Source organism: Diceros bicornis (assembly GCF_020826845.1).
Source record: "Diceros bicornis minor isolate mBicDic1 chromosome 21 unlocalized genomic scaffold, mDicBic1.mat.cur SUPER_21_unloc_1, whole genome shotgun sequence".
Taxonomy (NCBI): domain Eukaryota; kingdom Metazoa; phylum Chordata; class Mammalia; order Perissodactyla; family Rhinocerotidae; genus Diceros; species Diceros bicornis.
The window spans coordinates 916,191-1,060,369 of NW_026690885.1; the positions used below are offsets into that span (position 1 = coordinate 916,191).

Sequence of the window (144,179 nt, forward strand, 5' to 3'; positions counted from 1 at the left end):
CAATAAAAGTTGACTGTTCAGAGCAACTCCTGCTTGTAGGTGTTTAGGATCATCTTGAGAAGAGTCTTTTAATTACTGCAGTTCAATCTGCATTCGCGGTCTGAGTAGCATATTATGATGAACACTATTGATTAACACAAGTGGTCAATATCATAGGTTACATCTTCATATGAGAGGTTTATCAGTTTCACTGCAGCTAGAGGAGAGTATCTATAACATCCATAAAATGAAAGTCAAGTGTGGAGAAAATCTCATCCTTGCATCTATATAGAATCTTCTTGCAAATTGCCTTTTCCCTCTTTGCAGTTAACGACTTTCACTCAGGCTCTCTCTCCCAAGACATGCAAGAAAATGTTTGCTGAACTCAGTATGCAAGTATCTCTGAGGAGGTTTTTCCTCTGAGATCTATTAAACAATTCACTGCATCTGGGAGAGAATATCTCCGACATCCATTCCGGGAACATACTCTGTGCATAAAAAGTCCTCCTTTTAGGTATTAGGATCATATGTTAAATTGCCTTTTCCTCTTTGCTGTTCATTGCCTGCAATGATGTTTCCTTCACTATATAGAGACAAAACACCACTGCTCAACCAATTTTGCCAGTAGCTGTAAGGACAGGTTCGTATGAGAGCTTTCAAAGTATTACTAAAGGTTTTGTTGATTATATTTAACATCCATTCCATTCAAGTTGAATCTTCAGAAAAACTCCTGATAGTAGCTGTTTAGGATCATCTTGAGAAGAGATATTTAATACACTACAGTTCAATCCACTTTCAGGCTCTCATGAACATATCATGACAAACATTATAGCTTAACACATGTGGCCTATATCTGTAAGTAACATCTTCATCTGAGATGTTTTAAAATTTCGGTACAGCTGGGAGAGGGTATCTATAACATCCATAAAATGAAAGTGAAATATGCAGAAAATCTGTGGCTTGTCTCTTTATGGGATCAGCCTGCATATTGCCTTTAGATCACTGCAGTTAACGACCTTCGCTCAGGCTCTCTATCCCATGTAACGCAAGAAAGTGTTTCTTAACTCGCCTTGCAGGAATCTTTAAGGATGATCTTCCTCTGAGAGCTTGTAATCTTTTCACTGCAGCTAGGAGAACCTATTCATTACATCCATTCCATGTAAGTACTCTGTGGAGGAAAACACTTGCTTTTAGCTTCTTTGGATCATATTGTCAATTGCCTTCTCATCTTTGAATTTCATTGCCTGCCCTCAGGCTTCCTCCCTGATGTAAAGAAAAAACACCACTGCTAAACCTACTCTGCCAGTAGCGATTAGGAATACCTTCCCATGAGAGTTTACACTTTTCACCACAGCTCAGAATAAAGCTCTATCACATCCATTTAATGAAAGTACACCGTGAGGATAACTTCTGCTTATAACTGTTTAGGGTCATCTTCATAAGTGACTTCAAATACACTGCAGTTCAATCTGCGTTCAGGGTCTCACTAGCATGTCATGACGAACACTATTGCTTAACACAGGTGACGAATATCTGGTAGTGACATCCTCATTGGAGAGGTTTTAAAATTTCAGTACGGCTGGGAGACAGTATATGTAACATCCATAAAATGAAATTTCACTTTGGAGACAATCTCTTGTTTATATCTGTATAGGATTATCCTGAAAATTGCCATTTACATCATTGCTGTTAATGACCTACACATAGGAATTCTCTCCTTGTAATGCCAGAAAGTTCTTGCTCAACTTGCTTGCAAGTATCTTTAAAGACCACCTTCCCCTGAGATCTTTTAAACTTTCCATTGTAGCTGGGAGAGAATATCTATAACATCCATTCCATGAACATACTCTGTGGTGGAAAAGTCTTCCTTTTAGTATTTTGGATCACATAGTAAAGTGCCTTTTCCTCTTTGTAGTTCATGTCCTGCACTGTGGCTTCCTTCCCACAGGCAAGACAAAATACCACTGCTCAACGACGTTTACCAGTAACTCTTTGAAACACTCCTAGGAGAGCTTTTCAAACTATCACCACATGTGGTGCAGATTATCATTACCCTACATTCAATGAAAGCGGACTCTTCAGAGAAACTCTGCTTACAGCTGTTAGGGATGATCTTGAGACGAGACTTTGACTACACTGCAGTTCAGTCTGCCTTCAGGTTCTCAGTAACATATCATGATGAACACTATTGCTTATCACAGTTGGCCAATATCTGTAAGTAACATCTTCATATGAGTGGTTTTCAAGTGTCAGTACAGCTGGCAAAGGGTATCTATAACATCCATCAATTGAAATTCCGGTGTAGAGAAAATCTTTTGCGTGTATCTGTATAGGACTATTCTGAAAATTGCCTTTTCCAACGTTGCAATAAATAACCTTTATCCGTGCTCTTTCTCCCAAGTCAGGTAAAAAATGTTTGCTGAACTCAGTTTGGAAGTATCTTTAAGGAGGCTCTCCCTCTGAGAGCTTTTAAACTTTTCACTGCAGTGGGGAGCAAATATCAATAACATCCATTTTAGAAATGTACCCTGTGGAGAAAAATTCTTCCTTTTAGCTTTTTAGGATCATATTGTAAAGTGCCTTTTCCTCTTTGTCGTTCATTGCCTGCACTGAGCCTCCCTTCCCAATGGAAATACAAAACACTCCTGCTCAATGACCTTTGCCAGTAGCCATCAGAGCGTCTTCTTAGGAGAGCATTTGAACGATCACTACAGGTGGTGCAGATTATTGTTATGATCAACTCAAAGAAAGTTGACGCTTCAGAGAAACTCCAGCTTGTGGCTGTTAATGGTCACCTTGAGAAGAGACTTTTAATAGACTCAGTTCAAACTCTAGTCCGAGTCGCACTAGCATATCATGATGAACTATATTGTTTAAGACAGGTGGCCAATATCTGAAAGCAACATCTTTATCTTAGAGGTTTTAAAACTTCAGTCCTGCTGGGAGAGAGTATCTATAACATCCATAATATGAAAGACAAGTTTGGTAAAAATCTCATTCGTGTATATGTAGGTTCATCATGCAAATTGCCTTTTCCCTCATTGCATTTAATGGCCTTCACTCAGCTCTCTTTCCAAAGTAAAGCAAGAAAACATTTGTTGAACTCAGCTTGCAAGGTCCCTTAAGAATGATCTGCCTCTGATAGCTTTTAAAATTTCCACTGCAGCTGGGAGAACTTATCTATAATATCCATTCCATGTAAGTACCTTGTGGAGGAAAACACTTGCTTTTAGCTTCTTCAGATCATATTGTCAATTGCATTTTCATCTTTGCATTTCATTGCCTGCACTCACGTTTCCTCCCTGATTTAAAGAGAAAACACTACTGCTAAACCTACTCTGCCAGTAGCTGTTAGGAACACCTTCCTAGGAGAGTTTCAACTTATCAACACACCTCGGAAAGAAGATCTATTAAATCCATTCAATGAAAGTATACCGTGAAGATAACCTCTTCTACTACCTGCTTAGGATTATCTTCATGAATGACTTTAAACGCACTGCAGTTCAGCCTGCATTTAGGGTATCATTAACATATCATGATGAACACTATTGCTTAACACAGGTTGCCAATATCTGTTAGTAACATCTTCATATGAGAGATTTTAAATTTTCAGTACAGCTGGAGAGAGTATCTATAACATCCATGAAATGAGAGTTCAGTGTGGAGAAAATCTCTTGGTTGTATCTGTATAGGATTATCCTGAAAATTGCCTTTTCCACCATTGCAGTTACTGACCTGCACTTAGGAATTCGCTCCCAGGTAAGGCAAGAAAGATCTTGCTGAACTCAGATGGCAAGTGGCTTTCAGCAGATCTGCCTTTGCGAGCTTTTAAACTTTCCACTGCAGCTGGGACAGAATATCTATACCATACATTCCATGTAAGTACTCTGTGGAGGAACATACATCATTTTAGCTTTTTAAGATCATCTTGCAAAGTGGCTTTTATCTCTGCAGTTCATTGCTTGCACTCAGGCCTCCTCCCCAAAGTAAAGACAAAACACCACTGTAAACCTATATTGCCAGTTGCTGCTAGGAGCACATTCCTATGAGATGTTAAAATTGTCACCAAAACCGGGGAAGAAACTCTATCACATCCAGTCAACGAAGGTACCGTGTGAAGAATATCTTTACTTCTCGCTGTTTAGAATCATATCCATGAGTGACATTAAAAACATTGTAGTTCAGTCTACCTTCAGGGTCTCAATAGCATATCATTATCAACATTATTGTTTAACACAGGTTGCAAATATCTGTTAGGAATACCTTCATATGAGAGGTTTTAAAGTTTCAGTACAGATGGGAGTATCTATAACATCCATAAAATGACAGTTCATTGTAGAGAAAATTTCTTGCTAATATCTGTATAGCACTATCCTGAAAATTTCCTTTGCATCCTTGCAGTTAACAACATTCACTTAGTAATTCTTTCCCCATTTAATGAAAGAAAGACCTTGCTGAACTCAGATTGCAAGTAGCTTTCCCCAGGATCTGCCTCTGAGAACTTTTAAACTTTCCACCGCAGCTGGGACACAATATCCATAACATCCAGTACATGAATGTATCCTGTGCAAAAAAACTCTTCCATGCAGATTTTTGGATGATGTGGTTCAGTACCTTTTCCTCTTTGCCGTTCATTGCCTGCGCTGAGGCTGTCTTCCCAATGGAATGACAAAACACCACTAAGCAACCAAGTTTGCCAGTAGTTTTCAGGATCATCTTACTAGGAGAGCTATCACTACAGGTGATGCAGATGATCCTTACCATCCATTCGATGACAGTTGACTCTTCAGAGAAACTCCTCCTTGTAGCTGTTTAGGATCATCTTGAGAATTTGAATACACTGCAGTTCAAACTACATTCAGGGTCTCACTAGCATATCATGACGAACACTTTTGTTTAACACAAGTACCAAATAAGTGTAAGTAACATCTTCATATGAGAGGTTTTAAAATTTCAGTACACCTGGGAGATAGTATATATAGCATCTGTAAAAGGTAAGGCCAGTCTGGAGCAAAATTCTTGCTTGCATCTGTAGAGGACTATCCTGAATATTGCCTCTCCCAACATTGCTGTTAACGACATTTACTTAAGAATTTTCTCCCTGGGGCCTGCCTGGTGGCACAAACAGTTTGGTGTGCACACTCCACTTTGGTGGCCTGGGGTTTTCAGTTTCCCAACCCTGGTCATGCACCAATGCACTGTTTGTCAAGACATGCTGTGGTGGCGTCTCATATAAAGTAGAGGAAGATGGGCACAGATGTTATCTCAGGGCCAATCTTCCTCAGCAAAAAAGAGGAGGATCAGCATCGGATGTTACCTCAGGGCTTATCTTCCTCACAAAAAAAAAAAGAGAATTCTCTCCCATGTAATGCCAGCAAGTCCTTGATTAACTCTGCTTGCAAGTACGTTTAAGAAACATCTACCCCTGAGAGCTTTTAAACTTTCCACTGTAGCTGGGATAGAATATCTATTGTATCCATCTAATGAACATACTCTGTGGAGAAAAACATTTCCATTTAGTTTTTGAGGATCATAATGGAAAGTGCCTTTTCTTCCTTTTGGTTCGTTGCCTGCACTGAGGCTGCCTTCTCAATGGAAAGACAAAATACCACTGCTCAGGCACTTTTGCCGGTAACAACTAAGGAAATAACTTCGTGCCCTGTCTCTCTTCCCTCCAGCAAATGAGGTCCACCTTCCTTAACCAGGTTGGGGACATATTGCCATTTCAGGTCTTGAGAAGGAATATCACATTCCTTTGAGAAGGCAATTTCTGATCCCGGGTTCTAAGTAGAGCACTAGGAACAAGTTAGTAATTGAATTTTAATGATTACTGGAACTTCACTGAACTATGTATAACACCGATTGTTGGAAATAACTTCATGCCCACTATCTCTTCCTTACATCTAGTAAAGATCAAAAACCTAAAATAGGGGCCGGCACCTTGGCTTAGAGGTTAAGTGCACGCATTCCGCTGCTGGCGGCCCGGGTTCGGATCCCGGCGCGCATCGACACACCGCTTCTCCGGCCATGCTGAGGCCGCGTCCCACATACGGCAACTAGAAAGATGTGCAACTATGACGTACAGCTATCTACTGGGGCTTTGGGGGGAAAAATAAATAAATAAAATCTTTAAAAAAAAAAAAAACCTAAAATAGGTATATAACAGAATGCAGTTTCAGGCCTTGAGATTGAATCTCATATTCCTTTGAGAGGGCACTTTCTGACCCAGGCTTGTAAGCAAATGTCTAGAAACGACTTTGTATATGAGCGGCAATCATTAATACAGCTGAGCTAACCTATGGCTAACACCCATTTCTGGAAATACCTTCATGCCCAATCTCTCTTCCTTCCAGCTCTGAAGGTTTACTATCCTAAAAGAGGTTTTGAATATATTGCTGTTTCGAGGCTTAGGAGGGAATATCACATTCCTTTGAGAAGGCATTTCTCGTCCCAGCATGTAAGTAGATGTCCAGGAACAAGTTAGTATATGAGTGGCAGTCATCACTACAGCTGAGCTCATCTGTATAAAATACCCATCCCGGGAAGTATCTTTGTGCTCACTCACCCTTCCTTTCAGCTCGTGAGAATCACCTTCCTAAACCAGGTTTAGAACATAATGCTATTTTAGTCGTTGAGAGCAAATCTCACATTCCTCTGTGAAGACACTTACTGATAACTTCTTGTAAGTAGATGTCTAGGAACAAGTTTATATTGGAGCATCAATCAGTACTACAGCTGAATAAAATGATTTATAATACATATTCCTCGAAATAACTTCATGTAAAAACTCTCTTCCTTCTAGCACTAAGCATCACTAAACTAAACCAGTTTTGGACCATATTGCCTTGTTGGGCCCTGAGAAGGATTCTCGCATTCCTTTGAGAAGGCACTTTCTGATCCCAGAGTGGAAGTAGATGTCTAGGAACAATTTGTATATGAGTGGCAAGCTTTACGACAGCTGAGCTAAGCTGTGTATAATACCCATTCCTGAAAATAACTTTGTGCCTCATCTCTCTTCCTTCCAACTCATAAGGATCACAAAGCTAAACCAGGTTTGGAACATATTGCCATGTCACTCCTTGAGATGGAATCTCATATTCCTTTGAGAAGGCACATTCTGATCCTGTCCAGAATGTTGAAGTCTAGGAATAAGTATGTATATGAGTGTTAATCCTTACTAGATCTGAGCTCAACTGTCTATAACAACCATTCCAGGTAATACTTTTTGCCTCATCTCTCCTCCTTCAATCTCATAAGGATCACAAATATAAACCAAGTTTCATGCATCATGCCATTTCAGGCCTTGAGAATGAATCTCACACTACTTTGAAGGCACTTTCTGATCCCTGCTTTTAAGTAGATGTCCAGGACAAGATTCTATATAAGTGGCAATCGTTACTACAACTGAACTATTCTTTGAATAACACCCGATCCTGAAAATAACTTCATGCCCAATCTAGCTTCCTTCCAGCTCGTAGTGAAGACCTTCCTCAAGCAAGTTGGGAACATATTGCCATTTCAGACCCTGAGAAGAAATCTCACATTCCTTTGAGACAGCAGTTTCTGATCACAGCATGTATGTAGACGTCTAGGTTCAAGTTTGCATGTGAGTGGCAATCACTAATACAGCTGTGCTTCTCTCTTCCTTCCATCTCGTAAGGATCACAAACCTAAATCAGGTTTGGAACATAATGCCATTTCAGGCCCTTGAGAACAAATCTCACACTTCTTTGAGAAAGCACTTTCTGATCTCGGCTTGGAAGTAAATGTCTAGTAACGAGTTTCTAAATGAGTGGCAATCATTACTACAGCTGAGCTAAACTATGTATAAGAACCATCCCTCAAAATAACTTCCTACCCCATCTCCCTTCCTTCCAGCTCTAAAGGATTACAATCCTAAGCAAGGTTTTGAATGTAATACCATGTCGGGCCTTGAGAATGAATCTCACGTTACCTTGAGAAGGAACTTTCTGACCCCAGCTTCTAAGTAGATCCCTAGAAACAAGTTTGTATATGAGTGGAATCATTACTACAACTGAGCTGAACTATGAATAACATCTATTCCTGAAAATAACTTCGTGCCGGTCTCTCTTCCTTCCAGATCATAAGGCCCAGCTTCCTCAACCACGTTTGGAACATATTGCCATTTCCAGCCTTGAGAAGGAATCGCATATTCCTTTAAGAAGGCACTTTCTGATCACTGCTTCTAAGTATATGTCCAGGAACAAGATTCTATATAAGTGGAAATCGTTAGTACAACTGATCTATTCTATGAGTAACATCAATTCCTGGAAAAAAACTTCATGCTCAATCTCTCTTACTTCCAGCTCGTAAGTACCACCTTCGTCGACCAAGTTTGGAACATATTGCTGTTTCAGGCCTTCAGAAGGAATATGACATTCCTTTGAGAAGTCGCTTTCTGATCCTGGGGTTATGTAGTTGTCTAGGAACAAGTTTGTATATGAGTGGCAATCATTACTACCCCTGAGTTAATCTATGTAGAAAACTCATTCATGGAAATGTCATTGTGCCCAATCTCTCTTCATTTCATCCAGTAAGGATCACAAACCTAAGCCAGCTTGGGGACATATTGTGGTTTGGGGCCCTGAGAAGGAATTTCACATTCCTTTGTGAAGGCCCTTTGTGTTCCCGACCTGTATGTAGATTTCTATGAACATGTTTGCATATGAGTGACAATCATGATGACAGGAGCTAAAGTATGTATAACAGCCATTCCTGGAAATCACTTTGTGCCTAATCTCTCTTCCTTTATCTCATCAGGATCAGCTTGCTTAACCATTTTTTGAACATCATGCTATTTTGGGCCTTGAGAAGGAACCTCATAGGGTCCACCCCCATGGCGTAGTGGTTAAGTGTGCACCCTCTGTTGCTGGTGGCCAGTGTTCAGATACCGGACACACACCGACACCCCGCTTGTCAGGCCATGCTGTGGTGGCATCCCACATAAAGTGGAGGAAGATTGGGACGGATGTTAGGCCTGGGCCAGTCTTCCTCAGCAAATAGAGGAGGATTGGCACGGACGTTAGCTCACGGCTGATCTTCCTCACAAGGAAAAAAGAGAAGGAACCTCATATTCCTTTCAGAAGGAACATTCTTATCCCAGCTTCTAAGTAGAAGTCTAGGAACAAGTTTGTATATGTTTGGCAATCATTAGTACAGCTGAGCTAAACTGTGACTAACAGCCATTCCTGGAAATAACTTCATGCCCAAACTCTCTTCATTCTGGCTCGTAAGGACCACCTTCGTCAACCAGGTTTGGAACATAGTGTCCTCTCAGACCTTTAGAAGGAATCTACATTCTTTTGCGAACACACTCTCTGATACCAGCTTCTAAGTAGACATCCAGGAACAAGTTTGTATAGGCGTGACTGTCATTACTACAGCTGACAAACTTGGTATAACACCCAATCCTGGAAATCACTTTGTGCCTAATTTCTCTTCCTTCCATATCGTAAGGATCACAGACCTAAACCAGATTTGAACGATAATGCCATTTCAGTCCCTAAGAAGGAGTCTCACATTGCTTTCAGAAGGAATGTTCTGATCCTGGCTTTTACGTAGATGTCTAGGAACAAGTTTGTATATGATTGGCAATCATCCCTACAGTTGAGGTGAACTTCACATAACACCCATTCCTGGAAGTAACTTTGTGCCTAATCTCTCTTCCTTCCATCTCATAAAGATCAGAAACCTAAACCAGATTTCGAACATACTGTCATTTCGCACCTGGACAACAAAATTCACATTCCTTTGAGAAGGCTCTTTCTAATGTTGACTTCTAAGTAGATGTCTAGGAAAACGTTGCTATATGAGTTTCAATCATTAGTAGAGGTGAGTTTCATTTTGTATAACACCCTTTCCCGGAAATAACTTTGTGCCTTATCTCGCTTCCTTCAATCACGTAAGGATCACAACCCAAAACGAGGTTTGGTAAATAATGCCAATTCGGCCATTGAGAACGAATCTCACATTTCTTTGAGAAGGCAATTTCTGATCCTGGCTTGTAAGTAAATGTCTAGGAGCAAGTTTGAATATGAGTGGCAATCATTACTACAGCAGAGATGAAATATATATCACCTATTCTTGAAAATAACTTGGTGCCCAATCTCTCTTCCTTCCAGCTCGTAAGCATCACCAACCTAAATGTTTTGGAACATATTGGCATTCGGACCCTGAGAAGGTATCTCACTTTCCTATGAGAAGGCACTTTCTAATCCTAGCCTATATGTAGATATGCAGGAACAAGTTTGTAAATGAGTGACAATCATTATTAAAGCGGATTTAAAGGTGTATAACACCTAATCCCTGAAATAACTTTGTGCATAATCTCTCTTCCTCCCATGTTGTAAGGATCACTTTGCTCACCCAGGAACATAATTTGGAAAATAATGCCATTTCTGGACCTGAGAATTAATCTCACATTCCTTTGAGAAGGAAATTTCTGATGCAGGCTTCTAAGTAGAAGTCCATGAACAAGTTTGTATATGAGTGGCAATCATTCCTACAGCTTAGCAAAAGTATGTGTAACACCCATTCCTGGAAATAAATTTGTGCCTAACCTCTCTTCTTTCCATCTTGTAATGGTGAAAAACCTGAACCCGGTCTGGAGCATAATGCCATTTTGTGCCCTGAGAACGAATCTCATACTCCTTTGATAAGGTACTTTCTGAACCACCTTGTAAGTAACAGTCTAGGAACGAGTAGCTATATGAGTGGTAATCGTTAGTACAACTGAGTTAACCTATGTATAGCACCTGTTTCTGGACATGACTTCATGCCCAATCTCCCTTCCTTCCAGCTGCTACAGATCTCCTTCCAAAAGCAGGCTTGTAAACAGCGCCATGTAGGGCCTTGAGGCAGGATCACTCTCAAATGCCTTGGAGAACACAATTTCTTTTCCAGGTTTGAATGTAGACGGTATGAAACAGCTTGGTATCTGAGAGGCATTCATTACTACAGCTGAATTGAACTATGTATTACAACCATTCCTGATAGTAACTTCATGCCCAATCTGTCTTCCTTCCATCTCCCAAGGATCGCCTTCCCAAAACAGGTTTTGCACAGGGCCATGTAGGGCCTTGAGAGAGAATCTCACGCACATGCCTTAGAGAAGGCTCTTTCTTATCCCGGTTTGTAAGTAGATGGTAAGAAACCTCTTTCTATCTGAGTGGCATCACTACTACAGCTGAGTTAAACTATGGATAACGCCAGTTCCTGGAACGAAGTTCAGGCCCAATATCCCTTCCTTCCAGTACATGAGGATCGCCTTCCCAAGGAAGGTATGGAACGAGGACCATCTAGTGCCTTGAGACAATCTCACTCAAAAGCCATAGAGACCACACTTAATGATAGCGGATTCTAAGTAGATGGTTAAGAACATGTTTGTATCTGAGTGGCAAGAATTGCTACAGCTGAGCTAAACTAAGTATAACACCCATTCCTGGAAATGACTTAGTACCCAATCTCCCTTCCTTCCAGCTCCTAAGGATCGCCTTTGCAAAGCAGGTTTGGAAACAGGACTGTGTATTGTGTTGTGACAGCATCTCACTCATAAGCCATTGAGAGCGTGTTTTCTCATACTACATTCTAAGTAGATGGCTAGAAGCATGTTTGTATCTGAGTGACAGGCATTACTACAGCTGAGCTAAACTAAGTATAACTCCCATTTCTGGAAATTACTATGTGCCCAATCTCCCTCCTTCCATCTCCAAAGGATCACTTTCCCAAAGCAGGTATGGAAACAGGGCCGTGTAGGGCCTTGACACAGGATCACTCTCAAATGCCTTAGAGAACGGAATTTCTTATCCTGGGTTGGAAGTAGATGGCTAGAAACATCTTTGTTTGTGAGTGGCAATCATTACTACAGCTGAGTTAAACTATGTATAAGACCCATTCCTGGAAACAACTTGGTGCCCAATCTCCCTTTCTCCCAGCTCTTAAAGATCGCCATCCAAAACCAGGTTGTGCACAAGGCCATGGAGGGCCTTGAGAGAGGATTTCACACACATGCCTTAGGGAAGGCACTTTCTTATCTTGGCTTGTAAGTAGATGGAAAGAAACATCTTTCTATCTGAGCGGCAATCACTACTGAAGCTGAGTTAAAGTATATATAACACCTATTCCTGGAAAAAACACCTTGCCAGATCTCCCTTCCTTCCAGCGCATAAGGACCGCCTTGCCAAAGCAGGTTTACACAGGTTCATGAAGGGCCTTGAGAGACAATCTCACTCACATGATTTAGAGATTTAGGTTTAGGGTTAGGGTTAGGGCTAGGTTTAGGGTTAGGGTTATGGTCAGGCTTAGGTTTAGGGTTAGCTTTCGGATTCGGGTTAGGGTTAGGGTTACTGTTAGGGTTAGTGTTAGGGTTATGGTTTGGTTCCGCTTACGGTTAGGGTCAGGGTACGGGTTAGAGTTCAGGCTGGTTCATGGTTAGGGTTACATTTAGGATTGGGATTAAGGTTAAGTTTTGGATTCTGGTTAGTGTTCGGGTCGGGTTAGGCTTTGGGTGAGGGTTAGAGTTAGGGTTCAGGATTGAGTTATGGTTAGGCTTAGGGTAAGTGTTACTGGTTGCTAAGAATTAGGGTTAGCGTTGCCTTCCCATTAGGGTTAACGTTCGGGTTATTGTTAGGGTTCAGGTTAGGGTTAGGGTTATGGTTCAGGTTAGGGCTTAGTTTAGGGTTAGTGTTAGGGTTAGGGTTGGGCTTAGGATTAGGGTTAGTGTTCTGGTTAGGTTGGAGTTAGGGTTCGTGTACTGTTTTGGTTTAGGTTTAGGGTTAGAGTTAGCCTTCAGGTCAGTGGTCAGGTTAGCTTTAGTTTAAGCTTTGTGTTATGGTTCAGGTTAGGGTTAGGTTTAGTGGTCTGGTTAGTGTTAGAGTTACAGTTAGTGTTAGTGTTAGGGTTAGGGTTGGGTCGGTCTTCAGGTTAGGGTTAGAGTTAGGGATCGGTTTACGTTACGAGTTAGGGTTAGGGTTCGAGTTAGGTTTAGGGGTATGGTTGGGTTCGTGTTCGGGTTAGCGATAGGGTTCGGGATACGGTTAGGAGTCTGGTTTGTGTTCGGATTAGATTTAGCTTTAGTGTTCACGTTAGGGCTAGGGTTCGGGTTCGGGTTAGTGTTAGCATTAGGGTTAGGTTTCAGGTTAGGATTATGGTTAGGGTTAGGGTTAATGTTAATTTTAGGATTAAGGTTAGTATTATGGTTCGATTTCGGGTTAGAGTTAGGGTTAGTATTCATGTTAGGGTAAGGGCTATGGTTTGGGTTAGCATTAAGTTTAGTTTTAGTGTTAGTATTTGGATTAGGGTTATGATGTGGTTTAGGGTTAGCTTTAGCCTTAGGGTTCGCGTTAGGGTTAGGATTACGGTTCGTTTCATTTTAGGGTTAGGAGTTGGGTTATGTATAGGGTTATGTTTAGTGTTCGGATTAATGTTACAATTAGGTTTCACTTTCGGTTTAGGGTTAGCCTTAGCTTTAGGGTTCGGGTTAGGTTAGGGTTAGGGTTGGATTTAGGGTTATGGTTCGGAGTAGTGTTAGGTTTAAGGTTAGGTTAAGAATTGGGGTTAGGGTTAGGATTGGGTTAGTGTTAGAGTTAGTGTTCAGGTTAGTGTTAGGGTTAGGGTTCAGCTTCAAGTTCATCTTAGGGTTGGGTTAGTGTCAGACTAGGAGTCGAGTTAGTGTTAGGGTTACAGTTCAGGTTAGGGTTTCTGATAGTGTTAGGGTTAATATTCGTGCTCGGATAATTGTTAGCTCTAGGGTTAAGGTTGGGTTCTGGTTAGGGTTACATCTGGGGTTCAGGTTAGGTTTAGGGTTCAAGTTCTTGTTCGGGTTAGTGTTAGTGCTACGTTTCGGGTTACACTTAGTGTTAGGATTAGGCTTACAGTTATTGTTAGTGTTACACTTAGGGAGAGGTTAGTGTTCGGATTAGGGTTAGGGTTAGGGTTCGGGTTCTGCATTGTGTTAGGTTTTCAGTTATTGTTGGGTTTGGCTTCGTGTCAGGGTTAGGTTTTGGGTTCGGTTTAGTTAACGATTAGGGTGAAGGTTAGGGCTAGAGTATGGTTTCAGGTTACTGTTAGGGTTGGGGTTGGGGTTAGGATTAGGCTTCGGTTTAGTGCTAGGGTTAGGGTTATGGTTGGTTTGGGTTAGGGTTAGAGTTTTTTAGGATTAGGGGTAGGGCTGGGTTAGGGTTAGGGTTCAGGTTTGGGTTAGGATTAGGGTTAGTGTTAGGGTTTGGGTTACGGTTAGGCTTCGGGTTAGCGCTAGGGTTAGGGTTAAGGTTGGGTTGGGTTACGGATAGCATTAGGGTTCAAGTTTTGGTTAGAGTTAGGGTTCGTGTTAGGGTTATGGTTTGGGTTAGTGTTTGGGTTGCTGTTAGAGTTAGAGTTAGGGTTAGGCTTAGGGTTAGGGCTAGGTTGACTCTTAGGGTTTGGTTGGGTTAGGGTTAGGGTTTGAGTTAGTGTTTGAGTCATGGTTAGGTTCCAGTTTCTGGTTAGGGTTAGGGATAGCGATAGTGTTCAGGTTAGTGTTAGGGCTAGAGTTCGGTTTAGGCTTGGTTTTGGGTTAGGGTTAGAGTTCAGATTAGGTTTATGTTTAGCGTTAAGTTTAGGTTTCAGGTGAGGATTAATGTTAGGGTTAAGGTTACAGTTAGGGTTTGTGTTAGGGTTAGGGTACAGGTTAGGTTTAGAGTTAGAGTAAGAGTTAGAGTTAGTTTTATGATTCAACTTCAGGTTAGGCTTTGGATTAGGTTTCGTGTTAGGGTAAGCGTTACAGTTTGGGTTAGGGTTAGGTATATGGTTAAGTTTAGTTTTAGGGTTAGTGTTTGGATTAGCGTGAAGGTTAGGTTTCAGGTTAGGGATTGGTTATAGTTAGGGTTAGGGTCGGGTTAGGCTTCAGGTTAGGATTAGGGTAAGGGTACGGGTTAAGTTTAGGATTAGGGTTAGTGTTCCGGTACGAGTTAGTGTTAGGGTTAGGCCTAGGGTTAGTGTTCGAGTTGGCTGCGGGTGTGGGTTAGGGTTAGGGATATGGTTACTCTTAGGGTTAGGTTTATGTTTATGGTTGGGTTCCGGTTAGGTTTAGGGTTAGGGTTCAGGTTAGGGTTAGGGTTAGGTTTAGGTTTAGGATTAGTGTTAGGTTTCAGGACAGGGTTAGGGTTAGGGTTACTGTTAGGGTTACGCCTAGGCTCTGTTTGGGTTACAGTTAGTTTTAAGGTTAGGGTTCAGGTTAGGGTTCGGGTTAGTGTTAGTGTTAGAGTTCAGGTTAGGGTCTGGGTTAGGGTTCAAGTTAGGGTTTAGGGTTGGGGTTGTGGTTAAAGCTAGGGTTAGGGCTCTGGTCAGTGTTAGGGTTAGGGCCAGCACCGGTTTTCTTTAGGCTTAAACTTAGTCTTAGGGTTTAGGGTTAGGTTTATGATTAGTGTTCGGGTTAGTGCTTGGGCTAGGGTTGGGGTTAGGCTTCGTTTTGGGGATCTAGGAAGTTTTAGGGTTAGGGTTGGGGTTCGAATTAGTGATAGTGTTACTGCTATGGTTTGGGTTATGGTTAGGCTAAGGTTTATGGCTAGGTTTAGGGTTGGGTTAGATTAGGTTTAGGGTTAGGGTTAGGGTTATGTTTCGGGTTAGGTTTAGTGTTAGTTTTCAGGCTAGGGTTAGGGTTAGGGTTAGTTTTAGGGTTACTGTTAAGGTTAGGGTTAGTGCAAGGGTAGGGTTCGGTTTTGGCTTAGGGTTATGGTTAGATGTAGGGTTAGAGTTAGTGGTCTGATTGCAGTTCAGGTTCCAGTTCGGGCTCATGATTCGGGTTAGGGTTAGAGTTAGGGTAGGATTAGGCTTCGGATTAGGGTTAGGGTTAGGGTTCGTGTTAGGATTAGGATTAGTGTTAGGGTTAGAGTTGGGGTTCGGGTTTGGGTTACATTTAACAGTAGGATGGGTTCATGCTTTGGGTTAAGGTTATCATTTGGTTCAGGTTAGGGTTTGGGTTAGCATTATGCTTAGGGTTAGTATTCTGGTTACATTAGGGTTAGTGTTCGGGTTAGAGTATAGTTGCGTTAGAGCTAGTGTTTGCTTTATGTTTATGGTTAGGTTTAGGGTTAAGCTAGGGTTCAGGTTAGAGTTATGTTAGGGTTAGGGTTCGAGTTCTGGTTAGTAATTGTGCTCGTATGCAGTTTAGGGTTATGTTGTTTAGGGTGTGGGTTAGATTTAGATTACCGGTTATGGTTAGGTTTATGGTGTGGGTTAGTGTTAGGGTTAGGGTTCCATTTAGGGTTTGGGTTAGGGTTATCTTTATTGTTAGTGTTCAGGTGGTTTAGGGTTAGAGTTCCTGTTGTGGTTTAGGTTAGGTTTAAGGATAGGGTTAGGGTTAAGGTTAGGGTTTGGTCTCAGGTTACGTTTAGTGTTAGATTCTGGGTTTGGGTTCAGGGTTAGGGCTAGGGTTGGGTTTGCATTAGGGTTCTGGTTAAGCTTATGGTTTGGGTTAGGTATAGGTTTAGTGTTATAGTTAGTGTTCAGATTAGGGTTAGGGTTAGGGTTAGGGTTCGGGTTCGGGATCTGGTTAGGTTTAGGGTTAGGGTTAGGCTTCTTGTTAGGGTTAGAACTAGGATTCAGGTTAGGTTTAGCATTATGGTCAGGTTTAGGGTTAGACTTATGGTTAGGTTTACAGCTCAGGTTATGGATAGGTTAATGATTCGCGTTAATGTTATGGTTAGGGTTAGTGTTAGGGTTAGGATTGGTATTAAGGTTAGGTTTATTGTTGGTGTCAGGGTTCTGGTTAGGGTTAGGGTTAGGATTCAGCTACATTTTAAGTTAGTGTTCGGATTCAGTTTAAGTTTAGTGATATGATCTGTTTAGGGTGAGGGTTAGTGTTACTGTTGGGGTTAGAGTTAGCATTAGGGTTCTGTTTAGGGCAAAGCATAGTATTCGTGTTAGTGTTACTGTTAGGGTTAGGATTCAGTTTCAGTTTACAGTTAGGATTGCACTCGGGTTAGGTATTAGGGACAGGCTTATTTTTCAGATTAGCTTTATGGTTTGGGTTAGGGTTCTGTTTCAGTTTAGAGTTAGCATTCAGGCTCTAGTTATGCTTAGGGTTAGGTTTTCGGTACCATTTGGAATTAGCATGCAGACATGGGTTAGTGTTACTGTTCTGTTTACACTAATGGTGGGGGTTCTGGTAAGGGTTAGGGTTATCGTTAGAGTTCGGTTCACTTTGGAGTTATGGGTAGTTCAGGTCAGTGTTAGGTTTAGGCTATGATTTGGGCTTCTTTAGTGTTAGGGTTAGGTTTCAGGTTCAGTTTAGATTTAGGGTTTTGTTTCAGTTAGGGTTGTAGTTAGGGTTAGGGTTCAGTTTAGGCTTAGTATTAGCATGCAGGTTAGTGTTAGTGTTAGGTTTAGAGTTAAGGTTAGGGTTTGAGTTATGGATAGGGTTTGGGTTTGGAGTTCGGTTATGGTTAAGGTTAGGGTTAACCCAACTTTGGGCACTTGGAGGACAAGGGCTTCACTACTCCAGAGAAGAGGCTGGGATCTGTCGCCTGAAGGGCACACCAAGGGTGGCCCCAGATCCTTAGGTCTCCTTCCTGCTGTGGCCAAACTCACTGCCTTGCCATATGCCTCCCTCCGCACTTGTGACTCTACATTGGCTTTCTTCTACCTGGCTGGAGTTGAAAAGTACAGGCGTGGGGTGAGGCCATTAGTTTGGTCATTCCAGGAAGAAATGAGGCCCAGGACGAAGAAGCTGGCTGAGGCAAAGCCTTGACCTCGCACCCCAGTCCGCCTTGGCAGCCAGGGCCAGACTACCACTTCCAAAGAAGGGAAGTGGCTGGCGAGCTGAGTGGGTGTGGGGGGATAGGAGGGAGACAACAGCTGAAACCAAGTCAAGAAGGGCAGCGTTCCTTCTTCACCTGCACGTGGCAGGTGCGAGAGAGCGCCCCAGTTGGTCAGAGACCAGCAGGCTGGTGAAGCGTTCAATGAGGACCCCTGACGCCTGGTGGCCGTGCTTGCGCCTTTGGCCTGACACGTTGAACCCAAGCCCGCAGGGGTCCCTGAGCAGCCAGAGAAAGATGGGCCCATGAGAGAGGTAGGCAAGGTGGGCAGGTTGAGTCCACATCTCTCCTCAGGTCCCTGAAGGAGAAAGAGAGAGACACAGAGAAACAGAGAGAGAGAGAGAGATCTCTGAACTATGAGTCACTGCCTCCACCACTGGTGTCAACTCACACACCATCCCACTTCCCCCCGCCACCCCCATGTCTGCCCCTGGGCCAGCCCCACCACAGAGAAGTTGGTTCCTTGTCACTTCCATGCTGTCCCTTCAGGACCTGATGCCAGGGCAGGGGAAAACTTTCAAAGGTTTCCATGTCCCTATCCATGAGAATGGTCTTCTTCCCCTCTCAAATCTGAAAACCTCACCCCCAACATCCTCCTTTGTCTTGAACTGAAGATAGTATTGAAGAGGAGAACTCTGTCATTGTGTTGAGAGACTCAGTTTCCCTTGTTTCTCCCATCTACACATGTTATTAAGCTTGAGATTATTTTCTCCAGCTAACCTGTCCTGTTAATGATTAGGCCAACCATAAGAAATATAACGGAAAGGGCGGAAGGAAGTTCTCTCTCTGCCACTGAAATCCCTGAGCTGGGTCCCTCCCTCAGACCTGGCCATGGACAGCCCTTACCCAGAGGCCATCTGCCAAGGCATCCCAGGAAATGCTTACTGCCAGCCCCCACACTCTCGCCACTGCCAAGTCCATCATCCTCCCTTGGGAGGCCCAGGCAGTTCAGGGACCCGGGTGTGGGAGGCAGCCAATTCCCAGGTCTGGCACACCAGTTGCAAGGCCGCTTCCATCGCTGACAGTGTCTAGCACACACCCCAGAAAACTTGGCAGCAGGCCCCAGGGCTCTTTCCTCCAGAACTTGTCCCCTTGGAAGGGGCCTGGCCGAGGAGTATGGGCTGGCCAGCCAGCCGGTCGACTTGGGACAAAGGAGGTGAGCCGAGCCATCCTTCCAGTTGCCCTGGGCTTGACACTGGCCACCTCAGGGAGAGGGCCTCACTGGTGCCCTTCATGGTGGATTTCTCCCCAGAGCCATGGCCTGGGCACTAGGAAGTCCAGGCCCTCCTGACTCCAGAGAAGAGGTTGGGACCTGTTGCCAGAAGGGCTTTCCCAGTGTGGCCCCGGCTCCCTGGGCCTGCAGCCTGCTGGGGCCACACTCACTGCTTTGCCATATGCCTGTTTCACTCCTTCTGACTCCACAGAGCCTCTCCTGCACCTGGCTGGAGTCTACAAGTGCAGGCGTGGAGTGAGGCCATGGTTTTGTCTTTCCAGGAAGAAATAAGGCTTGGCATGAAGCAGCTGGCCCAGGCAGAGCCTTGACCTCGCACCTCAGTCCGCCTTTGGCTACCAGGGCCAGACCACCACTTCCAAAGAAGGGAAGCATCCAGCGAGCTGAGTGAAAGTGGTCGGATGGGAGGGAGACAACAGCTGAAGTTAAGTCAAGAAGGGTGGTGTTCCTTCTTCACCTTCAACTGGCCGGCGCAAGAGAGCGCCCCACCTGGTCTGAGCCTCACTGGCTGACAGGACCTTCACTGTGGACCCCTGAGGCCCAACTTCTGTGCATGCGCCCTTGGCCTGAGTGGTTGAACTCAAGCCGCAGGGCTCCGGGAGAGGCCAAAGAATGGTCCACAGGAGAGGTAGGCGAGGTGGGCAGGGTGCGCCTCCCCTCCTCGCCTGAGGGCCCCGAGAAAGGGAGACACAGTGACAGCCAGAGAGATGGAGAGAGAGAGAGATCCCTGACCTCTCTAGATTTCAGGTTAGAGTTATGGTTCCGTTTAGCTTTGGGGTATGATCAGGTTATTTTTAGGGTTAGTATTACCGTTGGGGTTAGGGTTAGGGTTAGCGTTAGGATTAGGGTTCTGGGTAGGGTTAGGGTTTGGGCTTGGTACGGGTTTGTTTTACATGTAGGGTTTGGTTTAGAATTTAGGGTTACTGTTAGGGTTAGGATTAGGGTCAGTGGTCGGGTTCAGTTTAGTGTTAGAGTTAGTATTAGGTTTCGAGTTAGAGTTAGAGTTAGCGTTAGTGTTAGTTTTCGAGTTAGGGTCAGGGTTATTGTTTGGTTTCAGTATCGGTTTAGGCTCAGGGTTATGGTCGGGTTAGGCTTTAGGTTAGTGTTAGGGTTCTTGTTATGGTTAGGATTCAGGTTAGGGTTCGGGTTAGGTTTAAGTTTAGGGTTAGTATTAGGATTAGGGTTATGATTAGGTTTCGGGTTCGGGAAAGTCTTAGCTTTAGCATTAGGTTTCTTGTTAGGGTTAGGTTTAGAGTTAGGGCTAGGTTTAGGTTTAGGGTTGAGTTCAGATTATGGTTAGGATTAGTGTTAGGTTTTAGTTTCGGATTAGGGTTAGGGTTAACATTAGGGTTCAACTGAGGGTTAGAGTTAGGGTTAGGGTTATGGCTGGGTTTGGATTAGTGTTTCTGTTAGGGTTAATGTTAACATTAGGGTTAGAATTATTGTTAGAGTTCGGGTTAGGGTTAGGGTTAGCAATAGGGTTCAAGTTAGGTTAATGTTATTTTTAGTGTTAGGGCTAGTGTTCGAGTTAGGGTTAGGGTTAGGGTTCGGTTTCAGGATCAGGTGAGAGTTAGGGTTAGAGTCGGGCTAGGATTAGGGTTATATTTAGGGTTACGGTTCGGGTTAGGGCTGCTGGTAGGGTTAGGGTTAATTTTCCTGCTATGTTTAGAGTTAGGTAAAGTTAGGGTTGTTTTTGGGTTAGAGTTAGGACTAGGTTTCGGGTTCATGTTCCAGATAGGGTTAGGGTTATGTTTTTTTTTTTTGTTATGGTTAGGATTAGGGTTACTGTTAGGGTTATGTTAACGCTTAGGGTGAGATTAGTGTTTGGTTTAGGGTTAGGGTTAGGCTTTGGGTTCTCGATGGAGTTAGGGTTATGGTCGCATTAGACTTTGAGTTTGTGTTAGTTTTAGGGAAAGGGTTAGAGTGGGGTTAGAGTCAAGTTTAAGGTTAGGTTAGGGTTATGGTTAGGATTAGGGTTAGGGTTAGTGTTCACATTAGGGTTAGGGTTAGTTTTAGGGGTAGGGTTGGGTTCTGGTTCGGTTAAGGGCTAGGTTTCGGTTTAGGGTTAGCTTTCCGGTTCATGTTCATGTTAGAATTAAGGTTAGGATTAGGGTTACTTTGAGATTTAGGCTTAGGTTTATTGTGAGGTTTGCCTTTGGATTAAGGTTAGGTTTTGGTTTTGTGTTGGGATAATTTAGGTTCAAGCTTAGCTTCGGATTAGGCTTCGGGTTAGAGTTACTTTTGTGGTCCGGTTTAGGGTTTGGGTTAGGGTTAGTCTTATGCTTAGGGCTAGGTTTAGGGTTAGGGTTGGGTTGGGTTAGGGTTACTGTTAGGGTTCATGTTAGCCTTAGGGTTATGTTTAGTCTTAGAGTTAGTGTTCAGATTAGGGTTAGGATTAGCTTTCAGGTTCGGGTTAGGGTTAGGATTAGCTGTAGGGTTTGGGTTAGGGTTAGGACCTGGGTTCGGGTTAGTGTCGGTTTTAGGTTATGTTTAGTGTTAGGGATAGGGTTAGGGTTGCGGTTATGGTTAGTATTAGGGTTAGGGTATGGTTTCGGGTTCAAACATGAATTAAAGTTAGGGTTAGGGTCGGGTTAATTTTAGGGTTAGGGTTTGGGTTAAGCTTAGTTTTAAGGGTAGTGTTAGGTTTAGGGTCAGTTTTGGGTTAGGGTTACGGTTATCGTTAAGGTTTGGGTTAGGGTTAAGATTAGGTTGGCTTATGGTTAGGGTTAGGGTTCATGTTAGCGTTAGTGTTAGTGTTAGGTTTAGGTTTAGAATTATTGTTCATATTAGGGTCAGGGTTAGTTTTCGGGTTCAGGTTAGGGTTAGGATTAGCGGTAGGGTTCGTGTTAGGGTAATGGCTAGGTTTCAAGTTAGGGTTGCGTTTTGGTTAGGGTTAGGATTCGGTTGAGTGTTAGGGTTAGTGTTAGAGTTAGAGTTAGAGTTGGGTTTATGCTTAGGATTAGGTTTAGGATTCGGGTTAGGGTTAGGCGTAGGGTTAGGGCTAGGGTTAGGGTTCAGCTTAGGGTTAAGTTTAGAGTGCGGCTTAGTGTTAAGGCTAGTGTTCTAGTTAAATTATGTTTAGTATCATGGTTAGGGTTCAGGTACGGGTTACAGTTAGCTTTAGGTTTCATGTTAGTGTACAGTTTAATGTTAGAATTAGGGTTAGGGCTAAGGTTAGGGTTAGGATTGGGTTGAATTAGTGTTAGCATTAGGGGTAGGGTTAGGTTTTGCTTTCGGGTTAGGTTAGATTTAGGGTTCGGGTTCGGGTTAGGGTTAGGGTTACTGCTGGGGTTTGGGTTATGGTTAGGCTTAGAGTTAAGGCTAGGTTTAGGGTTACGATTCGGTTGGGTTAGGGTTTTGGTTAGGATTAGTGTTAGTGTTAGGGTTAGGATTGGGATTATGCTTAGGATTAGATTCTGGATTCGGGTTAGGGGTAGGCTTAGGGTTAGAGCTAGGGTTAGGGTTCTGCTCAGGGTTAAGTTTAGAGTGCGGCTTAGTGTTACGCCTAGTGTTCTAGTTAGTTTAATGTTAGTAACATGGTTAGGGTTCAGGTTACGGGTTATGGTTAACGACAGGTTTCATGTTAGTGTACAGTTTAGGGTTAGAATTTGGGTTAGGGCTAAGGTTAGCGTTAGGATTGGGTTGGATTAGTGTTAGCATTAGGGTTAGGGTTAAGTTTTGGGTTAGGTTTAGGGTTCAGGTTAGGTTTAGAGTTAGTCAGGGTTTGGGTTCGGGTTAGGGTTAGGGTTACTGCTAGGGTTTGGTTTATGATTAGGCTTAGAGTTAAGTCTAGGTTTAGGGTTACAGGTGGGTTGGGTTAGGGTAAGGGTTAGGGTTCTGGTTAGGCTTATGGTTAGGATTAGTGTTAGGTTTCAGGATAGTGTTAGGGTGAAAGTTCATGTTAGGGTTAGGGCTAGTGGTCGGGTTAGGGGTTGGTTGGGTTAGGTCTAGGGTTTGGATTAGGTTTAGGCTTAGTTCTAGGGTTAGAGTAAGTGTTCGGGTTAGGGTTAGATTAGGATTGGAGTTCGGCTTAGTGTTAGTATTGGGTTTGGGTTCAGTTTAGGCTTAGCATTCAGGTTAGTGTTCGGGTTAGGGTTAGGGTACATGTTAGGCTTAGGGTTATAGTGTGGGTTAGTATTGTGGTTCGGGTTAGTGTTAGGGTTCATGTTTGGGTTAGAGTTAAGGTTCATGTTCGGGTCAGGGATACATTTCTGGTTAGGGTTTGGGTTAGGTTTAGAATTGGGTTTTGTGTTAGGCTTAGGGTGTGTGTTAATGTTAGTTTTAGGGTTTGTGTTAAGGTTAGGGACAGATTTAGTGTGATGTTTAGGGTTAGGGCCATTGCTAGTGTTAGTGCTAAGGTTAGGATTAGTTCTAGGGCTTGGTGAATTTTTATGGTTCGTTCTAGAGCCAGGGTTAAGGTCAGGTCTAGGACTGATTTTGGGTTATGTCCAGGGCAAGCAGTAGGCTTGGTGTTACAATTAGGGTTAGGGTTATTGTTGGTTAGGGCTAAGGTTAGGGTTAGGGTAAATGTTAGAGTTATGGCCATTGCTAGTGTTAATGTTAAGGTAAGGGTTAGATCTAGCGCTTGGTGAAGGTTTACATTTCCTTCTAGATCCAGGGTTAGGGTCAGGTCTAGGACTGGTTTAGGGTTAGGTCCAGGGCAAAGAGTAGGCTTGGTGTTACAATTAGGGTTAGGCTTATTGTTGGTTACGGCTAAGGTTAGTGTTAGGGTTAGTGTAAGGGTTAGGGCCATTGCTAGGGTTAATGTTAAGGTTAGGGTTATGTTTAAGGCTTGGTCAAGCATTAAGGTGTGGGCTAGGGCTAGCATTAGCATCAGGTCTAGGACAATGTGAGGGTTAAGTTTAGGGTTAAGGTTAGGTTTAGGGTGAGGTTTACCATTTGAGTCAGGGTTAGTGCTGCTTAGGGCTAGGGTAGGGTTACTCTTAAGGTTAGGGGTGGGTTATGATTAGCTAATTCTGGGTTATGACTAGATAGGGCTAGTATTAGTGTTATGGTTATTATTAGTGATAGGGGAGGTGGTTTAAGTTTCGGTTAAGGTTAGGTTTAACGGTAGGTATAGGATTAGAAATAGGGCTAGATTTTGCGTTAGGACTGGTTTAGGGCTACAGCAATGGTTAGGGTTAGGGTTACGCTTGGGTTACGTGTAGGGTTAAGGTGAAGGTTAGGTGTGGGGGTAGTGTTAGGGTTAGTGTTATGGCAAGAGTTATCCTTAGGGCTGGGATTAAGGCTAGGTTTCATTATTATATTTAGGGTTAGGTTTCTCTTTAAGTTTATGGCTAGATTTATTTTTAGGGTTAGGATGAACACAACTTTAGCTAGGATGATCCCAACTTTAGCTCTAGGCCTAAGCTTATCACAAACCCGAACACTAGCACTAGCACTAACCCTAATCGTATGCCTACCCCTAACACTCAGTGTAACTGTAACCCTAAGCCAACTCTAACCCTAACTTTAACCCTAGTCCTAACCCTAGCCCTAACAGTAACCCTAACACTAGCATAACACTAACTCTAACCCTCCTCCTAATCCAAACCAAAGCCCTATGCCTACTACTACACTTTCCATTGTCCCAACCCTAAGGCACACCCAACACTAACATCAGACACAATCCTAATCCTACCCCTAGCCATAACCTCAAAACCAGCCCCATCCCTGCCTCAAACAACCTCGCCTAACACTAATAATAACACTAATCTTAGCCCTATGTAATCATAACCCATCCCTAGCTAATCATAACCCAGCCTTAGCCCTAAGAGTAACCCTACCCTAGCCCTAAACAACACTAACCCTAACCCAAACGGTAAACCTCACCCTAAAGCTAACCTTAACCCTAATCCTAACCCTCATATTGTCTTAGACCTGACACTAACGTTAGCCCTAGCCCACACCTTAATGCTTGACCAAGGCTTAGACATAACCTTACCTTAACATTAACCCTAGCAATGGCCATAAACCTAACATTTACCCTAACCCTAACCTTAGCCCTAACCAACAATAACCCTAACCATAATTGTAACACCAAGTCTACTCCTTGCTCTGGACCTAACCCTAAACCAGTCCTAGACCTGACCGTAACCCTAGCTCTAGAGCGAACCGTAAACATTCACCAAGCTCTAGAATTAACCCTAGCCTTAGCACTAACATTAGCAATGGCCCTAACCCTAAACATAACACTAAATCTATCCCTAACCCTAACACAAACCCTAAAACTAACAGTAACCCGCACCCTAAACCCAACCCAAAACCAAACACTAAACCTAACCCAAACCCTAACCAGAACTGTATCCCTGACGCAAACACGAACCATAACTCAAACCCGAACATGAACCCTAACACTAACAAGAGCCACAACACTAACCCACATCATAACCCTAAGCCTAACACGTACCCTAACCCTAACCCGAACACTAACCTGAATGCTAAGCCTAAACTGAACCCAAACCCAAATACTAACCCTAACCAGAACTCTAATCCTAATCTAACCCTAACCCGAACACTTACTCTAACCCTAGAACTAAGCCTAAACCTAATCCAAACCCTAGATCTAACCCAACCAACCCCTAACCCGACCACTAGCCCTAACCTTAACATGAACCCTATCCCTAAGCTTAACCCTAACCCAAACCAAATCGTAACCATAACCGAAAGCATAACCCCACCTTAACGCTAAACGTAACCTGAACCCGAACCATAAGCATAACCTTAACACTAACCCTAATCCTACTCTAACCCTAAACACTAACACCAACACTAACCCTAAATAAAACCTGTGCCCATACCCTAACCCTAACATTAACCATACCCATAACCCTAGCCCTAACCCCAACCCCAACCTGAAACCTAAACCTAACTGTAACCTGAACTCTAACCCTAACACTAACACTAACCCTCAAACAAACCCTAACCCGAACACAAACCTTGGATCTAACTGGAATCCAAACATAAGCCTAACCCTAACCCTAACAGTAACCCTCAGTCTAACACTATCCTGAAACCTAACACTAATACTAACCATAAACCTAACCAGAACCTTAACCCTTACCCTAACCCAACCCAACCCTAAAACTAAACCTAGCCTTAACTCTAAGCCTAACCATAACCTCAACCCTAGCAGTAACCCTCAGCCTAAACCCTAAACTGAACCCTAAACCTAACCCTAACCCTAATGCTAACCCTAAGCGAACCCAAACCTAACACTAACCTTAGCCCTAACCCTAATTCTAACCCTAAACTTTACACTAACATGAAACCTAATGTTAACCACAAACTGTACCTGAACCCTCACCATGATCCTAAACCTAAACCTAACCAGAACACTAGCCCTAACACTAAGCCACACTCTAACCTTAACCCTAAGCTGAACCCTAACTCTAGCCCTAACCCGAATCCTAAACCTAATCCTAAGCATAATCATAACCCTAACCCTAACACTAACACTAACCATAACGCTCAACCGAACCCTAAGCCTAACCCAAACCCAACCCTAACATGAAACCTAGCCATTACCCTAACACGAACCCTACCGCTAATCCGACCCTAACCTGAACCCGAAACCTAACCTTAAACCTAACCCTAATCTGAACACTAATTCTAAACCTAAACCTAAACATAACACTAACGCTAACATGAACCCTCACCCTAATCATAAGCCAACCAATCCTAAGCCTAACCCAAACCTTAACGATAACCCTAACCTTAACACTACCCCTAAACCAATCCTTAACCCAAACCCTAATCCTAAAATTAACCCGACCCTAAACCTAACTTTAATCCAATCTTGAATCCGTAACCATACCCTGACCCTAATCCTAACCATAAAATCAACCTTAACACTAACACTAACACTAACACTAACCCTAATCTTCACCCGAACCCTAACCCTAACCCTAACCTGAAACCAATTCTAACCTGAATCCTAGTCCTAACCCTAACCAGAACCCTACCACTAATCTTAACCCTAACGCGAACCTGAAAGCTAACTCTAACCCTAATATGAACACTAACTCTAAGACTAAACATAACCCTAACTCTAACATGAACCCTAACAGTAACCCTAACTCAACCCAACCCTAACCCTAAACCTAACCTTAAGCATAAACCTAACCCTAACCAGGATCACAAAAGTAATCCTAACCCAAAGCCTAATTCGATGCTAACCTTAAACCTAATCTTATCCCCACCCAAAACCTAAACCTAACCCTAATCCGAAGACAAACCTCACCGTAAACCTAAGCCTAAACCTCACAGTAACCCTAATCCTAACCCTAACCCTAGATGAACATGAACTGGAACCGTAACCCTAAACCGAACCTTGCATCTAAACCGAACCAGAACCCAACCCTACCCCTAAAACTAAAACTAACCCTAAGGTGAACACTAACCCTAACCCGAAACCTAACCCGAAACCTAACCCTAACTCAAACGCTAACATGAACCATAACAGTAAACCTAACCTGATACTGACACCAAACACTAACCATAACCATAAACCAAACACTAACCCTAACACTAAACATAATGCTAACCCTAACCCGAACCCGAACCCAACCCTAACCCTCAATCTAACTGTGATCCTAAACCGAACACTAACTCTAACCATAACCCTAACCTGAACCCTAAGCCTAAACCTAGCCCTAACCCTAACGTTAACCACAAAATGAACCCTAACTGTAACCATAATGCTAACTCTAACATGAACTAACCTTAACCCTAACCCGAACCCGAATCCTAAACCTAACACTAACTCAAACTCAAATTCAACCTGAACCCAGCCCTATCCCTAATCCAAAACTAACTCTAAACCTAGCCCTAAATCTAAGCTTAAACCTAACCCAAACTCTAACAATAACCCTAACTCGAACCCGAACCCCAAACCTAACTTTGTCTCTAAACCCAACCTTAACCCTTTCCCTAAAACTAACACAAACCCAAAGCCTAATCCAACCGTAACGCTAACCCTATTGAGAAACCAAACCCTGACCCTAACCCTAAGCCAAACACTAATCTCACACTAAACATTAACATAACCCTAACAGTAACTCTAATCCCAACCATGACAAAAAAGCAAAACATAACCCTAACTCTATCTGGAACATGAAACCGAAACCCAGTCCTAACACTAACACGAAAACAACCCTCACGTTACCTAACCCTAAACATAACGCGAACATTAAACCTAACCCTACCAGCAGCCCTAACCCTAAACGTAATCCTAACTATAACCATAATCCTAGCCCGAATCTAACCCTAACTCTAACCAGATCCTGAAACCGAACGCTAACCCTAAACCTAATTTGAACACTAGCCCTAACACTAAAACTAAACCTTACCCTAACCTGAACCCTATTGCTAACCCTAACCCTAACCAGAACTCTAACGATAATTCTAACCCTAATGCTAACACTAACCCTAACCCGAACCCTAATCCAAACCCAACCATAACCCTAACCGTAGCCCTAACTCTAACCCTGAATTGAACCCTAAAGTTAACCCTAACCCTAATCCGAAACTAAAACCTAACCCTAAATCTAACCAAAATCTGAACCCAACTTGAACCCTAAACCTAAACCTATCCCTAACTCTAACCCTAACCCTAACAATAAACCTAACACTAGGCTAAGACTTTCCCGAACCCGAAACCTAATCATAACCCTAATCTAAATACTAACTCTAAACATAAACCTAACCCGAACCCTAACCTGAAGCCTAACCCGACAATAACCCTGAGCCTAAACCGATACCGAAACAAAACACTAACTCTGATGCTAACCTGAAAACTAATACTAACACTAAACCTAACACTAACCCTAACTCTACTTGAAACCTAATAATAACTCTAATACTAAACAGAACCCAACCACTGACCCTAATCCTAACCCTAATTGTAACCCTAAACTCTAAACCTAACCCTACATGTAAAACAAACCTGTACCAAGCCCAAACCCTAACCCTACCCAGAACCCTAATCATAACGCTAACCCTAACCCCAACCCCAAAGGTAACGCTAACCCTAACAATAACCTGATCACACCCCGAAGCTAAAGTGAACTCTAACTCTAACCTGAAAACTAGAGAGGTCAGGGATCTCGCTCTCTCTCCATCTCTCTGGCTCTCTCTGTGTCTCCCTTTGTCGAGGACCTGAGGGGGGTGGAGGCGCAACCTGCCCACCTCACCTACCTCTCCCGTGGGCCATTCTTTGTCTGGCCACTCCGGGAGCCTTGCAGCTTGAGTTCAACCACTCAGGCCAAGGGCGCATGCACAGCCGTCGGGCCTTAGGGGTCCACAGTGAAGGCCCCACACACCCGTGAGGCTCAGACCAGGTGGGGCAATCTTTTGTGCCAGCCAGGTGAAGGGGAAGAAGGAACACCGCCCTCCTTGACTTTGTTTCAGCTGTTGTCTCCCTCCCATCCGACCACTTTCACTCAGCTCGCTGGATGCTTCCCTTCTTTAGAAGTGGTGGTCTGGCCTTGTTAGCGAAAGGTGGACTGGGGTGCGAGGTCAAGGCTCTGCCTGGCCCAGATGCTTCATGCGGGGCCTCATTTCTTCCTGGAAAAACAAAACCATGACCTCACCCCACGCCTGCACTTGTCGACTCCAGCCAGGTGGAGGAGAGGCTCTGTGAAGTCAGAAGGACTGAAACAGGAATATGGCAAAGCAGTGAGTGTGGCCCCAGCAGGCTGCAGGCCCAGGGAGCCGGGGCCACACTGGGAAAGCCCTTCTGGCAACAGGTCCCAGCCTCTTCTCTGGAGTCAGGAGGGCCTGGCCTTACTAGTGCCCAGGACATGGCTCTGGGGAGAAATCCACAATGAAGGGAACCAGCGAGGCCCTCTTCCTGAGGTTGCCAGTGCCAAGCCTAGGGCCACTGGAAGGATGGCTCGGCTCACCTGCTTTGTCCTAAATCAGCCGGCTGGCCGGCCGGCGCATACTTCTTGGCCAAGCCCCTTCCAAGGGGACTTGTTCTGGAAGAAAGAGCCCTGGGGCCTGCTTCCAAGTTTTCTGGGGTGTGTGCTGGACACTGTCAGAGGTGGAAGCTGCCTTGCAACCAGTGTGTCAGACCTGGGATCTATCTGCCTCCCACACCCGGGTCCCTGAACTGCCCAGGCATCCCGAGGGAGGATGATGGACTTGACAGTGGTGAGAGGGTGGGGGCTGGCAGTTAGCCTTTCCTGGGACGCCCCGGGAGATGGCCTCTGGGTATGGGCTGTCCCTGGCCAAGTCTGAGGGAGGGACCCAGCTCAGGGCTCTCAGCGGCAGAGAGAGAACCCCCTTCCACCCTTTCCCTTAAATTTCTTTTGGCTGGCCAAATCATTAACAGGACAGGTTAGCTGGAGAAAATAACCTCAAGCTTAATAACATGTGTAGATGGGAGAAACAGGGGAAACTGAGTCTCTCAACACAATGGCAGAGTTCTCCTCTTCAATACTATCTTCAGATCAAGACAAAGGAGGATGTTGGGGGTGAGGTTATCAGATTTGAGAGGGGAAGAAGACCATTCTCATGGATAGGGACATGGAAACATTTGTCTGAAAGTTTTCCCTTGCTCTGGCATCAGGTGCCAAAGGGACAGCATGGAAGTGACAAGGAACCAACCTCTCTGTGGTGGGGCTGGCCCAGGGGCAGACATGGGGGTGGCGGGGGGAAGTGGGATGGTGTGTGAGTTGGCACCAGTGGTGGAGGCAGTGACTCATAGTTCAGAGATCTCTCTCTCTCTCTCTCTGTTTCTCTGTGTCTCTCTTTTTCTCCCTTAGGGACCTGAGGAGAGATGTGGACTCAACCTGCCCACCTTGCCTACCTCTCTCAAGGGCCCATCTTTCTCTGGCTGCTCAGGGACCCCTGCGGGCTTGGGTTCAATGTGTCAGGCCAATGGCGCAGGAAGGGCCACCAGGCGTCGGGGGTCCTCATTGAACGCTTCACCAGCCTGCTGGTCTCTGACCAACTGGGGCGCTCTCTCGCACCTGCCACGTGCAGGTGAAGAAGGAACGCTGCCCTTCTTGACTTGGTTTCAGCTGTTGTCTCCCTCCTATCCCCCCACACCCACTCAGCTCGCCAGCCACTTCCTTTCTTTGGAAGTGGTAGTCTGGCCCTGGCTGCCAAGGCGGACTGGGGTGCGAGGTCAAGGCTCTGCCTCAGCCAGCTTTTTCGTCCCAAGCCTCATTTCTTCCTGGAATGACCAAACCATGTAATCACCTCCCCCCCCGCACTTTTCAATTCCAGCCAGGTAGTGGAAAGCATCTGTAGAGTCACAATTGCGGAGACAAGCATATGGCAATGCAGTGAGTTTGGCCCCAGCAGGACGGAGGCCTAAGGATCTGGGGCCACCCTTGGTGTGCCCTTCAGGCGACAGGTCCCAGCCTCCTCTCTGGAGTAGTGAAGCCCTGGCCGTCTAAGTGCCCAAGGTTAGGGTTAACCCTAACCTTAACCATAACCGAACCCCGAACCCAAACCCTATCCATAACTCAAACCCTAACCTTAACTCTAAACCTAACACTAACACTAACCCGCATGCTAATACTAAGCCTAAACTGAACCCTAACCCTAAATACAACACTAACTGAAAAAAACCCTAAATCTAAACTGAACCTGAAACCTAACCCTAACCCTAAACAGAACCCAAAACATAGCCTAAATCTAACACTGACCCGGCCTACCTGTAACCGCAAACTGAACCGACCTCTAGTGATAACCCTAACCTTTACCAGAACCCTCACCCTTAGCGTAAACAGAACAGTAACCCTAACCCGTGCCTGAATGCTAAGTCTAAACGGTACCGAAAACCTAACGGTAACCTTAACTAGAGCCTGAATGCCAGCTCTAAACTGAAACGGAAACCTAACCCAAACCATAAAGCTAACCCGAATACTAAGCCTGTCCCTAATACCTAACCCGAATGCAATCCTAACTGTTAACTGAAACTGAATCCTAACCCTAACCCTAACACTAACCAGAATAGTAATGCCTCGCCCTAAACAGAACCCTAATGCTAACTCTAACCCCAACAGTAACACTAACCTTAACCCTAACCTGATCATAACCCTAACCCTAAACTGAATCCGAACACTAACATAACATGTAGCTGAATCCTAACCCTAACCCTAACCAGAAACCTAACACCAACAATAAACCTAACCTTAATCTCAACCCTAACCCTAACCCTAACACTAACCATAACATTAACACGAATCATTAACCTATCCATAACCTGAGGCATAAACCTAACCATAACCTTAACCCTAAACTTAATCCTAATGCTAAACCTAACCTGAACCCTAGTGCTAACGCTAACAAGAAGCCTAACCCTAACCCTAACCCTAACTGGATCCCGAACCCGAATCGAACCCTAACCCAAATCTGAACACTAACTATAACACTAAACCTAAACCTAAGGAAAACCATAAGCCTAACCAGAACCCTAACGTGAACTCAACCCTAGCCCTAACCTGAAACCAAACCCTGAATCTAACACTAAACATAACCTGAAACTGAAGCCTAACCTTAACACTCACCCTATCCCTAAACCTAACCTAAACCATAACCCTAATCCTAACCATTAATCTAACTTAACCCTAATCCTAACGTGAAAGCTAACCCTAATCCTAACAGTATACTTAACATGAACCCTAACCCTAACCCCAAACCTAACCCTAAAACTCTACCTACCAATAACCCTAACAAGAATGCTAACCCTAACCCACCTGAACCCTAACACTAAAGTTAACCTTAACTCAAACCCCAACCCGAACCCTAACCCTAACACTAACCCGCACCATAACCGTAACCGGTACCCTAAATCTAACCCAAACCCTAACCCAAAACCTAACCCTAAACCACATTTGAACCCAATTACTAACGCGAATCTGAACCCTAACCCTAACATAACTCTAAACTGAACCCTTAGCCTAACCCTAAAACTAACCCTAAACCTAAAGCAAACACTAGCTCCAACCCAACTAAACCCTAACCCGAACATTAACCCTAAACCTAACCAGAACTCTAACCCTAAGCATAATCCTAACTCAAACCCTAACCTGAACCAAATGGTAACTGTAACCCAAAGCATGACGCCATCCTAACATTAAATGTAACCCAAACCCGAACCCGAACTCTAACCCTAACACTAACCCTAATCCTAACGCGAACCCTAACCCTAACCCTAACCCGAAGCCTAAACCTACCCTAACTCTAACCCTAACCCAAATCCCGAACCCGAACTGGAACCAGAACCCCAATCAGACCACTAACTATAATCATACACCTAACCATAACCCTAAGCCAAAACTGAAGCCTAACTCTTGCACTAACCCTAACCTTAAGAGTAACCCTGAACCTAACCCTAACCCTAACCCTAGCCTGAAAACTAACACTAACCCTAACCCGAACCCTAACCGTAACCCTTACCCGAACCCTAACCCTAACCCTAATCTAACCCTACCCTAAACCTAGCCATAAACCTTAGCCTAACCATAACCCAAACCATAGCAGTAACCCTATCACTAATCCGAACGGCAACCCTAACCCTAAAACTTCCTAGATCCCCAAAACGAAGCCTAACGCCAACCCTAGCCCAACAATAACCCTACCACTAATCATAAACCTAACCTTAAACCCTAAGACTAACTTTAAGCCTAAAGAAAACCGGTGCTGGCCCTGGCCCAAACACTGACCAGACCCCTAACCCTAGCTTTAACCACAACCCCAACCCTAAACCCTAACCTTAACCCTAACCCAGACCCTAACCTGAACCCTAACACTAACACTAACCGGAACCCTAACCTTAAAACTAACTGTAACCCAAACAAAGCCTAAGCGTAACCCTAACAATAACCTTAACCATAACCCTGTCCTGAAACCTAACACTAATCCTAACCCTAACCCTAACCTGAACCCTAACCTGAACCCTAACCCTAAACCTAACCGGAACCCAACCATAACCATAAACCTAACCCTAAGAGTAACCATATCCCTAACCCTAACCCGAATCTGAACCCAACTCTAACACTAACCCTAGGCCTAACCCTAACACTAACTCCTACCAGAACACTAACCCTAGCCCTAAACTTAATCCGTACCCTAACCCTAATCCTAACCTGAAGCCTAACCCGAGCCTAACCCTAACCATAACCAATCCCTAACCTGAAATGGAATCCTCACACTAATCCAAACACTAACCCTAAAACTAAACTTAACCTTATATCTAACCCTAACCCAAACTGTAAGGCTTACCCTAACACGAAACCTAATCAAAACCCTAACCTGAAGTCGAATCATAAAACTAACCTTAACTCTTACTCTAACTCTTACTCTGACTCTAAACCTAACCTGTACCCTAACCCTAACACTAACCTTAACCCTAACCTTAATCCTCACCTGAAACCTAAACTTAACACTAAACATGAACCTAATCTGAACCCTAACCTGAACCCAAAACCAAACATAAATCGAACTCTAGCGTTAACACTAACCTGAACACTATTGCTATCCCTAACCCTAACCAGAAACTGAAAACTAACCATGACACAAACACTAACCCAAACGCTAACCCTAACCCTAACCCAACCAAAGCCTAAGAGTAAACCTAGCCCTAACACTAAGCCTAACCATAACTCGAACTCTAACAGCAACCCTAACCCTAACCATAACCATAACCCTAAATGTACCCTAACCCTAACCTAAACTTGAACCCTAATGCTATCTGTAACCCAACCCAACCCTAACCCTAACCCTAGCGCTAACCCGAAGCCTAACCCTAACCAAAACCCTAACACTAACCTCAATCCTAACCCAAACCCGAACCCTAACCCTAACCCAGTCCTAGCCCTAACCCTAACAATCTCTAACCCTAACCCAAACCAACCCTACCCCTAACCCTAGCACTAAACCGAAGCCTAATCCTAACCTCAACCCCAACCCTAATAGTAACCTGAAACCAAACTCTAACCCTAACCCTCACCCTAACCGTTAACTAAACTGAACTCAAAACCTAACCCTGACACGAAGCCGACCCGACAATAACCAAAACCCTAACACAATCCAGAACCCGAACCCTAACCCTAACCCTAATCCGAACACTAACCTCTCCCTAAATGTAACACTAACAATAACTGTAACCCTAATCCTAACCCTAAACATAACCCGAAACGTAACACTAACACTAACCCGAACAAGAACTTGAAACCTAAACCCAACCTGAACCCCAGATCTAACCCTATAGCTAACCATTATCCTAACACGAATATTAACCCTAACATTATCAGAAACCCTAACCTGAACCGTAACCCTAACCCTAACCCGACTCCTAGCTCGACACTAACCCTAACCCTAACATGATCTTGAAGCTGAACCCTAACCCTAACACTAACCTGAACACTAACTCTAACACTAAACCCAATCCTAACCCTAACCCCAACCCTTAAACTAACCTTAAACCTAACACTACACCGAACCATAACCCTAAATCCAGCCCTAATTCTAACCATAACCCTAACCCGAATCCAACCCTAACCCTAACCCTAGCACTAACCCGAACACTAAAGCTAAGGCTAACCCTAAACCGAAACTGAAACCTAGCATAACATTAATCGGAACACTAAACATAACCCTATACATAACCCAACTCCAACCCTAAACTGAAGGCAACCGTAATCCTAACCCTAACGTGAACCCTAATGCTAAAGCTAACCCTAAACCAAACCTGAAACATAACCATAATCCTAATCCAAATACTAACACTAAAACTAAACTTAATGCTAACCCAAACCATAGCCCTTACCCTAACATGAATCTTAACCCTAACTCTAACCCGAAATCTAACCATAATACTAAACCTAAGCCTAAACTTAACATTAACCCTAAGCCTAACCCTAATCCTAATCTGAAACCTAACCCTAATGTTAACATTTACCAGAACCCGAACCCTAGCCGTAACGTGAACACTAATGCTAAATCTAATCCGAACCCGAACCTGACCCCTAACCATAACCCGAACCCTATCCCTAACACGAACACGAACCCAACCATAGCCCTAAACCTAACCCTAATCCTAACACGAACCCAAACCCTAACTCGTACCCTAAACCGATCCCTAACACTAACCCTTACCTGAAGACGGACCCGACCGTAACCCTAACCCTAACCCTAACCCTAACACTAACCCTAACACTAACACTAACTCTAACTCTAACACTAACCAGACCACTAAACCTAACCCTAACCCTAACCTGAACCCTAGCACGAACCTTAAACTAAAGCTAACCTGACCACTGACCTGAGGGCTAACTCTAACCCTAAACCTAAACCAAAAAAGTACACGAACCCTAACTCCAACCCTAACCAGAACCCTAACCCTAACCCTAACCCCAACCCTAACCCTAACACTAACCCTAAACTAAACCCTAACCGGAACCATAACCCTAACCATAACAATAACCCGAACGTTAACCCTAATGGGAAGGCAACGATAGCCTTAATTCTAAGCAAACAGTAACACTTACCCTAAGCCTAACCATAACTCAATCCCGAACCCTAACTCTAACCCTCGCCCAAAGCCTAACCCGACCGTAACACTAACCAGAATCCTAAGCCTAACCTTAACCCCAATCCTAAATATAACCCTAGCCATAAACCAGCCTGAACTGTAACCTGCACCCTGACCCTAACCCTAAGCGGAACCCAACCATAACCCTAACACTAACCCTAACCCTAATCTGAACCCGAAAGCTAACCCTAAACCTAAACCTGACCCTAACCCTAACCCTAGCCCTAACCCCAACCCTAACCCTAAACCTAAACCAAACCAGTACACAAACCCTAACCTGAACCCTAAGCCAAACCTTAACCCTAACCCGAACCCGAACCCGAACCCTAATCCTAACCCTAAACCTAACCCGATCCCTAACCCAAACTCTAACACGAACCTTAACCCGAAAGCTAGTAATGATTCACACTTGGATACAAAGATGTTTCTTTCTGTCAACTTACAAACCGAGAGAAGAAAGTGTGTTCTCTAAGGAATTTGAGAGTGTTCCTGTCTCTAGGAACTCCACGGCCTTGTTTCCAAACCTCCTTTCGGATGGTGATCATTAGCAGGTGGAAGGAAGGGAGATAGGGCATGAAGGTACTTCCAGGAATGGATGTTATGCATAGTTTAACTCAGCTGTAGTAGTGATTGCCCCTCAGATACCAAGATGTTTCTTACCATCTTCTCACAAAGCCAGGATAAGAAAGTGCCTTCTCTAAGGAATTTGACTGAGATTCTGTCTCAAGGCCCTACATGGTGCTGTGCACAACTTTCTTTGGGAAGGCCATCCTTAGGAGCTGGAAGGAAAGGAGATTGGGCATGAAGTTACTTCCAGGAATGGCTGGTATCCATCGTTTCACTCAGCTCTAGTAGTGATTGCCACAAAGATAGAAAGATGTTTGATAACATATACTTACTGTCCAGATTAAGAAAATGCCCGGTCTAAGGCAAGTGAGCGAGATTCTCTCTGAAGGCCCTATGTGGGCCTGTGTAAAACCTTTTTGGGAAGGCGATTTTTAGGATTGGGAAGGAAAAGAGATGGGGCATGAAGTTACTTCCAGGAATGGGTGCTGTACATAGTTTATCCGAGTTGTAGTAGTGATTGCCACTCAGATACAAAGATGTCTCTTACCATCTAAATACAAGCCAGGATAAGAAAGTGCTTTCTCTAAATCATGTGAGTGAGATTGTCTCTCAAGGCCCTTCATGGGCCTGTGTAAACCTGCTTTGGCAAGGCGATACTTTGCACTGGAAGGAAGGGAGATCTGGCAAGAAGTTTTTTCCAGGAATGGGTGTTATACATAGTTTAACTCAGCATCAGTAGTGATTGTCACTCAGATAGGAAGATGTTTCTTTCCATCTACTTACAAGCCGAGATAAGAAAGTGCCTTCCCTAAGACATGTGTGTGAAATCCTCTCTCAAGGCCCTCCATGGCCCTGTGCACAACCTGGTTTTGGATGGCGATCTTTAGGAGCTGGGAGAAAGGGAGATTGGGCACCAAGTTGTTTCCAGGAATGGGTCTTACACATAGTTTAACTCAGCTGTAGTAATGATTGCCACTCACAAACAAAGATGTTTCTAGCCATCTACTTCCAACCCAGGATAAGAAATTCCATTCTCTAAGGCATTTGAGAGTGATCCTGTGTCAAGGCACTACATGGCCCTGTTTCCATACCTGCTTTGGGAAAGTGATCCTTTGGACCTGGAAGGAGGGAGATTGGGCACATAGTAATTTCCAGGAATGGGAGTTATACTTAGTTTAGCTCAGCTGTAGTAATGCCTGCCACTCAGATACAAACATGCTTCTAGCCATCTACTTAGAATGTAGTATGAGAAAACACACTCTCAATGGCTTATGAGTGAGATGCTGTTGCAAGACAATACACAGTCCTGTTTCCAAACTTGCTTTGAGAAGGCAATCCTTAGGAGTTGGAAGGAAGGGAGATTGGGTACTAAGTCATTTCCAGGAATGGGTGTTATACTTAGTTTAGCTCAGCTGTAGCAATTCTTGCCACTCAGATACAAACATGTTCTTAACCATCTACTTAGAATCCGCTATCATTAAGTGTGGTCTCTATGGCTTGTGAGTGAGATTGTCTCAAGGCACTACATGGTCCTCGTTCCATACCTTCCCTAGGAAGGTGATCCTTATGTAACGGAAGGAAGTGATATTGGGCCTGAACTTCGTTCCAGGAACTGGCGTTATCCATAGTTCAACTCAGCTGTAGTAGTGATGCCACTCAGATAGAAAGATGTTTCTTACCATCTACTTACAAACCGGGATAAGAAAGATCCTTCTCTAAGACATGTGCGTGAGATTCTCTCTCAAGGCCCTACATTGCCCTATGCAAAACCTGTTTTGGGAAGGCAATCCTTGGGAGCTGGAAGGAAGAAAGATTGGGCATGAAGTTACTATCAGGAATGGTTGTAATACATAGTTCAATTCAGCTGTAGTAATGAATGCCTCTCAGATACCAAGCTGTTTCATACCATCTACATTCAAACCCGGAAAAGAAATTGTGTTCTCCAAGGCATTTGAGAGTGATCCTGCCTCAAGGCCCTACATGGCCCTGTTTACAAGCCTGCTTTTGGAAGGAGATCTGTAGCAGCTGGAAGGGAGATTGGGCATGAAGTCATGTCTAGAAACAGGTGCTATACATAGGTTAGCTCAGTTGTACTAACGATTACCACTCATATAGCTACTCGTTCCTAGACTGTTACTTACAAGATGGTTCAGAAAGTGCCTCATCAAAGGAGTATGAGATTCGTTCTCAGGGCACAAAATGGCATTATGCTCCAAAACGGGTTCAGGTTTTTCACCATTACAAGATGGAAAGAAGAGAGGTTAGCCACAAATTTATTTCCAGGAATGGGCGTTACACATACTTTTGCTAAGCTGTCGGAAGATTGCCACTCATATACAAACTTGCTCATGGACTTCTACTTAGAAGCCTGCATCAGAAATTTCCTTCTCAAAGGAATGTAAGATTAATTCTCAGGTCCAGAAATGGCATTATTTTCCAAATTATGTTCCTGGGTGAGCAAAGCGATCCTTACAACATGGGAGGAAGAGAGATTATGCACAAAGTTGTTTCAGGGATTAGGTGTTATACACGTTTTAAATCCGCTTTAATAATGATTGTCACTCATTTACAAACTTGTTCCTGCATATCTGCATATAGGTTGGGATCAGAAATTGCCTTCTCAAAGAAATGTGAGATTCGTTCTCAACGGCCGAATTGGCATTATTTACCAAACCTTGTTTTGGGTTGTGATCCTTACGTGATTGAAGGAAGCGAGATAAGGCACAAAGTTATTTCCTGGAATGGGTGTTATACAAAATAAAGCTCACCTCTACTAATAATTGAAACTCATATAGCAACGTTTTGCTAGACATCTACTTAGAGCCTTCTCAAAGGAATGTGAGTTTTGTTGTCCAGGTGCGAAATGACAGTATGTTCGAAATCTGGTTTAGGTTTCTGATCTTTATGAGATGGAAGGAAGAGAGATTAGGCACAAAGTTACTTCCAGGAATGGGTGTTATGTGAAGTTCACCTCAACTGTAGTAATGATTGCCAATCATATACAAACTTGTTCCTAGACATCTACGTAAAAGCCAGGATCAGAACATTCTTTCTGAAAGCAATGTGAGACTCCTTCTTAAGGACTGAAATGGCATTATGGTCCAAATCAGGTTTAGGTTTGTGATCCTTACGAGATGGAAAGAAGAGAGACTAAGCACAAAGTGATGTCCAGGAATGGGTGTTACACCAAGTTTGTCAGCTGTAGTAATGACAGTCACGCCTATATAAACTTGTTCCTAGATATCTACTTAAAAGCTGATATCAGAGAGTGTGTTCGCAAAAGAATATGAGATTCCTTCTAAAGGCCTGAGAGGGCACTATGTTCCAAACCTGGTTGACGAAGGTGGTCCTTACGAGCCGGAATGAAGAGAGTTTGGGCATGAAGTTATTTCCAGGAATGGCTGTTAGTCACAGTTTAGCTCAGCTGTACTAATGATTGCCAAACAAAACTTGTTCCTACATTTCTACTTAGAAGCCGGGTTAAGAAGGTTCCTTCTGAAAGAAATATGAGGTTCCTTCTCTTTTTTCTTTGTGAGGAAGATCAGCCCTGAGCTAACGTCCATGCCAATCCTCCTCTATTTGCTGAGGAAGACTGGCCCAGACCTAACATCCGTCATAATCTTCCTTCACTTTATGTGGGATGCCACCACAGCATGGCCAGACAAACTATGTGTCGGTGTGTGCCCGGTATCCAAAAGCGGGCCACCAGCAACAGAGGGTGCACACTTAACCACTACACCATTGCGCTGGACTCTATGAGGTTCCTTCTCAAGGCCCGAAATACCGTGATATTCCAAAAATGGTTGAGCAAGCTGATCCTGATGAGATAAAGGAAGAGAGATTAGGCACAAAGTGATTTCCAGGAATGGCTGTTATACATACTTTAGCTCCTGTCGTCATGATTGCCACTCATATGCAAAATTGTTCACAGAACAAGTTCCCTACATACAGGTCGGGAACACAAAGGGCCTTCGCAAAGGAATGTGACTTTCCTTCTCAGGGCCCAAAATCGCAATATGTCCCAAACCTGGCTTAGGTTTGTGATCCTTACTGGATGGAAGGAAGAGAGATTGGGCACAATGACATTTTCATGAATGAGTTTTCTACATAGATTAACTCAGGTGTAGTAATGATTGCCACTCATATACAAACTTGTTCCTAGAAATCTACATAACCCCAGGATCAGAAAGCAACTTCTCAAAGGAATGTGATATTCCTTCTGAAGGTCTGAAACAGCAATATGTTCCAAACTTGGTCGAGGAAGGTGGTACTTACGAGCTGGAAGTAAGAGAGATTGAGCATGAAGTTTTTTTCCAGGAATTGATGTTATTCATAGAATAGCTCAGTTGTACTAACGATTGCCACTTATATAGAATCTTGTTCCTGGACATATACTTAGAAGCAGTGATCAGAAAGTGTCTTCTTAAAGGAATATGAGATTCTTTCTCAAGGCCGGAAATGGCAATATGTTACAAACGTGGTTGAGGAAGCTGGGCCTTATGATCTGGAAGGAAGAGAGACCGGCACAAAGTTATTTGCAGGAATAGGTGTTATTCATAGTTCATCTCAGTTGTAGTAATGATTCCACTCATATACAAACTTGTTTCTAGGGATCTACTTAGAAGCTGGGATCAGAAAGTTCCATCTCAAGGTAATGTGAGATTCCTTCTCAAGGCCCGACATGGTATTACATTCAAAACCTTGCTTAGAAATGTAATCCTTCAGAGCTGGAAGGAAGAGAGATGGGGTAGGAAGTTATTTTGAGGAATGGTTCTTATATATAGTTTAGCTCAGCTGTAGTAATGATTGCCACTCATTTAGAAACTCGTTACTAGACATTTACTTCCAAGCCGAGATCAGAAAGTGCTTTCTCAAAGGAGTGTGAGATTTGTTCTCAAGGGCCTGAAATGGCATTATGTTCCAAATCTGATTTAGGTTTCTGATCCTTACGAGATGGAAGGAAGAGAGAAGCACAGCTCTATTAGTGATTGCCACTCACATACAAACTTGAACCTAGATGTCTACATACATGCTGTGATCAGAAACTGCTGTCTCAAAGGAATGTGAGATTTCTTCTCAGGGTCTGAAATGGCAATATGTTCCCAACTTGCTTGAGGAAGGTCTTCATTACGAGCTGGAAGGAAGCTAGATTGGGCATGAAGTTATTTTCAGGATCGGGTGTTATTCAAAGAATAGTTCAGTTGTAGTAACGATTGCCACTTATATAGAATCTTGTCCTGGACATCTACTTAAAAGCAGGGATCAGAAAGTGCCTTCAAAGTAGTGTGAGATTCATTCTCAAGGCCTGAAATGGCATGATGCATGAAACTTGGTTTATATTTGTGATCCTTATGAGATTGAAGGAGGAGAGATGAGGCCAAAAGTATTACCTGGAATGGTTGTTATAGACAGTTGAGCTCAGATCTAGTAATGATTAACACTCATATACATACTTATTCCTAGACTTCAACATTCTGGACAGGATCAGAATGTGTCTTCTCAAAGGAATATGAGATTCCATCTCAAGGAGTGACATGGCAATATGTTCCAAACCTGGTTTAGCTTTGTGATCCTTATGAGTTGGAAGGAAGAGAGATGAGGCACAAAGTTATTTTCAGGAATGGGTATTATACACAGCTTAGCTCAGTTGTAGTAACACCTGCCACTCATATACAAACTTGTTCCTAGACATCTACTTCCATTCTGGGATCAGAAATTGCCTTCTCAAAGGAATGTGAGAATCCTTCTCAGGGCCCAACAAGGCAATATGGTCCAAAACTGGCTTAGTTTAGTGATGCTTAGTGCTAGAAGGAAGAGAGTTTTTACATGAAGTTATTTCGTGGAATGGGTATTATAAATCATTTTACTCAGTTGTAGTACTGATTGATGCTCCAACTTGTTCCTAGACATCTACTTACAAGAAGTTATCAGTAAGTGTCTTCACAGAGGAATGTGAGATTTGCTCTCAACGACCAAAATAGCATGATGTTCTAAACCTGGTTTAGGAAGGTGATTCTCACTAGCTGAAATGAAGAGCGAGTGAGCACAAAGATACTTCCCGGGATGGGTATTTTATACAGGTGAGCACAGCTGTAGTGATGATTGCCACTCATATACAAAGTCGTTTCTAGACATTTGCTAACAAGCCTGGGTCAGAAAGTTCCCTCTCAAAGGAATATGAGATTCAGTCTCAAGGCCTGAAGCTGCATTCTGTTATATACCTGTTTTAGGTTTCTGATCTTTATGAAATGGAAGGAAGAGATAGTGGGCATGAAGTTATTTCCAACAATCGGTGTTATAAATAGTTCAGCTAAGTTCCAGTAATCTTTGAATCTCATTTACTAACTTGTCCCTAGAGCTCTACTTAGAACCCGGGATCAGAAATTGCCTTCTCAAAGGAATGTGATATTCCTTCTCAAGGCCTGAAATGGCAATATGTCCCCAACCTGGTTAAGGAAGGTGGACCTCATTTGCTGGAAGGAAGAGAGACAGGGGACGAAGTTATTTCCTTAGTTGTTACTGGCAAAAGTGCCTGAGCAGTGGTATTTTGTCTTTGCATTGAGAAGGCAGCCTCAGTGCAGGCAACGAACCAAAAGGAAGAAAAGGCACTTTCCATTATGATCCTCAAAAACTAAATGGAAATGTTTTTCTCCACAGAGTATGTTCATTAGATGGATACAATAGATATTCTATCCCAGCTACAGTGGAAAGTTTAAAAGCTCTCGGGGGTAGATGTTCCTTAAACGTACTTGTAAGCAGAGTTAATCAAGAACTTGCTGGCATTACATGGGAGAGAATTCTCTTTTTTTTTTGTGAGGAAGATAAGCCCTGAGGTAACATCCGATGCTGATCCTCTTTTTTGCTGAGGAAGATTGGCCCTGAGATAACATCTGTGCCCATCTTCCTCTACTTTATATGAGACGCCACCACAGCATGTCTTGGCAAACAGTGCATTGGTGCGTGCCCAGGGTTGGGAAACTGAAAACCCCAGGCCACCAAAGTGGAGTGTGCACACGAAACCGTTTGCACCACCAGGCAGGCCCCAGGGAGAAAATTCTTAAGTAAAAGTCATTAACAGCAATTTTGGGAGAGGCAATTTTCAGGATAGTCTTCTACAGATGCAAGCAAGAATTTTGCTCCAGACTGACCTTTCCTTTTACAGATGCTATAGATAATATCTCCCAAGTGTACTGAAATTTTAAAACCTCTCATATGAAGATGTTACTTACAATTATTGGGTACCTGTGTTAAACAAAAATGTTCGTCATGATATGCTAGTGAGACCCTGAATGTAGTTTGAACTGCAGTGTATTCAAATTCTCAAGATGATCCTAAACAGCTACAAGGAGGAGTTTCTCTGAAGAGTCAACTGTCATCGAATGGATGGTAAGGATCATCTGCATCACCTGTAGTGATAGCTCTCCTAGTAAGATGATCCTGAAAACTACTGGCAAACTTGGTTGCTTAGTGGTGTTTTGTCATTCCATTGGGAAGACAGCCTCAGTGCAGGCAATGAACCGCAAAGAGGAAAAGGTACTGAACCACATCATCCAAAAATCTACAAGGAAGAGTTTTTCTGCACAGCGTACGTTCATGTACTGGATGTTATGGATATTGTGTCCCAGCTGCGGTGGAAAGTTTAAAAGCTCTCAGAGGCAGATCCTGCGGAAAGCTACTTGCAATCTGAGTTCAGCAAGGTCTTTCTTTCATTAAATAGGGAGAGAATTACTAAGTGAATGTTGTTAACTGCAAGGATGCAAAGGAAATTTTCAGGATAGTCCTATACTGATATTAGCAAGAAATTTTCTCTACAATGATCTTTCATTTTATAGATGCTATAGATACTCCCATCTGTACTGAAATTTTAAACCCTCTCATATGAAGGTATTCCTAACAGATATTTGCAACCTGTGTTAAACAATAGTGTTGATAATGATATGCTAGTGAAACCATGAAGGTAGACTGAACCACAATGTTTTTAATGTCACTCATGAATATGATTCTAAACAGCGACACGTAAAGATATTCTTCACACGGTACTTTCGTTGAATGGATGTGATAGAGTTTCTTCCCCGGTTGTGGTGACAATTTTAACATCTCATAGGAATTTGTTCCTAGCAGCAACTGGCAAAATAGGTTTACAGTGGTGTTTTGTCTTTATGTTGTGGAAGAGACCTGAGTGCAGGCAATGAACTGCAGAGATGAAAAGGCACTTTGTAAGATGATCTTAAAAAGCTAAAAGGACGTATGTTCCTCCACAGAGTACTTACATGGAATGTATGGTGTAGATATTCTGTCCCAGCTGCAGTGGAAAGTTTAAAAGCTCGCAGAGGCAGATCTGCTGAAAGCTACTTGCCATCTGAGTTCAGCAAGATCTTTCTTGCCTTACCTGTGAGTGAATTCCTAAGTGCAGGTCGGGAACTGCAATGGTGGAAAAGGCAATTTTCAGGATACTCCTATACAGATACAACCAAGAGATTTCCTCCACACTGAACTCTCATTTCATGGATGTTATAGATACTCTCTCCAGCTGTACTGAAAATTTAAAACCTCTCATATGAAGATGTTGCTAACAGATATTGGCAACCTGTGTTAAGCAATAGTGTTCATCATGATATGTTAATGATACCCTAAATGCAGGCTGAATTGCAGTGCCTTTAAAGTCATTCATGAACATAATCCTAAGCAAGTACAAGAAGAGGTTTTCTTCACGGTATATTTTCATTGAATGGATTTGGTAAAGCTTCTTTACGAGGTGTGTTGAAATGTTGAAACTCTCAAAGGAAGGTGTTCCTAACAGCTACTGGCAGAGTAGGTTTAGCAGTAGTGTTTTCTCTTTAAATCAGGGAGGAAACGTGAGTGCAGGCAATGAAATGCAAAGATGAAAATGCAATTGACAATATGATCTGAAGAAGCTAAAAGCAAGTGTTTTCCTCCACATGGTACTTACATGGAATGGATATTATAGATAAGTTCTCCCAGCTGCAGTGAAAAATTTAAAAGCTCTCAGAAGATCATTCTTAAAGGATCCTGCAAGCTGAGTTCGACAAACGCTTTCTTGCTTTACTTTGGAGAGAGAGCTGAGTGAAGGCCATTAAATGCAATGAGGGAAAAGGCAATTTGCATGATGAACGTACACAGTTACACGAACGAGATTTTCACCAAACTTGTCTTTCATGTTATGGATGTTATAGATACTCTCTCCCAGCACTACTGAAATTTAAAACCCCTAAGATGAAGATGTTGCTTTCAGATATTGGCCACCTGTCTTAAGCAATATAATTCATCATGAGATGCTAGTGGGAACCTGACTAGAGTTTGAACTGCAGTCCATTAAAAGTCTCTTCTGAAGATGACCCTTAACAGCCACAAGCTGGAGTTTCTGTGAAGTGTCAACTTTCTTTGAGTTGATCATAACAATAATCTGCACCACCTGTAGTGATCGTTCGAAAGCTCTCCTAAGAAGATGCTTTGATGGTTACTAGCAAAGGTGATTGAGCAGGAGTGTTTTGTATTTCCATTGGGAAGGGAGGCTCAGTGCAGACAATGAACGACAAAGAGGAAAAGGCACTTTAAAATATGATCCTAAAAAGCTAAAAGGAAGAATTTTTCTCCACAAGATACATTCCTGAAATGGATGTTATAGATATTCGCTCCCCACTGCAGTGAAAAGTTTAAAAGCTCTCAGAGGGAGAGCCTCCTTAAAGATACTTCCAAGCTGAGTTCAGCAAATATTTTTTACCTGACTTGGGAGAAAGAGCACGGATGAAGGTTATTTATTGCAACGTTGGAAAAGGCAATTTTCAGAATAGTCTTATACACATACACACAAAAGATTTTCTCTACACCTGAATTTCAGTTGATGGATGTTATAGATACCCTTTGCCAGCTGTACTGACATTTGAAAACCACTCATATGAAGATGTTACTTACAGATATTGGCCAACTGTGATAAGCAACATTGTTCATCATGATACGTTACTGAGAACCTGAAGGCAGACTGAACTGCAGTGTAGTCAAAGTCTCTTCTCAAGATCATCCCAAACAGCTACAAGCAGAGTTTCTCTGAAGAGTCCACTTTCCTGGAATGTAGGGTAATGACAATCTGCACCACATGTAGTGATAGTTTGAAAGCTCTCCTAGGAGTGTTTCAAAGAGTTACTGGTAAACGTTGTTGAGCAGTGGTATTTTGTCTTTCCTGTGGGAAGGAAGACTCAGTGCAGGACATGAACTACAAAGAGGAAAAGGCACTTTACTATGTGATCCAAAATACTAAAAGGAAGACTTTTCCACCACACAGAATGTTCATGGAATGGATGTAATAGATATTCTCTCCCAGGTACAATGGAAAGTTTAAAAGATCTCAGAAGAAGGTGCTCCTTAAAGATACTTGCAAGCAAGTTCAGCAAGAACTTTCTGGCATTACAAGGAGAGAATTCCTATGTGTAGGTTGTTAACAGCAATGATGTAAAAGGCAATTTTCAGGATAATCCTGTACAGATATAAACAAGAGATTGTCTCCAAAGTGAAATTTCATTTTATGGATGTTATATATACTGTCTCCCAGCCGTACTGAAATTTTAAAACCTCTCCAATGAGGATGTCACTACCAGATATTCGTCACCTGTGTTAAGCAATAGTGTTCGTCATGACATGCTAGTGAGACCCTGAACGCAGATTGAACTGCAGTGTATTTGAAGTGACTTATGAAGATGACCCTAAACATTTATAAACAGAAGTTATCTTCACGGTGTACTTTAATTAAATGGATGTGATAGAGCTTTTTTCTGAGCTGTGGTGAAAAGTGTAAACTCTCATGGGAAGGTATTCCTAATCGCTACTGGCAGAGTAGGTTTAGCAGTGGTGTTTTTTCTTTACATCAGGGAGGAAGCCTGAGGTCAGGCAATGAAATTCAAAGATGAGAATGCAATTGACAATATGATCCAAAGAAGCTAAAAGCAAGTGTTTTCCTCCACAGAGTACTTACATGGAATGGATGTAATGAATAGATTCTCCTAGCTGCAGTGAAAAGATTACAAGCTCTCAGAGGATGATCGTCCTTAAAGATTCCTGCAAGGCGAGTTAAGAAACACTTTCTTGCATTACATGGGATAGAGAGCCTGAGCGAAGGTCGTTAACTGCAGTGATCTAAAGGCAATATGCAGGCTGATCCCATAAAGAGACACGCCTCAGATTTTCTGCATATTTCACTTTCATCTTATGGATGTTATAGATACCCTCTCCCAGCTGTACCGAAATTTTAAAACATCTCAGATGAAGATGTTACTTATAGATATAGGCCACATGTGTTAAGCTATAATGTTTGTCATGATATGTTCATGAGAGCCTGAAAGTGGATTGAACTCTAGTGTATTAAATATCTCTCCTCAAGATGATCCTAAACAGCTACTATCAGGAGTTTTTCTGAAGATTCAACTTGAATGGAATGGATGTTAAATATAATCAGCAAAACCTTTAATAATACTTTGAAAGCTCTCATACAAACCTGTCCTTACAGCTACTGGCAAAATTGGTTGAGCAGTGGTGTTTTGTCTCTATATAGTGAAGGAAACATCATTGCAGGCAATGAACAGCAAAGAGGAAAAGGCAATTTAACATATGATCCTAATACCTAAAAGGAGGACTTTTTTTTGCACAGAGTATGTTCCCGGAATGGATGTTGGAGATATTCTCTCCCAGATGCAGTGAATTGTTTAATAGATCTCAGAGGAAAAACCTCCTCAGAGATACTTGCATACTGAGTTCAGCAAACATTTTCTTGCATGTCTTGGGAGAGAGAGCCTGAGTGAAAGTCGTTAACTGCAAAGAGGGAAAAGGCAATTTGCAAGAAGATTCTATATAGATGCAAGGATGAGATTTTCTCCACACTTGACTTTCATTTTATGGATGTTATAGATACTCTCCTCTAGCTGCAGTGAAACTGATAAACCTCTCATATGAAGATGTAACCTATGATATTGACCACTTGTGTTAATCAATAGTGTTCATCATAATATGCTTCTCAGACCGCGAATGCAGATTGAACTGCAGTAATTAAAAGACTCTTCTCAAGATGATCCTAAACACCTACAAGCAGGAGTTGCTCTGAACAGTCAACTTTTATTGAATGGATGGTAATTATCATCTGCACCACCTGTAGTGATAGTTGGAAAGCTGTCATAGGACGTTGTTCCTAACAGCTACTTTCAAACTTGTTTGAGCAGTGGTGAGTTGTCTTTCAGTTGGGAAGGGAGCCTCAGTGCAGGCAATGAGCGGCAAAGAGGAAAAGGCACTTGAACATATCCTAAAATGGTAACTTTAAGAGTTGCTCACCACAGAGTAGGTTCATGGAATGGATGTTAGAATAATACTTGCCCCACTGCAGTGGAAAGTTTAAAAGCCCTCAGAGGCAGATCCTCCTGTAAAGTACTTGGAAGCAGAGGTCAGCAAGAACGTTCTTGCTTTACATGGGGAAGAATTCCTGATTGAAGGTAGTTAACTGCAATGTTGATAAAGGCAATTATCAGGATAGTCGTATACAGATAGAAGCAAGAAATTTTATACATACTAGACTTTCGTTTTATGGATGTTATAGATACACTCTCCCAGTGTTACTGAAATTTTAAATCCTCTCATATGAAGATGTTACTATCAGATACTGGCAACCTGTGATAAGCAGTAATGGTCATCATGATATGCTAGTGAGACTCTGAATATAGATTGAACTGCAGTGTAGTTAAAGCCACTTAAGAACATGGTCATAAACGCTTACAAGAGGAGGTTTTCTTCATGGTGTCCTTTCATTGAATGGATGTGATACAGCTTCTTTCCGTGCTGTGGTGAAAAGTGGAAACTATCCTAAGAAGGTGTTCCCAACAGCCACTGGCAAAGTAGGTTTAGCAGAGGTGTTTTCTTTTATATCAGGAGGGAAGCCTGAGTGCATGCAATCAATTGCAAAGATGAAAGGCACTTTACAATATGATCCTAAAAAGCTAAAAGGAAGTGTTTTCCTCCACAGAGAACTTACATGGGATGGATGTTACAGATATTCTCTTGCAGCTGCAGTGCAAGTTTACAAGCTCTCAAAGGAGGATCCTGCTTAAAGCTCCTTGCAAGCTGAGTACAGCAATTAGTTTCTTGCCTTACATAGGAGAGAGAGCTTGAGTGACGGTCGTTAACTACAATGATGGAAAAGGCAATTTGCAGGAGGATCCTATAGACATACCAGCCAGAGATTTTCTGCACACTTGACTTTCATTTTATGAATGTTACAGATACTCTCTCCCAGCTGTAGAGATAAGTTTAAAAGCCCTCCAAGGTAGAGTTGACTTACAGCTACAGGGTTGTTGGGTTCAGAACGGGTGTTCTTTCATTATATTTGAGGGAAAGCCTGAGTGCAGGCCATGAAGATCAATGATTGAAAAGTTCACTCATCAAGATGATCTTCAACAACTAAAATGAGTTTTTTTCCACCGTGTATGGTATTTCAATGGATGTTATAGATACTTTCTCCCAGCAGTAGTGAAAAGCTTAAAAGCTCTCATGGGAAGATCTTACTTACAGCTAATGGCAACCTTTGCTCAGTAAGAACATTCTCTCCTATGCTGTGAGAGAGAGCCTGAGTAAATGTTGTGAGCTGCAATGTTTGAAAAAGTACTTTCCAGTGCAAATGCTAAATAGGTACAAGCAAGAGTTTTTATCCACACTGTGTTTTTCATAAATGGATATTATAGATATTCTCTTCCTTGTGTAGTGAAAAATTTAAGCCCTCTCATAGGAAGATATTCCCAACAGCTACTGGCAAACTGAAATCAACGATCGCATTCTTTCGTTCCATGTAAGAGAAAGCCTGAATGAAAGACGCCAACTGCAACCTTTGAAAAGGGACTTTTCAAGACGATCATAAACAGATTTAAAAAAGGAGTTTTTCTTCACACTGTACTTTCATTGAATGGATGTTACAGATAATCTGTACCAGTTGTAGTGAAAAGTATAAAAAGTCTCATTAGAGTATGTTCCCTAGAGCTACTGGCAAGCTGAGTTCAGCAGAAATGCTCTTTCAATACATTAGATAGAAACCTGAGTGTAGACTATTAACAGGTTATGTGTGATATCAGTCGTGTGTCCTTTGTAAGATTACTCATATATTTATGTGTGAAATCACACCCATTGTTAAGAGTAACATCACATCAATAGTGACATCACTCCCACTGCTCTCTGAGATAAGTGACATGTAAATTGTGACATCACTCCCATTGTGTGAATGTGATATCACACCCAATGTTATGTGTGATGTGATACACTTGTTTATGGGTGACATCACAGCCCTTTGTGTGTGCCAACATCCTCATTGCGTGTCACATCCCATCAATTGTGAGTGACATCAACCTTAATTGTCATATGATATCAAACCATTATTATGTGCGGTGTTACTCCCAGTATTATGTATGACATCACACCACTTGATTGTGACATCACTTTGATAGTGTGTTTGACATCACTCCAACAGTGTGTGACATCGCTCACATTTTGTATGTGATATCATTCCAATCGTTATGTGTGATATCATTCCAATCGTTATGTGTGACATCACACCCATTTTGAGACATCACACACTTTGAGCAGGATAAAACTAGGTTAGCCTTTCACATCTCTCAAATTGTGTGATATCACTCCCGTTGTGTGAGGGCAGTCATATTGTTAACTTTGATATGACATCCAGAGTTTGTATGAAATCACTCCCAGGTTTCTGTGAAGTCTTTCATATTTTACTCTGACTTATATCCCTATCGTGTGTTTTATGTAACTCTCATTGTTATGTATGAATTCGCACTCATTTTCCTTAGAGATACCACTCCAAATGTCCATGACAGCACCAGGTGGGTGTGTGCTTTCACACACTTTGTGTGTCTGACCTCACTCAATGTCTGTATGACATCACACCAATGGTGTATGTGTGATAGTGCTCACATTTGTGTGTGAAAACACACACATTGATATGTCTGACACCATTCACATTTTTGTGACATAATTCACATTTTTATGTATGACATCACACCTATTGTGTGTGTGTGACAACATTCACATATGTTGACATCACTCCAATTGTGTGTGACATCATTCGAATTTACCATATGAAATGGCTATTGTTAAGTGTCATGTCACTCCCAATATTCTGTGTGATGTCACATTAATTCTCGAGGACATCGCTCTACTAGTGTTGTGACATCACTCCCATGGTGTTTCTGTGACTTCACTCATATATTTTGGGTGACATCTTTCTGTTATGTGTGATATCACGCCTGTTGTGTTGTATGACATCAGACCAATAGTGTGACATCACTCCCACATATGTGTGACATCAGTCACATGTCCTTTGTGATATTACTCACGTTTATGTGTGAACTCAGTCTCATTATGTGTGACATCACATCAATAGTGTGACATTACATCCGCTACGTGTGACATCAGTGACATGTTCCTAGTGACATAATTCACATTTTAAAGGGTGACATCACTCCCAATGTGTGCATGTGATATCACTCCCACTATTTTGCGTGGCGTGACCACATGCTTGGTGACATCACATCAATTGTTTGAGTGTGACAACATCCTCGTTGTGTGTCACACCACAACATTTGTGTGTGACATTAACCTTAATCCCCGTATGATATATCAACCATTATTATGTGTAGTGTCACTCCCAGTATTATGTATGATATCACACCAATTGAGTGTGGCATCACTCTGATAGTGTTTGACATCCTTCCAATGGATTGTGACGTGGTTCACATTTTGTGTCTGACATCACTCCAATCGTTATGTGGGACATCACACCCATTTTGGGACATCACACAACATGAGTGTGCTAACAATAGGATAGACGGTCGCATCTCTCAAATTGTGTAATATCATGCCCATTGTGTATGATGGGAGTCATATTCTTAACTGTGATGTGACACCCACTGTTATGTATGACGTCACTTCCAGGTTTCCGTGAAATCGCTCACATTTTACTCTGACATATCGCACTGGTGTGTTTTGTGTAACTCTCATTGCTATGTGTGAATATTCACTCATTTTCCTTAGAGACACCACTCCCGTTGTCTGTGACATCCCAAGGTTGGTGTGAGCCTTCACACACATTGTGTGTCTGACATCACACCAATGGTGTACTTGTGACAGGGCTCACATTTGTGATTGAAAACATACCCAATGATATGTGTGACACCTTTTACCTTTTTTTGTGACATAATTCACATTTTTATGTATGACATCACACCTATTGTGTGTGACAACTTTCACATGTGTTGAAATCAAACCAATTGTGTGTGGGTTAGGGTTAGTGTTAGCATTAGGTTTAGAGTTTTGGTTAGGGTTAAGGTTAGGGATAGGGCTAGGGTTAGGGTTAGGGCTAGGGCTGGGTCTAAGGCTAGGGTTAGGTTTAGCATTAGGCTTATGGCTAGGGATAGGCTTAGGGTTATGGCTAGGGTTAGGTTTGCAGGTAGGTTTAGGTCTAGGGCTATGTTTAGGTTTAGGGCTAAGGCTAGGGTGAGGGCTAGGTTTAGGGTTATTGCCAGGGTTACGGATAGGTCTAGGGTGTGTGTTAGGGCTATGATTAGGGTTAGGTTTAGTGTTAAGTTTAGGGCTAGGTTTAGTGTTAGGTTTAGGGCTAGGGTTAGTGTTAGAGTTAGGGCTAGGGTGAGGGTGAGGTTTAGAGTTAGGATTACTGCTAGGGTTAGGCTTATGGCTTAGTTTATTGTTATGGTTAGGGTTAGTGTTAGGGTTAGGGTAAATGTTATGGCTGGGGTTATGTCCAGGGCTAGGATTAGGATTAGGTTTAGTGTTAGGTTTAGGGCTAGGGCTACTGTTAGCTCTAGACTTAGAGTTAGGGCTAGTCTCGGGCTAGTGTTAGGTCTAGAGCTAAGTCTAGGCCTAGTGTTCTGGCTAGGGTTAGCCTTAAGTTTACAGTTATGGTTAGGGCTTGGTCTAGGTCTAGGTCTAGGGCTAGCATTAGGGCTAGGGTTAGAGTTAGGTTGAGGGTTATGGTTAGGTTAAGTTTATGTTCAGGGTTAGTCCTAGTGTTGGTGTCAAGGTTAGGGTTCTTGGTAGTGTTCAGATTCAGGTTTGTGTTCGGGTAAGGGTTTGGGTTGGTGTTTGGGTTCTGGTTCTGTGAGGTTTAGGGTTAGGATTATGGCCTAGAGTCAGTTTTAGGGTTAGAGTGAGGGTTAAAGTCAGGATTAGGATTAAGTCTGTGCTATGGTTAGGGTTAGGTTACAGATTAGGGTTAGGATTAGTGTTAGCTTTAAGGTTATGTTAGTGATAGCGCTAGGGCTAGGCTTAGGGTTAGGTTTATGGATAGGATTTGGGTTAGCGTTAGGATTAATACTCCGTTTAGGGTTAGGGTTACACATAGTGGTAGGTGTTGGTTTTGGGCTACAGTTCGGTTTAGTGTTAGTGTTATGGCTAGGGCTAGATTGAGCATTAGGGTTAGTGCCATGGTACAGGTTAGGGCTAGGCTTAGGGTTAGAGTTAGGTCTAGGTCTAGAGTTATGGTTAGGGCTATGGCTAGGATCATGGTTCGGTTTAGGGTCATGGTTTGTGTTAGTCTTAGTGGCAGGGGTACTGTTAGGTTTAGGATTAACTGTTGGGCTATTGGTTGGGAATGGGAGAGATCGGTTTAGGGTCATGGTTAGGGTTAGGATTAGCATTAGTGTTGTGGCTACGGTTAGGGATAAGGTTAGGGTTTGGGCCAGGGTTCGGGTTAGGACTGGGGTTAGACTTAGGGCTAGGGATAGGTCTGTGGTTAGGGTTAGTGTTAGGGCTAGTGTAAGGGTCCGGTTTAGGGCTGGGTTAGAATTAGGTCTAGGACAAGTGTTAAGGTTAACGTTACACTTAATGTTAGGATTTGGCATAGGCCTAGGTTTAGGCTTAGGGTTGTTTTAGGCTTAAGATTGGGATTTGGGTAGCGGTTTTGGTTGGGGTTGGGGATAGGGTTACTGTTAGGGCTTGGGGTTGGGTTAAGAACAGAGTTCTGGTTAGTCTTAGGGCTAGGCTTAGGGCTAGGGCTAGGGTTAGGGTTAGGGTTACGCTTGGGGTAGGTTTAGTGTTTGGATGATGGTCAGGTGTATGGTTAGCATTACGATTAGGTTTTGGGAAAGGCTTAGGTTTAGGTCTAGGGTTTGAGCTAAGGTTAGGTTTAAGGTTAGAGTTCAGTTAGATTTATGGCTATGGTTAGTGTTAGAGCTAGGCTTAGTGCTAGGATGCTGGTTAGGGCTAGGGCTGCGGCTGGCTTTAGGCTTATGGCTATGGCTAGGATTAGGGTTAGTGTTAGGGTTAATGTTGTGTGCGTTAGAGTTTGGGTTATGGGTAGGGTCAGGGTTAACTTTAGGGTTATGTGTAAGGTTAGCTTTATATTTAGGGTAAGCATGGGGCAGGCCCCATGGCTTAGCAGTTAAGTGCGTGGGATCCGATGTTGGTGACCCAGCTTTGTATCCCAGGTGCACACCCACACCGCATTTCCAGCCATGCTGAGGCCGCGTCCCACATACAGCAACTAGAAGGATGTGCAGCTATAACATACAACTATCTACTGTGGCTTTGGGGGAAAAAAATAGGGTAAGCGTTAAGGTGAAGGGTAGGAGTAGTGGTAGAGTTAGGGGTAAGGTTAGAGTTGGGTTAGAGTTAGGGTTATGCTTGGGGTAGGGTTAGGGCTTGGGTTAGGGTTAATGTTAGTGTTAGCATTAAGGTTAAGGCTAGGGCTAGGGTTAGGACTATGGTTAGGGCTAGAGTTAGGCTTAGGGTTAGGGTTAGCATTAGTCTTAAGGCTAGTGTTAGGCATAGGGTTAAGGGTAGTGTTAAGGTTAGCACTAGGTCTAGGGATAAGGCTAGGGCTAGTGTTAGTTCTAGGGCTAGGTCTAGGGTTACTGTTAGGGTTACAGTATGGGTTAGGGCTAGGCTTAGGGTTAGGGTTAAGGCTATGTTTAGGATTAGGCTTAGGTTTAGAGCTAGATTTATATCCGTGGTTAGGGTTAGGGTTAGGACTAGGGCTTGTGTTGGGGTTAGGGCTAGGGCTATGATTAGGTCATGGTTAGCATTAGGGTTAAGGCTACTGTTGAGTTAGAGTTATGGTTAGGGTCAGGTCTACAGCTAGGGTAGAAGTTAAGCTTATGGCTAGGGTTATGGTTAGTTTTATGGTTACAGTTACGGTTATGGTTACAGGTAGGTCTCGGGTTAGGCTCAGGTCTCTGTCTAGGGTTTGGCTTAGCCCTAGGTCTATGGCTAGGTTTAGGGTCAGGGTTAGGTTTAGGGTTAGTACTAGAGCTACGTTTAGGTTTACATTTAGGGGAAGGGTTAGAGTTACAGCTAGGTTTAGGGTAGGGTTAGAGTTAGGGCTAGGCTTAGGGTTCGATCTATGGTTATGGTTAAGGTTATGGTTAGATTTAGTGCTAGATTTATGGGGAGGTCTAGCGTTAGGGTTACTATTATGACAAGGGTTAGGGTTAGGACTAGGTTTAGGCCTTGGATTAGCCTTAGGTTTAAGCTTAGGGTTTGAGTTAAGTTTATAGCTACAGTTAGTGTTAGGTCTAGAGTTAGTGCTACAGTTAGGATTAGGGCTAGGGCTGGTCTTCGGTTTAGGGTTAGGGTTAGGGCTAGGGTTCGGATTACAGTAGGGTTAGGGTTAGTTTTGGGCTAGGGTTAGGACTAGAGCTAGAGCTAAGGCTATCATTAGGGTTACGACTAAGTTAGGGATAGTGTTAGGGCTAGGGCTATGCTTAGGATAAAGGCCAGGGTTAGGATTAATGTTATGGTTATGGTTAGGGATTGTTTAGGTTTTCAGTTAAGGGTAGGTGTAGGGGTAGGTGTAGGTTAAGGGTTAGGTTAGGTTTAGGGATAGTGTAGTGGTAAGAGTTGGGTTAGGGTTAGAGTTAGAGGAGTGGTAGGCTTAGGGGTAGGGTGAGGGTTGGGTTCGGGTTAACGTTACGATGAGTGTTAGGGCTGGTGGTAGCATGAGAGTTAGCGTTAGGGCTCGAGTTAGGCTTAGGGCTAGGATTATGCTGATGGCTAGGCTTCAGCCTAGCATTAGGAGTAGGGTTAAGAGTAGGGCTAGGATTAGGGTTATGGTTAGCATTATGGGTAGGGGCAATTTTAGGGCTACAGCTAGGGTTAATGGTAAGTTAGGGTTACATTTAGAGTTAGGGTTTGGGTTATGTATAGACTTAGGGTTAGTGTCAGGTTTAGGGCTAGTATCATCTTTAGGAGTAGGATTAGGACTAGGGTTAGGGTTAGGGTTTGGACTTGGGCTAGTGTTGGCATTAGGGTTAGGGCTTGGATTAGGGCAGAGTTAACATTAGGGTTAGGGTTAGTGTTGGGTTATGATTAGTGTTGGGTGATGGTTAGTGTTAACATTAGGGTCACCTCTAGGCTAGGGTTGGGGTTAGACCTAGAGCTAGAGTTAGAGTTAGGATAAGTTTTAGGTTTAGGGTTAGTCCTAGAGTTAGGGTTAGGTTTACTTTTAGTGGTAGAGTTATTGTTAGAGGTAAGTTTAGTTTAGGGGCAGGGCTAGGGCAATTGCTGGGGCTCGGTTTTTGTTAGAGACAGAGTTACCTTTAGTATTAGTGATCAAACTAAGGTTAGGGCTGTGGCTTAGACTAGGTTAAGTGTTAGGGTCAAGGTTAGCCTAGGGCTGAGTTAGAGTTAGGGTTAATGTTAGGCTTAGGGGAATGGGTAAGGTTGGGGTTAGACATGATTTAGGATTTGGTTTAGGGGTATTTTTAGGGTTAGGGTTAGTGATAGGGCTAGTTATAGGGTTATGGTTAGAGCCAGGGCTATGGACAAGGTTAGGGTTAGCGTTAGTGCTAGGACTAGGTCTAGATTTATGATTAGGGTTAGGGTTAGGGTTAGAGGTAGGGTTAGTGTTAGGGTTCGAGTTATGGCTAGGGCTAGGGCTAAGTTAAGGTCACATCTAGGGCTAGGATTTGTGTTGGGTTAGGGTTAGCATTGAGGGTTAGGGTTAGGGATATGGTTAGGGTTAGAGTCAGGTGTAAGGGTAGAGTTTGGCATAGGGTAGTGTGAGGGTTTGTGTTAGGGTTAGGACTAGTGTTAGGCTAAAGGTAGGGCTAGGGCTAGGGCTAGAGTTAGGGTTAGTGTTAGGGTTAGTGTTAGGTCTAGCACTATGGTGAGGGTATGGCTAGGGCTAGAATTAAGGTAAGATTAGGAGTTATGGTAGGGTAAGGATTTGCTTTAGGGTTAGGTGTAGTGCAGGGTCACGGTTAGGGCTAGGTTTAGGGTTAAGGGTAGGGTTAGTGATATGGGTATGGGGATAGGTTTATAGTGGGAAATGGGGATGGCTTTTTACTGTTTGGTTAGGTTCAGGGTTAGCATTAATGTTTTTGCTAGGGTTATGGATAGTGTTAATGTTAGGGTTAAGGTCAGGGCCTTGACTAGGGTTAAGGATAGGTCTAGATTTAGGGCTAGGGCTAGACCTGGGTTTATGGTTAGGACTAGGACTATGGTTAATTTCATGTGTAGGGCTGCGTTAGTGTTAGGTCTAGGGCAATGGTTAACGTTAACCTTACAGATGGGGTTAGTGCTAGGTTTAGGGTTACGGCTAGGGTTGTGGTTACTGTGAGCGATAGTGCTAGGGTTAGGGTTAGGTTTAGGGTAGAGGTTGGGTTGGGGTTGGTTTAGGGTGAGAGTTAGGGCTCAGGGTGGCGATGGAGTATTAGTGCAATGGTTAGGGTAGGACTATAGTTAGTGCTAGGTTTAGTGTTAGGCTTAGGGCTAGGGTTAGTGCTAGGTCAGGTTAAGGGCTAGGGCTGTTGTTGGTTTTATGTTTAGGGCTATGGCTAGGATTAAAGTTGGGGTATGAATGGGTTAGGGTTAACGGTAGGGGTAGCGTTATGTGTAGAGCTGGGTTAGAGTTCGTGTTAGGTTTAGGGGTAAGGGTGGGGGGGGTTAGGGATCTGTTTGGATTAGGGTTAGGTCTAGAGTTAATAGTAGGTGTAGGTGCAGGACTTGGATTAGTGTTAGGGTAAGGTTTATGGTTAAGGTTAAGTTTGGTACAGAGTTAATGTTAGTTTTATGGTTAACGTTAGGGTTATGTTTGGGGTTAAGCTTGCATTAGGGTTAGGTTTAAGCTTAGGGTTTGGATTAGGGTTAGGGGAGGTGTAGGTGTAGGGATAGATTTAGGCTTAGGGTTAGGGTTTGTGTTAGTGCTAGGACTGGGGTTAAGGTTAGTGTTAGGCTTGGCTTAAGGTTAGGTTTAACAGAGCGGTACGTGTAGGGATAGTTTTAGGGTTAATGTTAGCGTTAGGGTTAGGGGTAAGTTTAGGGCTAGGGCTAGGTTTAGGGTTAGGGCTGGGGCGAAGGTTAGGATTATGGCTAGTGTTAGGAATAGTGTTATTATTAGGGATGGAGTTGGGGTTAAGTTTGGGTTAGGGTTAGTTTTATGGTTAGTAGTAGGGTTGGGTTTAGGGTTGCATTCGAGTCTGGCCTATGGTTATGGAGGGGCTAGGGTTTTGATTAGGATTATTGTTTAGGGAAGGAGTAGGTGTAGGAATAGGTTTAGGGTTAGTGTTCGGGTTAAGGTCAGTGGTAGTTGTAGGGTTTGGGTTAGGGTTAGTTATAAGGTTAGGGTTAGATTTAGGTTTACGGCTAGTGATAGAGTTGGCATTAGGGTCTAGAGCCATGGTTAGGGTTAAGCGTAGGTTTATTGTTAGGGGTAGGTCTGGGGTACAATTAGGGTTAGGGTTTGGGTTTGTCTTAGGTTTAGGGTTAGGGTTAAGTCTGGGTATAGGGCTGGTTTTAGAGTTAGGGCTAGGGTTAGGGTTAGGGTTAGTGCTAGGTTTAGGGCAAGGGTTTGGTTTAGGGTTAATGCTAGGATTAATGTTGGGGTTAGTTTTGTGGTTGGGTTAAAGAGTTAATGTTAAGGTTCCGGGTAGTATTAGGGGTAGGCGTATGGTTAGTGTTAGGGTTAGCATTAGAGTTAGGGTTAGGGTTAGACTTAGGGGTAGGGGTTAGCTAAGATTTAGGGTTATGGTTACAGTTAGGCATAGGGTTAGGGTTAGGTGTAGGAGTAAGTTTAGGGTTATGATTATGCTTAAGATTAGTGTTAGTGTTATCACTAGGGATTGGGTTATTGTTAGGCTTAATGTTAGGGTTAGTGTTATGGTTAGGTTTGGGTTTAGGGTTGGGTTAGTGTTAGGGTTCGTGTTACCTTAAGTCTTAGGGTCTGGGTAAAGAGTGTTTTAGGGATAGAGGTAGGGTTACAGTTAAGGTTAGGGGTAGTGATACGGTTAGCTGTGGGAATTGCATTAAGTTTAACATTAGGGCCAGGGCTAGAGTTAGGTCTAGGGTTAAGTTTATGACTAGGGCTTGGTCTAGGGCTTAGACTAGGGATAGGTTCAGTTTTACTGTTAGGTTTAGTGTCAGATTTAGGACTAGGCATAGGGCTGCGTTAGTGTTAGTGTTCGGGGTTGGGCTACGTTTTCGGCTTAGTTTTAGGGTTAGGGTTACAGTTAAGGTTAGGTTTAGGGCTGGGGCTCGTTTTAGGATTATGGATAACATTAGGGTTAGTGTTAAGGCAAGGGATAGTGTTAGGGGTCAGGTGGGGACAAAGATTAGGGTTAGGGTTGTGACTGGGTTTACGGCTAGGGTTAGTTCAAGACTTGGGTCAAGGTTAGAGTTAGCGTTATGGTTAGAAGTAGATTTAGGTTTAGGGTAAGGGTTATGGTTAGGGTTAGGGTTAGTGCTAGGGTTAGGTTTATGGCTATGGCGAGGGTTAGGGCTAGGTTTAGTGTTAGTTTTAGGTTTATGGCTATGGTTAGGTTTAGAGCTAGGCATTTGTTTAGGGTTAGGCACAGAGGTAGGGTTATTAGGTTTAGGGTTACGTAAAAGGTACAGTTACAGTTAGCATAAGTTTTAAGATTAGAGGTAGGCGTAAGGATAGGGGTGGGGTTGGATTAGGTTTATGGTTATGGTTAGGTTTTGGGTTAGGGTTAGTGTTCGTGTAATGGTTAAGGTTAGGGCTAAGGACAGGGCTAGATTTAGAGTTATGACTAGTGTTATGGTTAGTGTTAGAACTAGGGCTAGGGTTAAGGATTAGAACTTGGGCTAAGATTAGTGTTAGAGTTAACATTAGGGTTGGGTTATGCTTGGGGTTATGGATATTGTTAGAGGTAAGGGTAGGTGTTTGGCTAGGTTTAGGTTTAGGTGAGGGGTTGGTGTAGGGGTAGTGTTAGGGTTAGGATTGCATTAGGGTTAGGGTTAAAGATAAAGTTAAGCCTAGAGCTAGGGTGAGAATTAAGGTTCAGGTTAGGGTTAGGGTTAAAGTTAGAGTTAGGTTTGGTTAGGTTAGGGGTAGGGTTAGGGTTAATGTTGGGTTAAGTTTAGGGGTGGGTTAGTAGTAGGGGTAGGTGTTGGGTTAGTGTTTGGCTTAGGGTTAGGGTCAGGGTTAGGGTTAGGGTTATGGTGAGAGTTAGGGGTAGGTTTAGTGTTAGAGTTAGCATTAGGGCTAGAGTTCAGGTGAGGGCAAGGGTTAGGGTTAGGGCTGATAATAGGCCTAGATTTATGGATAGGTTTAGGACTAGGGTTAGGGTGGGTTATTATAAGGGTTTGTGTTAGGGTAGTTTTAGATCTACGGTTAAGGTTAGTGCTGCGTTAGAGTTATAGTTAAGCTTAGTGTTTGGTTTATGGCTAGGGTTAGGGTTAAGGCTAGTCTTATGTCTAGGCTTAGTGTTAGGGTTAGGACTAGGGCTAGTGTTGGGTTTAAGGCTATGGTTAAGGTTAGCCTTAGTGTTAGTACTAAGTTTAGGGATAGTGCTATTTTTAGAGTTAGCGTTAGGGCTAGGACTATGGAAAGGGCTAGGGTTATCATTAGGGCTAAACCTAGGTCTATAGTTATGGTTAGGTTTAGAATTTGGCCTAGAGCTAGGGTTAGGGTTAGGGATATGGTCATGTCTGGGGCTTGGATTTGTGTTAGGGTTAGGGCTTGTGTGGAGTGCTATGGTTAGGTGTAGGCTTAAGTCTAGTGCTAGGGTTAGGGTTATGGTTAGTGCTAGCTTTAGGGTTAGTGTTATGTGTAGTGCTAGCATTTTGGTTAAGCCTAGTGTTAGACTTAGCAATTGGGTTAGGCTTAGGGCTGATATTAGGGTTAGGGTTAGGTTTAAGAGTAGGTTTAGTGTTCAGGCTACCATTATGTTTAGTGTTTAGGTTTGGCTTAGGGTTAGGAATAGGCTTAGGGTTAGGGCAAGAGTTTGTGTTAGGAGTCTGTCCAGGATTAGGGTTAGAGTTACGGTTGGGTTAGACTAAGTTTTAGTGTTAGGGTTAGGTTTAGTGCTATGACTAGTGTCTGGGGTAGTGGTAAGTGTTGGCTTAGGGCTAGGGTTAGGGTTTGGGCTAGGGTTTGTGTTAGGTTTAGGGTTAAGTTTAGGGATAAGGTTTGGGCTAGAGCCAGGTTTAGGATTAGGGCTAGCATTAGGTCTAGGTTAAGCGTTATTTTAAGGCTATGGGTAACATTAGAGTAGGACTAGGGTTAGGGTTATGGGTAGGGGTAGGCTAAGTGTTTGGGTTAAGAGTATGGGTAGGGATAAGGTCACAGTTAGGGTTAGGTTTAGGGTTAAAGTTGAGGTAATGTTAAGGGTGGGTAATGTCTAGTCTTAGTGTTATGGTTAATATTAGCGTTTGTGTTAGCATTAGGGTTCTGCATATGATTAGTGTTAGGGGTAGAGTTAGGCTTAGGCTTCGGATTGGATTAAGGTTAGGGTTAGAGTTTGGGTAGGGTTAGAGTTAGTTTATGGAGAGAAGGAGGGGTAGGGTTGGGGTTAAGGTTGCATTCGGTTTAGGGTTAGGATTAGGGTTCGGGTTCCGGTTAGGGTTAGGGTTAATGTTAGGCTTAGGGTTTGGATTAGGGTTTGTGTACTAGTTTGGTTTAGGATTCCAAATGGCAATCTGTGCCAAATGTTTTTTAGGTATTATGTGATCCTTACTAGCTGAAAGGAAGGGAGATGGGGTATGAATTTATTTCCAGGAATGGGTGCTAGACATGATTTGGCTCAGCTCTACTCTGGATTCCCTGTCCTATACAAACCTGTTCCCAGGTTTAAGGATAGGGTTAGGGTTAGGTTTTGGTTACGGTTAGAGTTAGTTTTATAGAGAGAAGGAGGGGTAGAGTTGGGGTTAGGGTTGCGTTAGGCTTGGATTTAAGATTAGGGATAAGGATAAGGTTTCGGTTAGAGTTACAGTGAGGGTTAGGGTTAGGGTTAGGGCTAGGGTTGTATTAGTGTTAGGGTTATTGTTAGGATTAAATTTAAGTTTAGTGTTAGCCTTAGTGTTTAGAGTTAGTGTACTAGAGTTAGCATAGTGTTAGGGTTAGGGTTAAGGTTTGGGCAAGGGCTAGGTTTAGACATAGAGTTAGAGTTATGGCTAGTGTAAGGTCTGGGTTTTAGGGCTAGGGCTAGGGCTAGGATTAGTTTCAGCTGTAGGTTGGGTTAGGGCTAGATCTAGGGCAAGGGTTAGGGTTAGGGTTACAGTTAGGGTTAGGGTTAGGGCTAGGGCTAGTGTCAGGGTTAGGGTTAAGTCTAGGACTAGGGTTAGTGTTAGGGATAGGGCTAGGCTTAGGCTTAGTGCTAATTCTTGAATTATTGTTATTGTTAATGTTAGTGTTTGGGTTGGAGTTGTGTTGCGGTAAGGGTCAGGTATAGGGTTAGTGGTAACCGTAGGTTTAGTGTAGGGGTAATTGTAGGTTTAGATTTAGGGTTAAGGTTAGGGATAAAGGTTACGTCTAGAGCAATGGTTAGGGTTAGGGTTAGGGCTATGGTGAGAATTAGGCTTCATGTTCGGATTAATGTTAACATTAGTTTTAGGGCTAGGGTTGGGGTTTATATCATGAATCCTAACCCAACTTTAGCTCTAACCCTAAACCTACCCCAAGCCCTAAAACTCCCCCAGCCCTAACCAAATCATATGCACACTCACTGTAACTGTAACCCTAAGCCAACTCTAACCCTAACTTAAAACCTAGTCCTAGCCCTAGCCCTAACAGTAACCCTAACCCTAGCATAACCCTAACTCTAACCCTAGTCTTAACCCAAACCCAAACCCTATGCCTGTTCCTACACTTTCCATTGTCCCCACCCTAAGGCACACACAACACTAATGGCAGACCTAACCCTAATCATACCCCTAGCCCTAACCTCAAAACCCGCCCCGTACCAAACCATAAAAATGAATCTAGTTATAAACCTAAAGAGAATCCTAACCCTAAATGTAATAACTAAACTTAGCCCTAAGCCCAGCCCTAACGATAACTCTTGCCATAACACTAACACTATCACTACACATACTCCTAACTCTCACCATAACCCTACATGTAATCCAACCCTAATCCTATCCCTAGCCCTTGCTGTAGCCCTAAACCAGTCCTAACACAAACACTAGCTCTATTCCTAATCATATCCCTACTGTTAAACCTAACCTTAACTGAAACACAAACCACCTCATGTAACTCTAAGAATAACCATAACATTAATCCTAGCCCTAGCCCTAAACATAACCCAGCCCTAGCCCTAAGCCTAACACTAACCCTACCCAAACCCAACCCTAACCCTAACCATAATCTGAACACTAACTCTAAGACTAAACATAACCCTAACCCTAACATGAACACTAACAGTAAACCTAACCCAACCCAACCCTAACCTTAAAGCTAGCCCTAAGCATAAGCCGAACCCTAACCCAAACCCTAAACCGGGCCCCAAATTTAACCCTAACCCGAAACCTAATCCGACACTAAACATAAACCTAATCTTATCCTGACCCGAAACCTAAACCTTACCCTAATCCGAAGGCAAACCTCAAAATAAAGCTAAGCCTAAACCTCACAATAACCCTAATCCTAACCCTAACATGAACACGAATCGGAACCCTAACCCTAAACAGAACCCTAGATCTAAACCGAACCAGAACCCAACCCTACCCCTAAAACTAACCCTAACCTTAAGGTGAACACTAACCCTAACCCGAACCTGAATCCAAACCCTAACACTAACTCAAACGCTAACCTGAACCCTAACAATAAACCTAACCTGATACCGACACCAAACACCAACCATAACCCTAAACCAAACACTAACCCTAACACTAAAACTAACGCTAACCCCAACCCTAACCCGAACCAAAACATAACCCTAACTTGAACTCTAAGCCAAAACCTAACCCTAACCCTAACAATAACCCTAACCCAAACCCTAACCGTAACCATAACGTTAAGTCTAACACGAAAAATAACCCTAACCGTAACCCGAATCTGAATCCTAAACCTAACCCTAACTCGAACCCAAACCCAACCTGAACCCAGCCCTATCCCTTATCCAAAACTAACCCGAACCCCAGCCCTAACCCTAAGCCTAAAGCTAACCCGAACTCTAACAATAACCTGAACCCCAAACTTAACCCAGACTCTAACCCGAACTTTAACCCTAACCCTAAAACTATCACAAACACAAAGCCTAATCCGACCCTAACACTAACACCATCGAGAACCCAAACCTTAACTCTAATCCTAATCCAAACACTAACCTCACCCTAAACCTTAACATAACTCTAACAGTAACCCTAATCCTAACCGTCCCAACAAAGCAAAACATAACCCTAACCCTAACCAGAAAATAAACTTGAACCCTAGCCATAATCCTAACCCAAAAATAACCCTGACCTTAAACCTAACCCTAAACTTAACATGAAAATTAACCCTAACCATATCAACAATCCTAGCCTGAACTGTAACCCTAACCCAAAACCTAATCTTAGCCCGACTCTAACCTTAACCCTAACCAGAACATGAACCTGAACCCTAAGCCTAACCCTGACTCGAACACTAGCCCTAAACATTACCCTAACCTGAACCCTATTGCTAAGCCTAACCATAACCTGAACTCTATACATATTTCTAACCCTAATGTTAACCCTAACCCTAATACAAACCCAACGCTAACCCTAAACCTAACCCTAATCCTAGACCTAAATCGAACCCTAACGCTAACCATAACCCTAATCAGAAACCAAAACGTAAACCTAACCCTAAACATAACCCAAACCCAACCCTAACCCTAACCCTAACCCTAGCCCTAACCCTAACCCTAACCCTAACAAGAAACCTAAAGGTAAAGCTCAGCATTTTTCGAACCCGAAACCTAATAATAACTCTAATCCGAATACTAACCCTAACCTCAGCATAACTCAAATCCTAACACTAACCCGAACGCTAACCTGAATCCTAACCCTAACAAGAACCCAAACCCAAACCCGAACCCTAACACTAAACCGAAGCCTAACCCAACCAGAACCCTAAGCCTAAACTGATATCAAAACCAAGCCCTGACCCTGACATTAATCTGAAAACTAACACTAACACTACACCTAACCCTAACCCTAAATCTAACTCGAACTCTAACACTAACCCCAACGCTAAACTGAACCTGACCACTGACCCTAACCCTAAGCCTAACCCTAAACTCTAAAACTAACCCTACACGTAAAACAAATCTGTACCAAACCCAAACCCTAACACTAACCAGAACCATAACCCTAATGCTAACCATAACCCTAACCCCAAAAGTAACAGAAACCCTAACACTTACACTAACCAGATGATAACTCTATGCTAACTGAACCCTAAGCCTAACCTGAAATCTAACCCAAACCTGGCAATCAACCATAACACTAACCTCAACCCTAACCCTAAGACTAACCTAAACTCAAACATACCATTAACGCGAATCATAACCCTATCCCTAGATAGGGATATGATATCCCTAGAACCATAAACCTAACCCTAACCAGAAACATATACCTAAATATAAACCTAACACAAACCTGAAAACTAAACCAAACCCTAAAACTGACAGTAACTGGAAACCAAACACAACACTAAAGTAACACTAAGAGTACCCCAGGAAATGGCTCTGGGGAGAAAAGCATGATGAAGGGCACGTGTGACGCCTTCTGTTTGAGTGCAGAGGTGCCAGGCAGAGGGCGACAGGATGGCTGGATCGGCTCACTTGCTTTCTCCAAAGGAGGCTGGACAACCAGCCAAACATCCTACCTGGGCCAGGCCACTTCCAGAAGGAACAAGGTCAAGAGGACATAGCCCTGGGGATGGCTGCCAAGTCTCCTGGGGTGTGTGCTGGGCCCCGTCAGAGGAGGAAGCAGCCTGGCAACGGGTGTGCCAGACGTGAGATCAGAAGGCCTCCCACACCCGGGTCCCTGTCCTGCCCAGGCCTCACGAGGGAGGACGATGGTCATGGCAATGGCGAGTGGGGTGGGGCTGCCGGCTAGCCTGCCCCGGGATGTCCCGAGAGAGGGCACCTGGGGATGGGCTGCCCCTGGAGAAGTCTGAGGGACCGACCCAGCTCGAGGCAGTCGGGGGCAGAGAGAGAATCCCACTCCACCCTTTCCCTTAAGTTTCTTATGGCTTGCCAAACCGTTAACAAGACAGGTTCGCAAGAGAAAATCATACCCAACTGAAGAATATGAGTGCATGGCAGAAACCTGGGAAAATAAGTCTCTCCACACAAAGGCAGAGATTCTCATCTTGCATCCTCTCCTGAGCTTATGAGAAAGGAGGATGTTGGGGGTGGGCATGTGGAAGTCAAGACTGGAAGAAGACAATTGTCATGCAGAGGGACATGTAATGTCTTGTCTGAACCATTTCCCCTGCACCGGGGTCAGGTCCAGAAGGGACAGCACGGAGGTGACCAGCAACCCGCCTCTCTGTGGTGGGGCTGGCCACGGGGCGGGTGTGGGGGTGGTAGGTGGAAGTGGGATGGCGTGTGAGTTGGTACCAGCGGTGGAGGCAGCAATTCAGAGGTCAGGGATCTCTCTTTCTATCTCTCTCACTCTCTCTGTGTCTCTCTCTCTCTTCTCTCCCTCGGAGACCTGAGGAGAGAAAGGTGGGGCGCCCTACCCACCTCGCCTACCTATCCCATGGTCCCTTCTTTCTCTGGCAGCTCTCGGAACCATGTGGGCTTGGGTTCAACCCCCTCAGGCCAAGGGTGCATGCTCGGCCACCCAGGACTAGGTCTGGCCTTGGGGGTCCTCAGTGAAGGCCCCATCCTCCCGCCAGAATCTGACCGGCTGGGGCATCCCTCGGCGACTACCAGCTGCAGCTGAAGGAACCCCACCCTTCTTGACTTGGCTTCAGCTTCTGTCTCCCTCACCTCCCACAATTCCTCACAGATCGCAGGCCTCAGCACTTCCTTGGAAGGGTGGGTCTGCCCAGAGTGGCCACAGTCAGACTGGGGTTCGAGCTCAAGGTTCTTCCTAGGCCAGTTGCTTTGTCCTGGGGCTCATTTTTTTCTGGAAAGACAAAGCCATGGCCTCACCCCATGCCTAGACTTGGCGACTGCAGCCAGGTGGAGGAAAGGCTTTATGGAGACAAAAGAGCTGAGACAGGCATATGGCAAAGCAGGAAGTGCGGTGCCAGCAACCCGTAGGCATTTGGGAGCCTATGCCACACTGGGCAAGCCCTTCCGGGGTCAGTTCCCAGCCTCCTCTCTGGCGTCGGGAAAGCCTGGCCTTCCTAGGGCCCAGGCCATGGTTCTGGGGAGAAATCTGTGATGGAGGGCACCCGTGAGGCCCTCTGCCTGAGGTCGCAGGTGTCACGCCCAGGGCAACTGCAAGCCTGGCTCTGCTTGCCAGCTTTATCAAAAGGAGTCTGGCCAAAAAGCCGAACCTGGCACCTGGGCCAAGCCCCTTCCGAGGGGACAAGTTACGGAGGACATAGCCCTGGGGACGTCTGCCAAGTCTCCTGGGGCGTGTGCTGGGCCCTGTCAGAGGAGGAAGCAGCCCAGCAAGCGGTGTGCCAGACCAGAGATCAGGCGGCCTCCCACACCAAGGTCTCTGTCCTCCCTAGGAATACCAAGGGAGGACGATGGTCTTGGCAGCGGCAAGAGGGGTGGGGTGGGCGCTGAGCATGCACTTGGATGCCCCAGGAGAGGGCGCTGGGGGATGGGCTGCCCCTGGCCAGTTCTGAGGGACCCACGCAGATAGGGGTTGTTGGGGGCAGAGAGAGAATCCCCCTCCGCCATTTCCCTTCAGGTTCTCTTGGCTGGCCAAATCATTAACAAGACAGGTTCAATGGCGCAAATCAGACCCAGCTGAGGAACATATGCCCATGGGAGAAACCCGGGAAACAGTCTCTCCACACAATGGCAGAGACTCTCATCTTGCATCCTCTCCTGAGCTAATGACAAAGGTGGATGTCGTGGGTGGACCTGTGGGATGAGAGAAGGGAGGGAGATGATTATCATGCAGAGGGACATGTAAAGGCTTGTCTGAACAGTTTCCCCTGCAATAGGGTCAGGTCTGGAAGAGAAGGCATGGAGGTGACCAGGAACCGGCCTCTCTGTGGTGGGGACGGCCCCGGGGCGGGCGTGGGGGTGGTGGGTGCAAGTGGGATGGTGTGTGAGTTGGCACCAGCCAGCAGAGGAGACAGCGACCCAGAGGTCATGGATCTCTCTCTCTCTCCCCCTCGGGGAGCTGAGGAGAGGAAGGTGGCGCGCCCTGCCCACCTCGCCTACCTCCCCCATGGGCCCTTCTTTGGCCGCTCTGGGAGCCCTGCGGGCTTGGGTTCAACCCCTCACACCCCCGCACAGGTCAAGTGTGCATGCACGACCGCCGGGGCCTAGGGCTGGCAGCGGGGGTCCTCAATGAAGGCCCCGGCTCCCGCCAGGCTCGGACCGGCAGGGGCAGACCTCTGGCGCCACCCTGCTGCAGCTGTTCCATCGCCGCCCTTCTGGACTTGGCTTCAGCTGTTGTCTCCCTCCCCTTCCCCACTCCCACTCAACTTGAAGGCCGCTTCCCTTCCTTGTAAGCATTGCTCTGGCCCTGATGGCCACAGGCATGCTGGGCTTCAAGCTTAAGGCTCTGCCTGGGCCAGCTGCTTCATCCAGCGGCTCATTTCTTCCTGGAAAGACAAAGCCATGGCCTCACCCCATGCCTGAACTTTGCGACTGCAGCCAGGCCAGGTGTAGGAAAGGTTCTGTGGAGTCAGAAGGGCCGAGACAGGCAGATGGCACCACAGGGCTAGGGAGCCAGGGCCAAACTGGGCATGCCCTTCCGGCGACAGGTCCCAGCCTCCTCCCTGGAGTCGGGAAGGCCTGGCCTTCTTGGTGTCCAGGCCACGGCTCTGGGGAGAAATCTGCCATGGAGGGCACGTGTGAGGTCCTCTGCCTGAGGTCGCAGGTGTCACACCCAGGGCACTGTAAGTCTGGCTCGGCTTGCCTGCTTTCTCTCAAGGAGGCTGGCCAGCCAGCTGAACCTGGCACCTGGGCCAGGCCTCTTCCAAGGGGACGAGTTCCGGAGGAGATGGCCCTGGGGATGGCTGCCAAATCTCCTGGGGCGTGTGCTGGGCCCCTGTCAGAGGAGAATCAGCCTGGCAAGCGGTGTGCCAGACCTGACATCTGGCAGCCTCCCACACCTGGGTCCCTGTCCTTCCCAGGCCTCCCGAGGGAGGACGATGGTCGTGGCAGTGGCGAGTGTGGTGGGGCTGGCGCCGAGCCTGTCCTTTGATTCTCCGGGAGAGGCACCGGGGGATGGACTGCCCCTGGCCACGTCTGAGGGACCGACCCAGCTCGGGGCTGCCAGGGGCCAACCACAGCATGTCCACAGCCCTCTCTGCAGATCGAAGCACCAGGCAAGCACCTGCCATGGCTGATCCCATTAGTCCCTACAAGATCACCATGAAATTTATCCTCCCCCCCAACATTTCAGAAGAGCAAACTGAGGCTCAGAGAGATGTGGGGATTTGCCCAAGGTACACAGCTGGCAGTGGGCAGAGTCACCACTGTGCTGAGGGGTGAGTGGCTACTCACCTAGTAAACAGCTGGTCCAGGACCCGGTGGGATGTGTCTGAGGCTGAGTAGTTGACCATGAAGGTGGTGAAGCTGGAGATGTTCCTACTCAGGAAAGCTGGTGCAATGGACTCTGTCAGCTTCTCCATCATGCCTGCCTGGAGGCCACGCATCCTGCAGGCCTCATTTAAATTCACAGTAGACTCATCCTCACACTGGGGGAGAGGAGGAGGAACATACAGTCAGTGACATCATGGTGAACTACCAGGAGGAATGACGTGTCTCTCTACCCTCCTGTGTAGCTTCTGGAGAGGAGTGGAGGTCCAGATTCCTTTGGGAGTGGGACTGTGGGGCACTGTAGCGAGAAAATTCTGGGACAGCGGGTCCCAGGGGAATCTCATATTTGAGTCTGGATTCTACTACTGCCTTGATCATCTCAGGGTCCTGGGTGTGAAGACCCCTCTGCACCCACACTCACCTCAGAGCAGCCCTGGTCATTGATGGACTGGTGCACCTGTGTCCACTCCAGGGAGATGGCGAACTGGAAACCATCCACCAGCTCCTCGACCATCTCCTGGGTGCAGCTCTGCAGCGACAGTGCCCAGCAGTCAAGCCAGGAGGGATCAGGGGCCTGCCTGGACTTTGCCACAGTGGGAAACCCCACCACAGATCAGGCACAGAGGGGAATCTGCATAGATTCCACCAGGGAAGGAATGTGAGAACACCTTGAGAGCCCGGCATTCACATGCAGATAGAGGAGCTTGGTCCCCAGCACTCACCTTCCTCTCCTGCAGCCAAGATCTTGAGCATGAACATGACACACTGCACGACTCCCACCATCTAGCTTCCTGCTCCTGCCCAGGCTGGGTCCTCCTCATCCCCAGCTTCCCTAACTCCGCCTCACACACAAACACACACAATGAGGGTCAAGTGGTGTGGGGCTGTTCTTGTGGGATCACAGTTCTGGCATGACCTAGAGTGGTCTGCCCTGGCCTACACTGTTACCTCATGGTTCCTCCTGCCAAAAGGCCACACACATTCGCGGTGAGGGCTGAGCCAATGTCTAAAGAGACTTAACACGCCGCTCTCTTCCTTGGCTTTCAGGGGGCCAGAGCCTCCGAAAGTCACGGGACAACACGAGAACATCCTGCTGTGTCGAGTGTCTCCACTCAAATGAACTGGACAGGAGGCTGTGATTACAATGTGGGTGCCTGGTAACCAGAGTTCTAAGTTCTGTTGGGTGCTGTCACCAAGGAAGTGAGGTCACTTCTTCAAGGTTTTTTTACTTAGCCCCTTCCTTCAATGAGACTCACCCAAAGCCCCTGCTAGGCTGTTGGCTGCTCTCCCTCCTTGCCCATGTCATCTCCATCACTGTACACAAATACCCATCACCACCCTCCCCACAGCTCCTTGGGAGTGGATCCAGGCCCCAGCTTTGAGGAGACAGAGCTGAGGTCAGACCTCTTTTTTCCTACCAGTTATGTGTCCTGGAAAAGCTGCTGTGTCTCTCAAGATATCCCCAGTCTCCCAAGCTGCACAATGAGGATTGGGCTAAAAACAGCTTCCTAGGGACCTCATCAGGTGTATATGTAATAATACGTACAACACCTGTGGGCTGGTGTCACATGTGTCTAATGCACACACTTAGAGATGGAGGAAGTACAAGGAGTAGGACATCACATAGAATACCAGTCAGAACTTCTCTAAGTCCCAGATGTGTGATCTTTGGTAAGTCACTGCTGCTCTGGGCCTCATTTTCAGGTCTGGATCCTGAAGGGGTTGAAATTAGAGGATATTCAGACATTGTGATCCACTGGCATTAACCCTTCCACGGTCCCCTGTTTTACTCAGAATCAGTCCCAAGAGGCTCATGTTGGCCTATGTGGTGGGAGCCTCCACAATGTTCCCAATGCTCCCTGCCTCCTGGAGTGCACATCCTTGTGTCACCACTAAGTGGTCAGTATCTGGCTTCTGAACAACAGAACACAGCCAAGGTGATGGGATGTCACTTCCAAGTTTTAATTACAAAACCTCTGTCACTTCCCTATTACTGGCTTACTTAGGTTCCCTACTTACCTCCCTCCTTCTGTTTCCATCTCTCTCTCTCTCTCTCTCTCTCTCTCTCTCTCTCTCTCTCACTCGCTCTTACTCTCGCTCTCACTCTCTATCAAATCACCAGAACTGGGAGAGCAAGTGCTGATGTTTTCAGTTGCACTATGTAGAGGCTCCATAGGAGAGAACTGAGGGAGTGTCCAGCCAACAGACAGACAGGAGCTCAGACTCTCAGTCCAAATGGACCCTGACAAAACCCATGTGAGTGATCTTGGGTGGGAATCCTCCCCCATTTGAGCCCTGTTGAGACCACAGCCTCTTCTTCACAGAGACTTTGAGACAGAGGCACCCAGCTAAGCCATGCTTGATGCTTGGCTAACAGAAATTGTGAGATGTTAAATATTTGTACTTTATAGGTGGCAGGATTTGGAGTAATGTTGTCACAGAGGAACAGAAAGTAACAGTCTACCATGTCCCAGGATCCAGCCTGATCACCCTCCTCTCTCCACTCCTCTCTCTTCTCAGGCTCCCTCCAGCCACACTGGCCACATTTCTGACCTTCCCTGGTCAAACTCGCTTCTTCCTGTGAGTCTCTGCACGAGGGAGCCTTCTCCTTGACACACTAACTATTCCCAGACATAGGCAGGGGTGCTTACACGTGTCATTCTGGTCACAGCAAAGGTCTGAAATGCCTCAAGGCAGCCTTTCAGAAGCTCCTAGCACAGTCTCTACCATCACAGATCTCACATCCAGAAGAGCATTACATGATTTCCTCCTCCTTCCTCCCATTGAGATAAAATGAGTGCATGAGGAAGGGCAGTCTGTTTTGGCTGAAGAAAAGGCAACTCCCTCTGGTTATAGCAGGCACACGACTATCTCTTCCAGGCCAAATTTTTCCCACCACGAGTCCATTGTTTAAGGAAATCATCATTCCCTCTCTTTCATGGGTCTGGTTTCCCCAAGAACACAGTGAACCATCCCCTCTCCCTGTGCTGCATCACCATAAACCCACAGCCAGAAGATAAGCACCAGGTTAAAACACCACCAGATCCTGAATTCAGTCACTGCTGAGACCCTCCCATCAATGTTGTCATTCAATCGTGACTCCTGAGGACAGCTTTCCCCTGAGACCCACTCCCAGCCTGTCCTCAGCTTCTTATAGCAACACTGAGATTTCCTCAGAGTCCTCCCAACCTGGGCAAGAAACATTCTGAAATGTTCTCTTTATTAATTTTCAGGGACTGGGGACATAGGTAGATGTAATTTGAGTGTGTATGTGCAGTAGTTTCTACGCACGTATTCTGTTTTTCAGACAGATAAAATAGCGTGGCTACTCAATGCACCAAGAAAATGGATAACTGATCAAATTTTTTCATGATGTGAAGTCTTTAGAGAGTAAATGTCAGGGTTAAGAGCACAGACTATGGAGCTAACACCTCACGTCCAAATTCCATCTCAATCTCTTATTAGATATTTGTATTGACTGAGTTATTTACCTGATTGGTGCCTCAGTTTCTTCATCTCTCAGTTGGCAATAATGATCAGCATACCTATTTTGTAGGTTTATGGAGAGTATTAAAGGAGTTAATGTTTGAAAAATGCTTGGAACACCTAGTGTATTACCAGTGCTGTGCCTATATATTAGAAATAAAATTTAGAAATTCTTCTGACACTGCCTGTGAGCCCCAGAGGGTGAGACTGTTGCCTGGATGTATGTAGAATGCACTCCATGACATACGATGAATAAATGAGTGAACAACATTGGCGAATGCATTACCAATGTCACCTATGTCACCCTACAGGCATTCCCAAGCCGAACCACACACAGACATTCCTGCTCTGTCCTGCATCACAGTTCTTGGAGGAATGACTGCAGTTTCTTGGACCCTGGGAACCGTGCCCACTAAAGGTTCTTTTCTGTCAGCAAGCACCAGTCTTTGTCCAATTGCTGCAGCTCACACGGTCTGCGCTCTGATCCTTGTCTTCACTCGAGGGAGAAGTGCCATCCCCAGAGCTGGGCACACGCAGAGCCTGAGCCTTAGAGAAAATGATTCCCTGGCCCTGGGGCAGGTAGAAGAGCGCAGGGACAGAGTGGGACTTGGAGAAAATCCTCCAGGTGTTGTCAGAAGGGATGGAGGCAGGGGATGTGTCAGCAAGGACTGGTCTGGTTGGTGGGCCTTGGTGGTTAAATAGTAGGGGGCTGGGAAGTTTCATAGCTTCTAGCATAATACAATCAATATGACGGTCATGAAATCAGAATCAGCCTAATTAAGGCCAAATTAACCCAATGTCAGCTGTTCCCTGACTCTCTAATCCAGTAGTGACTTATAATAAGGGTATTCGTGTTCTATCATCTCCTTTTCATTGATTGGCTAGAGTAATTATTCTTTACATAGCCTGTCTATTTTTACATAGTAAAGAAAAAGTGAGTTTTAAAACAACCCTTCTTGGAAAAGTCTCCCTAACATATTGAATTAATAACAGAAGCCACGACAGGAAATTCACCACTTATTTTGAGCTTTAGTCTCTGGTTTTAGATCTTCCTAACTGGTAATTTACCTAGACTTCTGTCTTCTTTCTTGAGATTAGTCCACATAGGACTAAGTAAGAGTGCAACCTCATACCATGTGAGAAGTGGTGGGACTCTAGGAAGAGGTTTGTTTCATTCTATCAGTGTGCGTGTGTGCGTGTGTGTGTGTGTGTGTGTGTGTGTGTGTATGAGACTTTTTGCTGCATCTGGCAGTGTGGGCCAGTTTAGACTCCTTTTCTAGGGAAAAAATTTCCCTAATCACTTTCTCTGGACTTTCTTTTCACTGATGGCTTCACCAGCACTGTCCAATAGTAACATTAAACACTCTATATTATGGAATTTAAATATTTTTTAGTAGCCACATTTTAAAAAATGAAAACAAACAGGTGAAACTAATTTTAATAGTATATTTTAACCCACTATAACCAAGATATTATCAATGTGGGTGCAGTCTATACAAAACTTAATAATGAGAGAGTTTACATTTTTTTCCTGAGTTTCATAAATCTAGTGTGTACTTCCCACTTACAGTACAATCTCCATTTGTAAGTTGAGTTTTTTCAGACATACATTCTCTGCACTGAGATTTAATGTTCACAGTTGTCAAATAAGAGTCACTAGGAGTGGGGTGGATGATAATTTCACTACTGATTTAAGCTCTAAGGGAGCTATGAACACCAACTGGTCAATGGGTTAATCAAATGAATAGTCATATAGTATAGAAGAATGGTATGATTTGGGATTTAGAAAAAGACTGGGGACCGTGTGTCCTGACAGGGAGCTCCAAGGATTTTGTTGTTGAGAGTGACAAGGACAAAAAGAGAATAAAGTCATACACATAAGTGTCTAACAACATGGGGGGGAAGAAATGACCTGCCGTAGTCCTGAGTTTTGACCTCGTGGTTTTTTTTCTTGACCCAAATCTCTTTGATGATGTCCCAGGACACAGGTCAGATTAATCCCCACAGGGAGAGAGGGAGAGTAGAAGTACAAGGCATCTGACATAATTGTCCTGGGAAGGCAGGCTTCATTTACAACTCTGATCCACTTTCACAATTTATTTTTATAGGGTAAGAGGAAAAGAAGTATGATGGTCCAATCATCACAGAGGAAGTGAAATGATTGTGGAAAGCAATCTAAACCAAAGCCTGGTTTGAGCATCTCCATCCCTTTGAGGATGTCCAGTTACATATTCAAGAGGCCAGTTACTAGAATCACATTCTATCCTGGCAATGATGTCAGATGCCAGCAAAGGGAGGAAACCTTGGAGCAGCCCCAACTCTGCTGGCAGAAGAGACTGCAAGGTCTCCAGGCCTGCAGAGTACAGGAGAACTGTTAAGTGCTTTGGACCTTGCCAAAGCCCTGCCCAACCTTGCACCTAGTAGCACAGGTGTATCCCTGTCAGGTGAGCTCGCAGGTGTTCTGAACTCCAGTCCCATGCCCACCCCTGCCTGGTCTTCAGATTCGGCATAGATGATCCCAGGAGCTGGTCTGTACATCCCACAGCTCCTTTGCAAACGTCTTCTGGTGACTGAGGAAGATATCAGGAAACAGGAAGGGAAAGTGAAGACGGCAAGAGACAGACTCGCGGTAGCACTGATGCAGACAGACTCGCTAGCCAGGCAGGGAGAGTGAGGGGCCAAGAAGGACATCCCGACAAACACGATGAAGAAAACAGAAGACGGCGCAGATGACATGGAGCTCACACTACTTTAATGCCTCTGCAAGGGTCCTGATGTCTTCTTGCTTTGAGCTCTTGAAACTTTAATATATACCAATAATTTTCTTTTCTTTGATTCCTTTGCATGACAGAGAAGATACAGACAGTGATCCTTCGGAGGTGAGAGATTGGGTTTCAGGTGAGGAGAGAAAGGAGATCTTTCCTTCTCATTTTGTTCTCTCATTTTCCTTTACTGAGTGTTATCTATTTGTATTTTAAGACCAAGAGTTATCACAATCAGGGGATTCCTTAGAGTTTTGCCCTCACAGTCACAGAGAAAACATACCTAGTCCAAATGGATTGTCCTTTTTGTGTAATATTGCAATAGATTCCAACATAATATATCACTAAAGAGCTGTTATATCTGTCTTCTCAAAAAAGACACCTACTTCTGGGTCTCTATTTTTCTGGTATTTGTTGCATGTTGAATCACAGTTGCATATAATGAAATATTGGATTGTCCCTTTTTTTAGATTTATATGTGTTGGAAATTTGATTCATGAAAATTGATATGCCATTGTGGTATGATGCTGTCAGGAGAACGACTGTTTTCAGCATCACAAGTCTCACAATAAGCCAGTGTGTTGGGATTTGTCTATTTGCCTGATCGAGTATGTTGCACTCTTCAAATCCTCTTTATCATTACTTACTTTTGTCCCACAGATTTATCAGTTTCTGAGAGCAATGTGTTAAACAATAATAGAGTATCTTAGTATTTATATCTTCCCTAAAAAATGAGTTATCTTTTAGCTAAATCTTCTCTCCTCTATTCTTCCATGTGGTAATCATCTGGAATTTTCATTCGAATGTGTTTTTAATTTCTTGTTTTAAAACTAATACTAAATTAGACAGACTTTTTTTCCTTTCCTCATGACTCCTGTTATGTTTTCCTGGGTTCACATTTCTTCTTCCTGATGTACATTCTTTACAGGTTCTTTCACTGCAGGCCTGTGAGAGGTCAACTTTGAGTCTGTTTGTAAGTCAGAAAACGTCTTTCTTTCTTTGACACATAGTTTGAATAGGTGTTTAATTTAGCTTTGTAGTAATTTTTTTCCTTCTTTGTCAAGTTATTTAATATTTCTGAGCCTCCACATCTTTATCTTAAAATGGGAATAAATCTCTAAAATTGTGACTGTAACTGAGATAATACATGCAGAGCTTTCCAGTCATGTTGCTTAGAAGAAATTGGTCAATAACGATAACTATTATCAATCATTATAATGATATTATAATAATTAATATATAATAATATATTAATGTATAATAATAATTATACATTAATTTATAATTATAATGTACAGTATATAATGTATAATGTATGTGATGTATAATAATAATACATTAATATTATTAATCATTAGAATCTTCATAGTGTGCATTCTCGGAGAATCACTGCTTCAGATTGAGAATGTGAAGCTCACACACAAAAAGTCTGAGAGAGTGCCATGACTGTGACTTTAATTCTCAGCCCTTGGGTATCTTCAGCTGTGGTCATCTGCACAGTGTGTACAGATAATGTAATCTGTTCCCACAGACCCACTGCAGAACAACGCAGCCTGCCTCATGCCTGGAATGCTTTGGGCTGCTTTTTGGGGAGCCTCTGCTGTGAGGCTAGTTGGACTCTGTACAGAGAAAGATGGAAAAAGGCTCTTTCTTTTCCCTCAGATTTCTCCCACCGAGTATTATTCACTTTTACATCCAGAGCAGATACTCTCTTCCCAGAGCCTTGGTGTTTCTCTGGGATTCAGACTTCCCAGACACCTAGTCATTTCAGCTCCCAAGGCCCAAGGTGACTGCAGAGTCATGTCTCTCCCATTCCTCACATCTTGGTCTGTTTCCCGTCATGGAGGACCCATGAGTGGGGAGAGGAGCCATTGAGGGAGATTGATCTGGAAGTCCTGGTGAATCTGAGCTTCAGAGAATGAAGCAGAAAAGGGGAACCTGAGACTGCCAGGCCTTCAGTGGGTGAGGAATATGGAGGAACCGAGAGGGGTGTGATGGCTGCACAGAGTGAAGGGGAGGGATGTTCCAAATTTTCCTAAGAAGGGAAACCTTGCACTGAAGTGGGGATTCGATTTTACATGATGGCAACGTCTGTGCTGGTTTCACCAATTCTTGTGTCCCTGAGGGATGAACTGGTGTGACACCACAGGACAGAAGTTGCAGTCACTTTCAGGACTTAAGGAATGTGAAACCTCTCAGCTTAGTCCCCTGTGAGCCAGTCAGGGGCCAAGTCTAGAAAGGCTCGGAGCCTGTGTCAGTCCAATGTGGTTTCGTTCTATTCCAGTCAAGCTCCTCTGGACCCCAGCTGGGAAAAAAGGACCTCAGATCTAGTCATATCTAGTTATCACAGCTTCTGTAGGTCGCCATGAGGCAGGTAATAGCCCAGGCATCTTCACTGGACCTCATAGTCGCCCTCCTTCTTCTGCTGGCAGACAGTGACTTGTGAGGTGAGGAGAGCACATCAGAATGGTCCAGTCAGCTTCCCAGTATGGGAGACTCCAGGGGAAGGAGATGCCAAAGCCACAGAGACCCGATGCCTCCTGTGTCTCCCTCTTCCTTTTTTCCACTTAATTTTCACCCTCAGTCTTTCTATTCCTTCCCTTTTCCCTCGTTCGGCTCTCTCTCCCTCTCTTTCCCCCACATGTTCTAGCTTAATTGAGGTATTAAAGACATACAGAAAACTGCATACATTCAAAGTGAACAATTTGATACATTTTGATTATAACTTATTGAACTATCACCACAATCAAGAAAAGGAACGATATCTTCCCCAAATTTCCTCATGCTCATTTTAATTCCTCCTTCCCTGCCATTTGCAAACACATTCTCATTCCCAGGCAATGAGTGATCTGGTATATATCTCTATAGATTTTCCTAAAATGTTTATAAATGGGATCATATACTATGTACTCATTTTTTACTGGCTTCTTTCACTCAGCATAATTATTTTGACATTTATGCTTGTTATTGCATGTACTATGAATTCATTCCTATCCCCAACCCTTCCCTGGCAGCACTGTGCACACACCCGAGCACTTCCCAGGTTGGTGTGAGAGCCAATAGTAATGCTGCATCCCCAAAAGTAGGAATGTGCCTTGGTGCAACTCTGGGAGGGGTTGGCGGGAGCCCTGGACCCGCACATGAATGCTTTCCTGGATGGTTGGAAAGCACACTGTGCCACTGCAGTCCCAATGATTGGCCAATGCTCAGAACCCATGAAGAAGCCCCAGCCACCAAGCACAGAGGCTGGCATGAGCATAAGGAAAGGCAGCAGCAGATATACACGCACATGCAAATGCTTTCCCAGGTGGCACAAATACCCATAGTAATGCTGCGGTCTCACAACTGTGTACGTGCCTCCATGTGGTGGCAGCTCTGAGCCCAGTGGGAATGCTTTCCCAGCGAGTGGAAACACCCACTGTACCCACACAACTTCCAGCATATGGGGTGGGATCAGAAACACAGCTCATGCTTCCCCCACAGCAGTAGCAGGTGGAATCTACGACCTGACACTACCACAAATACACAGGCAAAAGATTAGTTCATCAAACACCATAAGAAACTACAGTAACAATTCAGGGCAGAAGGAAATGACAAATCTCCAGAAACGAAACTTGAAGTCATAGAAATTTACAATCTAAATGACACAGTTCAAAATAACTGTCATAAAGAAACTCACAAAGTTACAAGAATGTTCAGATAGTTTGATGAACTCAGGAATAAAATTAATGAGGAAAAGGAATACTTCATCAAAGAGACTGAAGCTATTAAAAAAAAGCTGAAAATCTGGATATGAAGAACATAATTAAAAAGATAAAAAAGAATCTAGACTCCTTAAAAAATAGAGCTGATATCATGGATGAAAGAATTAGTGATTTAGAGGATAGAAATATAGAAATTCTTCCAGCGGATGAGGAGAGAGAACTCTGATTTTTAAAAAAGGAAGGAATTCTTGTAGAAATATACGACTCAACTATAAAAGCAACATAAGAATTATACGTATTCCAAAGGGATAAGAGAGGCAGAAAGGAGGAGAGAGCTTGTTCAAAGAAATAATAACTGAGAACTTCCCAAACCTGAGGAAGAACCAGACTTACAAATACATGAAGCCAAGAGAATAACTAATAACATCAACGCTAAAAGACCTTCTCCAAGGCATATAATAGTAAAATTGGCAAAAGCCAATGACAAAGAAAAAATATTAAGGGAAGCAAGACAGAAGAAAATAACCTAGAAAGGAACCCCTATCAGGCTTTCAGCATATTTCTTGGCAGAAACTTTACAGGCAAGGAAAGAATGGAATGATATATTAAAAATACTGAAAGACAAAAACTTTCAGCCAAGAATACTCTATCCAGTGAAACGATCCTTATGATACAATGGAGAAATAAAAGTTTTTCCAGATAAACAAAGGCTGAGGGAGTTCAATGCCACTAGATCTCCCATACAAGCAATGATCAAGAACGTCCTCATACCCGAAATAAAAAGAAGGCAAATGTCTACAAAGCTTTGAGCAAAGAGATAAATAGACAGACAAAATCAGAAAGCTACAGCTCTGTTTCATGACAGGGTAGCAAATAATTAATTATAACTTAAAAGAAGAAGGGAAGGAAAGCATCAAAAGTAACTGTAAACACTTCAACTTAGTCACAAACGCACAAAACAAAAATGAATAACTTGTGACAACAATAACTCAGAAGGAGAAGAGGAAAGGGATGGAACCTGCTTAGGCTAATGGAGATAAGTGGCTATCAGAAGATGGACTATCTCATCTATGAGATCTTCATACAAACCTCACAGTAACCAGCAAACAAAAAATCAGAGCAGAGCCATAGATCATAAAAAAAGAGAAAACCTCCATGAAAACCCCCAAAGTGAAATGGTAGTCAGAAACATAAAGGAAGAGAAACAATGAAAATATAGATTAGGTGGGATTAAGCCCTCAAGTATCAATAATCACTCTAAATCTAAATCGATTGAATTCTCCAATCAACAGACACAGAGTGGTGGGGTGGATTAGAAAACAAGACCCAACAATACGCTGCCTCCAGGAAACACATCTCAGCTCTAAAAACAAACAGGCTCAGAATGAAGAGATGGGAGAAAATACTCCAATCAAATGGCAAATAAAAGAAAGTAGGTGTTGCCATACTTATATCAGACAAAGCAGACTTCTAGATAAAAAAGACTATGAGAGACAAAGAGGGGCAGTATATAATGATAAAGGGGACTTTCCACCAAGAGGACATAACACTTATAAAAATATATGCACCTAACACAGCAGCACAAAAGAATATAAAGCAACCCTTAATAGACCCAAAGGGAGAAATTAACAGCAACACAATAATAGCAGGAGACCTGAACACCCCACTTACATCCAGGGATAGATCATGCAGAGGAAGGCAACAAGTCAATAGTGGAATTAAATGAAACATATGATCAGATGAACTTAATCGATATACATAGAGCATACCCTCCCAAAACAGCAGAATACACATTCTTCTTAAGTGCACATGGAACATTCTCAAAGATAGACCATATGTTGTTAAACAAGGCAAGCCTGAATAAATTTAAGATTGAAATCATATCAAGCTTCTTTTCTGACCACAATGGTATGACACTTGAAATCAACTACAAGAAAAAAGATGGGGGAGTCACAAATATGTGGAGACTAAAGAACACACGACTGAAGAACCATTGGATCAACGAACAAATCAAAGGAGAAATAAAAAAATACCTGAAGACAAATGAAAATGAAAAGACAACAAAACAACTCTTATGGGATGCAGCAAAAGCAGTTCTAAGAAGGAAATTCATAGCAATACAAGCATACCTCAACAAACAAGAAAAATATCAAATAAGTAACCTTAAACTACACCTAATAGAACCAGAAAATGAAGAACAAATGAAGCCCAAAGTCAGCAGAATGAGGGAAATAATAAAAATTAGAGCAGAAATAAATGAAATAGAGACTAAAAAAACAGTAGAAAGGATCAATGAAACAAAGAGATGGTTCTTTGAGAAGACTGAAACAAAATTGACAGACCCTTAGCCAGACTCACTAAGAAAAAAAGAGAGAAGGCTCAAAGACATAAAATTAGAAATGAAAGAGGAGAAATTACAACAGATACCATAGAAATCCAAAGGACAATAAGAGAATACACTGAACAACTTATATGCCACCAAATTGGATAACCTAAAAGAAATAGATAAATTCTTAGATTCACACAACCTCCCAAAACTGAATCAAGAAGAAATAGAGAAAATGAACAGACAAATCACATGTAAAGAGAACGAAATAGTTATCAAAAACCTCCGAAATAACAAAAGTCCAGGACCAGATGTCTTCTCTGGAGAATTCTACCAAATATTCAAACAAAATATAATACCCATGTTTCTCAAACTATTCCAAACAGTTGAAGAAGATGGAACACTTCCTAATTCATTCTATGAGGCCAACATCACCATGACAGCAAAAGCAGGCAAGGATAGCACAAAGAAGGAATATTACAGGCCAATATCGCTGATGAACACAGATGCAAAAATCCTCAACTAAATATCAGCAAATTGAACACAGCAATATATTAAAAGGATCATATACCATGATCAAGTGGAATTTATACCAGGGATGCAGGGATGTTTCAACATCCACAAATGAATCAATGTGATACACCACATTAACAAAATGAGGAATAAAAATCACATGATCCTCTCCACAGATGCAGAGAAAGGATTTGACAAGATCCAACATCCATTTATGATAAAAACTCTCAATAAAATGGGTATAGAAGGAACGTACCTCAACACAATAAAGGCCCTATATCACAAACCCACAGTCAACATCATACTTAATGGTGAAAAACTTAAAGCCATTCCTCTGAGAACAGGAAGAAGACAAATGTGCCCACTCTCGCCACTCCCATTCAACAGTACTGGAGGTTTTGGCCAGAGCAATTAGGCTGGAAAAAGAAATAAAAGGAATCCAAATTGGAAAGGAAGAAATGAAATTCTTGCTGTTTGCAGATGACATGATTGTAAATATAGAAAACCCTAAACAATCCATCAGAAAACTATTAGAAATAATCAACAACTACAGCAAAGTTGCAGTGTACAAAATCAACTTACAAAAATCAGTTGCATTTCTATACTCTAATAATGAACTAACAACTAACAGAAAGAGAACTCAAGAATACAATCCCATTTACAATTGCAACAAAAAGAAAAAAGTGTCTAGGGATAAATTTAACCAAAGAGGTTAAAGACCTATACAATGAAAACTATAAGACATTATTGAAAGAAATCAGTGATGACCTGAAGTAATGGGAAGATATTCCATGCACATGGATTGGAAAAATAAACACAGTTAAAATGTCCATATTACCTAAAGTAATCTACAGATTCAATGCAATCCCAATCAGAATCCCAATGACATTCTTCATAGAAATAGAACACAGAATCCTAAAATGTATATGGAATAACAAAAGACCTTGAACAGGCAAAGCAATCCTGAGAAGAAAGAACAAAGCAGGAGGCATCACAATCCTAACTTGAAAATATATTACACAGCTATACTAATCAAAATGGCATGGTGCTGGCACAAAAGCAGACTCATAGATCAATGGAACAGAACTGAAAGCCCAGAAAGAAAACCACACATCTGTGGTCAGTTAATCTCTGACAAAGGAGCCAAGATCATACAATGGAGAAAGGAACGTCTCTTCAATAAATGCTGTTGGGAAAACTGGACAGCCACATGCAAAAGAATGAAAGTAGATAATTATCTTCCACCATACACAAAAATTAACTCAAAATGGATAAAAGACTTGACTCTAACCCTTGAAACCATAAAACTCCTAGAAGAAAATATACGCAGTACAGTCTTTGACATCGGTCTTAGCAGCATCTTTTCCAATACGATGTCTACTCAGGCAAGGGAAAGAAAAGAAAAAATATACAAATGGGACTACATGAGACTAAAAGGCTTCTGCAAGGCAAAGGAAACGATGAAATAAACTAAAAGACAGGGCCGGCCCCGTGGCTTAGTGGTTAAGTGCACGCGAACATCTACTGGCGGCCCAGGTTCGGATCCCGGACGCGCACAGACGTACCGCTTGTCCAGCCATGCTGAGGCCGTGTCCCACATACAGCAACTAGAAGGATGTGCAACTACGACATACAACTATAAACTGGGACTTTGGGGGGAAAAAAAAGGAGGAGGATTGGCAATAGATGTTAGCTTAGAGCCGGTCTTCCTCAGAAAAAAAGAGAAGGATTAGCACAGATGTTAGCTCAGGGCTGATCTTCCTCACACACACACACACAAAAAACGAAAAGACAACCCACCAACTGGGAGAAAATATTTGCAAATCATATATCTGGCAAGGGGTTAATCTCCAAAATATATAAACAACTCATACAACCCAACAACAAAAAAACAGATAATCCAGTCTAAAAATGGGCAGAGGATATGAACAGGCATTTTTCAAAAGAAGATATACAGAAGGCCAACAGACACATGAAAAGATGTATAACATCACTAACTATTAGGAATATTCAAATCAAAACTACAATGAGAGATCACCTTACACCTGTCAGAATGGCTATAACTTCCAAGACAAAAAATAACAAATGTTGGAGAGGATAAGGAGAAAAGGGCACCCTCACACACTGCTGGTGGGAATGCAAACTGGTGCAGCCACCAGGGAAAACAGTATGGAGATTTCTCAAAAAATTAAAAATAGAAATATCATACCTTCCAGCTATCCCACTACTGGATATTTATCCAAAGAAACTGAAATCAACAATTCAAAGAGATTTATGCACCCCTGTGTTCACTGTGGCATTATTCACAATAGCCAAGACATGGAAGCAATCCAAGTGCCCTGCTACAGACGAACAGATAAAGAAGATGTGGTATGTATTATATACAATGGAATACTACTCAGCCAGAAAAAAAAAGACAAGATCGTCCTGTTTGCAACAACCTGGATGGACCTTGAGGGTATAATGATAAACGAAATAAGCCAGACAAAGACAAATAGCATTATTTCACTCATATGTAGAAGATAAACATATCCAGGGATAAAGAGAACAGATTAGTGGTTACCAGAGGGGAAGGGGGCTGGGTGTTGAGTGAAAGAGTTAAAGGGGCACATATGCATGGTGATGGATAAAAGTTAGACTACCGCTGGCAAGCACGATGCAGTCTATACAGAAATTCACAAATAATAATGAACACCCGAAATTACACAATGTTAAAACCCTTTATAATTTCAATAGAATAATTAAAATAGAAAAAAAATAATTCATTCCTCTTTATGGTTGCATAGTATCCCACTGTGGGGATATACCACACTTTGTGTATCCGTTCACCAGTAGATGGACATTTGGGTTGTTTTCCATTTTTATCTACTATAAATAAGTTGTTATCAACATGTGTGTACAAGTCTGTGTATAGACATATGTGTTTATTTCCCTTGGATGGATTCCTAGGAGAGGAATGGCTGGGTAGACGTATGTAATTTTTAAAGACGCATCCAAGCTATTTTTCACCAGCACTCGATGAGAGTTTCAGTGACTTGACATCTTCAACAACACTTGCTATAGTCAGTCTTTTTAATTTTAGCCACTCTTAAGTGTGGTGGAATCTCATGATGACTGTCACTTACATTTCTCCAATGACTCATGTGGTGAAGGAGAAGGCAAGCCAGGCACAGACTGGGAGAAAACATCTGCAAAACATATCCCTAGAAAAGGACGGGTATTTATAATATATAAAGAGCTCTTACAACCCAATAGTAAGCAGACAAGCAACACGTCATGTCTTACCAAGACAGAGCAGATCAGGCCTGTGATGAGCACCAGGAGTCCCGCCAAGCAGATGAGGATGAGGGCCCAGAAGAGGAGGTCTGGGGAGACATGTGGTGGGGTAAGCCACATCCTGTCATCACCCCAGGGCTCCTGGTGACCCCACTGTGCCTCAACCCTCCTTGACAAGGGTTGGCCAACTTTCCTCATCATCCAAGACCCTGTGCGCATGGTTCTCTTCGATGAGGCACAGCATGAAGATACTCGCCCCCTACCATGGGCTGGGGCTTCCTGCAGGTTTACCAGGCTTCTCAGTCAAGGCATCATCTCTGTTGGGAGAATATTCTGGAAGTGAATGAAATGGAGAGTGCATGTGAGTGTGTTTCACTCTTTTTAATAAAACTTTTTAGACACAGAAAAATAAAGGGAACAGTCTCATAAACATCCATCATCTAGATTTAACAATGTATATTCCATCTAATTAAAACAATATTGCATCAATGTATAAATTATTAACATTTGCCACCCTTGATTCATCCCATGTTTTCAATGAAATATTAAAGTCAAGTAGACATCATGATGTTTCACCCCATTTTAGTTTCCATCTCTAAAAAGTGAGCATACTTTGCTACAAATACAAGACCATTATCACAGAACAAAAATGTAATAAACTAAAACAAATTCCTACCTCTGGGCACAGAGGACTGAATTTGGGCTGGACTTTCTTATGACAGCCGGGGGCAGAATGGGTCATCACAGTTGGCAAGCCTATGGGATCTCTCTAAATTTGTAAAATCCAACTCAAAAGTGTTCTTCCGTGCCTAGAAACACATCATCCCCTTCTCCTTTATCTATTTGCTTAATATTCATTTTCTAGGATTAACCTACAATGTAATTTCCTGCAGGAAGTCTTCTCTGATTTCCACCTGCAAGTATGAGTTTGTTCACATCAAATAATTGATAAGCTTCAATTCTCTATTCTTGTTATTCCCAGCTACAACATAAACTCCAGGAGGGTAGGACACACAGCACCCAGTGGGCAGGGGGGAGGGGTGAAGGTCCCCCTACTTGTACCTCTACCTAGACAACATCTTAGAGGTGTGCTGTCTGATATGGAGCAGCAACAAGTCTCTTTTTGAATTAAAATTAATTTTAGTTAAATAAAATAAAAATTCTAGTACCTCAGTAACATTAAAAATCAGTAACAATAAAGACCAGTCACAATACCATCCTTCGAGTACTCAACAGCCACATGCGGCTGTGCACTGGAGAGCACAGATATAGAACATTCCACCACTGCAGAAAGTTCTAGCGCATTGGTGATCATCTAGAGTGGGACTTGGCAAACTATAGCCTGTGGATCAGAAACTACATCCACCCCCAAACCTGTGAGTCTGCTTCACACACAGCTGGAGGCCCTCACTGACCATCTGATCCAGTTGCTGTCAGTGCAGAGATAAGGAAACAAAAGTCCAGAGAGGGGAGGTGACTAGCTTTAGGTCACAGAGCTGTCTAGGAGAAGGTGAGTGCCTCCTATATTACACTGGTTTCCTTTTCTCTCTCAATGGTGGGTAAAGACTAGGGGACTACGCCACCTCCTGCCAGCCTGAGAAAGTTCAATGCTCTCTAAGCCCCAGGCATCCAGAGTCCCCGGAAAGGCCTCACTTTCTTTCCCAATGACCAGGGAGCCTTATCATCCCCAAGGATACTCTTCCTGTCCAGGGTCAAGTTCTGCAGTTGGGTCCATTCTGGGTCAGGCGCAGGAATTCCTCATAGATGGCAACTCTGTCCAGTCTCTGTGTCAAGGTGGCAAGGTACACAGGGAGTCTGCTCCAGTGTGGTTACTGTGGGTGTCAGACCTCGAAGGGCACAAGGGATGAATAAGGGTGTCTAGAATTCTACCCTGATTCTAGATTCCCTGCGTCAGGGTCCTGTCCAAGAGAACTTTCTGCAATAATGTAAACATTTGTCTGCACTACCATATACACTCATTATTAGCCCCATGTTGTTATCAAGCACTTAAAATGTGGCTAGTGTATGTGAGTGAGGAACTGAATTTCTCACATAATTTCATTTAAAGTAATTAATTTATAAATAAATAACTACAGGGAGAACATTTTTGAAACTTTGGAGTAAGGACTTCTGGAAATGCATAAAAACAATGAGAACACTGGTAAAAATGGTCAAAATCAACTTTTCAGAAGTCTAGAAATTAATCAATGGCTTGTAAGAATCTGAGGAGGGTTTAGTGAAGAAACATGGTGGAATCTTGATAAAGGGAGCCAACTTGTGGCACTATAACTTGCACTGTCCCATCCTGCTCTCACAATATCCTCCATAACTTTGAAAACCGTCATTCTCAGAACTATAGTGGCTGAGACATCTAGCAGCCCAGCAGCCATAATGGGTTTGGAGCTCTGAAAAGACCCATCCCCACGGAACTGTCACTAGCTGACCTGCCTGGCATCTCCCTGAAAAAGCCCCATGTTCAGGGCTTGTCGTTACTTGACTCAGAGCTTGCCCAGGGAGGAAAGTCCGTCCCCAGGGCACTTGCTAAAAACAATCAGGGCTAATTGTTTTCTATTGTAGTTGCCTGAGGGAGTGATACCAGCTGAGGCAGGCAAGAGGTGAGCCAAAATCTTAGAAGAAAAATTGGGAGAATGAGATGTCCACAGGGGCCATTGAAAAGCTCCAGTGTATTTGCGGGCATCTAGAAGGCCACAAGGGCTCAGGGCTGTGGCACGCCCAAGAAAGACTTGAGAACATCTTAATCTCTCACCTCTAGTTGAAGGGTTGGCTTAATATCTGAAAACTTGATTATGTAATACACCATATTAATAGAATAAAGGCCAATACCACGCAATCTCAACCACATATACAGAAAAGAATTTGACAAAATACAACGCCCTTCATGTCAAAAAAAGTAAACACTCAACAAATTAGGAATAGAAAAAAACTTTCCCAACCTACAAACAGCATCGATGAAAAACCCACGGCTAACACCATATTCAATGGTGAAAGACTGAAAATTTCCCCCTAAGACCAGGGACAAGACAATGATGTCTTCCCTTATCTCGTATGTTAATCACAGGTACTAGAGGTTCTAATGAGGGCAATTAGGCAAGAAAAAGCAATAAAAGAAACCCAGATTGGAAGGGAAGAGGTAAAACTATTTGTTTTGCAGATGAGAAGATATTGTATATAGAAAAACCTAAAAAATACACTCCTCCCCACACACAATATGTGAACCGTATTGCAATAGGTGTATAAAAAATTTAAATTGCCCCATGTGGTTAGCGGCTCCACTATTGGAGAGCACAGTTAGACTGCTGATATTTGTTGAAAGTCTCCAGAAGAGGAGGAGGAGCAGGGTGCTGGAGGTTGGTGGCACCAAATGTTAATGCTTTTCTCATCCCCCAAAAACCTATGGAAGGAGATGTTAGGATTAGCTGACAAGGATGTGGGGCAGAATGGACACGATTTAAGTGACTTCCAGATCAATGATATGTCACGGGAGCTCAGAGTCATCAGCCACCATCTCAGCCAATGCTTCCAATCTAGTCAACCTACATCAAGTAGGTGACCAGGCAGGAGTGGAATATGTCTCAAAGCTGGCTGCCTCTGTAGAGCTTGGTGACCTAGAACAAACACGAGGGAGAGTGGGTGAGATGAAGGTCTCCTGGGGACACAGGGGGCCACTGGAGCCAGTGAAAGATCACAGACCTTGGGGCAAGGGAGACCTGACTTCAAATCCTGGCTCTGCCCCTAGCTCACTGTGTGACCTTAGGCACAATACTCCCCTTTCTGAGCTTCAGTTTACCCCTGTGAGAAATGGGGAAGGCAGCTAGGACATCACCTCTGGACACTGAGAGAACCCAGACATGCAGGGAAAGTGAAGGGTTGAAACAATCACACAACAGATGTAAGTCAGATGGAGGAATGACGGTGCCCTCAGGGCAAGGAGAGACGGGAGAGGGAGACCCCACCTGGTCCTGGGTGTCTCTCAGCAGGGCGGTGTACTCCGAGGATGTGAGCTCCGAGTTGCTGAGGTTCCAGCTGATGATGCGGAAATGTAGCTGGTGCTCTCTCTTGATGGATAAACTCTGGGCTGCAGAGCCTGGAGCCACCGAGAGGAAGAGCAGACAGGTGGAGACACTCAGCTCCCAGCACAGAGGCATGGTGGCCCACGGGGTCAGGGTGGTGGGTGCAGACAGCGTCCACACAGGTGGCTGCCCCATCCTTCTCAGGCCTGGGGAGAGAGGGATGTGGGGACTCTAGAGAGAGGTCCTGAAACCTCTGGGGTTGGGGGCCAGAACAGGAAGGAGGAAATGGGAGGACAGTGTGGAGACAGAGAGGGGTGGTCACAAAAGTGGTCATTAGGGGCAAATGCTCAGGGGAGGGTCTCACTTGAGGGAGACCAGTCAGCAACTTGAGTAGAAGGGACCCAGGCTGCTCTTCTTGAACAATGATCCAGCTGGGGAGGAAGTAGGAGGAGGAGGAGCAGGAGGGACAGGGGTTGGAGGAGGGGCTGGGTGGGATTTAACCCACCAGGAGCTGCTGGGACCAGGGTCTCACCAGGCTCTGCAGGACCCTCTCAGTGAAGTTGAACGTGGCCTAATCGTTGCTCATGTCTGATGAATACCGGAGGGTGGAGATGGTGACGTTGACTGTGAGGGTCTTCAGGTTGTGCCCCAAAGCTGCAAGACGAGAGGGAGAGTGATGGCCATCTCTAAAAGCTGGCCTGAGACTAGACCAGAGTCCTGCACTCATTGTAATCTGTCGTCTTCTGTCCCAGTGGCACCATCACCCACCCGTGTGGTCACCCAAGTCAGAACCAGCATATCTGCTCAGCTCCTCCTCCCTCCCAGTAACACCCATTCACCTTGCACACTTGTCCTCACATACACTCTCTCTCTCCATTCCTGTCCTAGCTCAGGTCTTAACTTCCTTCACCCGGACCAACACCCCAGCAGGCTCACTGGATGCTCTGTCTAAAGGATGTTCTACATGGACTACTAGAAGAATCTTTCTGAAATGAATACCTCACTAGGGCCACCACTGCTCTAGTACCACCCATGGCTCCCTATGGCCTTCAGTGTTTAGTTCAACCTTCTTGACCTGGCACTCAAGGCTCTACTCAATCTGGCTCCTGCTCACCTTTCAGTCTCATTTTATCCATCTACTGCGGGTTAAACATTATGTTTCATGCAACCCAAATTCGTTTTAATTCTCCCCATACGGCATGTTGTTTCGGGCCGGAGCCTTTGCTCATGGAATCCTCTGTGCCAGGAAAACCCTTCGTCCTCTATTTGCCAGGGTCCCTCCTACTCATTCTTAAAGACTTCATTCTGGTGAAACTTTCTCTAGCAAGCTCCTCCCCTCCAAATTATGCCAGGTGCCTCTCCCCGAAATATTCCACATTGTATTATAATGGTGTGTTAATTTCACAAGACTAGGGGCTCTCTGAGGGCTGGCCTTAGACTAAATCATTGGTATAATCTTTGTGATCAGCATGATTGCCCTAAAACCAGAATTTCACACCCTGGTTTCCCAGCTCCTGGATCACACCTGGCTCATGGGGAGTGGGGCCAGAGAGCTTCTCTTGGTAAGGAAAAGGGGCCCCCAGATACCTGTGGTGGCTTCTGGTGGCACAGGTGATGATCAAGTATGCAGGGACGTGGTGGCCAGCTCGGGAGCTGTGGAGAGGGCTGTCAGCAGGGAGGGACAGAGTGGGAGGAGCCCCCAGGCTCACACGGGCTCCAGCACTGGCTGTCTCAGGACCACCATTCACAGGTGAAGCATAAATGAGAGTGAGGGGATGGGTGACTGTGTGAGTAGAGGGATGAGCAAGCCTGTGGATGAGAGGAGCCCGAGAGAGAGATAGGTGAACAAGAGTGACTGAACTCAGAGGAGAGACAGATAGGCAGAAAAATGGGCAGATGGATGGGATACCTGGAAAAGGAGGACCAAGGGCGGCGCTTTAGCAGAATTAAAGTGAAAACCACGTGGGGTCAGAATGTGGTGGAGAACATGTCTGTGTCTAAGGCTTTCTCACACTGGGCTGGGACTCTCCACCAGAACCCGGGAGGGAGAGAAGGGATGAATTAGGGCCCTTCCAGGTCCTTCCCTCACCAAGGACAGCAGGTGAAGGAGAACAAGTGCTCCCAAACTCCAAATGCAGATGGGACCCAGGAGATCAGGGCCAGGAATACTCACTGTTGGTAGTCGGGGCCACGGCTCCATAGGTGTAACCTGTGGAGAGAAGGCGAGAGGAGCTGAGCAAGAGTTGGAGTGAACATAAAGAATTAAGGGAGAGGAAGGATGTAGGGACCTTTGTGGGAAAAGCAGAGGGGAAAGCAGCGGGGACGAGTGGAGGGGTGTTCAAGGGGAAGGCAATGAGATGGAAGGTGGCTGGACCCAGTGATCACACAGTGATGAGAAGACTGAACCCAGACCAGGAGGATAGAGAGATGGATCATAGCTCACTTTAGAGCAACGGAGGGAACACAGAACTCTGACTGGGAGAGACAGTGTGGCTGTAGCACAGCCCCTCACCACTGACGTAGAGGCTGTCCCAGTCCAGGGTGAAGGAGCCCAGGTGGGTGACGCGCTGAGTCTCATGGCTCAGCTCCCAGTAGAGTCACTCTCTGTCCAGCCCGGGACATGCTGGGGTCAGAGTGGACGGTGCACATGATGTCCACCCCAGTGGCTGCCCCACCCTTCTCAAGCCTGGGGGAGGAAGATCATGGGGATGTGGAATACTGAGCAGGGTCGTTCTGGGTGTGGAAAGCGAGAGAGGGGAAGGGAGGAGGGTAATGGAGATGCTGAAGGGGCTGCTCTGATGCCTGGAGGGGCTCTCCTAGGTGTCTCCCGTGTGAGACAACCCCCTCACAAGTAAGGCCTGACTTCTTTTAGGATGTGGAGGAGGGGCCTGTGAGTGGCAAAGAGGGGTGAACACACAGACCTGGGTGAGGGGGCGCCTGCAGGTCTGCACGGACAACAGCGAGAACAGTCAGTGCCCTGTGCCATCTGACACATGCAGGCAAGAAAGTACCGTTATGTTCTCTCGGTTCTACACTCCAAGGTCTTTTCTTTCTACTTCTTTCCTACTCCACAGCCATCACCCAGGCCTAGGGAACAATCATCTTATTCTTAATATTATTGCCAGCACCTCCCATCTTGCCTATTAAGTCTTCATTCTTAACCATGAAGTCCATTTTAACCCACATGCTTAGACCAAACGATAATCACATCATCCTTCTACTCGCATCTCTCCAGAGGGTTCCCACTGGTCTTAGAACAGAGTCCCAGTCACCCTTGATCTGGTCCTGCCTGTCCCCCCTCGCCAGTGTGGCTCACACCCCTACCCCTGTGTTGACTCGGCTCAGCCATCCTTCTTCTCAGTTCATGGACACACCAGGCTCTCTGCTTCAGGGGTGTCCTCATGCGGGTGCCTCTGCCTGAAACGTTTTCTTGAACACACTCCCACACCCTCACTCCAGTCTAACCCTCCGACCAGCTAAATCCAGTCCCAACTCCAGCTCTCAAGCTAAATATCAGCCCTTCTCAAGAGGGCTTCTCTGCCCCCTCAGGTTGATTCCCCTTGTGCCAAACTCCCACATCACTCTCATCATTAACTTTTCAAAATCCAAATTCCCAAATACAATATAAATTCCATGGAGGTGGGACAAGGTCTCTCTGGTTCTCCAGGTCCCCATGCATGTGGCCCAGGGCCTGGCTCATGAGATGAGGAACCATCCCGGTTTGTCTAGGACTGTCCTGGTTTGAACACTAAACGTCCTGTGTCTTGGAAAACCCCACTGTCCTGAATAAACGAGGATGGTTGGTCACCATTAATTATACACTCAGAGACTATCTATTGCATGACAAGCACACATTCCCCTCAAGAACATCACAGGAAAGCTAGAATGAAAAAGGCACACACACATACACACACAATTAGTAGAGGTCAACAACTAAATACAAAATTACTTAACAAGATTCTCTGCAACATGAATCACCAGACCGTTATTTCAGAAAAGTTTCAAGAAACAAAGTTAATTCCCTTTACAAGGCAAGGTGGAGAGGACAGTCTTTTTGGAGACTAGCGCCCTTCCCTTCAATCTACAGTGTTGCTTAGTACTCCTCCAAATGATTTGGAATGTCATAAAGAAAAAAATGCTCAAAATGAATCTGGTTACTGGCAAATTCAATTTTAAATTTGTTATTAATACAAAGAAGTTCCAATCATTTTTTTCCCTGAATGCTCCTTTATTTCAAATTTATGTGGAGGATTTATAGGACTTTAGAAATCAAATTGAATGGGTCTAAGGAATGTTGCTGAGTATCGCTGCTAATATTTCATGGGATGTCTTCTAATACTACATACACACGCAAAACATTTCTGTAGTTATATTATATATAAATCCTGACTTTTGAGTATTATGCAATGCAAGTAAATCTATATTTTCTACTATAATACACATTTGCAGTTATTTAGGTTTGTTTCATATGTTTTTATTTGCATATAACTGTACTTACTGAAATATTTACCACACAGAACCACACACAGTTTACCATCTTTCCATCCATCAAACATCAATAATTTTTCTCAAGATACCTTCACTCTCAGTGACTCCAGGTGGTGACAACCCGAGCCCAGGAAAGCTCACTAGCAGGTCTTCTGCACAGCGGAGGCTGCCGGAACCTGTTGGTACCAGGTCCACAGGGTACTCACCTGGTCACACAGAAATCCATGGATCAGCGAGGACAGGTGGCCCCTGAGCCTGGTTTCACCTCAAACTTGAGGTCCACGGATGCTTTTCATGTCTGAGGGGGGAAAAAAAGTGCAAACAAGCTTTTGAGGCCTTTTATAGGGTGTTGGATGGAAAGGCCAACCCCATTCACTTTTCTTTTTTTGTATTTACTGATTTAACTGTAAGTGTTGGCTGTGGCTGGATTTTCCCGATTCCTATCCAGCCGTCTGCTGCTCCCCGAGATGGGAGAAAGCAGCTTCGTGCTGTGTGCACTTGAGTCACTCAACTCACTTGGCTGGACAGAGACTTTTTGGTGACTCTGGACCCTTTAAACAAGCTTGTCATTTAGGGACCCTGTAAGGGACTCGCTGACTTGTCAACAATTTCCACACTTCATTCAGGGCTCGGGAGATTTTCAGGCCCTGGAGCAGGTTTCCCAACCTCGGCACAACTGACATTTGGGTCCGGATAATTCTCTGTTAAGCCGTCCTGGGCCCTGGAGGACGCTGAGCAGCATTCCTGCCTCTCCCTCTAGATGCCAGGAGCGCCCCCATTAGTAACAACCCAAACATTGCCTCCAGAAGCGGCTAAAGCCCCCTGGGGACAAAATCACACGGAGGACGGTGACGGGGACTCTGAGGAGGGGACGGTGGCGCCCGGAGCCAGGAGGAAGAGCAGCCTCGGGGGCCCTAGCGAACAGCCCTGGGGAAACGGGGCTCCGGGAGGACGGAGGGACGCCAGGCCCTGACAGGGCTGCCCGCCGCCCAGGCCCCTCCCTGGACCGCGACTGGAGCCGGGACCGCCCGCCGCTCACCGACCCCCGCCCCTGAGGGCGAACATCCACGGGAATGCGGTCCTCGCCGAGAAGACGGAACACACCGCACAGAACGCCCGCTCCATCCATGCCGCCGCCCGCGCTTCCGGTTCCGGTCTCGGGTGGGCGTTCGGGGAGAACGAACGTTTGGGGGCTGCGGGTTGAGGTGGCGGGCGGGGCGAGGCCGTGCACCCCAGCATCACAGGAGGTGTCTAGTTTCTAGAGTGAGTGAGAAGCTGGAAAGCGGGCTGGGTCACCACCAGGGACAGGGACAAAATCTAGGGGCGGGGCTGTGTGCGGGAACCAGTTCTAGGGGCGGGCTGTGGGCGGGACAAGGCTGTGAGTGACAGCAGGCCGGGGAGGCAGTTCTATGGGCGGGAACAAGGGTGCAGGCAAGGCAATGAGCCGGGACCAGGCTGTGGGCGGAGGCAGGCCCAAACGTTGTGGGCAGAGACCAGTTCCAGGGGCGGGAAGAGGCGGGGGTGTGGCTGGAATAATTCAGGCAGACTTCACAGGGGGAGGAAATCAGCTCCAGGGGCGTGGCTGGAGGCGAGGCTTTCCGTGGACCCCTAGACTGTACAGGTAGCTGGATGTTGAACAGCTGTTCTTCATTCCTTTCCCCACCTTTACACAGCCTCATAGAATGATGTGCCCATATTCAGAATTCTAAATTTTTTGTGTGTTTCCTGTTCTTAATTTCGTTAAAAAATTGGATCATATAGTCACATTTCTCTACAACTTGCTGTTCCAAGCCAGTAGATAAGGATATAATGCTATTTTAATTTTAAAAATCTGGGGGGAGGGAGGCCTACATTGTAGATGCACGTATAGGAAACCTTCAAAGAGTGGTGCAAAGTCAATAAAATATTCTCACTCTACCACTGTCTCCCGGGACTTTTGCACAGAGATAAACATCCTTTCCTCCTCTATCCTTCCAGACATACTGTGTATATGTGGGACTGTGTATATGTTCAAGCCCAAAAGGGATGTCCCCAAGCAAAACCTGAAGCCCATGAATTGTCTCATGCATCAGAAGTTAATGAGAAGAGATTTAAATTTCTGGTGGAAGGAGATGAACCAGTGATGAATCCATAGGAAGACAACAAAGAAACAAGAGAATTTTACCATTTAAAAGGTCAAAGGAAAAAGTGAGAAAGAAAATGTATTCATACTATCTGACGTCGCACATCTCTGGATAAGATTCATATGCTATAAAATAGTAAACACTTATGTCATAAAACAGTAGACATTGAATTTTGATTTATCCTAATTCATTAAATAGTTATATTGGGCAAGGGGAATTATGTTTTTAACATATGTAAGAACTCTTCGTGCTGATTTTTTCAGAGAAGAAATAAACTATAAATAGTCAAAAGCTGAAAAATGAAAAAAGCTGTATGGGTAGCTAATTTAGAAATATAGATTTTCAACCAGAAAATTAAAGAAATTGTTTTTGGAACCAGAGTCAAGAGTGGGGAAGGTAGCTTTTCATTATAAGGCTTGGAGTATTATTTGAGAGATGTGCGTATACATACACACAAACGCACACACACGGGAGCCTGAATTTGTATTCCAAAGGGATCATCAAACTCTACAAAGAATTTGTAAAAAGGATTCACTTTACAAGAGTAGAACGTATTTTGAAAACTACAGACTTCAAGCATTAAAAAAGCTGTAATCATCCCTGTGGAAAAATGAATGGGGCATCACTTTCCAATCCACATGTTGATAAGCATTTTACATACATTACTCTTGAGTATTCTCACAGCAACCCATAAGGAAGATGGTATTATCTATCTCCATTTTGCAGATGAGGAAATTGGCGACAGCATATTGCTAAAATTTTCATATAAGTTCTCAATAGATATTGTTTTATGTTAAAATTGTTTATTGAATTTTCTTTTCATTAATAAAATGATATGTGTCACTCTTACAAATAAGCAAAGACTGTGTAAAAACAATTTAGCAAAACGAAAGTTTTCTTTTGATATAATTAAATATAGCAATCACTTTATTATTTTTCTGCTGTCTGCCTCACATCTACAAAGATGGTTCCTATCCCAAAGGCTTACTAGAAAACTCTACTAAAAATCAAGAATCAGGCAATACCCATATTATGCAAGGTTCCTGAATACATGCAAAAAAGCCATTATAACAAATTTTTGTACAAAAATCTTAGATCATTCATGAACTGATAACAACACAAATCATGATTAGGCAAGGTATTTCTGTAGAATGAAAAATATTTAAACTTTAGACATTTAGAAAGGTAGTTCATTACAGTAACTAATGTGTATAAGAAGAATTTTTTCAAACTCACTAAGTGCCAGGAAATCATTTGACAAAATGCACTGCAATATTATTCACAATAACCAAGAGATGGAAACTACCTAATTGTGCACCCGTGGGTGAAAGGATGAAGAAAATCTGGGGCATCTATACAATGGAATATTATTCAGCCTTAAAAAGGAAGGAAATCCTGTATTCAGAATTGCTTGCTTGGATCATTTCAGTAGCCATGTGCTTTCTTCCTTAGTACCCTCTGATCCATTCGCCAACCAGGAACCAAGGTGATCCTTTTACAATGTAAGTGCCACAACCTCTAATGGATCCCAAAAAGAGATTTTGGAGGTGGACTGCCTGTGTACCAGCTGTGTGACTTTGGTCAATTATATAACCTCTAATATTCCTCATCCATACAATAGAGGTTAATAGTATTGTCTCCATGGCATTGTTGTGAGGATTAAATGAGTGAATACATGTCAGATGCCTAGAAAGTGCCTGGCACATGATAAGGCATCATGAAAAATTTAACTGTAATTATAACCAAATTAAATATTGTGATGCCCTATTAATTAAGTTGAACCATATGAAATTTCTAATATTCAACCATTTTGACCCATTATTATTGTTGAATAAATGACAAAAGTCTAGGCAGGTTTGTTAGAGTCAAAAAGGATTGGATAAATGAAAATATTATTAGAAAAAATAAGCTGAAATAGATTGCTTTGCAATTTACAAAGCAGTTTCTCATACTTTGTTTCATTTAATCTCTATAGAATGCTTTTCAGGGTATTATTACCACTGTCTCTGAAGGAGTAACTGACTTTCCCCAAATCACACCACATTAAATAACACAATTAGAGTGGAAACATCATTTCAAGTATAAATCCCATATGATATTTTTTTCCCTTCATAATATCATCGGTCTTCTCAAGAAAGTGATGAAATAATGCTGATTCATAAGAACTTATTCTTAAAGAGACATACTCTCAGATGATAAACACTATGTCTTTGAAACAGGGGTGTTGCGAGAAGAAAGTTGGGACCCACGCTTTCTGGGTTTTCAAGTCCATGATTAGACTTCTGGTAAACAGTCAAAGAAGGGAAAGGGTGAATAATAGTCCAGAATGAAAAAAGTTTGACGTATATGTAACTTTATTGATCACCTCAAGATTCTCTTTTTGTTTATGGTCTGTGTCACCCTACTAGAATATAAATGCTCTTAGGGTAGATCACTGCTATCGTGCAGCAAGTGGTAGGCGCTGAGTAAATATTTATTAAAGGAGTGAAAGTGGTCTTGAATACATCTGCTGTTTACTCACCAGAGAACAGCCTCATAGCAGGCAAATGGCATCATTAACAAAATTTTAAAAATCATATCCTTATTAGCTTGTAACCATGGATACAAGGCTCCCATTTATTTCATACTTTCTAAGTACTTAAGCATTCTGGTGTATTAGGGAGTGTTTCTACAGCCTTGCTGTAAAATAAAGCAAGACTTTTTGGCCCATTGATTGCTGTTTCCAGCAGGGCCCATCTCTATACTTACCTCTAAACAATTAACTATAGATTTGTTATCCCAATGAACAGCGATTTGGTATGGAACCTGTTTTATCAGTGTCATGCGAAAGTAGACATTTGATATGTCTTTAAGGGGTGATATGGATAATAATGTTGATGCAGAAGAAGACAAGTGAAAATTCTCTCTGGTCTTTGTCAAGTGCATCTGGGTGAAGGGTATCTTGTTGTCACTGGATTTCAGAACTCAAAAAGACTCGTCCAACTCTTCATGTTACTGGTGAAGAAACTGAGGTCTAAAGAGGTTGAGAGATTTGACCAAGACTAATTCCTGGGACTAGAGAAAGATCCTCTGATTCTCAGCTGGCCACATTGTCATAAGATCTCCAGCTCCAAACAGCCAAGAGAAGCAAGTCTGTTGATTTCCAGGCAGAAATGATTCCCCTTCATGTTTTTACTTTTTCTCCCTTAGATGTCTGCTCTGCCCTGACAAGGAATTTATCTGATGTTTACACTACACTTAAGAAGAGGAAAATGCTCCTGGCAAACACTTGTGATTCAGTGTGGCACTGGAGAGCACAGTCATGAAAAAATGAGAATCAACAGAATAAGAGGTAAATAATATTAGAGAAGAAGAGAAAATCTATTATTTTAGTGGGACATAACTTATAAAGTTTAGAACTGGTAAATAAGTGAAGTAATGTATAAGGAAGCTAGATTCCTATATGAACCATCAAAAATACTGTTACATGAGCAAGAATTAGTTTAAACATGTAAATAATTATTCCATTCATAAGAGCAATGAATGATTTAAGAAGAGTAGTTAAAATAATTGGAACTACACATTAGTTATATGAAGAAGATTATAAAGAGATACAAAGTGTGTAAAAGCTCTGATTAAATGGAGAGATATACTATACTTGTGATTGAAAACAGTGTTTCAAAGATATCAATTTTCCAAACATTATTCAGATTCCATATGCTTCAAATCAACTTTTAAAATGATGTAGTGTTTGTTTTATAGACTAAAAGATATCTATTTGTAAAATAAAACATTGGACCATCAACTAACATTATTCACAAGTAAATCATTCCAAATGGATTATAAGGGCTAAAATTAAAAGTAAAAATCCCCTGCGTATAACAGTGGTGGATGACAATATAGAAGAATATCCATAATCTTAAAATTAGTGAAGCTATTCTTAATATATATGCTTAAAGATGTTTGGTTGAAAAGAGGAAGGAGAAAGAGTAAGATGGAACATGATATGGTCTCTGATTTTCTTTCAGAGACTTAATCTAGAGAAAAATATTCCAGTCTATGATATTGGATAAAGAAATAGAAATCTGTGATAATTACACAAATAATGAGAGGACATATATAAATGGTAGAATTATGTATCAGTTAGCTTCTGCTGTATAACAAACCAACCTAAAATTTGGTGGCTTCAAATAAAAATAGTTTATTTTTTCTCAAGATTCTGTGGGCTAACTGGGCAGTTATTTTGATCTGGACCTATTGGTGGCTCAGCTGGGATTGGCTGGTCTAGGACGGCCTTACTCACATATCTGATTGTTGACTTGAAGTCACCTGGAGTAATGGAGATGTGCAGTCTATCTAGACTCATTCACATATTGATGGCCTCAGGCTTCCCAAGGGCAGACAGAGAAGGACAAGTACCAACAATGAGCAAGTGTTTTTCAAGCCTTTGCTTATGTCATTTGCTAATGTCCCATTGGCCAAAGCAAGTTACAAGGCCAAGTCTACCCAGAGTCCACGTGGGATGCTACGACCAAAGAGACAGTGGGAGAAGACTAATGTGTGGCCATTTTCGCAATCTTTCACACATAATTTTAGAGGAGAATTAGTATGAATGTTTTTGTATTTGTTCATTTGAATGCCCGAGGAAAATTGTACAAAGCCAAAAGAAACGTAAAGCAAAAAATTAAGTGGAGATATAAGGTAAGTTTAGTTGGTACTTAAAGTGGATCTGCAAAAATGTGGTAGTTTATTTTTCAAGTGTAGGCAAGTTCTTGTGACCTATGAAAATAACTTACATTTCGATTATTTTCTCGCTGAATGTGTTTTATTCGTTAATACATTTGATGTGTTTCTCTCTGGCCTTAGGAAAACAACGTAGCACTTGGGAGCAAAGATGCAGCCTAATAGCCCCACACTGGAGGCCAAGATGGAGCAGACATCTACAGCCACCATGACCTTGCCCTTGGTGCTGTGGTAGACGGGGAGGAAGGTGACCCAGACACTGCAGAACACCAGCATGCTGAACGTCAGGAACTTGGCTTCATTAAAGGTGTCAGGCAGGTTCCGGGCCAGGAAAGCCACAATGAAGCTGCCCAGGGCCAAGGAACCCAGGTATCCCAGGACACAGTAGAAACCAGTGACCGAGCCCTTGTTGCACACCATGAGGATGTGGCGGTGTTCAGAGTGTGCATCTGTGTCAATGAAGGGAGGAGAGGTTCCCAGCCAGATTCCACAGAGACTCAGCTGGATAAAGGAGCAGATGGGAATGATGAAGTTAGGTTCCTCTGACACCAACCACTGCCTCATCCTTCTCCCTGGTGCAGTGACCTTGAAGGCCACAGCCACAGTCATAGTTTTGGCCAAGACACTGGAAACAGCCACAGTAAATACAACTCCAAATGTGATTTGTTGAAGAATGCAGGTGGCTGTCTTGGGACGACCAATGAAGAGTAAGGAGCAGAGGAATCAGAGGGTGAGGGAGATGAGCAGGATGTAGCTGAGAGTCTGATTATTGGCCTTGACTATGGGAGTGTCTTGGTGCTTCACAAAGACCCCCAGGACCACAGCTGTGAGGACAGAAAAGCACAGAGCTGTGCAGGCCAGGGCCATGCCCAAGGGGTCCTCATAAGCCAGAAAGGTCACAGCTTTTTTGAGGCAGCAATCTCACCCTCTGTTGACATACTGATGATCTGGACACTTCACACACTGATCCATGTCTGGGGAGAGATGCAAAGTGTCCTGAGTCCAGGTTCAGTCATTCTCTCTCATTTGCATGCCCCCAAAGAAGGCATTGGGTAAGTTTAGCCAATTATCTTCCTTTGTTGCTCCAGGCATCAAATAACAGAATGCTCTACAGAGAACCATTCCCAGTTAATACTGCCCATCTTATTTATGATTAAGTAAGCAAAGCTATTATCCTTCTCAGTATTTATCTTGCATATTCATGAAAGCACTTTTTTCTCAGCAGAAAACCAAATGTCCTCCCTGTCTCTCTGAGCTATACCCCTGTAAGCTATGGCCTAGGTTTACTCATTCAATGAGCAAGCAGTTATTGGAAAACCTCCATGAGCCAGATAATATGCTACATTCTAGGGAAACAGAGATGACCAAGTCATAGACCTCATTCCTCGGGAGTTTCAAAATGAGACCATTTCTACCATCTAAAATGATCTCCAAAACATTTCATCTTGATTTCACTTCCACCACTTCTGTTAAGATTTTAGTCACTTCTCTCCTATGTTACCACAAGATCTTTTTACTCTGGTTCCCTGCCCTTGTCCTGCATCACAAGTGACACTTTTACATGTAAGTGGGATCATGTTTATCCTCCATTAAAAAATCCGACAAACTCTTAGGAAGACCAAAAAGACTGTATAACCTTGGTCTTGCCTACCTCTACTACCTCTGCTCTGATTTTTAAGATTCCCAAATCTTCATGTGGTTCTGAAACTGTTCCGTGCCCACTCATCCCTGCAGGTATCAATACATGCTTTTTCCTTCTACAGGGGCATTGCTCCTTCCTCTTTATGTCCCTTTAAATTCCCTCACTTTTCACTTTTAGAACTACAATCTGCCTGATAACGTTTTCTGTGGATGGTGTGAGTTAGGGTTGGCGAGTCATTGTCTTCTCCATGAAGACAGCCAATTTACCCAACATGGTTTATTGAAAAGTCTTTCATTTTCCCATTCCTCCTCAGTGTTTCCTTGTAAATCAGACGTCTATACGCGAGTCCCTATATGAGCAGCTTGTATCTGAACTTACCATTTGGTTCCGTTGATTTACTTGTTTATCCTCTTGATGAACCTCCTCTATTGTGATGCTATAATACTTGATGTCAGGTACAGTAAGTCCTCCCACTCTATTCTTTGTCTTCAAGATTTTCTTAGCTAAGTTTTTCCTTTATCATTTCCATAAGAATTGTATCAATTGTAATTTCCACAGAACGGGTCAGCATTTTAGCTGCAATTTTGTGGAAGCTGTAGATTAATTTGGACAGTTTTGATATCTGTAGAATTTTGAGTCTGTTCAGTCACGAATTTGATTTATCCCTCCACTTCTTTCAGCCTTCCTCCATTTTTCTAAATGCTGTTCTATAAATTTATGGACAAAAATCTTTGGAAAGTCTCATTAAAGTTATTTCTAGGTACTTCATACTTTAAGATGTTGTAAATGTCATTTTTTAAAATTTAAATTTTGAATGCTTATGACGGGTAGATGGAAGCAAAACTTTCTATATTAACCTTGTACTCAGCCACCAATAAACTCAGTTAATACCTTAATTTATATGGTTTTTACATTTATACTATAATATCATGTGAAGATAACATCAATTTTACTTCTTCCTTTGAAGTAAATTATTCCTTTTATTTCTTTTCCTGCCAATATTGTATCAGACAAGACCTCCAGTCTAACGGCTTATAGAGGCAATGATGTTGAACATTTTTCTCTTATCCTTGCTTTCAACAGTGCACCATGAAGTTCCATTCTGTGAATACTGTGTATGGGAGTAAGAGAGTTTCCTTCTGTTCCTGATTTGATAAGTGTTGTTTCTGTAGTTGTTGTTTGTTTTAAAATATGAATAGGTGTTTAATTTTACTAGTTTTTCTTACAGTTATTGAGATTATTATTTCTCTTTTTTCAGAGATTAGTGTACTGAATTACATTGCGTGAACCGAATTTGGTCATGATATGTCCTTCTTATAAAATATGGCTAGATTTGGAACCTTGATTTGATTTGATTTTTTTTTTAGTATAAATGAATTTAATCCAAGAAAGAGAGTGGCCTGTAATTTCCTTTCTTGCAATGATTTTGTTAGATTTTGGTAGCAATGTTAATCTCGTCTCTCAAAGTGAGTCAAAAAGTTTTCAGTTTTTCCTATTCTCTGGAAGAGTTTGAGTAGATGTATATTATTTTTTTCTTGAATATTTGGGCAGATTCATCAGCTTTGTACCAAATAAATAGCTTACAATAAAAGTTTGTAGAAATGTTTTAAAGGATGGTCTCAATTTCTGTAATAGGTATGGCAATATTCAGATTTTTCATTTTTTCTTGAGGCAGTTTGGTAACTTTTATTTGCCTAGAAATTTGTGAATTTCCTCTAAATTTTCATTGTATCAACATGATGTTATTTATGTTTTCTTCATGTTAAAATTTTTCCATATGATCTGAACAGATTACTCCCTTTTCAGCCTTGGTATTATTTTGTTGCAATTTTTCTCTTTTTTTGAACACTAGTACTAGGATTTTATTGAGCATATTTGTCATTTATTAGAATCTAATTTAGTTTTATTTATCCTTTTGATGTTTGTCTTTTATTTTGTTAACACTTCCTCTGATATTTATCATTTTGTGCTTTCTCTTTTCCTTGTGTTTACTTTTCTGCTCTTTTTATAGTTTGTGATGAATGCTTAGAACTTAGAAATTCAACCTTTCTTTATTTAAATATACACAATAATATATAAATATATATAATCTAGGATTATACATTTCTCTTTAAGGATAGATTTAACTCCACCCCATAAGATTTGATGAATAGTATTTTTAATTGGAAATACATTCTAATTTCCATCATAGTATACTCATTAATCATCGGTTGTTTACAAGTGTATTTATTAATCTCCAAGCATGTAGGAATTGAAGTTAGTGGATGTAGTGTTCTTTAGATGTGCATATGGAACATATACCCAAACTTACCACACGCCAAATGTGCACGTGGAAGCTTTATCCAAATTGACGATATGCCAGACTATATCATCAATCTCAGTACATTTCAAAAAAATTGAAATTATACAAAAGATGTTGTGAAATTAAGCTTCACATCAATCACAAAAATAAAATTAGATAATGCCACCATTGAGGGGATTCCAGTATTGCACCATTTAATATCATAAATCTGAGTAATTCCAAGATGTTAATTATTGTATGAAAAATCTTCAGGGTTGGTTTTCCGTCCCTCTTCTACTTCATGACCCAACTCCCAAACCCACATTGTCTGTGTTCTACACATGTTGAACCTTTTCTCAGCTCCCTAGAATATTAAATGCAGGGCTAATTTGTCAGTTTCTGCCATTTCTAAGAATTCCACCAAGAATTTAATTCGCCTTCATTAGTCTGATATAATACTAATGCTACTGCCTCTATGAAGAAGTCCATGACACTTCCCTCCCCACAAACATATATACTATCACTTATTTCATCCCATGGGTCTCTGCGTACCTATATTGCAGCCCTATGTCACCACCTTGAATTCACATCACTGCATGTTGTCTCCCCTACTCACCTGTGAACTGGAGGAGATCAGAAAACAAGCTGTACCATAAGCTCATTGTACACCATGTAAATACTTACTTCTTAAATCAAACACAACCTTTCTGAGCTCCTGCTCTGTGCCAAGAACAGCACCAGACACTGGAAAAATAAAGATTTGTTCAATGTGATCTAAATGTAGCTTTAAAGAAGATGAAAATTAAGGACTTAGAATACCATGTGTTAGATTCCATGAGAGAGATTTAAGTTAGTTATTGTGGAGTGGTCGTAAAGGGTTTCCTTGAGATCATAATGCCTGTAATGATGCTAAAATGAGACAAGCAAGCTAGTTCAAGGTAGAGAGAGAGAGTATCATTTTGGGAGGAAATATTATTGGCTATAAAAGTTACATTACTAAATGGAGGAAGGCAACATTTTGACACTGCAGTCCTCATCAGAGCTTTTCCGTTTCTTTGGGAGAACCGTGCATACAAAAGAGAGGTGGAGAGCCAGCCCTGATAGCCTAGTGGTGAAAGTTCAGTGCTCACCACTTCGGTGGCGTATGTTGGTTTCCTGGTCATGGAACCACACCATCTCTCTGTGAATTGCCATGCTGTGGTGGTGGCTCACATAGAAGGACTAGAATGATTTATAACTAGGATATACAGCTATGTACTACAGTTTTGAGGACAATAATAAAAAAGCAAGATTGGCAACAGATGTTAGTTAGCTCAGGACAAATGTTTCCCTTCAAAAAAAAAAATAGAAGTGGAGAATGTCGCTGCAAGGCATATACTCACCTATCTCATTGGAAGTCACATTCTCTGGGCTGGGAATGCAAGCAAAACAACAGGCAGCATTGCTCTCTTGAGGGCTCTTCCTGAGTCCCGGACTGCAACTCTCACTGCGTGCAGAGTGTGGAGTCTGGAGAAAATCAGATAACACTTGGTAACAGCTGTGACTTTTACCTAATTTTCAAGTAACTAGAGTGTTTTAGAGTATTGGGCCTTAACAAACTTAATCTTGAAATATCTAAATCCAATTCATTGGTTGGACGCCATGCTTATTGTATGATATAAAACACTGGTACACCTCAGAAATACTGAGGGTTTGTTTCCAGAGCACCGCAATAAATCAAATATTGCAATAAAGTGAGTCACACCAATTTTTTGATTTCCTAGTGCATAAAGAAGTTATGTTTACACTATACTGTAGTGTACTAAGTGTGCAATAACATTATCTCTAGAAAACATGTACATAACTTAATTTTTTAAAAAAAATTATTCCTTAAAATTACTAACCACTTTCTGAACCTTCAACAACTTGCAATCTTTTGCTTATGAAGGTCTTGCTTCCATCTTGGATTGTTGGTAAATGAAAAAATTACTTCAGTTGGAAGTGAATTGTTAAATTCCCATATGTGGCCCTTTATGAAGCTCTGAGGGGACACAAAACTCCAACAAGATTTTGGTTATTCATGTGTGGTGTAAGTAATTGTGATTGGGTTCAAGCCACCTCAGTAATTCCCGTGTCCCACTCAATCACCTCCTCAGACAAAGACAATTCTTGACCACGTGGAGCATGTTGGGAATATTCTCCTACTTTCACCTTAAGTCCTAGACCTTCTGGAAAATTCCAAAAGTTGAGAATGGTTTACTCTGAATCTGATTTTCCTTCATCAGCCAAATTCACTGAGTCACCAGCAGGATTGTTAAATTCTATGTTCCTCAGAAAGGGGTGCAGCTAAAAGAGACACATCATCCTGTGGTGAAGTGGGCCCAGGTGTTAAAGAGAAAAACCCTGAATTGAGGACAGCCTTTCATTGTCTGTAATCCTTGCTTCATAATGTACCTTTATTACAAGTATCCAATGAAGTAAAGCAAATGAAATCATATGGAGAACTACAATATCATAATGTTTCTAAAATATCAGTTAGTTTCAAGAGAAAATGCCTAAAGACAAGAATATCAAGATGATCAGTGGTGATAGGATTCAGACAAATCTCGAGTACAAAGTCCAATCTAGCCACGCTCATACACTCTCTGAATTTTCCCAGACCATCAATCTGCAAAATGATGTTAGCAATACCTAAAGTTGTTTCAGAATTAAATGAGATCATTTATGTAAAGTATTCACTATGATGTTCAGCACCAGATAGGCACATAAAGGACAAGTTCTCTTCTTCTTGTCATTGAGGAGCTTCATGGGAGAAGACAGGATATTCCCTATTGAAACATTAGGCAGGCAAGATGTTGGGATCCTTTGTAACACAAAGCATTGATATTGACTCATAGCTCACTTCCTCGTTGCCACTAGAACCTTCTTGTAAATGACTTACTACCCAGGACTAGATATACCTCCTAGAGAGTAAAACAAGTATAGAAACTGTTGTGCTTTTCTTGGAGAAAGAATCCTAACTGCTTGGTTTGAGCACCTGTGGAAACATAAGAAAGTCACTTTTACGAGTGTACATTCTGTTAAGTCAAAGAGACTTTACCTGCCAGGGACAAAACACCAGACCTTCCACACTTCACATTGGCTGCATTTCTGCATGTTGAAGAAGCATCTTGTGAAGGTTCCAGGCCACAGCATACACAGCATTTTACATACTGTAACTCCATTCAGTCATGCTTGTGTCAAAAATCTGCCAAGGCAGCCATCCTAAGGAGGCATTAGGTGGACAATTCTCCAGTGTTTTACAGTAAGACTCAGAAATTGTGCAAGGAATAAAGGGAAACCACAACATAGTGAGGTAAATGTCTTCTGGATATTTGGAAGTGTTAACTGTCTGGATAAAATTTTCAAAGCCAGGGACCTCACTACGATGGTGTGAAAAAATGAGAGTCTCATGCAATGAGTCAAGGATGAAATCTCTCTCACTGTGGATAAAATCCCACTCTGATGTCGTGACCCAGACTTTCCATATCACTAAATACTCCCAAGTATAAAAGCTCAAGCTTATGAGAGAGTTGGCATCACCATAAATGATAACCACATTCCCTTCTGTTTCCTCTACTTGCAAATCCTATGGCCATGTCCTTGAGTAATATGACCTTTCAGTCACAAGAATCATTTCCACAAAGGTTGCACAGATTCCATTCCGGTCCATCTCTCCTCTCAAGTCTGAAAGAAACTCAACACCTTTCTTGTCTTCCCTGATGACCAGCCCCACCCAGATCCAACTGAAATGAAGCAGCAAAGAGTCCATGCCAATGGCTAGAGATGTGTCCCTGGGGGCCATCTAATAGAGAGATGGAAACTGCTCATCATCATTCAGGGTAAGATCAAAAGGACCATAGGTAAGCTAAAAGGAAAAGACAATTGGAAGCAATATGAGGAAGGGGATTGGCAAAAATCACACTCTCAGTCCTGAAGGCTGTTCAGCAACACCTGGAGTGGTAGAAGGGGACAATTGCTCATTTCATTTTCTAATCATTTTCCACTCCCTGAAAGCTTTCTATAAAATAAGATCAGTCAGACTTCCAGGAAACTGCTTTGTCTCCTTCTCCCTCAACCTTCTCTCTACTCCAAATAAAGGAAATGTCATACTTCATCAAGGTCCTGTACACGGACCCTTTGAGATCATATCCTTTGAGAGATGCACAAACCCAGTCTCCTCCTCTCTTCCTTTTTAAGCCCCTGAGAATGGCACCAAAGGAGACGTGGTTTCATCTCTCCCCATCCCACCCAGTCTTACCTGTGGAAATTTGTACAGTTCCAGCAGTGTTCCAATCTGGGCAGAAATTGCCCAGGTGGTTCCTGTAAGGACCGCTAGAGACTTACTCTCTCTCCTGCAGTCGTAATTAGGGATGTCCTTGCCCAACTCTGAGAGCCAAATCAGGGAACTCTCCAATGTCCTCCTTTCACTGGGTAGGGCATTATAGAGAGCAAATCCCAGAGACATGTTGGGCAATATATAGGGTTCCTGTTGATTTCCTCAATGGCAAAAACCAAGGACAGAACATACTGGTAGTTCTTGTACTGAAACCTGCATAGAAGGATAAGGATCCTTAGGGAAAATACTCAAAATGATTTCCTTCAAACACAATACAATGACTTTATTAAAATGAATTTGCTATTGACTCGAATGTCTGTGGCAACAGATGGCACTCCTGAAGCCTTAGAATTTATAACTAAAGAAAATAACATGACTCCAGCTGTGGAACATCCTTACTGAATTCCACATTCATGAAAGAAACGGGTTAAATACACAGAAGAAAGTACAATGAATGGAAAAACAGATCACATTCAGAGTAGACTTGTAAATGGCTCTTTGGTTCAGGATCCAAAATGCTTGTTTATATGAGCACACCATTAAATCCTTTCTAGAAGAGCAACAATATCAGCATGATATTGGAGAAAGCCCTGGAGAGGAAGAATAATTGCAACTGAAAGATACATGACCAGCATAGACGCATGACGTGCATGATGAGAATGGTGCAACAGAAGGCTGTCAATCAAATTGCCTAACCTCTGTCCCCTCAAACCTGTGCGTCTGCCACCATCAAAACCAGGAAACTAAGGTGAACTTCAGAGATCCAATGAAGGAGGAATCATCAACAGGCAGGAACAATTGAAAGAATCAAGAAGGACTGAAAGGACTAGCAACACTTAGGAATCTAAGAGAGAGAGCATTGTAAAGTTTAAAAAGCTTCTCATCCATTTCTTATTTTAAAAATATAAAATTAAAATTAATCATTAACCTCTTTAACGGTACCTATTCCTGATAGCCCATATTGTCTTCATCTTTTCTACAAAATTTCTAAACACAAATAACACCTAAGCCAAAGAAAATTCTCTGCATTTCTATTGCCTGGGATTTGTAATAGCATCAAGAATAAAATAGAGCATTCACTTGTACTTATTTCAAGTGTTCTATTATTTGAGGATTGATTAGTACCCTAGTTCATGCTCACTGCTTGTTAATGCTCCCCGTGTCCCTGTGAAGAATAGGTGTTCTTCACTTGTTGGGTATAGGGTTCGATGTGTATCCATTAAATCCAACTTGCTAATTTATTTTTCAAACACTCTATTATTAGATATATGTTATTCTTTGTCTCAGAGGAAAGTTGAAATTCTTCACTATGATGATATATTATGTCTAACTCTCCTCGTCCTCTGCCTCCTTCTCCTGTACTTCCTCCTCCTCCTCCGACTTTTTCTTCCTATCTTCTCCTTCTTCTCTTCCTTCTCCTCCTTCCTTTCCTAGTTGAGGCTATATTATCTTCACATGACATCGTGTGTAGTATAACGACTATATCTTCATGATAAGTTGAACTTATATACCATTGGGGATTAACCACTTAATTCCTAATGATGCTTTTTTCCTCATCTGTTTTATCTCATATTATTATAGCTACCCTGGGTTGATTTTTGATTGATATTTTCCTAGCATATCTTTATATCTTCTATTCTGTTTTGAATTTCTAGTTTTCCATGTTTTTTAGTTTTCACAAGTCTTGTAAACAAGATACAGCTAAATTTATCATTGTCGCATCAAATTTAACAATCTGTATTTAACTCGAGAATTTATTCCATTTACATTTGTTGTGATTATTTATATACTTCTTTTGCTCCCACTATCTATATGTTTTCCTTCTATTTTTTCCACAAGTTTTATTATGTTATTTCCCTTTAAAATTTATTGATTTATACTTGTTTTCCATATTCTATTGTATATCCTCTATTTGGGTGAGAGTTATATTCTCTACTTCTATTGTACCACCAGCCCACATTGCCTGAAGTGGATATAGTTTCTCATCTCCTGAGAAATTTATAGACCATTTAACTTTCAGTTTTACCCTCATGACTCACTTGTTTTTGTTGTACAGTACTTTATTTCTCCTTTTTCTTTACTCTCTCTCATCATCTCCATATCTAAATTATCTTTCATGTTTTTTAGTTCCTTGTCTTTCTATGCTGCATTCTATTTCCTTCAGAATTCAAATTTGGTTTTCTATTCTCTCTTCTGTTGTAGAACCCATCTATGAAGTTTTAAAACTCAACAGTTATGTATTTTTAATCTCTTAATGTTCTATAAGGACCTCTGCCAAATATGTCATATCATTTCTAGAGTCTCCTGTTTGATTTTGTTGTTCCATTTTTGTTGTTCCATTTTTTATACACAGTTATTTTATATCTTGAAGTTGGTAAGTCTAATAGTGAAGGTTTTAGTGTTTAAATCTATTGTTTTATTTTTAATTTTCTTATGTCTTATGACTCTTATCGACAATGGCATGTATTCCTTATTTGTTTGGAGAACTTTGATTATGAGCTCATATTTGTCTGATTTTAATGTGTACAGAATGTAAGGCTTTAGTTCAGATTCTTTCCTCCAGAGAAGAATGTCACTGGTTTCTGCTCACAGTCATGTGAGTTGACACCACGCTAAATGCCTTTTTTGTGTGACTCACAACTAATCTGTGAGTCCCAGATTCATTCCCTCAAGTCACTGGTGACTCAAAGACAAATCCTTTCATTAGAGGATCATACTGGCCTTTGACCACTGGGTGAATCCAAATTTGTCTAGTGCTTACAATTTCCTTCTTCTGTCCTTTGAGACTTGGCTTACATCATGTGAACTCAAGAATGCAATAACATTATATTTTATGGAAGATAGTGTTATGTGGAGGGAAACCCCTTTGAGGTATCTAGTCCTCCATACTCCTAGTATTTCATTCTTTTGGATACTTCTTTGCATTTCTTTCTTTTAATAAAAATTATTTCTTTAACTTGAAAAGAAAATAAATTTTAAACTCAAACGTGTGAGTTTGGGGGTATAGAAATAATTTACACGCTATTCAACAAAATAAGTTTAAGATATAGAAAACTTTACAGTAATGTATGTATGGATTAGGTACATTTAACTGAAACTAAGAACCTCTATTTAGAACATATTTAATCAAATTTTAGGGGAAGAATCATTGAGATGCACACTCCAGGAACATTCTGTTTCTGTGAGGTGCACACATAGTACACATATACCTGATCACCATGTGACAAGCCATGATATGGCCAACTTTAGTTCAACTTAGTTCAGGTGTGATATGATCAATTAAACTTGAAGAAGGGAGAGTGTCCAGAATGTCCAGAAGCCCCATGTGTTTCCAATGTTAGAGCATTAAATACTGAGAACAAGGAAGAATGGTGCAGGTGTTGTATAAGTAAATTGCAGGTGTTGTATCAGTAAATTGCAATGTCTAAAGAGCAGAGAACAGCATCCACATTAAACTTATTGCAGATTGTGTCACATTTCTCAAAATAAAGCACTCCTTTCAGAAGCAAAATGAAGAACGTTTTTGTGTCAGTTGGGGCCTCCAAATGCTGAGGTGGATTTAGGAGTACAAGAAGATTATTGTGGCATAACACCTGTGAAAAATCAAAGGATTGGGTAGGGACAGCCTGCACACTCAGATACGGATTTTACTGCCTCTGAAATGAAAAAAAATAAGGAATGTTAGGCAGAGGAGCTTTGAATCACAATGTGGAGATGCTAGTCTCCACCCAAGACCTACTGAATCAGAATGTTTGGGGTGGGGTACAGCAAACCTTCTGTGTTTTAACAAGCCTTCTAGATAATTCAGATCCATAATCAAGTTTGAGGTTGATGGGTTTCAAAAAAAAGCGCTGTACTAAAGAAGTGAACACTGAAAAATTAAAACAGTTGTCTCAGCACTTTGTGTTATTGTGATTTTTAAAAAATGCAGAACACAAACTACTTTAAAGAATGTGCATAAAATTTAAAACCATCTTCAACCAAGAGCTTAATCTATACTGGATTAGGAGAAAAGAGACACTGGATTTGGAGAAGAAGAAAAGAAGTAAAATACTAATTAATTTTTCATCTAACATTGAGGAGGCAGTGAGGCAAGACTTCAGATTCTGGGTTCTTCTTATTTCTCATATTAAAAATATTGTAAACTAAGGGCCAGGCTGGTGGCATAGTGGTTAAGTTTGCACGCTCTGCTTTGGTGGTCTAGGGTTCGTGGCTTCGGATCCCGGGTGCGGACCTCTGCACCACTCATCAAGCCGTGTTGTGGTGGTGTCCCATATAAAGTAGAGGAGGATGGTCATGGATGTTAGCCCAGGGCAAATTTTCCTCAGCAGAAAAAAAAAATCTAAAATAGAATTTGAAAAAGATGTATATATCCAACTTCGTGGAGAAAAGTTTACTAAGGAAAATTACTTTAAATGGAGCAAAACAAGGAAAAAAGAAAAAAAACAAAGTACAAAATTTTAAAATAGAACCACAGAGATAATGCTACATATAGCAGTTATACTATACTGAAGTTAATTAAATCACTTTTTCAATATTGTATTTTACTCTACATTCCACGAAGACATAGGAAACTAACACTGAACATAGATGCTGAAAGAAAGGAGATTGTCAGTGATATTCCATACACGTGCTCACAAAAGTAAAGCCACAACTAATATGAAACTTTTATACATGAATGTGTATAATGGTACACATATCTGAAGGCAAAATATTTAGGGACTAAAAGGTGGTTAGCAGGCAAAATGTATATGTTCAATTATAGTATCATATATTTAAAAAAAGATTTTAAAAATATGAAGTAAAGTGAACCTAACTACAACCAAAGTAAGAGTATTCAATTAACTTCTCAGTATTTGTCCAAAAAAAGTCAATATAGGAATCATATATATTGTTAATCTTGATTTATCATTAAATATGTTTGGAGCATACACACACACGTGCCCGCATATAAATATCAAACTTCCTACTCCAAAGCAAAGAAAGCATATTATTATAAAATCAGGTCTTATCCTTGTCCAGCAAGCAATTTCGACATAGCAATCAATTCCTGAAGCCTCCAGAAGAGAGATTGATGGCCAAGCACAGAAATTCTGACTCACTAGCTCATCAGAGGAACGGACAGATTTGAAATCCAGTTCCTTAACCAACTTGCACGCAAAAATGTTCATTAACTGCCAACATATCTTAAACAAATCAGACAATTTATAAGCCAGTAAAGACTCTCATGAATAACTGTTTGATCAAGCAGGAAATCAAACCAATGATTAGAAAGGAGTGGTGATGGTTTGTAATTGTTATTTGAGTGGTGAACACGATGTAATCTATGCAGAAATAGAAGCATAATGATATACACTTAAAATTTATACAATATTGTAAACCAATGTTACTGCAATAAACAAAAATTAAAAATAAATAAATAAATAAATGAAGGATTAGCAAGGAGCCCTAGAGAGTGAGGAGAGAGAAAGGAAGAAGATAAGAAAAAGGTCTGCTCTGTGAGAAAATATCTGAGCAAGGGAGGGGGAAAGAGAGGGGGAGGAAAGGGTGAGAGAGAATCACCCTCCGCCCTTTCCCTGCAGGTTCTTAGGGCTGGCCAAATCATGAACAAGACAGGTTGGCTGGAGAAAATCAGACACAGCTGAAGAACATGTGTCCATGGGAGATACCCGGGAAACTGAGTCAATCCACACAATAGCAGAGATTCTCATCTTGCATCCTCTCCTGAGCTAATGACAAAGGTGGATGTCGTGGGTGGGCCTGTGGCATGGGAGGGGGGATGAAGATGATTGTTATGCAGAGACACAGATAAAGGTTTGTCCAACCCGTTTCCCCTGCACTGGGGTCAGGTCTGGAAGGGAAGGCATGGAGGTGACCAGGAACCGACATCTCTGTGGTGGGGCTGGCCCCAGGGAGGGCGTGGGGCTGATGGCTGGAAGTGGGATGGCTTGTGAGTTGGCACCAGCCAGCGGTGGAGGCAGAGACTTAGAGGTCAGCGATCTCTCTCTCTCTCTCCCTCCCTCAGGGACCTGAGGAGAGTAAGGTGACACCACCTGCCCACCTCGCCTACCTCTCCCATGGGCCACTGTTTCTCTGGTCACTCCGGGAGCCCTGCGGGCTTGGGTTCAACCCCCCATACCCCTGCACAAGCCTAGTGCGCATGCGCGACCGCCAGGGCCTAGGGCTGGCCTCGGGGGTCCTCAGTGAAGGCCCCGCCCTCCCTCCAGGCCTGACTGGCTGGCGCCACCCAGCTGCAGCTGTTCCATTACCGCCCTTCTTCACTTGGTTTCAGCTGTTGTCTTCCTCCCCTCCCCCACTCCCACTCAGCTTGAAGGCCACTTCTCTGCCTTGGAAGCATTGCTTTGGCCCTGATTGCCACAGGCGTACTGGGCTTCAAGCTCAAGGCTCTGCCTGGGCCAGCTGCTACGTCCAGGGGCTCATTTCTTCCTGGAAAGACAAAGCCATGGCCTCAACCCACACTTGCACTTTGCGTCTGCAGCCAGGCCAGGTGTAGGAAAGGCCCTGTGGAGTCAGAAGTGCTGAGACAGGCAGATGGCCCTGCAGGGCATGGGGGCCAGGGCCTAACTGGGAAAGCCCTTCCGGCCACAGGTTCCAGCCTCCTCCCTGGAGTCAGGAAGGCCTGGTCTTCCTAATGGAAGCCAGGCCATGGCTCCGGGGAGAAATCCGCCGTGGAGGGCACGCAGGAGGCCCTCTGCCTGAGGTCGCAGGTGTCTCGCCAGGGGCACTGCAAGCCTGGCTAGGCTTGCCTGCTTTCTCCAAAGGAGGCTGGCCCACCAGCCGAACCTGGCACCTGGGGCAGGCCCCTTCCAAGGAGACGAGTTCTGGAGGATATAGCCCTGGGGACGGCTGCCAAGTCTCCTGGGGCGTGTGCTGGGCCCCCGTCAGAGGAGGAAGCAGGCTGGCAAGTGGTGTGGCAGACTTGAGATCTGGAGGCCTCCCACACCTGGGTCCCTGTCCTGCCCAGGCCTCCCGAAGGAGGACGATGGTCGCGGCAGTAGTTAGTGGGGTGGGGCTGGTGCCGAGCCTGCCCTTGCATGCCCCGGGAGAGGATGCCGGGGGATGGGCTGCCCCTGGCCAGGTCTCAGGGACCCACCCATCTCGGAGCTGACAGGGGCAGAGAGAGAATCCCCCCCCACCCTTTCCCTTCAGGTTCTGATGGCTGGCCAAATCCTTAACAAGACAGGTTGTCTGGAGAAAATCAGACCCAGCTGAAGAATATGTGTCCATGGGGGAAACCCGGGAAATTGAGTCTCCCCACACAATAGCAGAGATTTTCATCTTGCATCCTCTCCTGAGCTAATGACAAAGGTGGATGTCGTGGGTGGGCCTGTGGAATGGGAGAGGGGAGGAAGTCTATTGTCATGCAGAGGGACATGTAAAAGCTTTTCTGAACCATTTCCCCAGCACTGGGGTCAGGTCCGGAAGGGAAGGCACGGAGGTTACCAGGAACCGGCCTCTCTGTGGTGTGGCTGGACCTGGGGTGGGCGTGGGGGTGGGGGGGTGGAAGTGGGATGGCATGTGAGTTGGCACCAGCCAGCGGTGGAGGCAGCGACTCAGAGGTCAGGGATCGCTGTCTCTCTCTCCTTCTCTCTCTCTCTGTCTCTCTCTATCTCTGTCTCTGTCTCTGTCTCTCTCTGTCTCTCTCTCTCTCTCTCCCCCTCTACCTCGGGGAGCTGAGGCATGGACCGCCTCTGACATCCTGCTCTGAGCCTCCCAGACCACCACCCTAACAGCCTGGTGACGTCTCCCGGCCCCTCTGAACAGGGCCTGCTCCAGGTCGCTGCCCTGCAGATATGTCTCACCGTGGTCCTCGTGGGTGCCATCCAGATTGGTCTGTATCTTCTCAGTAGAGCCAGGGAGAGGGCCTTGGACAGGCTGTGGGGACCCCAAGTCCTCTGTTAGAAAGTGACTTGGCCAAGCACTCAGGGGACCTAAGAGGGCCCCAGCTTCTGCCTCAGAGATGGGGCGCTGTTCTCCTTGACACCTCCTGGAACAGGCAGTTTCTCCTCTCCTGGTTCTGTCCTCTTCTCTCTCCTTGTCTCAGCTCACGCCCTCCAGCTGCATGTCCTGGGTGACAGAGATCTGGACACAGGCCGGGGCTAGGCTGACGTTCCCTGGGGAACACTTCTGGTGAAAGGGAGCTGTGAGTGTGCGTGCATGTGTGTGTGTGCATGTGCGCACATGTATGTCACTTATAAGCATGCCTAAGCCAGCAGTGGCACACAACACACACACGTGCTCATTCTGAGGGTGGGCCCAGTCCCCCTCACGATGCCCAGCGTTTCCCACTGCCTTGACTGTGTCCGCCAGCTTCAGACAAGTGCAGTCAACCTTCAAGGAGAGAGCACTTGGGTCCCATAGCTGTTCTCGAGGGGACCAGGATGCAGACAGTTGGAGCAGAGGCTCTGCACGCATGTTCCGGGAGCGCCCGAGTGTGACCAGTCTGGCTGCTCCCCACTCAGGAGCCACATGGCTGGACCAAGTTCTTGAGTGGCTCCAGTCACGGCATCGCATCTGTATGGGGGGCAAGCACCCCCACGAAGCTCGTGTCCTGGTCCTGAGTCCCGACTGTGGCATGGCCAGCAGAGCCAGCAGCATCCCCCTCATGTCCTCCCACCGTGTCACCCTGTCAGCTCACCAGGACCATCAGACAACCCCATGGGGTCTACAGGGTCACAGTACTGTCAACCCTTTGTTGGAGATGGGGAAGCTGACCCTCTGAGGTCGGGGATGGCGGAGGTGGCTCTGCATCTAAGCTTCCCGTGGGCCCCATGTGTTCATCTCAAGCTGGACCCTGATGGCTGCCCCGCACCAAAAACGTAGAGGAATCCCCACTTCCGGGAGGTGGTCAGAAGGGGAGGTGGTGCAGGTGAAGCATGGCAGGAGCATGCGCTCAATGCACGGTGGCTGCTGGTACAAGATTTACTGTCTTAACAACAGTGTGTCTGGGTTCTGGGGCCCTGCCACCCCATCCACAGGAACTGAGTGTGCAGGTGAGAGCTCCAGTCCTTAGACCATCACCTGAACACCGAGCCCCCCAGGACCATGACCTGCACCCGCTTTCCTGTCCTGGCAATGTCCCTGGCTGGGCTCCCCGTCAATTCCCTGCTTACCCCCGCCCTCCCATGCTGGAGCTCTCCACCTCCTCTCAGCTCCAAACCCAAGACCACAGCCCTTCCCCCGGCACTCGGTGGGGAAATACTGCTGCCAGGATCATTCTGGCTCGCGTCTGCCCCTCTCTGGAGACGCACTGGGCGTGCCAGGGGCCGAGGCTGGATGGGAGCTTGTTAATGCTGAGTGAAATGCAGTTGGATCACAACGCTCCTGGCACAACACTCCTCGGTGCCCCAGCTCCTGCTGCCTGCAGAGTGAGGACCACCCTCCTTCCGTGGCACAAGGGGGCCCCCCAACTTCCCTCAGGTGTAACCTCCTCTGTCTTGACCCTCACCCATCTCCCTCTCACCTGGCGTCTGTTAGCACGGCTATCTCTGCTGAGCTGTGAGGCAAAGACAAGACTGCTCAGTGGTGTGTCCTTGGATCCTGGGCCCACTCTGACCAGTGGGCATGGTGTCAGGCTGACACTGAATGACTGGCGGGTTGGTGGGGATGAGGGGGGAGAAAAGGAGGTTGGCTTTATTTTTGCCTAAGGACATAGAAAGAAGGAGGGGAGTTGGCTTCTGGGCAGGAACAGACAGCTGTGCTGAGATGGGGACTCTGAAAACAGAATAGGCTTCAGCTGTCCTCTCCTCTTCCCTCCTGTGGTAGCCGGCCCCAACCCTCGTCTAGTGCACCCGTGGCTATTCAGGGGTTCCGTTCACTATGCTGCACTCATGTCCTCTGGAAGATGGTAATCTGTTCCTCAAGTCCCCTGCAGTGAAGCTATCTCAAACTTTGAAACAGATGAAACGTACGTTTTTTCCAACTGGGGCTCAAAAGATGTGAAGTTCGTGCAAAGGCAGTTCTAAAAGTGGACGGGTAATTGCTGGTTCTGCTTCCTGTAATGATTTTGTAAGATCACGCCACACTGCCTCCCCCACAGAGAACAACTAGAAAATCTGTACATAATGCAACCAGGAGCTGCTTGACGGCATTGGGGAGTGAACAGTAGCAGACAGATTCCGGGGGAGTAGTTTGAAGTGAATTCCTGTGGCTTCCAGTCTGGCATGTGCAGTCAGAGCAGGGCATGGGAGGCAGTGGCTCTGGGAAAAGCACAGTCTTCACAGCCCAAAAACGAGAACAATGAAACTGGGGGGCTGTGGTTGTTACCGAACCAAGTGGGCTTGTTACCAAACCAAGTAGGCTCACCTCCTGGTGAGTTAAATAAGACTATACTAGTGGAAGTTGTCTCACAAAGTAAACTGTATTTGCAGCAAATAAGAGGCTATGAAGAATCATTTCCAAAGTCATGGCGTCCCAGAACTAAGGGAAGCAGGAACTTTTATTTCAGTTGAGGAATAATATTCAAAAGGGAGTGGTGGGTATTCACTTCCACAGGCTCAGTTCGAGAACATGCTTCCACATAATGAGGCCTAAGCTCCTCCTGGAGAGATCTTTGCATTAAAAATAAAGCAAAGGTCATGGGCATAGCTCTTGTGGTGTGGCTTGGTCAGTTTCAAGATGGCTGGTGGTTACATCTCCTTAACCTACAAAAGGAAAAGAAACAGCTTGGAAAAACAGTTAGTTGCTTCCAAACCCACCTTTGAGTTTCTCCAGGCACCTAGTCCCAGACATGGTCACTGAAGAGGGAGGGGGATTGCAGGAGGGGAAGAAATGTGCAGGGGAAACTTCAGACTCTGCCCCCACCTTTCTGACGGACTGAACCACACATGCGCAAGCCACCCGCTAACAACAGAAGATCTGAACTGAGGCTGGAGCTGTAGCTAGGAGCCAGTTTGCGGTTCAAGACCAGCTGAGATCACTACCTGCTGAACCAAGAGACACAGTCATTGGTGGAAAATAACAGAATCCAAGATTTCCACCACACCACAATCATAATGTCCAGGACACAGTGCAAAATCACCCAACATCCAAAAGTCAAGTAAATGGGACACATTATTAAGAGAAAAGAGTATCAACTGAGATAGATCCCAAGATGACCCAGGTGTTGGAACTGGCAGATAAGGATTTTTCTTCATGTGCCATGAAGCTCGGTTATTAGGTGCATAAACAATCTGTATTATGTCTTCTTGATAATGGACCCTTTTGGATTTCACAACGACCTCCTTTATTCCTGGTCATATTCACTGCGCCTGAAATCTGCTTTATCTAGTATTAGTATAGCTTCTCCAGCTTTCTTTCAACTAGTGTTAGCATGGCATGTTTTTTCAATCTCTTTATTTTTAATTTATTTGTGTTTTTATATTTAAAGTGGGTTTGGGGTAGGCAGCATATAGTTGAGTTTGCTTTCTTATTCAATCTGACAAATTATGCCTTTTAAATGGAGTTTTTAGACCACTGTCATCTAATGTTACTGCTGATAATAGTTAGATTTGAATCTATCCTGCAATTTGTTTCTTATTTGATCAATCTGTTTTTTGTTTCCTTTTTCCTCTTAGACTGCTTTTTTTTGGATAATTTAAGTATTTTTTATGATTCCATTTAATCATCTTTTTTGGCTTATTCTGGATAAGTCTTTGCTGTGTGTGTGCGTGTGTGTGCACGCCTTAGGGTTTACAATACACATCTTTAACTTATCACAGTTTATCGTCAAATAATATCAGACCACTTCATGACGCCTGAACGACATCAAAACCTTGCTTTCCCACCCCCACTGCAGCCTCCGTGTCCATGTTGTCACACGTTTTATTCGACGTGTTACATACCCCACAGAAAGTGCTCTCTATCCCTTTCTTCACATAAGGTTTCCATATTGTGTCATTTTCCTTCAGCATCTCTCAACGCTGATCCGCTGGTGACCGTGAATTATCTCAGCTCTTGTGTGTCTGAGAAAGTTGATATTTTATCTTATTTGTACTCTTTGCTGCCAGGCATAGAATCATAAATTAGCAGCTTTTTCTCTCAATACTCTGAAGACCTTGCTCCACTCTGCTCTGGCCTCAGTTCCAGTAAGAGATCTGCCTTCATCTTAACCTTTGTTCCTCTGCACTCAGCAGGTCTTTTTATCTCCTGTCTGATTTCATGATTATCTTGTTATCACACTATTTAAGCAATTTAATTATGATGTGCCGTCTTCATACTTCTTAGACTTGGGGTTCATTAAGTGTCTTGGATATGTGGGTTTATAGTTTTTTTTTAAATAAAATATGGAAAATTTTCAGTCATTATTTCCTCAAATTGATTTTTCTGTTTTCTTCTCTTTCTCTTTCTGATTACACATATTTTAGGTCATTTGAAGTTGTCCTGCAGTTAACTTTCTGCTCATTTACTTTGGTCTATTTTCTCTCTGTATTTTATTTTGAATGGTTTCTATTATATGTCTTCAAGTTCATTAATCTTTTGACTAATTTGCTCTTAATCTGATCTAGTAAGTTTTTCATTACAGATGTTTAGTTACAGACATGTCATCTCTAAAAGTTTTTGGGTCTTTTTCATATCTTCCATATTTCTACTTAACATCATCAGCCTTTTCTTTTTTTTACTGAAGTATTGACATACAATATTATGATAGTTTCAGGTGCACAACATAGTGATTTGACATTTATATACATTATAAAGTGATCACCGTGATAAATCTAGTTCCATCTGTCACCATACAAAGTTATGACAATATTGTTGACTATGTTCCCCATCATGTAATTCCATCCCCATGACTTATTCATTTTATGACTGGAAGTTTGTACCTCTTATCCCCTCACCTATTTCACCCACTCCCGACCCCCTACATTGTCAGTCTTGTCTCTAACTTCTTGAACATGTGGAATATGATGACAGTAATAGCATCTCATCTTTGTCTATGAATTACGTCATCTGTGCTATTTGTGATCAGTATCAATTGACAGATTTGTCTCCTCATTACATGATGTGTTTTCCTGCTTTTTTGCATACCAGGTAATTTTTGGTTGGCTGGTAGACGTTGAGTATTTTTCCTTGTTGGAACCTGGATAGTTTGTACTCCTAAAAATATTCTTGAGCTGTTTCCTGGGACAGAGTTGTGTTACTTTGAAACAATTTGAAACATTCAGGCTGATTCTAAGCTTTGTTAGGTGGGATCTGAGTAAACTTTAGTCCAAGGCTGACTGTGTTCCACCACTGAGGCCACTCTGAATACTGGACACAATCTCCTGTGAGTTATGGGGCTTTCCTAAGCCATGTGTGGACTTGTTGAACCCAAACCCTTCCTGTCTGTGTGAGCTCCAAGAATTATTTCCTCTAATTTTTTGGTGTTTGATTCTGTAGTGTTGGGTAGTTTCCTCACATGGGTGCACTGGTCAGTACTCAGTGGAAGATGCAGTGGGCCCACTGAGAATCTGTGACGTTCTCTCTTGCTGCAGTTCTCTCTTCTTGGGTGGTCTTCTGTATGTGCTCTAGTCACCTCAGCCTCCCAGGACACCCAGTGCCATCTCTTCAACTCAGGGAGAGCTCAGGGGTCCACCTGGGTTCTCCTTCCCTGTGCTGGAGCCTGGAATTCTCTCTCCAGGCAGCAGGACCATCACAGGGCCCACCTTGTCAGTTCCAGGTCTCTCAGGGATCACTGAACTCTGCTGCCTGAGACCCACTGTGTGAAAACTACTGTTTGATATATGTTCCCCAAGATTTTCAGTTGTTGTGGGAAGAAGGGTAAATTTGTTCCCTGTTATTTCACCTTGGCTGAAAGCATAAGTATTAAACAAAGATTTTAAAGTGATTGTCATAACTATCCTCCGTGAAGGTAAACAAATATGCTTGCAGCAAATGAAAGAGTAGGAAATCTCAGCAGAAAAATTTTAAAAAGAAAATTTTAGAATTGGAAAATACAATATTAGAAATAACAAATTCTTTACATGGAATTTAAGTAGAGCAATAGAAATTAACATGGAAAATAGAATGAAAAAAGGGTGGAAAAATAACAAAGCCTCAGTCACTCTTAGGGAAGATCAAACTTTAACATACATGTGGTCGGCTTCAAAGAAGGAATGGGGAGAGAGAAAGTGCAGACAAAAATACTTGAAGAAATAGTGGCTGGAATTATCCAAGTGATGGAAGATAGACATTTGCAAATATGATGCTCAACTAACACCAAGCAGAATGAAGACAGTCCCACATAGACACACATCAGATCAAGCAGCTGGATACCAAGGCTGAAAAGCAAATGTTGGAAGCAACAGAGAAAAATGACACTTCACACAGAGGGGAGTAATGATTTGATTAATAGCTGACTTCTCATCAGAAACTATGGGGACCAGAAGAGAATGAGAAAAGAGATTTAAAGTGTTGAGAGAGAGAAAAAAAGACCTGTCAATCCAGAATCGTATATCCAGCAAAGATATCCTTTGAAAATCACTGTTGAAAGACAACATTTTCAGATTTAGAAAAACTAAAAGAAATTATTACCAGCAAATCTCTACAATAGAAGATGTTAAAGGAAATTCTTTAGGAGAAGGGAAATTATACCAGAAAAGGAATCTCAGATCCTCAGAATGGAATAAGTAGCTTCAGAAATGGTAATTATCTAGGTAAATGTCAAAGGCTACTCATTTTTTCTGCTTTCTCCTTCTAACTTTTGTATAATACACACAACTTAAAGTAAAAACTGTAATATTATGGGGAGGGTAGAAGGATGAATAGGTGAGCATAGAGGGATTTTAGGGCAGTGAAACTATTCTGTATGACACAATAATGGTGGATACATGTCATTAGACATCTGTCCAAACCCACAGAATGCACAACAGCGAGAGTGAACCTGGTGTAAACTGTGGACTTTGGGTGATGATGACATGTCAGTGCAGGTTGGTCATCTGTAACAAATACACCATCCGATGGGCAATGTTGATACTAGGGGGGCTGTGCATATGGGAGCAGGGCATATATGTACCAAACACTCAATTTTGTTGTGAAACAAAAACTGCTCTAAAAAAATAAAGTCTTTAAAATATGATAATATTTTCTTCTGAGGTTCATAAGATATGTAGATGCAGTACATACAGTTACTACAGCATAAAGGATGGGCGGGGTGGCCCAATATGGTTGCAATATTTCCATATTTTACCTGAAGGACTAAAATGTTCATTGTAAGCGGAACAGGAAAAGTTAGAGATGGAGATTGTGAACCCTGGATAAATGACTGAAAAAAAAATAGCCAATAGGGCAAAAAATAAAACAATGTAATCTACCACATCACCAGATTAAAGAAGAAAATCATGCGACATGCAGAAAATGCATTTGAAGAAATTCTACATCCATTTATAAAAGTCCAGGAAAGTAGAAGTAAAGGGAACTTCTCTAACTTGATACAAGGCATCCATGAGAACCTGCAGTTATCACAGACAGTAAGACTAAAGGCTTCCCCTGTAAGTCAGGATCAAGGCAGAGACATCCACTCTCATTGTCTCCAGTCAACACAACACTGGATTCTTAGTTGGTGTGAAATAGCAAGACAATCAAATAAAAGGCATACAGATTGGAAAGGAAGAAGTAAAACTGTCTTTTTTCACAGATGACATGACTGTCTGCGTAAAAAATCCTTAAGAATATAACAAAAAAAAAGGCTACTGGAATTCATAAATGAGTGTAACAAGGTCATAGGATACAAAGTCAACATACGAAAATCATTTGTATTTCTATACGGTGGCAATAAATGATTGGAAATTGACATGTTTTTTCTTTTGCTTGAGGAAGATGGTCCCTGAGCTCACACCTGTGCCAATCTTCTTCTACTTTGTATGGGATGCTGCCACAGCATGGCTCGATGAGCAGTGTGTGGATCCATGCCCAGGATCCGAACCCGAGAACCCAGGGCAGTGGAAGTGAAGTATGCGAACTTAACAACGCGCCACCAGGCCGGACCCCAGAAATTGACATTTTTAAAGTGCAACTTACAATAGCAACAAAAATCATAACATATTTAGGAATAAATCCTATAATATGTCTGTAGAATCTCTATGCTGAAAACTACAAAACACTGATGGAAGAAGTAAAAGAAAACTTCAATAAGCAGGGAAATGATCTTAGTCTATTCGGGCTGCTATAACAAAACCCACAGACTGGATAGCTTATAAACAACAGACATGTATTTCCCACAGTTCTGGAGGCTGTGAGTCCAAGATCAAGGAGCCAGCATGGTCACATTCTGGTGACAGCCCACTTCCTGGTTCATAGCCGGTGCCATTTTGCTGTGTCCTCACACGGTGGAGGGGACAAGGGCTCTCTCTGGAGCCTCTTTTGTTATAAAGGCACTAATCTTGTTCATGAGGGCTCGACCCACATGACACAAGCACCTCCCAGAGGCCCCACCTTCTAACACTCTCAACCTTGGGGGTTAGGATTTCAAAATGTGAATTTTGGGAGGACATAAGCATTCAGACCCCAGCAGAAATATACTGTGTTTGTGGATTGGAAGACTCGGTATTTTAAATATTAATTCGCCTTAAGTTGATCTATACCAATTACAATTCCAGCGTATTTTTGGTAGAAACTATGAAGTTGATTCTACACTTTATTTGAGTAGGCAAAGTAATTAGAATAGCCAAAACAATTTTGAAAAAGAAGAACAAAGTTGGAGGCCTTAAACTACCTGCTTTCCAGGCATATTATAACATTACGATAATCAATAGTGTGCTGGTGAACGAATAAACACACAGATCAGTGGAACAGAAGAGAGAATCCAGAAACAGAACCACACGTGTATGAACAATTGATATTTAACAAAGTTGCAAAAATAACTTAATGGAGAAAGAATGGTATTTTCAAAAAGTAGCACTGGAAAAATTGAATATTCATATGCAAAAATATCCACCATAACATATAACACAAAACAAAACAAAACCCCAAAATCCTTGGACCCATGTCTCATGCCACATACAAAAATTAACTCAAAGTGAATCATAGCAGTAAGTGTAAAATCTAAAACTATAAATCTTCTAGGAGAAAATATTCATAACCTTGGATTAGGCAAAGATTTCTCAGGTGTGAAACCAAAAGCACACCCATAACAAATTTTGTTTAGTTAAACTTTATCAAAACTAAGAACTTCTTCTCTTCAAAAGACACTGTTGAGAGAAGGAAAACAAGTCAAAAACTGGGAGAAACCATTTCTGCAACACATATCTGTGAAGGCTTTTTATTCAGTGCATATGAAGAACTCTTAAATCTGAATAACAAAACAAACAACCTCGTAAAAAATTGGCAAAAGATTTGAAGAGGCACTTCAGCAAAAATGATACACAAATGGAATGAAAGTACAGGAAAAAATGCTCAACATCATCAGTCATCAGAGAAATTCAAGTTAAAATCATAATGAGATACATGTGTGCACCTTTCAGAATGGCTTAAAAAATTAGCAACAATATCAAGTACTGGCAAGGATGCAGAGCAACCAGAATGCTCGTACACTCCTGCTGGGAAAGCAGAATGTTTCAGCCATATTGGAAAACCTTTTGAGAGTTGCTTGTAAAGTTAAAGAAATGTTGACCATGTAATCTTTCTGATCCAGTAATCTTATTCTTGCATATATGTCAAAGAGAATCAAAAAGTTACGTTCCCACAAAAATCTGTATGTTGATGTTTATAGCAGACTTATTCACAATTTCCAAAAACTGGAAACAACCCAAACAGACAATCTGTAGATATAAACGGTCTTCAGCTAGTAAATAAGTGGCACATCCATCCAATGGAATATTATTCAGTAATGAAAAGGAATAAGCATTTTATATGTGAGACGAAATGGATGAATATCAAATACAATCTGCTAAGTAAAGAAGGTAAATCTCAAGAAGTTGTTACACAGTGTGTGATCCCACCCCTGTGAGATTCAGGAAGAAGCAGAACTACTGATAGGGAGCAGATCAGTGTTGGCTAGTGGGGAGGAGGGGCTGTCACAAGGGGCAGACGGGGAATTTTGGGAGCAGCAGAGCTGTTTTCTGTCTTGATTTCTGTGGTGGTTTATGAATGTATGTGTTCATAACAAATAGTACTGTAAAATAAAAAAACTTGACTTTTATGGCATGTGAATCATGCCTCCATTACTTCCTTTGAAAAAACCAGTAGGAAAGTTTTAAAAAGACAAATAAAGGGGAAAACACTGGAGGAAACGAATAGAAAAAAGAAATAAAATTACAGACCCAAAACTATATCAATAGCTATTTATTTTTAATTTTATATATTTTTAATAAAAATTATATATTTTAAAGTATCTAATGCTGACTTGATGTACATATACTTAGTGAAATAATTACTGCAGTCAAGCTAATTGACACTTCATCTCCTTACACAGTTACCATTTTTTTGTGATGAGAGCACCCAGCTACTCTTTTAGCGGATCTCAAGTATTCAGCACAGTAGTATTAACTGTGGTCATCGTGCTGTACGTTAGATCTCTGGACTTATTCAACCCATGTCACTGCATCTTTGTACCCCTGACCACCATCTCCCCCCCCAACCCCAGCCCCTGGTAACCGTTCTAATCTCTGCTTCTATGAGTTCCATGTGTCTTTTTGTTTTTTTAGATTCCACGTATAAGTGAGATTATATCATATTTGTCTTTCTCTGTCTGGCTTGTTTCGTTTAGCATAATGTCCTCCAGGCTCGTCCATGTTGTCACAAATGGCAGGATTTCCTTCTTTCTCATGATTGAATAATATTCTGTTGTGTATATGTACCACATCTTCTTTATCCATTCATCTGTCAACGGACACTTGGGTTGTTTCCGTATCTCGGCTACTGTGATTAATGCTGCAGTGAACATGGGGGTGCAGATATCTCTTTGAAATACTGATTGCATTTCCTTTGGATATATCCCAGGGGTGGGATTGTTGGATCACGTGGTAGTTCTACTGTTAATTTTTTCCCTTACGTTCTTTTATTTATCATATATGTGCAGATCTGTTTTATGTACAATGATTGGTTCTATCAATCATACCAAGGTGTTCTATTGATACTATTGCTAATTTTTTGAGGAACCTGCATACTGGTTTCCACAGTGGCCACACCAATTTACATTTCCACCAATGGTGCACAAGGGTTCCCTTTTCTCCACATCCTCAACAAGACATGTTATTTTTTGTTTTTTTTGATCATGGCCATTCTAACAGGTGTGAGGTGACATCTGATTGTGGTTTTGATTTGCATTTCCCTGATGACTAGTGATGTTGAGCACCTTTTCATGTATCTGTTGGCCATTCGTATGTCTTCTTTTGAGAAATGTTTATTCATATCCTTTGCTCATTTTTCAGCTGAGTTACTTGTTTCTTGCTATTGAGTTGTATGAGTTCTTTATATATTTTGGATATTAATCCCTCATCAGATTACAGTTTGCAAATATTTTCTCCCATTCTGTAGGTTGTCTCTTCACTCTGTTGATGATTTCCTTTGCTGTGCAGAAGCTTTTTAGTTTGAATGCATCCCATTAGTCTACTTTTACTTTTTTTGCCACTGCTTTTGGGGTCATGTCCAAAAAAAGCATTGCCCAGACCAACTCAAGTTTTTCTCCTATATTTTCTTCTAATAGTTTTATGGTCTCAGGTCTTAAATTTAAGTCTTTAATCCATTTTGAGTTAATTTTTACCTACGGAGTGAGGTAAGGGTTCAGTTCTTCCATGTGTGGAAAACCAGTTTTCCCAACACTATTTGTTAAAGAGACTATCCTTTCCCCATTGTGTATTCTTGACAACTTTGTCAAAGATCAATTTACCATAAATGCATGCAGTTATTTCTGGGTTCTCTCTTCTGTTCCATTGATCTATGTGTCTGTTTTAATGCTAGTGCCATGCTGTTTTGATTACTATGGCTTTGTAGTATATATATATATATATATACTACATATATAAATATATATATATATAAATATATATATATACATATAGTATATATATATATATATATATTTTGATGAGGAAGATTAGCCCTAAGCTAACATCTGTTCCCATATTCCTCTATTTTTGGTATGTGGTTCACCACCACAGCATGGCTTGATGAGCAGTGTGTAGGTCTGCGCCCAGGATCTGAACCTGTGTACCCTGGGCCTCCGAAGTGGAGCAGGCGAACTTAACCACTATGCTACCGGGCCAGCCCCCATAGCTTTGTAGTATATTTTGAAGTCAGGAAGTGTGATGCTTCCAACTTTGTTCTTTTTGTTCAAGGCTGTTGCTGAACAACCTGTGCTGGAAACTCCTATCCCACCATCTTGTTTGCTCATCATTTTACACATTAGTGGACTGAAAAGTTCAGTTAAAGGCCGAGATTCTTGGGATGGATATAAAAATAAGACCCAAATGTATACTATCTACAAAAATTGCACTTTAAATATAAAGGCACAGACAGTATGAAATGAAATAAAAATAAAAATCACAACAATTGGAAATGCAGTAGAGTTGCCTCTTTATGCCTCTTTATGCAGATAAAATCACACATGAGGAAAAATCCGAAGAAACCCACAAACAGTTAGTACAGGTGCTGGAACAACTGGACACCCACATGTAAAAGCGTGAAGCTGGACCCTTACCTCACACCATCCACAAAATGAGTTCAAAATGGATCCAAGGCCTACATAAAAGAGCCAATATTATAAAACTCATAGAAGAAAACATAGGAGTAAATCTTTGTGACTTGAATTTGGCAATGATTTCTTAGATATAACACCAAAAGCACAAGCAACAAAAGAAAAATTAGACAAATTGGACTTCTTCAAAATGAAAAACTTTTGTGCATAAAAGGAGAATATTAAGAAGAAAAAAAAGATAATCCACAATCCAAAATGGAAGAAAATATTTGCAAATCCCACATGTGATAAAGGTCTATTGGCCACCAGGCTAGCTCCCTCTGCCTGGCACGATGCCCTGAGTGATAGAGGTCTCGACCCCACAGCACCTGGACGCTGGTCATCTTCTGCATTGTCAAGGAGTGAGTGCTGGACTGTTCTGACTTATTCAGAAACAGTGATGGAGCCAAGATTCCTTTCACAATCACCCTAGAAGTCAACGGCTTCAGTCTGCTCCTGAAGAACACACGGTGTGTGCGAGTCTGAGAACCAAAAGAATTGTCTTCACTTTTCTGAAAAGTGTGTCTTATTATTTCACATTAGTGACCATTTTCAAACTGGCTCCCAGTGGTGTCCTCTCACTTTGTTTATTTCTCTGAAAGTGTCCGTGGCGCCTTGGCTGTTCTCTGTTCTCAACCCCCACGGTGTGACAAGGCTGATGACATCCGATTCCTGGGATCCTGACCTAGGTGGAGATTAACTCAGCCTCAGCCTGTGATGGGAAGTGATGGTCCCAGCTCTTCCTCCTCTCCCTCCCCTGTTCTCATCCTCCTGCTCTGCACAGTCTCAGAGTCGCCTGACTTCACCACTGACAAGCCCTGCAGAGCCCAGAGATGTCTCTTTGAAGAAAAGAAAATCTCTGGAGAAATCAGAGGGATAAATAAGGAATGCAGCCAATTCCTGCCTTGTCCTTCTCCCAGACTAATCCTGCTGATGGCCAAGAGGATGAACAATGAGAGAGAGTGGTTTCTCTCATTAGAATTTTAAAATCTTCCAAGTAATGGATCGTTTTGGAGCATCCTGTGTTTTCCTGCTTGTCCCAATAATATGTTATTACTAAACTTGAATAATTTTAATGGGGGAAATTCTTTATCTCATAAAAATGCTGAGCAGGGGATCCATTTAAAAAAATGTTATCAAGGTAACTCCAGGGGTTTACAAGGAACAAGGAGCCTGCACCCTTGTGTTCCAGACATCAGCTGAGACATTCTTGCCAGGAGCCAGGGCCCTTGGAGGGAGGGGTGGCCATGACCCTCCTCCAGCAGGGTGGGCCTTTTCAGGTGCGTCCCCCCACATAGGCGCACACACCACAGGATCCTAGGTTGGCCAGTGGCAGGCAGCCGGCTAGGGATATGGGGACAAGCGAAAACTGCTCACTCAGACTGGGACACCCCTGGGCTAAACTCAGGAGCAAGGTGTGATCCAGGCCTGTAGACCCACAAACCTCACCATGAGTTCTTTCCATCTGGATACGGCAGTGGAAAGGAGAAGGTGCTGGGCGGGGAAAAGCATTGCGCTGAAAAGAGCTCCTGCCTCTGCCACCCGCCTGGAGTTTGGTCTCCAACAAGCGTGGGTTTTCTCACCTTTAGAGAAACGAGGGGTGGAAGCCATCGAGTTTCCTAGAGTGCTTGAGGGGCCTCATTTTCAGAGCTGCTCAGCTCCCTTCCCTGCCCTCAGTGCGTCCACGGGACCCAAGCCCACGGTCACTCCCTTCCGATCTTTCCCTTTGGAAGCTTCAGATGTGCCCACTCAGGCACCTAGTGGTTTGGGGTCATGAGCTGACGCAATTTTAATGAGTTTCCATCATTTCCAAAGGGAAAAATGGGAGGGAGGTGGCTTGTTACTGAGACAGATAGCAGCGCACCTGGAAGGACAGGACACTCATTTCCATTTACCTCGTCTGATGACCCTCCAGTTCCATCAGTGGTTGAGTGAACGCGGCCTGTTCTTCCCAATCACGGTGCAAGTGTGTAATTTCTCCCAGTGGAATTTGATTTTAATGAGAGGCTAGCTCATAAGAGAGAGTCATTATTTAGATAGCATGCACGCGTCAGGTTAATTTTAAATCAGCTTTTAGGTCAATCTGTCTTAATTATTCCATTAACTGTTTTCGACTAGCAATTTCAATAATTGTTTTAGCATAATACTTGGCAGTGTAATTGCTTTTTGGATTCTGTTCATTGTGATGTCAGAGTCAGATCCTGGGCTCCCTCCTTGTGCCCGAGTTGTGTGTGTGTGTGTGTGTGTGTGTGTGCATGCACAAGCATGTGGGGGGTGCTTCCACTGATTATTAATGAATGCATTTTCACGAGGCTTGTTGATATCAGGGAGCCCTGTCTTTATTTTTAAAAAATTGTTAAATAAAATTTTAATGTTAGAATAGTTTTAGATTTACAGAAAATTGTGATGATAATACAGAGTTCCCATGTACTTCACACCCAATTTTTCCTGTGATTAGCACCTTACATTAGTATGGCCCCTTTGTCACCATTAAAAAACAGTAGAAAAGATCAATGAAACAAAGAGCTGGTTCTTTAAGAAGATAAACAAAATTGACAAACCTTTAGCCAGACTTACTAAGGAAAAAGGAGACAAGGCTCAAATAAATAAAATTAGAAATGAAAGAGGAGAAATTACAATGGACACCACAAAATTACAAAGGATTATAAGAATACTATGAAAAACCATATGCCAACAAATTGGACATCTAGAACAAATGGATAAATTCTTAGACTCATACAACCATCTAAAACTGAATCAAGAAACAATAGATAATCTGAACAAACCAATCACATGTGAAGAGATTGAAACAGTAATCAAAAACCTCCCAAAAAATAAAAGTCCAGGACCAGATGGCTTCTCTGGAGAATTTTACCAAACATTCAAGGAAGATTTAAAACCTATCCTTCTCAAACTATTCCAAAAAATAGAGGAAGATGGAATACTTCCTAACTCATTCTATGAGGCCAACATCACTCTGATACCAAAGCCAGGCAAGGACAATACAAAGAAGGAAAATTACAGGCCAATATCATTGAGGAACACAGATGCAAAAATCCTCAACAAAACATTGGCAAACAGAATCCAGCAATACATTAAAAAGATCATACACCATGATTAAGTGGGATTTATACCAGGGGCACAGGGATGGTTCAACATCCGCAAATCAATCAACGTGATACACCACGTTAACAAAATGAGGAATAAAAACTATATGATCATCTCAATAGATGCAGAGAAGGCTTTTGACAAGATCCAACATCCTTTATGATAAAAAGTCTCAACAAAATGGGTATAGGAGGAAAGAATCCCAACATAATAAAGCCCATATATGACAAACCCACAGCCAACATCATACTCAATGAGGAAAAAATGAAAGCCATCCTTCTGAGAACAGGGACAAGACAAGGGTGCCCACTATCACCACTCTTATTCAACACAGTACTGGAGGTTCTGGCCAGAGCAATTAGACAAGAAAAAGGAATAAAAGGAATCCAAATAGATAATGAAGAAGTGAAACTCTCGCTGTTTGCAGATGACATGATTTTATATATAGAAAACCCTAAAGAATCCATCAGAAAACTATTAGAAATAATCAACAATGACAGCAAAGTTGCAGGGTACAAAATCAGCTTACAAAAATCAGTTGCATTTCTATACTCTAATAATGAACTGACAGAAAGAGAACTCAGGAATACAATCTCATTTACAATCGCAACAAAAAGAATAAAATATCTAGGAATAAAATTAACCAAGGAGGTGAAAGACCTATACCATGAAAACTATAAGACATTGTTGAAAGAAATCAATGATGACATAAAGAAATGGAAAGATATCCCATACACATGGATTGGAAGAATAAACATGGTTAAAATGTCCATACTAGCTAAAGCCATCTACAGATTCAATGTAATTCCAATCAGAATTCCAATGACATTCTTCACAGAAATAGAACAAAGAATACTAAAATTCATTGGGGCAACAAAAACCCCAAATAGCTAAAGCAATCCTGAGAAAAAAGAACAAAGCAGGAGGCATCACAATCCCTAACTTCAAAATATACAGCAAAGGTATAATAATCAAAACAGCATTGTACTGGTACAAAAACAGACGTACAGATTAATGGAACAGAATTGAATGTCCAGAAAAAAACCCACACATATATGGACAGCTAATCTTCAACAAAGGAGCTAAGAACATAGAATGGAGAAAGGAAAGTCTCTGCAACAAATGGTGCTGGGAAAATTGGACAGCCACATGCAAAAGAATGAAAGTAGACCATTATCTTTTGCCATACACAAAAATTAACTCAAAATGGATCAAACACTTAAAAGTAAGACCTGAAACTATAAAACTCCTAGAAGAAAATATAGGCAGAACACTCTTTGAGATAGGTTTTGGAGGGATCTTTTCAAATTCCATGTCTACTCAGACAAGGGAAACAAAAGAAAAAATAAACAAGTGGGACTTCATTAGACTAAAGGGCTTCTGCAAGACAAAGGAAATGAGGATAAAAATGAAAAGACAACTGAGTGATGTCAGCATCATGGTGGAGTGATCTTCCCCCATTGAACTCTCCCCCTCTAAGACACAACAAAAAGGGCATTCATATTCCAACAGAAGCTATTCACACAACACAGGCGACATCTGAGGCATTCAGGCAACCATACACCCGAGGACAGAGGTGCTGGAATCCCCAGAGGAATTGGAAGGAGGTTAGAGGAGCTCCTTTCCTTCCCCAAGGACTGCGTCCCAGAGACTGAGACCACACAGCTCTCAGAGGAGGGGCAGGGGCGGCTCACTGCGTGAAAACCCGGAGCTCTCCAAGACCCCTCATGGCCTGAGGGGATCCCCCTACGGAGGGAGCTGGACTGTTGTGAGAGTAGTTTCAACCAGCTAGCCCCTCAGGAGAGCAGAGAGTGACAGCGAGGTGAGAAACCTCTGAGATAGGGGAGGAGAAAGTAAGTGCCCCTCCCCCACCTGGCCCACCTGACTGGCGCTTCAGCACAGTGGTGCTTCAGCTCAGCCCCATCCCCAGAATCAGCAGCCCCCAGGAGCCCAGGCCCCACCAGCAGGGGCAGTGTGACCATGCCCCACCTCCACAGGCAGTGGTCCCCAGGTGCCCGGGCCCAACCACCAGCAAGGCGAGCCTGTGCCCCCGCACCAGAGGCAGTGGCAGCTCAGGCCCCACCAGGCCACAGCCCCAGCTGCTCTGGCTGGACCAAGCCACAGCCCCAGCTTTCCTGGCTTCCTCATGTCACGGCCCCAGCTCCTTCAGCTGGACCGCCCCCCATTCCCTGGCTCCAGTGGCTTTGGCTTGGCCTGTGCGCAGGCTCCAGCTGACTTGGCACCAGCAACTTCAGCCCACAGCACTCCAGTTCCAGCTTCTTTGGCCCAGTGGCACCCCAGCTTCTCCTTCTTCAGCTCAGTGCACTCCAGGTCCAGCTTCTTCGGCCCAGTGGCACTCCAGCCCCTGCTTCTTTGGCCGAGCGGCACTTCAGCTGCAGCTGCTTCAACCCACTTGCACCCAAGCCCCAGCTGCTTCAGCCTAGCTGCACTCCAGTCTCAGCTGTTCCCACACTCCAGCTCCAGCTGTTCCCACACTTACCCCCCCAGCAGCCTCCACTCAGCCATGCCTCAGATCAGCCAGGGGTGACGAGAGTGCCTGCAGATTGAGGCAGGCCAGAATACATGGCCCCTGACTCCCAACCAGCAGCAGCAAGAGGAAACTGCGACCATATATTTTCACTATGAGGAAAAGTAAGCCAACACTGACAGGCACCATGCAAAAATATAATAAATCTCCAGACCAAAAGGAAAATGACAAGCACCCAGAAGTCAACCCAGAAAGCACAGAAACGTATCATCTTTTTTTTATAATTTTATTTATTTATTTTCCCCCAAAGCCCCAGTAGATAGTTGTATGTTATAGCTGCACATCCTTCTAGTTGCTGTATGTGGGACCCAGCCTCAGCATGGCCAGAGAAGTGGTGCGTCGGTGCATGCCTGGGATCCGAACCCGGGCAGCCAGCAGCAGAGCGCATGCACTTAACCGCCAAGCCACGGGGCCGGCCCTAGAAATGTATAATCTTAATGGCAGAGAATTCAAAATAGCCATCATAAAAAAGCTTAATGAAATACAAGAAAACACAGACAATTCAATGAAATCAGGAGTTTCTTCACAAAGGAGATTGAAACCATAAAAAAAAATCCAATCAGAAATCTTAGAGATGAAAAATACAATAGAGGAGATAAAGACACATTTGGAAACCTTAAGCATCAGAGCCGACAATATAGAGGAAAGAATTAGCAATATTGAGGACAGCAATGCAGAAATGCTCCAGATGGAGGAGGAAAGAGATTTAAGACTAAAAAGAAATGAAGAAACTCTCCGAGAAATATCCAACTCTAGGAAATCCAACATAAGGATTATAGGTATTCCAAGGGAGAAGAGAGGGAAAAAGGAGCAGAGAGCTTGTTCAAAGAAATAATATCTGAGAACTTCCCAAACCTGGGGAAGGAGCTGGAAATACCAGTGAATGAAATCAATAGATCTCCTAAATATATCAACAGAAAAATACCCTCTCCAAGGCATATAGCAGTAAAGGTGGCAAAAGTCAATGACAAAGAAAAAATATTAAGGGCAGCCTGACCAAAATAAATAAATAAATAAATAACATACAAAGGATTTCCTATCAGGATCTCAGCTGATTTCTTGACAGAAACTTTACAGACTAGGAGAGAGTGGAACGATATATTCAAAATTCTGAAGGACAAGAACTTTCAGCCAAGAATACTCTATCCATCAAAAATATCCTTCAGATATGATGGAGAAATAATAACTATCCCAGATAAACAAAAGCTAAGGGAGTTCATTGCCACAAGACCCCCACTACAAGAAGTGTTCAAGAAGGCCCGCATACCTGAGGAAAAAAAGAGAAAGGGGATTCAAAGTTTTGAACAAGGAGGAAAATAGGTCAATAAAACCAGAAAAATTGCAGTCCTCTATCAAAATATATTAGCAAACACTTCAATATAAAACCAAAGATCAGGGGCTGGCCCAGTGGCGCAAGTGGTTAAATACACGTGCTCCACTGCAGTGACTCGGGGCTTGCCAGTTCGGATCCCTGGCACACACCCACATACCGCTTGTCAGGCCATGTGGCCTGTGGCAGGCGTCCCATGTAAAGTGGAGGAAGATGGGCATAGATGTTAGCCCAGGGCCAGTCTTCCTCAACAAAAAAAGAAAAAAAAAGAGGAAGATTGACAGATGCTAGCTCAGGGCCTATCTTCCTCACACACACACAAAAAAGATCAAGCACCAAGCATAAATATAACCTCATCATGTTAAACACAAACTCACAACACAAGAAGGAATAAGATATGACAGCAATAACTTAGAAGGGGAAGAGGAAAGGGATCGAATCAACTTAGTCTAAGGGAATAAGAGTCCATCAAAAAATGGACTATCACATACAAGATATTTTTTATACGAACCTATGGTAACTACTGATCAAATAATCAGAACAGAATCACACATGATAAAGAAAGAGAAAACTAAGGGAACTCCCATACAGAACTACCAAACTAAATTGGTAGTCTGAAACACATGGGACAAGAAACAAAAGAAATGCAAAAGAACCAGAAAAAGAGCGATAAAATAACAACAAGCCCCCATATATCAATAAGTACCCTAAATGTAAATGGACTGAACTCTCCAATCAATAGACACAGAGTGGTGGGATGGATTAAAAAGCAAGACCTAATAATATGCTGCCTCCAGGAAACACATCTCAGCTCTAAAGACAAACATAGGCTCAGAGTGAAAGGATGGAAGACAATACTCCAAGCTAATGGCAAACAAAAGAAAGCAGATGATGCCATACTCATATCAGATGAAGTTGACTTCATGATAAAACAGGTAATGAGAGACAAAGAGGGGCAATATATAATGATAAAAGGGACACTCCACCAAGAAGACGTATCACTTTTAAATATATATGCACCCAATACAGGAACACCAAGGTACATAAAGCAACTATTGACAAACCTAAAAGGAGATATTAACAACAACACAATAGTAGCAGGGGATCTTAACACCCCACTCTCATCAATGGACAGATAACCCAGACAGAAAATAAATAAGGAAATAATGGACCTAAACAAAAGCTAAATGAGATGGACTTAATAGACATATACAGAGCACTCCATCCAAACACAGCAGATTACACATTCTTCTCAAGCACACATGGAACATTCTCATGAATAGACTATATGTTGGGAAACAAGGCATGCTTATATAAATTTAAGAAGATTGAAATCATAACAAGCATCTTTTCAGACCATAATGCCATGAAGTTAGAAATCAACTACAAGGAAAAAACTGGGAAAGTGACAAAGCTGTGGAGACTCAACAACATGCTACTAAACCACCAATGGATCATTGATGAAATTAAAGGAGAAATCAAAGCATAGCTGGAGACAAATGAAAATGAAAATACACCGTACCAACTCATATGGGATGCAGCAAAAGCAGTCCTGAGAGGGAAACTCAAAGCAATACAGGCCCACATTAACAAACAAGGAAAAGCCCAAATAAGCAACCTCAAACTATGCCTAACAGAATTAGAAAAATAAGAAGAAACAAAGCCTAAAGTCAGCAAAAGGAGGGAAATATTAAAAATCAGAACATAAATAAATGAAAATGAAATTTAAAAAACAGTAGAAAGGATCAATGAAACAAAGAGCTGGTTCTTTGAGAAGATAAACAAAATTGACAAACCCTTAGCCAGACTCACCAAGAAATAAAGAAAGAAGGCTCAAATAAATAAAATTAGAAATGAAAAAGGAGAAATTACAACAGATACCACAGAAATACAAAAGATTATAACAGAATACTATGAAAAACTATATGCCAACAAATTGGACAATCTAGAAGAAATGGATAAATTCCTAGACTCATACAACCTTCCAAAACTGAATCAAGAAGAAATAGAGAACCTGAATAGACCAATCACAAGTAAAGAGATTGAAACAGTAATCAAAAACCTCCCAAAAAATAAAAGTCCAGAACCAGATGGCTTCTCTAGAGAATTTTACCAAACATTCAAGGAAGACTCGATACTTATCCTTCTCAAACTATTCCAAAAAATAGAGGAAGATGGAATACTTCCCAACACATTCTACGAGGCCAACATCACCCTGATACCAAAGCCAGGCAAGGACAATACAAAGAAGGAAAATTACAGGCCAACATCGCTGATGAACACAGATGCAAAAATCCTCAACAAAACATTGGCAAACCGAATCCAGCAATACATTAAAAAGATCATACACCGTGATCAAGTGGGATTTATACCAGGGACACAGGGATGGTTCAACATCCACAAATCAATCAATGTGATACACCACATTAACAAAATGAGGAATAAAAACTATATGATCATTTCAATAGATGCAGAGAAGGCTTTTGACAAGATCCAACATGGACTTATGATAAAAACTCTCAACAAAATGGGTATAGAAGGAAAGTACCTTAACATAATAAAGGCCATATATGACAAACCCACAGCCAACATCATACTCAATGGGGAAAAAATGAAACCCATCCTTCTGAGAACAGGGACAAGACAAGGGTGCCCACTATCACCACTCTTATTCAACACAGTACTGGAGGTTCTGGCCAGAGCAATTAGACAAGAAAAAGGAATAAAAGGAATCCAAGTAGACAATGAAGAAGTGAAACTCTCACTGTTTGCAGATGATGCGATCTTATATATAGAAAACCCTGAAGAATACATTGGAAAACTATTAGAAATAATGAACAACTACAGCCAAGTGGCAGGGTATAAAATCAACTTACAGAACTCGGTTGCATTTCTATATACCAACAACGAACTAACAGAAAGAGAACTCAAGAAGACAATCCCATTTACAATTGCAACAAAAAGAATAAAATATCTATGAGTAAATTTAACCAAGGAAGTGAAAGACCTATACAAGGAAAACTATAAGACATTACTGAGTGAAATCAATGATGACATAAAGAAATGGAAAAAGATTCCATGCACTTGGATTGGAAGAATAAACATTGTTAAATGTCCATACTACCTAAAGTCATCTACATATTCAATGCAATCTCAATCAGAATCCCAAGGACATTCTTCACAGAAATAGAACAAAGAATACTAGCATTCATATGGGGCAAAAAAGACCCTGTATAGCTAAAGCAATCCTGAAAAAGAAGAACAAGGTTGGAGGCATCACAATCCTTGACTTCAAAACATACTACAAAGTGATAGTAATTAAAACAGCATGGTACTGGTACAAAAACAGACACACAGATCAATGGAACAGAATTGAAAGTCCCGAAATAAAAACCTCATATCTACAGGCAGCTAATCTTTGACAAAGGAGCTAAGGATATACAGTGGAGAAAGGAAATTCTCTTCAATAAATGGTGCTGGGAAAACTGGACAGCCACATGCAAAAGAATGAAAGTAGACTATCTTCTTTTGCCATACACAAAAATTAACTCAAAATGGATCAAAGACCTGAAGGTGAGACCTGAAACTATAAAACTCATGGAGGAAAATATAGGTAGTACACTACTCGTCATCAGCCATAAAGGGATCTTTTTGAATTTCATGACTACTCAGACAAAAGAAACAAAAGAAAAAATAGAAAAGTGGGACTTCATCAGATTAAAGAGCTTCTACAAGGCAAATGAAACCAGGATCAAAATGAATAGGGAACCCACCAGCTGGGAAAAAATACTTGCAAACCATAAATCTGACAAGGGATTAATCTCCATAATATATAAAGAACTCACACAACTGAATAACAAAAAAACAAACAACCCAATCAAAAAATGGGCACAGGAAATGAACAGACACTTCACCAAAGAAGATATACAGATGACCAACAGGCACATGAAAGGATGCTCAACATCACTAATCATCAGGGAAATGCAAATTAAAACCACACCAAGGTATCATCTTATACCTGTTAGAATGGCTATAATCACCAAGACAAAAAGCAACAAATGTTGGAGGGGCTGTGGAGAAATGGGAACCCTAATCCACTGCTGGTGGGAATGCAAACTGGTGCAGCCTCTATGGAAAACAGTATGGAGATTCCTCAAAAAATTATAAACAGGGCTGGCCCCGTGGTGTAGCAGTTAAGTGTGCTCACTCGGCCACTGGCGGCCCAGGTCTGGATCCCGGACGTGCACTGACACACTGTTTGTCAGGCCATGCTGTGGTGGCGTCCCACATAAAGTGGAGAAAGATAGGCATGGAGGTAAGCTCAGGGCTGATCTTCCTCACACACACAAAAAATTAAAAACAGGAATACCTTATGATCCAGCTATCCCACTATTGAGTATCTACCCAACAAACCTCAAATCAACAATCCAAAGAGGCTTATGCACCCCTATGTTCATCGCAGCATTATTCACTATAGCTAAGAAGTGGAAGCAACCCAAGTGTCCGTCGACAGATGACTGGATAAAGAAGATGTGGTATATATATATACAATGGAATACTACTCAGCCATAAAAAAAGACAAAATCGTCCCATTTGCAACAACATGGATGGGCCTGGAGGGTATTATGTTAAGTGAAATAAGCCAGACAGAGAAAGACAAACACTGTATGACTTCACTCATATGTGGAATATCAACTAATACATGGACAGAGAGAACAGTTTGGTGGTTACCAGGGGGAAGGGAGTTGGGGGGTGGGTACAAGGGGTGAAGGGGCACATTTATATGGTGACCGACAAATAATAATGTACAACTGGAATCTCACAATGTTATAAACCATTATGACCTCAATAAAAATTTTTTTAAAAATGATAGAGTAACTAATCAATATATTATTGCAAAAGACTGTCATAAAAAAAGCCTTTTTCTGGAGATTCAAAGCATTATAAAAAGAAACAAATTACAATGGAACAACTTTTAGAGTTTATATTTATAGAAAACAATTTTAGGACAAAAGTTAAAAAAATCAACAAAATAATAGTAAATTACATAACAGTAAATTATATGCTACCATATTATAGGAATTATGCAAATTGCATAGCAGTAATTCTTAAATTTCGATGTTATCGGATGCCTTACCAAAAGTATTATGTTATTGGAAGTGATATTTAGATTAATACTTTACATACATTACTTTCCTCTAAAAGATATTTAAAGTTGAAGGTACTTCATGGGGTAACATTTTAAAGAATTGCTTATCTTTCCAGATACACCTCACTACTTACGAGATCCGGGTACCATATTGGTGTTATTTACTTGGTTGGAATTCCAAAGTGTCTGAACATGAGTGTGCACTAGTGTTGGTAAGATGGCACCCCTACAACATCTCCTGGCTCTGGAGTGTTCTGGGTAAGGGACAGGTGCCTTAAGGCCTCATGCTGACCAGAGGCAGCGATGGCAGTGTGGCAATGGCAAGGGTGGTGGCAGTCGTGGTGGGGGTGTGTTACATGAATCAGAGAGGGAGATGCAGAAACCTCCAGGGGTCTGAAGTCTGTCAGGGGACTTGTTTGTTCAAATATCAAGAGGTCCAAAGAAATCAGTTAGATAAACCAGAAAGAAAAGACAGTCTAGAAGTAGAAAGTGGGAAGAATGAGGAATTGGCCCGTTAGTATCTTCCTTGTTCTGTTGCTTAGAAACTGAGCACTGAACCTGGGGTCTTTTGCCAACCCAAGTGGCTGCAGGCAAGGAAGGCTGGGAGGCCTTGCCACAGATCGCCCCTGATTCT

At 43.0% G+C, this 144,179-nt stretch overlaps 1 long non-coding RNA gene across 2 annotated transcripts; it reads right to left on the bottom strand.

Annotated features, from left to right (window-relative positions):
- Window positions 1-91,734: 91,734 nt before the first annotated feature.
- LOC131401835 (uncharacterized) lies at window positions 91,735-95,914 on the bottom strand. Of its 2 annotated transcripts, none has more exons than XR_009218038.1 (3): window positions 95,842-95,914; window positions 93,321-93,356; window positions 91,735-91,801 (listed from the first exon to the last, which is right to left on the bottom strand). It is a non-coding gene; the product is annotated as an uncharacterized LOC131401835 (long non-coding RNA). The 2 variants fall into 2 exon arrangements; XR_009218039.1 differs by lacking the exon at window positions 91,735-91,801 and adding an exon at window positions 92,865-92,956.
- Between the last annotated feature and the right edge of the window lie 48,265 nt (window positions 95,915-144,179).